This window comes from Aplidium turbinatum, chromosome 4 (genome assembly GCF_918807975.1).
Source record: "Aplidium turbinatum chromosome 4, kaAplTurb1.1, whole genome shotgun sequence".
Classification (NCBI taxonomy): domain Eukaryota; kingdom Metazoa; phylum Chordata; class Ascidiacea; order Aplousobranchia; family Polyclinidae; genus Aplidium; species Aplidium turbinatum.
Genome location: NC_137475.1, coordinates 11,718,837 through 11,863,015, shown reverse-complemented (window position 1 = coordinate 11,863,015; position 144,179 = coordinate 11,718,837). Strand labels below are relative to the sequence as shown.

Here is a 144,179-nt window from a genome sequence, read left to right as displayed (position 1 = left end):
TTTTCTCTTTGATAGCACTGGTCTACACAAAATTTCAGGTTTGGGTTTTGACAACCCATTTTAGCTAATTTTGGGGTGCTGAATCCGAAAATGAACTCAGATTTTCTCTATCACATCACGTTTTTGAGATATGAAATATCCCTAATTTAAAAAAAAAATCAATTTTTGCCCCCCCTCTGTTGTCAAAACAAGGAATTCTGATGCAATAAACACTGTTTTACCTGCAATAATCTAGCTTTAATTAACAAACAAGCATTCTATATTATATTCACACAAATTTGCGTTGTCTTTATTAAAATTTCATGCCTTGGAATAAAAAATAGGCATGCAAAAGAGCAACCATAATAACATCAAACGCTACATTATGCTGACGAACATGTCGATAGGACAGTGACAAGGTATTTTCTGAATTATAGCCTACAGTTCACACAATATGCACATAGACATTCCAATGGAGTGCAGAAATTCTGAAGACACACACAGAAATAGCAAAGTGCCAAAATAAAGATTGACTCAAAGGGACTTGGGCAGGGCGAGTTCAGAAACAGTCAAAAAAAGAGCTTTCATAAATATGAACTCTTCACTTATAAGCTTAAAAAGGCTCTTTTGAGGGACTTTCTTTTATGAGCAGCATCTGGAATTTCTCTTTTAAAACTACAACAATAGTCGGCCATCATGACAATCCCACCGACCTTGATAACGTTCCTGCATAATTTTAATTTCCTGGTGGAAACGTTCACCCTGTTCTTCACTAACTTTCTCAAGGTTTTCTGGAAACTCATCCGCATGGCTTTTCAAATAGTGAACTTTGATGCTCATCCTGCATCCCAAATCTTCAAAACTAAGCAGTAGCTCCCTTAAAAGATCTTTATAATTTTCTGCTTTCTGTTTCCCAAAAAAATTCTCACAACAGCACCGAAAGCATTCCAAGCTCTAGCCTCGAATGGCAACATTGATTTTACAAAATTTTCATCCTTTAACAATTGCCTGATTTGTGGTCCATTGAAAATCCCAGCTCTTTTTTTCTCTTCACTGAGACCAGGAAAAGCATAACATATATACTTAAAACACTCTCCTTCATGATCCAAAGCTTTTACATATTGTTTCATGAGACCAAATTTGATGTGAAGAGGAGGCAAGAGGATCTTTTTGATATCAACTAACTGATCACGTATGATATTTTTGTCTCCAGGTGTTAAGGTGAGCCTTGGAGGCCACTCTCCTTTGTTCCAGTGCTGATCCTTGGCCCTGCTGTCCCAGTAGTATAGGAAGCATGGGTATTTGGTGTAGCCACTTTGTTGCCCCAGCAAAAAGTTCACCATTTTTAAATCTACACAGATGAGCCAACCATGCTCATGGTACTTTAACTTTTGTAGAACGGTTTTGATGTTCTGATACACTTCTTTCATTGTCACCGAATGTCCTATCGGAATAGAACCGTATACGTTACCATTGTGAAGTAGAACACACTTCAAACTTCGTTTGGAGCTATCAATGAAAAGTCTCCATTCGTCTGCATCATACTGTGGTAATCCCATTTCTAGAAGAAGCCCTTCTATATTGTTGCAATAAACGAAATTGGCCCTTTGTTTAAAAAGTTGGCTCTTTTTTGGCCCTTTTTGAACGTGCAGTTGGCTCCTTGCCAAATTTACATCTGGTAACCCTGCTGCACAGAGATAGCAGCTGACCCACAGATAACGCCTGAGAAGCCAAGACAGGGAGTTCAAGCCAGCATGGAAAAACTCAACGCTACCAATCTCCACTATGTCCTATTACGATTATTATCATAACAGGAATTTTTTTTATTTTAAAGGAAATCTGAACCAATTTATGAATTTAGTGTAAAAATATCTCTATGTTTGAAAGTTTATAGCTGTCAGAAAATAATTATATTTGACATTTTACCGCACTAAAAAGGGTAAAAATTGGTCAATTTCATTAATAATGGCAACGATAGAAAGAAAACTTGATGTGATAGAGAAAATCTGAGTTCATTTTCGGATTCAGCGCCCCAAAGTTAGCCAAAATCAGTTGTCAAAACCCAAACCTGAAAAAAAAAGTTGAAATTTGTAGACCAGTGTAGTCATCTGACATGTGTATTAGGGTGGGCCGTTTTTGACTTTTTTTCGAAATTCAAAAACGGCTAGTCATAAAAAGTGGCACATGCATGAAAAAATTACGTGTGCAAAATTTTGTCAGTTTGGGGGTGCATCTTCTGCCCCCGCAGGGGGGTCAAACTTTCAATTTTTTGAAAAAAAAGGGGAAATTTCACTTTCCGTTTTAACATAATTTTTTTTATAATTTTTCTACTGGCTAGTTATAAATTGTAAGTGGGATGTACCCAGAACTTTCCTATGTAAAGGCATGTTCGAAGCTTAAGGTTTACTGCCCCCGCATCGACGACCAAAATGCTGAATTTTCACCAATTTGAGATGCTATTTTGTCATTGCTCAATAAACAAACTTGTCGCAAAAGGGCGAGATGGTGTTAACGCTGTACGCTCATTTATGTTCTGTCCACTAACTTTGCAGGATGATGCGAACTGACAAACTATAAGACGTAGTCTTGCTTAAACTGAAAGCAATAGTAGCCTACGTTTGATCAGTTGCAGCTATAAAACGCAACCTATAATTTACTTCAGAATAAAGCAATATGATCTGCAGGTTCCGTAAATGGAATGTACTGTACAGTTCCACATGAATTGTTATCATGATTTTGTTTACACAAATTTGTCATTCGCAAACATTTACAAATGTTTTCAGGATGGGCATAAAACGCATTCCTCTATATTACTCTGTTGAGGATATTGGGGGTTTATTCGATAGCTTCTGAGCAGAGTGTAGAATTTTAAAGAAATGTTTTTGGCCATTTGTGAAATTGCTTTCCTTTATAATGGCAAACCATACTGGAATATAAACATTCATAATATAGTCCACACATTTCACCAATACAGCTGACGCGTTAGATGCAACATATAAACGTAGAATTCTATTGGCAGTGTTCAACCATCTTGAGTGGTTCATCATACCTGGACTCCTACACGCGGAATGAATTGATATATCTCCAATTTTCACTGCTCTGTGCATGTGTAGAAGATATTTTTGGTCAGTACTGAGGTCATTTTCATCAATTTCAATCTCTGGTGCAGGAACTGCTTTATATTTTACAACATCTAGTTGTGTGACAGTGGCTAGCTGCTTTATAATGAGCCCAGTGAAGCTATCAGGTCTGCTAGTATTGCCATATCTTTTATAAGATGCCTAAGAGACAATTCATTACTATGGAGTAGGCATATTAACCCTTGAAGTGGCTTTTGGAAATGATCTTCCAGGAGCTTTATCACGACGCCTTTTTGACCTGTGTTTATTGCGGTTCCATCGCATCCAATTGCCATTACATTATCGTAGCTAATTTTATTGGATCCAAGATATTCAAGAATTCCGGTAGCTATTGACACATTAAATCAGTAGGCTGCAGTAAAATGACCAATGAAATGATAACTTGGCTCCTCAAGTAAAGTAGGCTAATGTGTTCTTCAACTGCGAAATGTTTTCGAAGTCGCCCAGCAATTTCATTTTGTTTGATGGTTTAATCTTTTCGGCCATCAAAATATATGCTTTGCAAATTTATGCTCATGATCGGCCTACTTTCCATTTGAGTTATAAACCTCATTTTTTTTCGCGCTCTTCTCACTTTGCTTTTATCTATGACTGATTGAGATTCGCTATCCGTTACAACTCCCGCATCTTGTAGAAATGATGAAGCAATAAGTGCTGCAGACCTATCTGAAATACCAGTACGATCGCATGATTCAGCAAATACTACGAAACTGGAAGTAACCTTGCTTTTTCTGGGGTTTTCCGAGGCAAAACTGGGTTGATAATCAAAATCTTCGCAGCGTTCTTCATTGGATGACAAAGTTTCTGAGCTTGAATAAGTTAAAGGTGTTTTAACCAAAGCGCTACTTGTGCCTGCTCCTGGGTCTTCACGTAAAGAACAGAATTGTTCTGATCCTGCGACTCTCCTAGGAAAACGTTTAAAATTAGATTTTGTGGCCGACTTATCATGTTTATCAATCACCATTATGCGAGTTGTTCTTTGATCAAGAAGGAACTGTTGTTCTGTAACTGAGACACGATTTTCCTGCGGGCAAGTACATTGCAGAAAATTGGAACACTTAGGCTACAACAACCGATTTCAAATATTTTTACTTTGCAGATTATTTTATTTGGTCCAAATTTTATTGAAATTTAGGTTCACCTCTAGAATTTGACTTCAAAAGGTTATTCATTGTTTTTGTAACTCTTTATCATAAATATGTACTGATGTTCGTACCTCATTCGTATCATCCTGCAAAGTTAATGGACAGAACATAAATGAGCGTACAGCGTTAACACCATCTCGCCCTATTGCGACAAGTTTGTTAATTGAGCAATGACAAAATAGCATCTGAAATTGGTAAAAATTCAGCATTTTGGTCGTCGATGCGGGGGCAGTAAACTTTAAGCTTCGAACATGCCTTTACATAGGAAAGTTCTGGGTACATCCCACTTACAATTTATAACTAGCCAATAAAAAAATTATAAAACAAATTATGTTAAAACCAGGGAGTCGAACCGAACCCGAACCGGATTTTTGTAAACCGGTTTTGGTGCGATTTTGTCTGAACCTTAACCGGAACTGAACCGAAAATTTGAGTTAGCTTAAACCCTAACCGAACCCGAACCGGTTGAAAAAAGCGGTTCACTCCAGCATTACGTCATTGTTCGCATTGTGGTAAGTGAAGTTGTACGTAGCATGTTGTTACCTTGGAGGCCACATTGTACGGATGAATTATAGCCTATTCCGTAACACACGATCCATAGTGTGGGCACATTTGTCATGAAAAAAGGTTTCGTGTTTTTTTTTTGTTAAAAGCAAAAACTTTATTGATTTTGTCAGATGATACTATAAAGATGAAAAAAAATTAGGGTGGCATTTTTTCTGTGCACTCTAATGACCTGAAATCCCCTATCAAAATGGCCAAAATGAAATTTTGGCCCCGTTCATTTACAGTAAAAAAATATGCAAAAGTGCTTTATGACGTAAATACTTTGTAACAAAGTTACTTTGTGACGCACATACAGCAAACTTATTTAATCATTTTAATCAGCTGTTTTTTTAACTTGTGACGTCATAGATGAATGACAGTAGGCTACCAGAGAGAACCCAAGCTTGGACAGGTATAACGGTTTTTACAGGTTTACTCAGGCTGCTGGATAAAAATAACGAAGAAGTGATTCGGTACTGGAGTAAAGGGCGAAGCAGCCTGTTAAAGCCAGGGACATCTTCCAAAACATTAAACAATCGCAAAGCACTGCAAACAAGATTCAGCGATGAAACAGTTCGAGACTATCCTCCAATTTGTTCGAGTCACCAGACAACTAGACATATCGCTGCACATGCAGAGTTTGGAATCACTCATAAAGTACTTCTTTGCCCATGATCATTTAAATTATGCACGCCTTTTACCACTTTACATTTCTACAATGCAGCAAGCAGAAAAGGAGCACCCAGAGATCTGGGCAGAATTCATGAAAGGGAATTTCTGCGTATCAGTAACCAAAGGTGTTGTTGGATTCACATCAATAGTTGCAGACCACGGGATTGAACAAGAAAACGTGAACTTAAGGTTATTGGAGGCATAGTTCGAATTACATAGAATAAAAAGTCACTGGACTAATACTTTCTCATCGCACCCGAAGTCTCAAATTTGCAGCATGACTTTGAGAAAAAGTACTACTCTGGTAGCAAGGCAAAGAGAAGGCAGCGCCACGAGCTTACAGGAGGAAAACTCTCCCGAATGACGCAAAATGCTATCAAACTCAGCGTAGTATTTCACGAGCATGGAAACCCATGTGAATCCTCTGACGAAGATGAAATTTACAATTTGCTCACCAAAGCAGTTATGAATGAAACTGCTACCAACGACATCCTTCGGCGTGACGAGATTGGGCAACAGATTTTCGAAAGTTTCGTCACTGAACATCTTGTAGAAGAAAAACTTTCCGTGTGGTACAAAATGACCAGGAAGAAACTGTCTACATTCAAAAGTGCCAATGCACTTGCAAAAATCAGCATGGGAGACAAGGTAATCAAAATTAAAGAAGAGCGAAGACTGTTGCAGCGGTTCATTGTAATATCAAGAAGTCGACCAGAGCTCAAGGAATGCATCGGAACGTATGAGTTTGGTGTGGTGCCTCGATCACTGTTTGCTTCAGATGGATCTCTCCTGCTGGCATATGATAAGGCATCAATACTTCGCCATTTTGAGAAGCTGGATACCGGTAGTAACAGACAACGGGTAGGCTACAAGTTGACAGGAATGAGGTAACTGTTACTCAGCTGTCCGATCACCATCTAAGTACCTTTGACACAGCAGTTGAATATACCACTGTAAACCCACCAGATGAACTGACAACTCACCGAGTGATCATCATTGATGGGATGGCTATGGTAAACGCAGTTGCCAAAACGGAACAAATGAAAACGTGCCAAAACTTTGCCGAAGCCTTTCTTCAGATAACATTGGGTAGTGGGTACATTGTAACATGGGTACATTGCAACATAGATAACATTGTAACATGGGTAGTGGGTACACAGTATGACGAGATCAGGTTGGTGTTTGACCGGCACATGGAAACATCGCTCAAGCAACAGATGCGGACAAACAGGACCAAGGGAAAGTCAGCATAGCCTATTACCACGTGAAAGACAACACTTTAATCCAGAATATTTCTTTGGAGGACTTTCTCTCAGATATCCGCACCAAAGGATAACTGACCGACTATATAGATGAAAAGGTTGTACATCACAGCAAGAGCTCCAACAACAGACTGAAAAAACTACTGGTGACATCGGAAACACAAACCAAGGTCAATGTTAATATTCCAGACTCGCTCCTGACTCACAGCCAAGAAGAGGCAGACACTTTGATTGTTCTGCACGCTCATGACTGGGAGATTTGCTGGCAGAACCAAAGACTTATGCTTCAAGGCATTTATGTCTTGTGATGATGAGATCTTGGATGCACTTGCACATAGGCGTAGCCAGGGAGGAGCGAAAGGGGCCATGGCCCCCACCAAATTTTCAAAGTTTGGATTCCGAAGTTGAACCCTTTGTTGAAAATATAATATAATTTGTATAAATTTATATCATTTTCCAAGACATCTGGCTATTTACACCGCCCAGGACTTGTTTTAGACACACAGAAAGACACCAATAAATTTTGCAAATCGTAAATCGCGCAAAGTTTACACGATTTACGCTTGTTTTAACTAATCTGTGGAAGCAATTTCAGAATCGCTTACTCTGTTTGGTTTTTGTGTAGCTGAGTTTCTTGTGTTCTCTAATTTTAGCCGCAGTTTTTGCCCGTTCGTGTGTAACCAGCTACCTTTAATAAGTTAATAGCTGTTTATCTGCTAATAAATTTAATATAAATATTACCCTGAAAGTGTTCCCAGAAAGCGCTATAATCCATTATTTGAGTGTAATTTTGCAAAAATTTTTGTTTGTTTTATTGCTTCCCTTGCCTAACCCAATAGGATATGCGACTGCACATCAGATGGCGATGTCTTAAATCAAGCACTTTGTCGTTCTCTTCAATTCATCAAATATTTGCTCCCCCCCCCCAAATTTTTTTTTCTGGCTACGCCACTGCACTTGCAATGCTCGGGAATGACACTGATCTTCCTGCTGATGTATGCTCGCAGGTGGAACGCTTTGTATTTATTTTGTATCGATCCAAAATCTACACGAAAGTGAATGACCTCCGTTGGTTCCTCTTCTCCAATCGTGCAGCCGAAGGAGAAGACTTCCCACCAACTTCTGGTTCACTAGATTTGCGCATTCGCCGGGCTCATTATGTATGCATGATTTGGAGAAAAGCTAGCAAAGCCCATTCCTGCCTTCCAGCATCAACTGCATTTGGTTGGACGTTTGATGCATGTTCAAGTCACGTCACGCCAGATCGTTGTTTAAATCCACCAATTGCAACTCATAAAGTGCGGGTGTAAACGTGGATGCGAAGGAAGGTGCAACTGCCACAAGAACAATATTCCATGTAAGCTACAGAAGTCTGGGGCTCTGGTCTCAGCTGTGAAAACAAAACTATCCAACCAGTGATAAATGAAGACTGGAAATTTTGAAGATGAATTGCTTTCTTTGACATTCAATAAATATTATAAATTCCGTAGATGTCGGTTGTTATAATGATAACTGCCATTTAATCAAACGGCCTAAGACTTCTTACATCTTTCGCGTGTAATACGACTTAAAGGATCGAACATTAATTCAAGTTTTATTGTATTTAGATCTGTTCATTGACTTTCTAGTTGCGTATTCTTTGTGAAAAATGCATGCATTTAAGTTAATACAGTCTTTGGTGCAAAATTACGTAAGTAGCTTAGCATACGTTTCGGCTGCGCGGGGGTATTTTGAATAACATTTTAAAATTTGGCACTTGTATGTCATATATGTAACCTAAATTCGATGATTCCATTAGATTTCCTGTCTCAGAAAACATATATTTAGATATTTTATTTGTAATTGTAGCCTATATACTTGCGAAAATATTGCTTAATCATTGTTATGCCCCATTTTGGACGCCATCTTGGATTTCGTGCCCCAAAAATGTTCAGAAAAAATGCCACCCTAATTTTTTTTTAAACTTGTCATGTTTTCTTTCAAAAACAAGTGAGTTTTTGCTTTTAACAAAAAAAAACCACGAAATTACAAATATGCCTACACTACCACTATCATCGATGCTTTGGAGAGGAATTTTTTGAGGTAAACAACTTCTGTTCTGTGACATCATAGACAATATAGTTTGATTGTAACTTGTGCAACAAACAACAAAGGCAAGTTAATTGAGCAAAGCGGTGTTGAGATCAGTGTTGCCAACCTTGCGGTTTTCACGCCCAATTGGGCTAGTTAGTAGTTGGGCAATAGTAGGCCTAGGCCTAATTTTATCGGACCCGAACCGGAACTTATAAAACCGGTTTTCAGTTTCTTCGAACCTGAACCGGAACTGAACCAAATTTTGAAACAATCTTTGAACCAGAACCGGACCCGAACCGGAAAAATCAAACGGTTCGACTCCCTGGTTAAAACGGAAAGTGAAATTTCCCTTTTTTTTCAAAAAATTGAAAGTTTGACCCCCCTGCGGGGGCAGAAGATGCACCCCCAAACTGACAAAATTTTGCACACGTAATTTTTTCATGCATGTGCCACTTTTTATGACTAGCCGTTTTTGAATTTCGAAAAAAAGTCAAAAACGGCCCACCCTAATGTGTATAAAGCAAAAGATTTTAAAATGCAGAATCACTTTCTTTACACAATTCTTGAAAACGACGGGAATTATAAGTGCATTCGCTTTTATAAAATTCACTGATTTAATTGCAGCGGTAATTAAGAACGCATGACAACATTGGAAATCGTTTGGACCATTCGCCTTCGTAGACTTCTAACACCAAATCCGCTTTTAATTCCATTCTATAAGCTACACAATATGAATTGCTGTAGCCAGGGCCGGATTTACCAATAGGCTAGGCAGGCTGAAGCCTAGGGCCTCAACGTCCAGGGGCCTCGAAATTCGATTTCAAAGTTTGTAATTCTTTTAAAAACTTGACAAGTTTAAACCCTACCTAAAGTACCTATATACAGTATATCAAGCTTTTCAGAGCAGAAAATTCTATACACAAATTGCAAACAGTCATTATTACGTCGTTACTCGTTTGCATCATAATAAAGGCAATTATTGCGCGCTTTCTGCTGGAAGCTTCTATGTTAAAGTGCCGCAGTCTTCTCCGCAAAAAACATTATGAAATAATCTAATGTTTTTTTTGGAGAATCTAGTGGTTTTTTTTAAATTTTGAGAGTGGCAGCATCAACTTTCCTTCTGTTGTTAACGAAGAAGATTTAGATGATTTGCAGGAAGAATAAGGAGCTTTGCCTCAAGCGTGCAATGCTCTGCATGATAGTGATAACCTTAGCCCACCAGAGTTTTGGCTAAAACTGAAAATGGACAACCAAGATTTAAAACTTTTAAAGGAAGCGTATCCAGAAGATGTTGACCCAAGTCACGAAACTTATGATGAACTTCTATGTGCAAGAAAAAAATTAACACTGCCTTTCAATATGTGGAAGCAATATCAAGACTGTTTCTAAGCTTAATGGTCACTAACTGCTCAGGAGAGAGATCTTTCTCAAGGCTCAAAAGTATAAAAATAAACTGAGATCGACAATGTCTCAAGTTGCATGATTTTGCTTTGACGAAAGCTAGAAAAAAAATTGGTAGCCTAGTCTTACTCTATTTGATGGCTGTAACTATTTCTTAAGTCCTCGTAAACATTGGCGTAGCCAGGGGGGGGGGAGGTTGGGGGTTTCAACCCCCTTTTGGCACGCGTGTGACGTCACGATATTGAGAATGATGCTTTCAGTCTCTTTATGTCTCTAAAACAAAGCTTGCCTAATTTTAAACGAAACTGCATTAAAAGAGCGAGTTTTGCCAATACCAAACATTCAAATATCTCAGCCAGGAATTAGCAACAGGAAAACATAGAGACTTAGCTTTATTTCCAAAAAATGCAGAAGAAAACATGATCTTATCCTTTTGCTATGCCACCGGACGGTATCATTTTACAGGAATATTTATACCCACATTTTTGTTGAAAATGCTCTCAGAATGCACCAAATTCAAATTAATTTTTCAAAATTTTCTGGGGAAGGCCCCCCAGAACCCCGCTGCTGGGTGTCGTTTTAAGCGAATACGCCGTCAACCCCCCCCCCCCCTTTTCAAAATTCCTGGCTACGCCACTGCTCGTAAATAAACTTTACAATTGTTGTAACGGTTGTTTAATCAGAGAAATTAAAATTAAAAGCAAAACTGCTTTAACTAAATTTTTATTCTTTTAATTAAAAATTTGTACCCATGAATGTGGAAAATGAAAAGAACGAAGAGTTTATAATGCACTCATATTTTTAACATTAAGCAATGACATGTGATGTTGTTTGGAGAGAATTTCTGAGCTCAAAAATAGGGAGGGGCCTCACAAATGGAATAGCCTAGGGCCTCTCATGGTCTAAATCCGGCCCTGGCTGTAGCCTATATCTAGATTTCGAGTAGCCTACGTACCGAATTAAACTCTCTTCAGTAGGCTACAGATTGAATAGCAAATGAATAAACACTACAATGAACCAATGTGATGCTTGACGATGGAGAATGCAGTGTGTGCCAATTGCATTTGGGAACATTTCTTTGACCAGAGTTGGCAAACCAGAACAACATCCCAGCATTGCTGGAGCACCATCACTGCAAACACCAAGGCTACGTGCACAACTTTTTAATAATGTTTTTTCCAGGTTTTTTCTAGTAGCCTACAGCATAACTTTCAAAGTGAAAAGTTTTGGAAACTTAGGCCTATTGTCATTATTTTTTTTTTGTGTGTGGAGTTCTGTAACGTTTAAATCGCCCTTGTTGCAAGTGTTCATTGTAGGCTACAGTAATTTTCAGTCTATTTTTTTCTTTTTTTAGAGAGAGAGATTGGGCTTGTTTTGTTTAACTTCAGCTCGTGTTTAAAATCGCCCTTGTTGCACTGGCAAGTGTTGATAGTAATTGTAGCCTTATTTTTGTAGGCTACTATATTTTACATAAATTTTTTTATCTGCTTTCTAGGTTTGGTGGCTGTGCAAATGAAAAGCAGTGACATCCTAACACTGTTTTTGCATATTTTAAACCTTTTGGTTTTTCCATCTTTCCCTTTTGTTGGTGCCAAATTAGCGTGTTTACTTTACCGTTCTCTATGCATGTTCGCTCCAGCAATGAAAAAAAAAAATAAATTGAAATTGAATAATAGTAGCCTGCAGCTATAGCCTAATGTTTAAAACATTTGCTAACTAAAAATTAATAATAAAGCAAGCATTAGCCTACAGAAAGCTTTATTATCGAATCACAATCATTAAAAAAATTCTCACAGCGAACTCTCTGAAACTGCTGTAGGCTATGCGGACCCCAGTTGGTCCGCAGACCCCAGTTTGGAAACCGCTGAGATAAAGACTTTTAACTGGTTTGTTAGCAGACAGCAATACTGTAACACCGCCGGGTAGGCTAGTTGAGTTGGTTAGCGCGTGACTTCGTAAACGAAGAAGCTTCAAGATCAAGTGACGCTTGTTCGACTCTCGGAGTGTGCGCTTGAGCAATGCATTCTGAAGACTGCTCTCCATTCGGCGTATCCAAGCAAGATTAAAAGTAAACCCTTCCTGCATTTTTTTCTACTTACGGATGTCTACTTGTCGGCAGCCGTGGCCGAGTGGTTAGCGCGTTGGGCTCGCAGTCGAAAGCCTGCATGTTCGACTCCAACCACCCGCACTTGCTGTTGTTTCTCTGGGCAAGAAACTTAACGATAATTGCCTCTACCTAGTGATCGACTTCGAGTAATGGGTAGTACCAAATTTAAGTCATAAGTAAAGTAGACAACCAGAAAACAGACATTGCCGTCGGCTGCAGCGTGGGTCAGGTGTATGTCGGAAGGCGCACCGATGCATAGCGCTCAAGTCCGCTTTCCCGCAATGCAGGATAAAGATAAACAAACAAACAAATGTCATTGCCATTTGAGGGTTGGGTTTTAGGGTTAATTTTTAACCCTTTTAAAAGGGTTAACCCTTTAATGTAGCCTACAGTGGGTCAAAAATGACCCAAAACTTTGGGGCAATTTCACACCCAATTGAAGTAGTTTTTTTGAATTTTTTTGCTGTTCCCCCCCCCCGTGCCAAGTAGTTGGAGTTGATGATGTGCAATGTTGTCTAGAGCTAGGCTATAGACATGTCATTTTTGGAGGTAGGTGAAAATTGATGGACTGTAAGTTTTATGTCATTTTCAATCGTAGCCCAGCCAGATAGGAAATTCTAAAGAAAACTAACCCATTATCAAAGCAGCCTACTTGAGCAGTTTTCAATCTATGCTGCTTCTCCGCATTGTGTGGATTAGCCTACTGTCCTAAAACGAGGTTCACTCCTCTGACTTATTCATACAGCGATGAAGGACTGGTCAATGGTCAATCAGCTGTAGAATTTAAGAAAATCAAAATTACAGAGAGCTGGCAAGAGTAGACTACTCGCAAGCTTGAGTTGTAGGAATTATGAATTTAAAAGAAAATTGTTGTTTTGTTTTGAGAACAGAACACTCTGACAAACCCCTTCACCAGCTCAATAGGCTATATTCTACCGTAGGCTATATCAATGCTTCTTAAACAGGTGAATGGTTCACCCTAGGGTGATTAAAATTTTTGCAGGGGTGACCAACCCAAAGAGGTGAATAAAGGGGAACCGTCAGAAATGGATGATAGCTTGCAAGCAGGGCGGATATTCCGGGTGTTCTACCTGTTCAGTGAACAGGTGAGAATTTCCAAAAACAAAATCAATTCTAAGTTTTTCATTTTTTAATCAAAACTAGCCTAATTGTTTTTTATAAATTTCAATATTTTTTTATAAATATCAAATAAAAATAAATTGTAAAAATATTTTGTTATATATTGACGAGATAGTTTTATCATAATATGAGACAAGGGTGAATGAAATCTGGAGATAGATGCTAGGGGCAGTGGCGTAACTACCCATTGGATCTTGTGGATAAATCCAGGGGCGGCACGTTGCTAGAGGGCGGCAAAATGTGATAACGTTTTAAAGTTTAAACGAACAAAGACAGTCACATTAATTTATTCTCGGAGAGACTCAGATTTAAATGACATATGTTAACCCTGATCTAAGTGAAGCCAAAAAATTAAACAAGTTATGCCTATAAACTAAGTTGCAACTTTTTTAGATTGTGCCTCACCATGCGGTATTTGTGACGGTTTAATGGTACGGTACTCATCCTGTTGAAGTAGTGATAGAATGTCGGTTGTAACTTGTAAGCTATAGCATTGTTCAGTCAATTTAGCTTTGGTACGGTAGTTAAGTTCAGATTAGTTTTAAGTTTATTTCACTTTCGGGAGGAGACAGGAATGGACCGTGAGGTCATCGAGTCAACTGCCACCTTTACTATCTGTCAGTGGTAGACAGACGGGATTCCTCCATTTCATGTGTGAAGATGGGTTAGGCTAGTGAAATGTTTAAAGTTTCAGGTCTGAAATAGATCATTTAGCTTAACTCAGCAAATTTGCAATTATGGTTATTGTTTTTAACTAATGTGCTGCAGATTCCAGAACAAGATTTAAGTTGCAATTTTTTAAGTTAAGTTTTGCCTATGACGAGAGTAAAAGAAAGTGAAGATTTTTTTAGAACGAAAAAGAAAGCTAGAGAAGAGGAACTAAAAAGGAGTCATTTTGAAGTTCGTAAAAATTGCCTCTGCTAAAAAAAAAACAGAAAGGATTAGCACAGTTAATCTCTAATACGATACGGTACCTCAAATTGAGACGGAAGAAGAATTGTAGGCTACCTCTAGCAAAACAATAACAAAGTGATCATTGAAAGCCTGTGAATGAAACACTGTCAGATAAAACAAATGCTATCTATTATTCTCATAACGATGTGGCTTGGCCAGAAAGCGATAACGAATAAGCGATAACTACTTGGCCAGAAACATTAACTCATAACATGAGAGTTGAGATAATCAAATTATGGCCCGAAAGATTTCAGAATATACAAGGGCCATTCAAGCCAAGGGATTAGAGTAAATAAAGGAGACAAAGAATCCTTCAGCTGTCTGAGTAAGAAGTGGTTTTATTTTAAACTTTCAATAAAATTAAACAAAACTGCTTTAATTCTTCTGTTGTGTGACATTGTAATCAGCTTTTACGACGGTGTCACAGGAGGGGGGTAGGGGCGGCGTTTTGTGCAAAAATCCAAGGGCGGCATATTGCGTTGCTACGCCACTGGCTAGGGGTGAACAAAACTAAAAAAGTTTAAGAAGCACTGGGCTATATGTTGCAAAGGATTCACTAGGACTTGGTAGGCCAAGTAGTAGCTATTAACAAAGCAAATGTATCAAAAAACTCAAAAAAATGATTGATAAGATTAAATTTTTATAGAAATTTTATCGTAGTTGCAGGCATACGGTATGTAAATTTTTTTTAACAAGTTGTAAACTTGTAGCCTAGGCTACAACAATGACATTTTGGATAAGTTGGTAAGCCTATTATTGAAAAAAAGCTGTGCAGAAAACTTGAGCTGCCAACTGAAACACATAACTTCATAATCTTTACTGAAGGATTAATTAATTGCAACTGTCAAAGCTCCTTTTCAAATGTTTTTGTTGCTTTGAGAACTTTTTTCGTAAACCGATAGCCTACCACCAACGGCTGCGGTATCGTGGATTTAACACACATAAATTTTTAAAGAATTGTTCACCCAACAGCCTATGCATGCTGTGCATCAAATCAGACGTTGAAAAATCTTTATTATTTGATCCTGTGATCCGTAACTTTGCTGTGCAAAGTGTCCGGAATGAATTGAATGCTTTGTTATGCTATTTTCATTGCCTGTAGGCTACCTAGCCCACTGTGTTCATTGTGTTTACAATTTTTCTACATCTGTGGTCACAGCGGTAAACCATAATCTCTTCTTGGGAAAATTTTAACATAAAGTTCCCTAATCCGTTCGTCTGTATATAATGACCGAAGAAACACACACTTGAACTTCTTTTCAAACAGTGTATTCCTGTAAAATTAGCCCGAGGCTACCGAAAACGAGGGGGTGCAACGCCTACACCACTTAAACTGTCACTACACAACAGATTACTTGGATAAAAGACGGAACCTTTGTCCAGCTAGCAAGCACTAAGCCAACAGTTAAATGTGCGGCCAACTTTCAAACAATCATTTTACGAATGACCAGAATAGATAGCAATATCTCAAATTCACGTATGCAGTACTGTGACGCAATAATGAAAGACAATTATGAAGTCATTCCAACAGGTGTTTAAAGCTGATGTAATATTTCCTGTTTAAACAGGCCCAAACAAGTCCAAACAAGTTTGACACAAGTCTATGAACGATGGTGCAATTTTGGCACATTTTCTAGCAACTTCCATGACGTAATATTCAGTAGACTTGAACGGTTTTATATGACGTTTGATTTGTACAGAGATTGGCCGTAACAATCTGTAGCCTACCAAATTTACAAGCTACAACAATTTCGATTCGTATCATGAATGAAACCAATAGCTACTGGCGTGAAAACCTGTCAAGAGAAGGAGACGTTATCACCGACCCAACAAAGGCTCTTTCAGAATTCCAACGTAGGCCTACAAACAGACAAGAACGCCTACATAGGTGGGGTAGGTTACTTTCAGAAGCCTTGGATGCCCACTACTGCGAATCCATAGTAGCTAGGCTATTCAGGACGTCGATATTTTTTGGGCTCCTTTGAATATGATATTTTTTAAGTAGGCTGTTTATGTTGTATTTTCATCCATGACAAGCTTTCAAGACATCTGCTTTGTTAGCCATGATTAATTTTGATTTAGATGCGTTTAAAACAATGCTTTTACAATTAATTTCAGTGAAATATTAAGTGCTGAAGGTTGAGATTTAAACAGTGTACAATCATTCACTTTCTTTTTAAACCACGGTTTAGCTAGTTCATTGATCACTGGTTCTCTGAAACCGAGCCGTACACGACGGTAGCCACTTTAACAAGTCGAAATTCTGCCACTGAAATTGACTAGAATAAAACCGCCAACCAATCATAAGCTACGGTTTAAGTGACGTAAAAAATGGCGAAAAGAAAATCATAGAAAGCAAATTAAGTGATGGATTTTTTGTCAGCTGGTTGGCTTAGGGGTTAGGGTTCGGGCTAGAAAGTAGTCATTTCATTGACGCGTGTTCGATTCTCACCACTGCTATTGCTCTTTTTCTTCTGTAATTACCAAATAAAGTTCAAAACAAGCATTAACTCTCTGGATGAGTGCTAGAAGGGTCACAATTGGACGGTAGCCTCTTATAACACGTTCTGATTGGTTGGCGGTTGCATTGTAGTCAACTTCAGTGGCAGAATTTCGACTTGTTAAAGTGGCTACCGTACACGACAAAGGTGGTGGGTAGGGTTGCCAGATTTTTTTCCTCAAAATAGTGAACATTTTGAAAGCGCGAGACCGCATCCTCAAAGTTCTCAAAGCAGTGGCGTAGCCAGGAATTGTGAATGCCCGAAGCCCGACGGCGTCTTCGCCGAAGGCGACACCCAGTGGCTGTGGGTCTGGGGGACCTCCCCCAGAAAATTTTGAAAAATGTCTTTGAATTTGGTGCATTCTGAGAGCATTTTCAACAAAAAATATGGGTATAAATATTCCTGTAAAATGGTGCTGTCTGGTGGCATAGCAAAAGAATAAGATCATGTTTTCTTCGGCATTTTTCGGTAATAAAGCTAAGTCTCTATGTTTTCTTGTTGCTAATTCCTGGCTGAGATATTTGAATGTTTGGTATTGGTAAAACTCGCTCTTTTAATGCAGTTTCAATTAAAATTAGGCAAACTTTGTTTTAAAGACATAGAGACTGAAAGCATCATTCTCAATATAGTGACGTCACACGCGTGCCAAAGGGGGTTGTAATCCCCAAAACCCCCTTCTTGGCTACACCACTGTCTCAAACACATGCCAAAGCCCAAAATACGCGCAATTGCACCCTCTAACGCATGCCACACGCCTAAATGAGTGCAACCACGCCCAAATATGCAAAGAATTATTGCATAAATAATGCAAAAATTGTTGCAATACAATATATGATGTTGTCTGACACAACAATTTGGTTCATAAGTGATACCACAGATGAAAATTAATAAAATTTTACTTTCTTGATCTTTTTTAGCAAGTAGGCCTACAGTGCTCTACTTATCACAGGTTTGAATCCAGGTAATTGGCTAGCTAGTATCTTGCAGTGTACACAGCATATAGCCTACCTACTGACAGTGGCGTACGCAGGATTTTCTCAAGGGGGGGGGGGGGGGGGCCATTGAGAGTAGCGTAGCCAGGAATTTTGAAAAGGAGGGTTTGACGACCGGCGGGCGAAGTCCGACGGCGTTTTCTCCAACTCATCGACGATATGTTTAAGTTTGTTGATGCATTTGTCAATTCCAACAACGATCGAATCCTTTGCAATGTACAGTAGAATACATTTCCTTGGAATGATTCAGCTAGTTAAAGTGGAGTTATAAAAGCGTTCTGTCCTCAGGAAAACAAAGTCATTTTCTTTTAAATTTATAATTGCCACTGCAACTTTAGCTTGCGAGTAGTAGCCTATTCTTCTCAGCTTTCTCTTACTTAGATTACATCTTCCTTTAATTTCATTAAATTTATCAGTGAATCTTGTTTAGGACCGTAATCCACATAATGCAAAGCAGTCACAAATTTAAAACTGCTAGTTGTAGGCTACTTTAGCATTGACTCAGCTTCCGATCAAGCTCTTGTTGGTTCTAGCTTTATGCATTTAAGAAACGTCTTTAGAGCTCCAATTGCAAAAGGGTAATGTAAAGCATTGGGTTTGACTGCACTCCGCCTGGATTACATTCTCGAAGTCAATTTTCTTTGCAAAATGGTAGGACAGCTTTTTTTAGATTTTTCAGAAATTTTTCTGTGACTAGGCTATAACTTTAAAGATGCCGCAACAAGCTTAGGCCTACATATAATCAATTACTCCAAAAAGGATAAGATATTTGAACAACGCTGTCTGTAGGCAACATTATGAATTCCAACTAGATTTAAGCAACAACACCCATAAACAAAAAACTCAAATAAAGAAAAAACTCACTACCTTCCAAATCACATCATGAGAAGCATGACCAACAAAAGGCTACTTGACCACACGAAAACAGAAGATCTTTTAACTATGACAAAGTTACATCCAATAGCAGCAATAAGTTAATAAAATCAAAAGTTTTAAAACTGTTCGGCCACATTAAAAGATCACAATTCGGAATCAGCAAAGTTTGCACAGAAGGAAAGGTAGAAAGAAAAAGAAAACGTGGCAGACATCAAAATGATGGCAAGACAACATCCAATCATGGACCGGACTCAATTTGGCGACACTGGGCGAGCTGGCTCAAAATCGTCACTCTTGGAAGCAAATAACTCATGTTGATGCGCAATCTGATGCAGGCGGAGATAATGACTGATGATGATGATGATCCATAAACAAAAAATATACAAGATTTACTTTCTTTAATCGTGCTTGGACTGATACCTTCAACTTTCCCAGATAACTTATTAGGGACGGTACATTACGGGACGCGCAACTCCGTTGTTCCTTCAACATTAGAAGGGTCAATTGCCAATTTGACATTTTTTTTACACTTTACTGCAGGCTTGCTTTCTACTAAAAACCTTAAATTACTTTAAAACCAACTTAACTCTTCTTATATAACCCATAAAAAATAAAATATTTTGTAAATTAGAAAAAAACGTAACCTGTAGTTGTTCTTTCTTTTTGATAACCGCTATGTCTATGAGCTGCTATCCAACCTGTCTTCTTCCTAACTTTCGACTCAAGTTCCACATGTGTTGAGTGAAGATTGATGGTATATTGTTAACAAGAGACGGGTTCAATTGTGATGTGGAATAGTCACTTCACACTCTTAATTACGTCCGTCCGTTAGATTCACACATCGTAAAAGGAAGACGAAGCACGTTTGGAAAACACAAGTTAGAAAATTAGAGAAAGAATGACGAGAGATTGTCGCTCAAGCGTGACAGTGCATCGCAATGATGACGTCACGATTGCGCGACAATCCATGTCACAATACGGAGACAGATAACTTGGCCATAATTTCGTGAACAGTAGTGTTGCGGATAAGCCAAAAGCGGATGAAGTTTCGCATCCCTATAACCAGTGGCGTAAGCAGGATTTTATCAAGGGGGGGCCATTGAGAGTAGCGTAGCCAGGAATTTTGAAAGGGGAGGTTTTGACGACCGGGGGGCGAAGCCCGACGGCGTTTTCGCTTAAGACGACACCCAGCGGCGGGGGGTCTGGGGGGCCTCCCCCAGAAAATTTTGAAAAATTACTATAAATTTGGTGCAGTCTGAGAGCATTTTCAACAAGAATGTGGGTATGAATATTCCTGTAAAATGGTGCTGTCAGGTGGCATAGCAAAAGGATAAGATCATGTTTTCTTCGGCAATTTTCGGAAATGAAGCTAAGTCTCTATGTTTTCTTGTTGTTAATTCCTGGCTGAGATGTTTGAATGTTTGGTATTGGCAAAACTCGCTCTTTTAATGCAGTTTTGTTTAAAATTAGGCAAGTTTTTTTTAGACTGAAACCATCATTCTCAAGCATAAAGAAACTGAAAGCATCATTCTCAATATCGTGACGTCACACGCGTGCCAAAGTGGGGTTGTAACCCCCAAGGCCCAACCCCCCCCCCTTTGGCTATGCCACTGGCCATTGATATCCCAGACGTCTTCATGATATCCCAGTATGGTTTTAGTTTAGACTTTATCCATTTCTCTCTCACTAATCACTATATTAGGCTTACAGAACACTATGCTACATTGGCATACTTGGGGTGGGGTAGGTGGATTGGGCCATGTATTTCGTATTGGCTTATAGTCTATAAAACAACATTGTTACAGTAATTGCTTTGACAGAGCAATGCAAAACATATTAAATGCCTTAATCTACGTCGTTAACTACTAAAACATTCTTAAGGGGGAGGGGGCCATGGCCCAATGGCCCCCCCTGCGTACGCCACTGCCTATAACTTATGTTGGATACAACATCCTATGCCTGGCCAACGCAGATTTTGAAGTTATAAGGTTCAGTTGTAAAGCAAAAATAGTTCTCGCTTAGCTAACACAGCGCCAGTGTTCAAGAAAAACTATTAATACAATCGAAACCGTTCAGTGATACAGAAATCATTTCAGCTTCAGATTTTACGTCTTGAAGCTGTTCAACATCGCCAACTTTAACACGAAAATGCTTGGTTCTTGATGAGAAGCATCGAGAGTGACATTTACAATGATTGAAAAATACTTGGAATTACGCACTTCATTTAAGAATTTGTTGATTATTTAGTTAGTACATTTTTACTTCAGTACTAAATATGGGCCCCCCTCAAAAGTGCAAAAACAAAAAACTACTTGTTTTTCCTTTACAATGTTTTGCTAGGGGGAAAACTGGCCCGACCCCCCCCTCTCGGAGCCACTGGTCTTGGGGTGTCCGCTATTCCAAGAACTGCTATCCAGTCATCGGCAAGTAATGGATGAAATAATTTCCTAGCAATAACACTTCAACAATCGAAAACTTCACTCTGTCAATCTCGGTAACTGGTCCAGCGTCAAAAGCTTCTATTTTGCAATTTTTGGCTGGTTTGAAACCCGTTTTTTGTAGGCTCTGGCAACTTTGTCCTTTTTTCGCATTTATGTTGCTTGTTGCCTTCAAGGCTCGGCTTCAATGCTGTGTTGTTTGTTGCATTGGAACTTGAGAAGAAAAAAAGAAAAAAAATGGAACTTGTTTGGGTCTTGGGATAGGAGCAGGGAACAAGGCAGTTCATTAGGAAATAACCATTGACTGGCGGTAGCAAATTTCGCAGGGCATCAGAGTTTTATGTTTCTACAAAGTAAAAATCTTAAGAGAAAATAAGCAATGTTTGGTACCGTACCATAAAGTAGCTGAAGTTTGAAAAAGCAAAAAGATCGGTAGATTTCTGTGAGCTTGCCCTAAATTCAACAAATTTTTGTGACTCAAAAATAGTTTTGGTTTAAACATGCACATTGAATTTAACTACTGTAAATTCATCAAAAATTGGAACTAGATTCAACGTGTGTCTGCACTGTCTATTTGTCTAAGTACCAAACTTGTAACTTATGTAAAGAACAGTACGTTGGCCAAACTGTGAATAAATTTTCTGTTTGTTGGACAGGCCATCGTAATATCTGGAATAAATTTGACCTCTCTAAAAATAATGACAGTGCAGCTTTACTTAAGCATTTTGCCAATTTCCATGATCTGAGCAATAAACCTCCTCTGTCCAACTGTAACAGTGTTACTTTTCTTGAACAACCTAGTTTAGACCGGCTTGACGCTTGTGGGGACAAGTGGCTTCACAAGATTAAAGCCACCATCAATATTCAATCCATGATTTTACGGTACCTGCAGTGAAATAATTTTTCTATTTTCTACCAATTATTTATTGGCTGTGGCTATATTTACACTATATAGTGTAATAATAGCCTGAATAGTGTTGCCAGATAAGAAATTCTGCCCTAATTTGAGAAAAGTTAAGCTATGTAAAACAAAAACTTGTATTTTGGAAAAAATTTATTCCCGGGCAAAGATCAAAACCCTAATTTTATTCCTAACTCTAACCCTTACCTTAACCCTTTCTAACTTTAATCGTAACTCTGGCAACACTTGATTGTGGAAAAATAGCCACTTCCTTATTTATTTACTTTTGACCTAGTGTTGACTCCACTACTATTCATTCCCGTGGCATTCACGCCTTTGCTTTATTCTTATTACATCATAGTGTGCATATTTCAATTTCTTTGCACGAACCATAACTTGTTTCATTCATACAATACTGAAGCTGTGAGGGCTAAGGCCTCTCATGAGATCGATTTCTAGTAAAGTACGGTATTGAGACTGTTGACCGATCCTTTGGTACTTAGACAGTGCAGACAGACCAACTACGTTAGTAATGGACAGGATCGTCACAGCATAGTAGCCGCTCAGTCAGGCAGATCTTCTCCATCAGTTTACTACTAGAGAACTTCAAAGACATAGATTCAAAGTGGTGTGATTACTTATGTCAAGAGAAATTTTTATATTTATAAGATCATTTCCAGTTTTAACATTCACATTTTGATGCTTCTGATATTTCTCTCCACCAGATGCAACCTATTCGTCCCCTGAACACTTCATCCCCCGATTTCGTCACCTGAAAAGATCGAAAAAAAAATACAACAAAGCCGAAATTGTTGATCAGAGTTTCTGTGAACAATACAACATTTAAAATTTTCTCGTTGGATTAATCATCAACTATTACTTTAAGATACTTAGTGTGGTCAACTGTTTCGGCAACTCCAATCAGCGACATCGACTCTGTTGTATTTTTTTCTTGATTATTTCAAGAGACAAAATAAGTTGCACCCCTCTACACCCTTGCTTTGTTATGACAACTAGCGTAGGATGGGTGGCGACGATGTAGTACCCCCGTTGTTGTACTCTCATACATCGGGACGCGCAATCATTTACATCGCTCTAATTTACAATAGTTACATTTTTACGGATGCAACCTATTTCGTCCCCTGAACACTTCGTACCCTGATTTTGTCCCCCGAAAGTGTTTGAACATTAAACACATAAGCTATCTTATGTAAAAACTGCTGTAAGTTTAAATAATTGTAGTGTATATATTTTTAGAAAAATTTTAAAATTATTTTTATGTTCAATGTCATGGAGTTTCAAGAGCAATGGAAAAAGCAGATGAATGGAGTGATTACTAACATGTTTCCTCATCCTGCCACTTCTACAGAAGGATGTATGAACCATGTTTATGCAGCTTCCATCACAGAATCTCCTTTGTACATGCAAAATTTTAATGTAAACTCTCAAAGAGAATTTCATTCATCTTGCCAGCAATGGGATTGTGACCAGAGATGTAGGTATCTTATTGTATTACTTTAGCTTTTGAGTGAAACGTCATCAACTGGTAGTACTTTAGGCTTTGTTGAAAAATAGGCAGTGGCTATTTGACCGGTTCCAGTCTTTTATCTGAAACACTGTTTGACTGGTCATGACATCACTATATAAGCACTTTTTTCTTTTTCTCTTTCAAAGCAAAATACCAAAAATAAGAAAAAAGTGCCTATACAAGTTCTAAATTCGACAATTTTATTCAACTGGATCAGTGGCGCACATGATATTTCTCGGGCTGGTGTTCCAGAGGGAATGAGTTCGATACTATCCGGAAGCGTTCTTTACTTTTAACTAAATTTTGACCCAAAGTGACTCAATCGTTAGGCTGTTGCATTTTTGTGGTCAATTTTTATTTGAATAACCTACAGCCCAATTTTTTATATCTTTTTAAATATGAGTACTAAAGTTAGAGTTTTTTTAATTTGCTGGAATTTGATAATTTCTCTGGGTAAATTTCCGTTTGTTATGAGAGGTTCAGGATGTGACCGTGTTTGCCAAACGACGCATTACATTTTTGCTCTCAACAAGTTACAGCTACGCAAAATGACTTCGGACCTTTCCAAATTTTCAAGAAAAATAAACATTTTGTATGCAATGAAACCTTTTAATAAAAACAATCGACCTTTCTTAATATTTTGTCATATTGCATTATTAAAATCTTCAAATTTTTCACAATCTTTGCATTGTTAGTCATAATGCTTATTATTAGTCGTATGATCTGCTGTAAAACCAACGCACAGCTACAAATGTGGTGTAAATTACACAAAAAGGTCCGAAGTCATTTTGCGGTAGCTGTAGTTTGGTGGCTGTAAAAAGTTACAATACTTCTTTAAAAAGGATGGTTTCACATTTAGGCAGTGATTTTTAGCAGGCAATTTAGTTTAAAGGAAAGCTCTTCTATGTAGTATCGAGCTCACATCCTTGGGAATACCAGCCAGACGAATACCGCAGTACCGCACGCGCCACTGATTCAGTTAAAAAAAAAAACGTTAAAAGTTATATAGTCAAGTGGGGTAATTACCAGACATTCCGTGAAAACGTTGTAATATTTTGTACAAGGACTCAAGCTATTTATAATATATATATGTAAAGTATCTTGATTGCAAGGGTTGGCCTTCATCTTTACATTACAAATTAACCTGATTCTCTACCATGTGTATTTTAGCAGAAATCACAAGTTTTCTTTGTCCAATATTTACCTCATCAAATTAGGGAATTATTGGACAGGGTAGGGGTAACGGCTGGACACTGTCCAGTATTTACCCCTTATGTAAAAAGTACTTGGAAGTTATTATTATTTGAATTCCTTGACCTTTCTGAAGCGAAATTAGATGTGATGTAGTTTTATGTTTTGTTTATCTATTACAATAAATGAAATTTTGTTTAAAATACAAGCAGAAGGTTGTATCTATTATGCATTAAGGTGCGTCATGTGCCCCTAAAAATTAAAAAAAATGATTGAAAACAAAAGTATTTTTTTGTGGGTGAGGCTTGACTAAAAAAGCAAAATTACAAATTTTCAAAGAATTTGGTCAAGGTTTAGGTGCTCCACATTCCAATCGCCCGTATCCCCTTGTTAACTTGACAATAGGGTGGAGTAAAAAAACTGTTTTTTTTAAATTGAAAATAAGGGGGTCTAGACCCCTGACAAATTGGCAAAAAACTGGTTTCAGGGAGTTGCACCCCTTATTGGCCGTGCTACCCCATATTTTATTTATGTTCAAGCAGTAGTGGTAATTACTTATTTTAAACCAGTGTTAATATGATATGTGGCCAATTAAAGTTTCAATCTAATTTGGTCAGTGTGGCTATTTCAAAATTTAAAAAGTTTTCTGTATTGGCCATGACAAAGAAGTCAACTTCTGTACATACTTTATGTTGATGCATGATAAAGAATTATTCAACTTTGTTCCCAATTTTATTTTGTAAATTCTGAAAAATCTTTGCTTTCTTTGACCTTATTTTAAATGTTTCAAAAGTTTAGAATAGTGATGCTAAAAAAGACGGAATGGCCCGTTTCGGTGAGTCCCCTTAACAGGGGGTTTTTTCAATTTTTTTTTTAAATTATTGGGTACCGTAGCCTAATTATCATTGCCGCTTTAGGGTTAGGGGTGTTAGAGGTTAGGAACTCACCAAATCAGACTCACTGAATCGGACTCACCGAATAGTAGCAGACCCAAAAAAGAAGTGGACTTTGGTCGTGTGAAGTGGTTTATTGCAGCAAATCAACCAAACCAAGAATTGTTCAGAGTCTTAGTGTTTAGAGTTTAAACAAATATATTAAATGTGAAAACATATGCTGCCTTTTTTGTGCATAGCTTTTGTATTTTGTTTGGAGCAATTTACCTGACTGCAGACCTCTTAACGTTTTTGATAGCAGACTACAGTATCAAGGCAATAAACATTGATACAATCCAGTGAAAGTTCTTCTTCGTCGTATGAGCTGTTCTTCTGGACTATATGTTTGGGCATGATGTCATCAGCCACTCGACAGTCTCGTCATCCAGGGCCTTCAGTCCAGGCGCTCCATGTGGTGGTTGATGGATTGGGCAGTCATGGACGACATGATCTACTGTCTGGTCTGTGGCGCCACACTCGCATCCCGGTGAGGGAGCCAGGCCCCATTTGCACATGTCTGAACGAAAGCGACCGACGCCGGTTCGTAGGCGGTTAAGCCGGACCCACGCAAGTCTTGCGAGGGACATTCCCGGAGGGTGGGGATCGACGTCGGGTAGGAAATCACGGAGTCGGGAGGTGTTGTTTTGCCACTCCATGTTCCATGTGTAGTTCGTCCAGTGTGCCGCACTTATTCCAAGATCTTCAACGTTGTTCAGAAGCTGTCGTGCGGCGGGCACAAATGGGCGTCTTGATTTCAGTCGCTGCTGTCCTCCAGGTAGGCGCTGGAATGTACTGTGGAGGAGGTGGTCGGGGTCCAGTGCGCGACGAGCAAGGGAAATCATGGCTCCTTTACGGCGAAGCTCAGCAGGTTGGATGCCTGCAAGGATGGGAAGGCAGTCCGTTGGAGTGGGACGCAGGCATCCAGTCACAGTGCGTAGTGCGTCATTGATGGCGGTGTCAATGTGGCGGGTGTGAGAGCTGCGGCACCACACTGGTGCGCAGTACTCAGCAGTAGAATGGACAAGGGCCAAGGTAGCTGTGCGAAGGGTTTTCGCATCAGCTCCCCAACCGGAACCCGCCAGCCGCCTCAAAAGTGCAACGCGCGCAGATAGTTTTTTGCGCAGTGACTCCAGGTGTCGTCGGTACGTGAGTGACCTGTCCAGGGTTACGCCGAGGTAGGTGGGTTCGGCGCAGTAGGGGAGGTGTTTGTCATCGGTGGTAATGTTGATCTCACGTTTTGCTTCCTTGTTGTTTAGGTGGAAGGCCGCCGACACTGTCTTTGCCTTGCTGAGCTGTAGCTTCCATTTCTGGAGATATGTTGATATAGTTGACATGTCCTGGCTTAGGTTCCTCTCCATTGACTGCCAATCTCCGGCTGGATGCAGGAGAGCCAGATCGTCTGCATAAGCATACTTCCTGGAGATGGTGTCAGGCAGGTCATAGATGTAAGTGTTAAAGAGGAGGGGAGCCAGGACAGAGCCCTGTGGGACGCCGTTCCTGAGTCGACGTAGTCTACTTCGTCGGCCGCTACCGGTGGAAAGGGTAAAGCTGCGGTTTTGCACAAGTTCCATAATCATATGGACCATGTGCCTGTCAGGAAGGAGACGGAGTAGTTTGCAGGTAAGGCCGCTGTGCCATACAGTGTCGTAGGCAGCCGTGAGATCGACAAACACGGCGCCAGCCTTCTTTTTTGCCGAGAAGCTGTCCTCGATGTCTTGGGTCATCAGAGTGACCTGGTCTACAGTTGATCTTCCGTGGCGAAAGCCAGCTTGTTCCCGAGGGAGCTGAGGGTCTATTATCGGTTCGACACGGGCGTAGATAAGTCTTTCGAGTATCTTGAAGGGGATACAGAGCAGAGAGATGGGACGATAGCTCTTCGGATCCCCTGGGGGCTTCTTCGGCTTTGGGACTGCAACCACTAGGGCTCTTCTCCAGATTCTTGGGATGCGCAGGTGACGCAAGCAGCAGGAAAGGAATTCTTTTAACCAGGACCTCATATTGGGGGCAGCTTGGAGTATTAGTTCCGGGCATAGGTGGTCAAGGCCCGGGGATTTGCCTGGCTTTAGGTGCTGGAGGGCGGAGGCAAGTTCTTCTGGGGTAAACTCACCAGAGATGTTGCCCTCGACAGGTGTTGGGACCTTCCAGAGGTCCGTCATTTCCTTGAGGACGGACTTGTCTGATTCACGGTCTCTCGTTCTGTGCACTCCATTTTTCACAAGTTGTGAGGCGATGGCATTTGCTGAAATGGGGCATTGGCGACGAGAGGCACGTGATCTGCCAGTGAGGTTGTTGAGTGTACTCCAAGCTGTGCGGCTGGAGTGCGTGAAGTCGATTGAGTCTATGGCTTCTGTCCAGCGCTTCTTCCTCTTTGAATCCAATCTTGCCAGCAGGGCTGTTGCTGAGTTGGTGGTGGCGGTACCCTGGGGGGAACGGAGGAAGTCGCGGTAAAGCCTGTCGCACTCCACATCCCAGCAAGGTATGTAGTTTTTCCGTCGACCTCGCGGGATGGAGTCTTTTGCCGCAGATATGATTGCATCACAGAAGTCCTGGTAGGCTTCATCCACTTTGATGGTGTGTGGGGTTGGGAGGTACTGAGTAGCTTCGTTTGTGAGGAAGCTGTAGTATTCCCAGTCGGCCTTTCTGAAGTTCCATCGCTTGACAGGCTTGCTCGGAATAGGTGTGGCAAGCAAGGGGGCCGTGATTAGCGAGGGTCGGTGTTGAGACCTTGGGAACTTCTCTAACACACATCTGTCCGGCTGGCGATCATCGGGGTCATCACTTGCGAAGGCCAGGTCTGGGTTCGTGCCAGTGTTCCAACGACCGGAGTGGAAGCTCGGTGCGCCCTTAGGATCGTATAAGAGGGCGAGGTTGTTGTTGGTTGCCCAAGCGGCCAGACTATCTCCGTCGTTGTTGATGGAGTTGTACCCCCAGTCAGTGTGGTGGCAGTTAAAATCGCCAGCGTAGAGGCTGGGGTGGGGGAACACTGGGATGGCTGTTGATGTTATCCGCGAAGGTGGGGGCTTGTAGACATTGACGATGTTGTAGCCTGCTACATCTACACAAAGCCACTCGATTTCCGATTGAGCTTGGGATTGGTCAACCAAGGACCAGCTCAGCCGGTCATGGACAAACGTGGCGAGGCCGTGTTTCCTGCTGCAGGTTGCGCCTGCGAGTGTGAAGTTGGTTATTACCAACTTATCCACAGATGTACAGTGAGTCTCCTGGAGGAGGATGATGAGGGCTTGATGCTTGGTGGCCAGGTGCTCGATGATGTTGAGCTTGCTGGCCGTGATGCCCTCGGTGTTCAGCTGCAGTACGGTGGGTCGTCGGTACTTTTCGACAGTGCGAGTACTGCCGTGCCCTGAAAAGGGCATTTTCCTACCCACCCTGCGCTGAACAGTCTCATTAGCTCTTGTTTGACAAGCTTCGTTTCGCATACGTATTTTGTATAATTTTGTATGTTACTGACGGGGGGGACCACGTGAAGGTTGATTGGTACTAACTTCTTGCAATTCTTAGGCCAGCCATTGATTAGAAAACAACAGTTAGCAATATGAACTACCTTGAACCAGGTTGCTCTTAACTTCTTTTTGTGAAAGTTGAATCTTGGTCTTGGGTGTGACGTTGTGATTCTATGCAAACTACGACAACGATTGATTGGTACTAACTTCTTGCAATTCTTAGGCCAGCCATTGATTAGAAAACAACAGTTAGCAATATGAACTACCTTGAACCAGGTTGCTCTTAACTTCTTTTTTTGTAACATCATTGATCAAAAACTTCTTTTTTCAAGTACACAAGATGTGATTTTTCAAGTACACAAGTCTTGATCTTGGCGATCTTGATCTCCAAGATCGCCGAAACTGGTGATCTTGTGCATCTCTGGAGGTACGTCATGAGCCACATTAGGTACATTCATCCACCTTCCCAAAGTGCTCAAACTGCCTGAGCATTGAGTCATGAGCGATGCAACAACAAGATGTCTTCCACCTAAATGCTTGATTGGTGTGAACCAACAGCATTTCTGCAGACAGAAATGGCAGCCTGTAGCCTTTTGTATATTTTATATGACTTTTCCTATAAAAGGTTCTGTAATAATATATTTCCCTTACAATTATGATGATAGTATGATACTTACTGTTTTTCATCAATTCACTCATAAATTTCAGTTTTTTTCTGTAAATTATTTGCTTTCTTAGTAGATTTGTAGATTTACCATGCTACTGACTGCCATTTGTAGCTAATTGTTGAACAATGATTATGTCATGATGTGGATTATTCTTTTAATTTTATTTGGTTGTACTTGATAGAGTTCATTATGTTGTTCCACACATGTATGCACTTTACTTGCTTGATGTTTGTTTGCATCAGTTAATTTGTGTTACATGTTGGACTGTTGGTGTTATGAGTTAACAAAAATGAATTTATGCATAGGGTATATCTAAAGCAGCTGCGGTTTTGTATGGCTACTTTTCAATGAGCTATTTTTCCCCAGAGACTATTGCTAACTGATGTTATTCATCATCTGTTAGTTACTGACATGTTGCCAAGCAAGGTTTCACAATTGCTCAAGCATGATAAAACCTTTTAGGAATGGCATTTGTAAATTTAAATGCTTCATTAGTTATTTCTCAAGTTTATTGAATATATATAAGTGGCATTTTAATTGCAATTGCTAAAAATTAGGTTTACCGTAGTGCTAATGTTTACAGAATATATATATAATATTTAAATTATAAGTGCAGTTAATTTATAATACATAGCACAATTCAAAGGTATTGCTTTAGCTTTTGTCTAATCCATTGCTCTTTGTTTATGTATAGTGAAACATTTTTGGCGTCTCAACATGAAGTATTCTTTGCATATAATTGTTTTAATAATCATAAATAACTCATTGTTCATAAGTACTTAATAATACAGCAAGTATGTAGTATCACACTCATGCCAAAAACTGTGCTTCAACGCCTGGAACGCAGATGGAAAAAATTAGCTTCACAAATGTGTCAAAACAATTAAGTAGAAAAACTTAAAATTGCGCGTGGTTAATAAACCAGTTCGGCCTAGTGTGTTCTCATGTTAACTATGAGTTAACTGTGTTCAATTCCAACCTATTCTGGTACGGTAACGTTTTTCGATATTTTCTTTCTTGCAGTGATACAGTAGTTAGTCTTATGTGTAAAACAAAATGTGATTATTTAAAAGAGGCGATCTACCTGGCAGTCAATACAAGGCCAAGTACTCCCAAGATCAGCGAGCAGTTGCGTTTCTCTAACTGTTACGATGTAGCTTTCACTGTAGCCATTAAACCTATCCGATCAACATATGTTTCTCAGTTAATATCTTGGTATCCTTTTGTTTTACAGTGTCACCCGGCAGTGTGAGGTTGTCGTCCACAGGAAATGGATATCCGGGTTCAGAATTAGATGGGCTTAGCGCTGTTGCCAGGCAACAATGTTCCCCTTCTCCCCCTCCCCCCAGGATTTACAAACCTTGTTTTGTTTGTGGCGATAGATCATCAGGGTATCACTATGGCATCGCCTCTTGCGAAGGTTGCAAGGTAACTAAACTTCCAAGTTCCATGTACTGCAACTATTTTTCAACTTGTTAGTTTCCTAGTTTTCGTATTAAACTGCACAAGAGAATGCGAAGAACATCGCACAATTAGTCTGATGTCCCATATTATTAAACTACTGCTGAGAGTCATCATGAACAGAGGTAGAAACAAATTACACCCAGAAATAAACGAATGCCAATATGGATTTATGCCTGATAAAGGAACAAGGAATGCGGTTTTCATTCTGAAAAACCTCGCTCAAAGATCAATCGAAATGCAAAAAGACCTGTACTTGTGCTTCATCGATTATAAAAAAGCTTTTGATGAAGTTCAACACAATGAAATGTTATGCATGCTCGACAGAATTGGAATAGACGACAAAGATCTAAGAATCATTCAAAATTTATATTACGAACAATCAGCTGCTATCAGGATAAATGATGACTGCAGTGACTACACGCCCATTCAGAAAGGAGTAAGACAAGGTTGTGTGCTATCACCTGACCTTTTCTCATTATACAGCGAAATAATTTTAAGACATATTGAAGATGAAAGAGGTATTAGTATTGGAGGAAACAACATTAACTACATACAATATGCTGACGACACCGTTTTGATAGCCGACTCGGACGTAAAACTGCAGAACATATTAGATATTGTGTGTACGAAAAGCAAGATATTTGGCATGGAATTAAATAAAAAGAAAACAGAAACAATGGTCATAACAAAGAAAAAAGCAACCGAAACTCCTATTTGTAATTTATCAGAACAATTCTTAAACAGGTCCAAAAATTCAAATACCTCGGTACTATGGTGAATTGGGATGCAAGAGACGAAACAGAGCTCAACATAAGAACAGCCCAAGCAAAAGCTTTCAACAAATGAAACCAATTCTTTGCAATAAAAATATCTCTTTCAAAACAAGATCTAGAGTTGTAAAATGCTATATTTATCCTGTTTTTCATTACAACTGTGAAACCTGGAATATTTCAACAAAAATGGCAGAAAAGATTAATGCTTTTGAAATGTGGTGCTTCCGTAGAATGCAACGCATTTCATGGCTGGCAAAGAAAACAAATAAAGAAATTCTACACCAAGTGAACCAAACCAGAACTCTGTTAAAAAGTATGAAAACCAGACAATATAAATTTCTCGGCCATGTAATAAGAAAGCAAAAACTGGAGCATCTCTCTTTAACTGGTAAAATTTTTGGAAAGCGGGCGCCTGGCAGACAAAGACAAACACATCTAACGACAAAACAGAAACAATCATCCATGCAACATATAATGGGAACATTAGGTCTAATTATTCATCTGAGGCCGTCGATGCCTGGTTCAGGCAAGGCAATTGAAGAAGAAGAAACCAAAATATCATTATTTAGAAACGTAACTTTTAACTGGAAAGTGTTGCGCTGTGGCCTGTGCTGTAATTTTATACGACAAAGCGTATGGAATCTGCGCTTTAACTATCGCTTCAGGAGTAATACGTATATCTAAAAGTTATTTACGAGTTTATAACATTACTGTACTTCAGCAGATCAATACATCTGAACGTGAGAGTCATTGAGTCACTAAAATGTGGAATAATTAAAGTCACTCTGCTGCGTGAAGAAAGAACCTTAAAATGCTGAATTTATTCTAGTTTTTTCCTGCATTCTTGGCTTGCGTTCTTACTTAAGTTCAAATTTCTTTTTGTCATGAAGGGCTTTTTCCGACGAAGTGTTCAAAAAAACATGCAATACACTTGCCATCGTAACAAACAATGTGTTATCAACAAGTCCACCAGAAGCAGATGCCAATACTGCCGCCTACAGAAGTGCATCAAAGTTGGAATGATGAAAGAATGTAAGTGGGAGATTGCTATACGGTTACTTGGCTTACACTTACAGTGTGTTGTCAACAAAGAACTCAATGTGGACCTGTGTTTCAACAGAACGGTGTGCTACAAGACTTTAAGAGGCGCCGCGGTTGTGTTTCGTACTAAAAATAACAATGAGTAGTGTATCCCTGAATCCTCTGTGGATATGGTAGGAATGATGCAAAATTGAAAATAAGGGTCACTATAAACAACGCTATAAGTTTTGAAGAGCTACAATTTGTGACAAAATAAATACCTAGTAATTCCTAAAACAGCACTTTCGGATGATTGCAACAGCAATCTACATCTTCGGTGAAATTTTAACACAATGCCATACTTCCTCATCTACGTCAAATTGTAACTGCAAATGAAAAACATCGCATTACTCAATACGACCGCGTGTCAAAACAAAATTTCGTTCTGAAAAAGTGCTAAAACACTTTTGATTTCACGATTTTTTTAGCAAGTTTCATTGTCTGTGCGCAATACTTTCGAGCAAGCATGACCACTTTGAAAATAAAGCTTTTTTCAGCTGTCCGCAACGACCGAAACAGACGACGGGGTAAAGGAAAGGATCCTAAAACTGAAGACCAAAGCAACATCATTCCCTCCTGCTCTCCGGATGTTGAAAATCTGGTGGAGTCCATCACAAAGCATCACGTGGAAACCTTTCCGCACACATCAGACCTCAACAAATACCAAGTGGTGAAGTCCCTCTTTATGTTGAAGATAGTCGCATCTCCATAACTGCTTTAACAATTACTTAAAATTTTACTTAACAATTGCTTTAAAAAAATGCTTACAATTGCTTCTTTGTTCTGTGATTCTGATCACGATTGCCATCCAGTGCGGGTCAAGTAATTAGAAAAGATCTTTTTTTACTTTTCAAATTTGATAAAACAGGACGCTGCAATGCATAGTTGGTGATCAAAAATAGCTGACAAGAAAAATTGTTCTTTGGTCGTATCCAGGGCTATGCCAAGTTGCTGACGAGTTAATTTTTATTGAGTAGACCGGAAGGAAAAGAAGCCACTTTTGTGTTCACCTTCGGGCATGCCAACAGGGTCCTGCCAAAAGCACAGCCGCATGCCCAACAGTGTCGAACCGGCTCCCATTTCTGCGTTGTACCAATGCTAGACAAGAAAACTGTCTTATAACATCTCATAACATTGTAGTCACCTAGTCAATCGCTGAGAACATCTGAAAAGCGTTTATCTGCTTTTCACTTTGCGCAACGCATTCTTTAATATTTTGCTTGTTTGATCCACAGCGAGCAGACAAGCTACCGGACTCCGTGCAAGAGACGAAAACCGACGGGCGGCTGTGGGAAAAGTTTGCTGAGCTCTCAACGAAGTCGATTGTTAAAATTGTTGAATTCGCTAAAAAGATTCCCGGCTTTCAAGACTTCACCATTGCCGACCAAATAACCCTCCTCAAGTGCGCCTGCCTTGAAGTTTTGGTGAGTTGCTTTTTTAACTTGTTTTTTGAATTAGTTGATGTTGACTTTTGTGACACAACAAAATACGTGTGATCGCGAAGTGGTGCACACCATGGGCTCTATCCAAGGGGGGGTGAGGGGGGTGATCACCCCCCCACTAATTGGAGTGGGGGGGTGATCAATGCAAAATCACCCCCCCACTCATTTGGCTTTGAAAAGGTTTTGTGATATTTTATTGATCAAATTTTGAAAAATATATTTTCGCTGTTGGCACATTTTGAATTTTTTATCAATATGAATATATATTTCATTTCAATATGATTTTTTGGTTTGGCAACCCTGAACTACGAGCCAGGCGTTTACACTGTGTTTTAACTTAGCTTGCTTGGTAGCCACTTTAACAAGAAAAAATTCTGCCACTGCAAATGACTAGAATGACACCGCCAACCAATCAGAACATGTTATAAGAGGCTACCGTCCAATTGTGACTTTCTCGCACTTAGCCAGAGAGTTAATCTTTGCTTTGAACTTTATTTGGTAATTACAGAAGAAAAAAGAGCAATAGCAGTTGTGAGAATCGAACCCACGTCAATGAAATGACTACTTTCTAACCCTAACCCCTAAAAAGCCAACCAGCTGCCAACTTAGTCGGCAGCAGTGGCCGAGTGGTTAGCGTGTTGGGCTCGCAGTCGAGAGCCTGCATGTTCGACTCCACCCCCCCGCACTTGCTGTTGTTTCTCTGGGGAAGAAACTTCACTATGAGTATAATTGCCTCTACTCAGTGATCGATTTCGAGTAATGGGTAGTACCAAATTTAAGTCATAAGTAGAGTAGACAACCGGAAACAGACATTGCCGTCGGCTGCAGCGTGGGTCAGGTGTACGTCAGAAGGCGTACACCGATGCATAGCGCTCAAGTCCGCTTTCTCGCCATGCAGGGTAAAAATATGAAAAACAAATAAACAAACAAACAAACAGCTGGTAGAAAATCCAGCACTTGATTTGCTTTGTATCATCTTGTTTTCGCCCTTTTTCACGTCACGAAAAACGTAGTTTATGATTGGTTCGAGTTTTCATTTGCACTGCCAGAAATATTTCTTGTTAAGTGACTACCAGTTTGCTTACCCAAAAATGCCCTTTCCGAAACATACTTTGTGAAACGACTTGGAAACCCTATGCTTCGATCAGAAAGAAGCTGATGCTGCAATGGGGGGTCTGGGGGGCGCAGCCCCCCAGAAGTTGAAATGACTATGACGATTTTAGCCCACTGTCCAAAAATCACCCCCCCGAATTCTAAAAGTGGATAGAGCCCCTGGTGCACACATACGTGTTCAAGGATAAAAAGTATGCAAAAAAGTATAAATGGATTGAGTTTCGCTTTTAACAGCATGATCGTTGCTTACTTCACAAATGTAGATACAGACGACCACCAGTTTTAGCCTGATGCTGCGCGTTCGCTGAGGTAGTAGCGGTTTGCACCAGCTATTGGAACACAGTTCCCAGTCATGTGCAATGACGAATGGTGTTGGAGTCAGTGTGTTGTTGTTTTATAAGGTTAATTTGATAAAAATATACATTTGGAAAGAAAGCTGACGCGACTGCAATACTGTTAAGTCAGCTCCCGTTCGAAAATTAGCCACTTGTATTTACAGTTCCTGCGAATATGTTCCCGGTATTCACCCGAGCAGGATTCGATGACGTTTTCGGACGGCTTGACGCTCAACCGCAAGCAAATGAAGATTTGCGGCTTTGGTCCCATCACTGACCAGGTGAGAGTGCACAGTGCACACCGAACACTGTCTTTTATGTCACTGCTACACCACCGCTGTTAATTGATAAGGAAAATGATCAGCTTTTGAATGAGAACCTCTATCTGCAGTTTCACATATTTATAGCGGTTTTTTTCTGGACGTTAGACGGTTCCTTTATTGGCAGTATAGAAACTGCTGAGTGTGTTAATAAAAATGTATTTTTTTTTCATGTATCGTTTTGAACAATCTGGTTTCTTATTTTGATTTATTTCTTGACCAAATCTACTTTTCAAGTTGTTGTTTATGTAATGTATGGTAATGTGTGTACTTTCCTTCTGTGCTATCAAGACATCCGACTGTGTCTAACCTCACAACTGAAATTTCGCTAAAGGTTTTTTCCTTCGCTCAATCCCTCCATCCCCTGCTCGCTGATCCCACAGAGATCGGTCTCCTCAGTGCCATCTGTCTCATCTGCTCAGGTATATCCTGATTAAACTAAGTTTTTTCATACTGAGAGGGTTTATTTTCATTGTAGGGCATATTAGAAGAATAAATTGTAAGAATAAAATGTGGGATTTTACTTTAGTGCCTCTCAAAGAACTGTACTCGTGCATTATGTGCAATGTAATGTGCAGGGCAATCGCTTCGGTACTGTTACTTGCAAGGCTACAACTGGTTTCAAGTTGCCAACTAGATAAAGTTTTGCTTTGCCTTTGAGTCTGCGTGAAAAGGACCAATGCTGCTATCCTGGTACAGTCTCTCTTTCTGAACGATATAACTCTGGTGGAGAGTTGCAGTAAATACACAACAACCATGGCGTACTTAACAGAGGCCAAACCAACGTGCGTGCTGGAGTCTAAACTGGAGGCGAACATTTTCATTGCCATATTGCATTGCAAACACAGTATATTTAAACCTAAAACGATTATAATGAAAATTTTGCTTTCAAATTTCAAAATGTAAAATACATTTTCATCCATGGCATTTCATATGCTTGACATAGTCTATTCCAATGAATAGTTGTTCCCGTGTGTGTTACAATAATAAAAACAATTACAATAGATGTGTAAGGTTTTAACTTTGAAGTTATTATTTTGTATAGAGCTGATTCACAAAAATACAATGTACCTACATGGTCAAAACTACTACATGAAAGGACTGTGGCCAGTAGCGCAACCAGAATTCTAGTAAAGTGGGGGGGGCTAAACCAAGCCCCCCTGGTTGCGCAACTAATGTGGTGCTACTTTAGCTCAGATAATGAACGAAAAAATTATCTGTTACGACAACTTTAAATAATATCAGTGCAAGGACTTCTCAGGAATGAAAATGGACATTTAAAGAAGTTCTATAACAGTCCTTACAGAAGTCTCAACAACAAAGAAAAACAAACAAAAACAAGTTTTTAATGCATAAGTTTTAAAATCTTTTGTTTTACTTCCTTTTCTGATACAGGTGAAAATAGACAACAATAATTTTTAAACATAATATTGGCCAATGTAGCTGCATACTTTTTGTTCACAGATAACTGGTATTGATCTGATATAAAGTGAAAAACACGACATAACGAGGTTCTGCAACAGTGGTTAACAACTTCATGAAACATGATATAACCATAAAGTACCCATTGGCAAACTGTGTCACCTGGTATATGCATATATATGGTATATTTCTCTTCAGGATTTCGAGGTAAACGAAAAGTTGTTTCTTTGTTTGCCTCATCATAATTTCCATGGCAATTAGTCACACATATATATGGTATATTTCTCTTCAGGATTTCGAGGTAAACGAAAAGTTGTTTCTTTGTTTGCCTCATCATAATTTCCATGGCAATTAGTCACACAACATTTTCTACCCATCTTAATTAAATATCAAATAACCTCTTAACATACTGTGAAATATACATGAAGATGTAATGAAAACTATGCCTGCACTAACTATCGGAATGGCCCGTTTCAGTGAGTCCGATTCGGTGAGTCCGATTCGGTTAGTCCGATTCGGTGAGTCCGATCCCTTAACGGGGGATTTTTTCAATTTTTTTTTTAAATTATCGGGTACCGTAGCCTAATTATCATTGCCGTTTTAGGGTTAGGGTTTAGGGCTTAAGGTTAGGGGTTAGAAGTTAGGAACTCACCGAATCAGACTAACCGAATCGGACTCACCGAATCAGACTCACCGAATAGTAGCAGACCCCTAACTATAGGCTACACTTTGCAATGGCACAAGTTTGACAAAATTAAGGTCACAAATGATGCTTTGAGACCGCATGAACTGACCAAATTCAACTTATCAAACTTTAAGCAGCACAATTTAAATGCATAGTTTTTATAAGAACAATCTAAACATGGTAACGTTTTGCTTTTTTTTAAAAAACTTTGCTGGTCTCAAAATTGGAGACTAAATTTTTATTAATGCACACAAACTTAAAAGCGTTTGTTAGACTATTCCTTCTTATACCACATTAGACCATTCCTATTTATACTACATGCACAGTATAGAACAATCGGGTATTTTAGACGGCAACAAAATTTTAAAACCAGGTTCGAAAATAAGAGTGTCTCTTAATTCCTGGGTGCCTTCATGCCACATTTTTGCTGTACTGTTCTACAGTGTAGCAAAGTATTAGCCTGCACAAGTCTAGCCAGACTAAGCAATTATTTTTTTAAAGTAGAATTTCAAAATGCTGCATAGGATTTCTAGATTTGTCTGAGCCATGGCGACCTTGAAATACTGACCATGCAAGCAATTTTAGGCTCAAGAGCTGAAGGCTGACCCTGCAATCATGCGTTTAATATACTACACCTCTACTAAAAATAAAAACAGCTACACCAATTTGGAAAAAAAAAACAAAGCTAGCCTCAACAATTCCCATCATTCTCAAAGGTACCGTACAGTAAGTTACTTTTCACACAATTTCATAACACTTCTGGGTGTGCCCTCAAGTAGCCTAACATTATTTTACCAAAACCGACGCGGCTACCGGCATTCGCTAGCTAGCCTTCAGCCTCGGTACTCAATATTTGTTTGCATGGCCAGTATTTCAATAAATCAACATTTCATTTATCCAAATATCCTACCCTAAATAACATTTCAACAGCAAGCACCTTAAAAACCACCGCAAAACCTAATTCAATTATTGAACACAATATCAGTGTTGCCAGAAGTTTAAAACAATTAACTTTTTAAAGGAAATGCCATGAAAAGGAGTGCAATTTTCAAAACAAAGCTGAGTAAAATTAAAAAAATTGTTCAATATATAAATTATAAAAACCGCAGATAAAGCTGCTAAATGAAACGTTTAGTAAAGTTTCATCACATAGGAATTACATTAAAATTGAAAGAAAAAAAAAGTATTTTAAAAACTAAGACTTTTCTGCGCTTTTGAAAAGTAAAGGTAGTTCTTGTAGATTTTTCCTGTTCAAAGAAGGGTATGTTAAAACAATTCTGCAAATTCAATAACAGAACAACGGGACAGTACCGATTAAAGCACACAGATATCTGTTGGGGTTTTCACACCTGGCAACTCTGCATCGTTTTAGTATGCTTGCGCAAATGGCGAATGAATATACAATTAAAAATTGATTTTCTAGCAAACTTTTTCATATAAGACAAATATTTAAGGTGAAAAACGTTCACTTCAACTTTTTATACATATCTTTTCAATATGGTATGTCAAAGTCATGAAAGCATGTTCGCCTCCAGTTTAGACTCCAGCACGCACGATGACATGGCCTCTGTTGAGTACGTCATGACAACAACTGATCTAATCGCGACTCGACATTGTATCATAGCTAAGGTTTTTCAAAATACTTTCTACTGCTACATGAGTGCACGGTCTTATGCTAAAGTAATAAAATTTCCTACTTTCACTTTAATGCAACCTTTTAAAGCTAAATCATAGTACATTAATAAGAGAGCAAGTCTTTTAGGCGCTGACAGTTCGGTGCTGGTCTAATAGGCGCGCACACTGTGGCGTTTGGATATTTAGGTGCGGAGCACTGTGGCGCCCGGTCATTTAGGTGCTATTCCTAGTAAAGTCTGTAGATTGTATCAGCTTGGCAGCTTGCCAGAAAATTATATCATGGCTTCAGTGAGTGAAGCTGCTTAAACCGGCAATGCTTTTCACACAAAATGTTATATTGAACAGAAAAATATATTGTTGTTTTATTGATTTATTATTGTTTTATTTGTTGTTAGTCCAGGTTTGCCTTGATGAAAGCGTTATCAATAAATTATTCAAGCTTCCGAACATTATTGAGTTCATTTTTAGTTAACTCTTTCGCGACCACGGACGTATACACACGTCTTGGGATTTTTGCCATGATGACCAAGGAAGTATCCCTACGGCCAAGGTTAAAAGGTAGCTTATTTCAAGCAAAAAAAATGTAAATGATGGCAGATCCATAATCTTTGCCTGTCCTTTTTTGGCTAATTAAAAAAAAATATTTTGGCGGTGCAGTTATCAGAAATGGGGACATAGTGGATTTTTTTTCTTTCACTCATTGGAATTGGCAGTCAAAACTGGCTAGGCAACCCCTTACTTTGGAATTTCTCGATCAAAAAGACTGTAGGCTAAATTACGTAAACTTTTTGCTTACAATTTTCCAAATTTCTCCATAATCATTCTGCTGTACCTCCTAAAGCATTGCGCGCAGAAACGAAGTAAAATTTTTCTTATGTGCAGAATTGTTTTGGCATTCGATTAAACTACATATATTTTCATAATATTGTATCATGCTTGGGTTAGTAAAGATTATAATGAAGTACACTTTTCTGCCAGTTTTTAATTTTTTAAGAAATTAAAAAAAATACCGTATGGAAAGTTGCTAATTGTACATAGAATGTTTTAAATTTTATTGCAAAGCTTTGCATCTTCGGATAGCTGAAGATGTATGCTTTCATTTGATGTCAAGATTGTGCGTCTACGTCGATCACATGACATGTTTTTACGACGTAAATACAACAGATTTGTGTGAAAAATGTCTGGTTATTTAGATTAAATATAAATTACTTCTGTTCTGGATGGATTGGCTATGTGACGAGAACGCGTAAGACGCTCTACTGCTGTTCACATGAATACATTTCTACAGGGCATATAGGCTACACCTTGGCTACAAGTTGCAAGCATAATGGTGCAGGGTTGAGAAAAACCCGGGTTTTTTAAAAAAGCCCAACCCGCCCGGGTTTTTTAAAAAAACGTTTTTTTGGGGTTTTATTGGTTTTTTTTAAAAAAAAGATGCAAAACAGGTAGATTCATGCTTATTTCACCTCAAAACTACTTTTTACCAATGAAGTGCCTTTCACTCACAGTACATGCTTGCATAACTCAATAAAATAATGCACTACTACTAGGGCTGTTGTTGCTTGAATGTTGCATCATCCATTAATTTCAAGTTGGATGTTGCATCATCCACTGATTTTTATACCAAGTTGATGCTACCTTAGTAAAAATCACATTATTGCATCATTTGCTTTAGATTTGAAGGCAAGGAGCGTTTATGCCATCATGTTAAAATATTTTTTTTATATATGTATTTATGTATACATAGGCTATAGTAATGGATTAGCAATTGAGCGATTGCGTGGTCATTTAGGCAAATGCTCTGAAACAGCCATGCGTTAGAATCCAGAATCTGTAATTGGTAAATAACCTACTTTTTAAAAATAGCCTCCTAAATCGTGACCCGACAGTTTATCGAAAGACAATTTATCGAACGACAGTTCATCGAACGACAGTTTATCGAAAGACAGTTTATCGAACGACAATTCATCGAAACGACAGTTTATCGAAACGACAGTTCATCGAAACGACAGTTCATCGAACGACAGTTTATCGAAACGACAGTTCATCGAACGACAATTCATCGAAGGGGCTAGAGGCTAGGAGTTAGGGGCTAGAGGTTAAGAGTTAAGGTTAGAATTAAGGGTTAGTGGTTGGGAGTTGGAGTTTAAGGGGTAGGGGTTAAGGGTAGGGTTGGGGGTTACGGGGTAGGGTTAAGGTTAGGGGTTAGGGTTGGGGGTTAGTGGTTAGGAGTTAGTGGTTAAGAGTTAGGGGTTGGGGGTTAAGGGGTAGGGTTACGGTTGGGGGTTAGGGTTAGGGGTTAGGTTTTCGATTAACTGTTGTTCCAGGCCCCTAGCCAGCAGGGAGGCCTCGCCCCCCCCCCTAAAAACAAATTCGCCCCCCCTGGAAAAATCCAAACATTCAAGAGCAACAGCTACATTTATAATAATTTTGCCCATTTAAATTTTTTCGGCCCTCCTTAAAAAAAGTTGGCCCCCCCTTGCTCTGCGGTCTGGCTACGGCCCTGTGTCGTTCGATAAATTGTCGTTCGATAAACTGTCGTTTCGATAAACTGTCGTTCGATGAATTGTCGTTCGATAAACTGTCGTTTCGATAAACTGTCGTTCGATAAACTGTCGTAGTACCCTCCTAAATTGCATTTCCCATCATATATACAGATTACAGTAGAGTAGTACTTTCACCAGTTTAACTATAAGGCCTTCTTGTATATATGAGTTTCAGTGTAGCATTAACAAAGTGGCATTACTTGATTTTTGTGTACCGTACAATATCCACTGCGTTTTCAGTTTATTCTTGGAAATTTACTTCACAATCACATCCTCAAGTCCTAATTTAAAGTTTGTTTTAAGTGCCTTGTACTGTTTTTGTTCATTTTTTTAATTTTCTAATAAAAACTGAACAAATATGATGCTCTGGTTTTTTTTATGGGTTTTTTTAAAAGAACCCACCCGGTTTTTTTTGGGTCGGGTAAAATACCGACAACCCTGTAATGGTGAGACTTTGCTCGTTATTAAACCTAGTCCAGGTTTTGACGGAAAACTAAGTTACTCTTCACTCAAGCCTACCGCCCGCTTGAATACAGCCTACGGTACATTTTTTACTGATGTTTAGTGTAGTTGTTATTTGACCTAACTAAAAGTGAACTTATACATGTTCGGAAACTTGAATAAATTCATTGATAAAGCTTTCGCCGGCGCAAACCTGGACTAACAACAAATAAATGCTGAACACGCGCATTAAAAAAACAACATATTTTTCTGTTCAATACAACATTTTATGTGAAAATCATTGCCGGTTTAAGCAGCTTCACTCACCGAAGCCATGACATATTTTTCTGCTTAATATAACATTTTGCGTGAAAAGCATTCCCGGTTTAAGCAGCTTCACCCATAGCCTATATTTTTTCTGTTGAATATAACATTTTGTGTTCAGTTCAGTTTGTTTTTATTTCTGACCATCACAACGAAAAAACAATATATGACAAACATAGCAGAGGTCTAGAAAAAGGTAGAAGCGACAAAACGCGGACGTTAAAACGTGCATGATACCAAAGCAGGACAATCAGTTTGAAATATGGCACGGTCGCAACACCTTAATAACTTTTAAGCAACTTCACTCACTGAAGCCATGACCAACAACGCACACGCATTAACACAACAATATATTTTCCTGTTCAATATAATATTTTGTGTGAAAAGCATTGCCCTACGCCCCTACCTGCCAAGCTGATACAATCTACAGACTTTACTAGGAATAGTACCTAAATGAACGGGCGCCACAGTGCTCCGCACCTAAATATCCAGACGCCACAGTGTGCGCGCCTATTAGACCAGCGCCTAACTGTCAGCGCCTAAAAGACGTGGACCCATTAATAATATCGGTTTTTGAACACATTACAAGTTTTTTCGTTATATTTGGTTCAACGTTTGTGGACGTTGAAATGATGCAAAATGACCAATGTTATTTGGGGTATTCCATGGGGAGCACAAGTTGCAAATGCGGACAGGAGCAAACGATGCAACATCTACTCGAATGCCCTGACCTAAAAGCAAGGTGCTCTGCACAGGATTTGGCCGAGTTCAACGATAGAGCAAGAGCCTGCGTGATGCTCTGGGCTACGGCCGTGTGACACTCGATGAAGAAGAGACCGATGTTGCTAAAGGCCGAGGGTAGTAATAATGTATTTTCCAACAGATCGACCAGATCTAGAAGAACCTGATAAAGTTGAGACTCTCCGGGAGTCGTTGGTTGAAGGTCTCAAGTATTACGCCAGAAAGCGAAGACCAAATTTCCCGCAAGTGTTTCCGAAGCTAATCATGAAAATATCTGACTTGAGAAGCATCAGCCTAAGTGGTAAGAATTGAATTCGATTGATCTGCTAGGATCCCCCAGGCAACAAAATCCGTCATGCAACATGTCACGCAGCTGATTCCAGACTAGGACGTAATTAAAAGCGTAAAATGTAAATTAGTAATTTTTCATCTTATCTGCTTATCTCTCCTTTTATATTCAATTCAATTTATTTTTTGCTGCTGGCGCAAACATGTACAAAACGGCAAAGTAAACATACGAATTTGACACCAACAAAAGGGAAAGAAGGCAAAACCCAAAAGTTTAAAATATACATCGATAAAACAGTGTTACCACTATCTTAAAATTGCACAGCCACCAAACCTATATGGTAGGCTACTACAGTATCTGTGATGTTTTCACTAAAATATACAACGCAATGCCATGGTTCTGACTAGCGTTGGGCCCAGAAAGTGGCGAAAAAAATAAAAGTAAAATTTCTTTATTATTGGTGCTTTTCTTTGTCTGATGTAGCGATTGGGTGTCGAATAGTATGAGGAAAGCTGTATCGTTTTATCGCCGTTTCTTATTTAATCTCTTTATAAGTGTATACTGTATGTTGATTGATTTGATATTTATCCTTGGACTGGGAAAGCTTTCTTGAGAGCTTGAGACCTGGCAGTTTCGCATACTTGTATAATAGACCTCCCCAATCCCCGGACTTTCTTTTGTTTTCATCTATATTGTGACTTTTCTGCATGGGTTTTCAATGCTGATTTCAAAAATATGCATAAAAATTTTTTTCGATCAACGTCTGGGAAGTTATTTGCTGTTATTCGACTTAATTTATTGGGAAGATGACATTAGAAGATGACGAGGAGAGTAAATTAAGTCCTGAGGTAGATGGCTGAGAATCTGCATTTATCTGTAAAAAAATGTCTTGTTTATGCATCCGTATCAAAAATTAATAGGTAGCCTATGTTACTTTAAAAATCATTAGGCTGTTCAGCATACTGGGAACAAACATACATCATACTTTATTACCTTTATTCGATTCTTCAATGCATAATTCTTGAAGCGTTTCAACCTCTTTCTATCAAGGGGTCCAAGAGATGCTGGTTGGTTTGTTTCAAGTAATTTAAGAAACTGTATATCTTCTGCCTTATCTTCTGGTAGCAATGTTTTGTTTTTATTAATAAGATTTTCGTCATTCTTGGCAGATATCATAAATCGTGTTGTTAATGTTTCTCGAAATTTAATTAAGGCAGCAGATTCCTTTTTGGCATGTTTGTATTTCTTGTATTCATCAACCAAACGAATAATTTGGTTTTGGATATTTTGTTTTGTCATCAGTGGAATGCAAGCAGACTGCCATACTTTTGCTAGACATACTGCTGTATCCCAAGCTGCGAGCTTCCCACTCTGGTGGTTAAGAGGATTAATTGAAGATGATGTATGTATTTCTGAAGAACATCTCAATCAATCAATGTTTTATTTGTCAGTAACAGGAACATAGGTACATGATTGAAATATGCAATATACACAATACAAAAGTTACACAAGTTCCCATACCGACAGGTATTAAACGTTGGTCTATCTCCAGTAGTCTAAATTGTCCTTAAAATGTTATAAAGGCTGCAAATTACTAAGCAAACCACCATTGTTCATTTTACTCTTCCTCAGCTCCATGATGGATACATGAATACACACGGAATATTAGACAGTAGAAGTGTATACAATACGTTATATAATCATACAAGATACAAGTAGAAAATGCTAGCTGATCAATAGTGAAACCTGAAACGCATTACAGAAGGTTATCGTTAAGTTCAGCTGACTAAATCCATTTTTTGCTTCATGATTTAGATACATAGACTACATTATGCTAGGTGAGAGATGCTATTGAAATTGTGGCGGACCGTGACCATCTTGCACTTGATCAGAGCTCTTTCCGAGCAATGAAGCGTGTATTCTAACATCAAGTGCAATGGGTACCCAGATGTTAGCTACATTGAGATGATCGGTTCCACGTTTTGCTGTATATGACTCCAGGCATTTAACGTTTGTGGTGCCTAAGGAATACATCTCGTAGTAGGAATGAAGCGACTGCGACAAAATCATTTATGCATGACTGTTCGTATCACTTTTTTAATAACTTTTTTTCTGTTGCTCTGAGACACTTTTTAATATATTTTTTGAAGTCCTTACCCCCAAAAACCCCTTGACAGCAACTTTCACTATTTTTCTAGCATCACTTGGCAATAAATTAACAAAAATCAGTCATGCGTGACTGCGTAATCTGGGTACCTAAACGGTCATAACTCAGGTACCAATTGTCCAATTTTAATAATTTTTTTTTAATTCTTCAGCAGAAGAAATGCTTTCAGATAATCTAAATATCAGCATATTAGGTTAAAAGTAAAGGGGTTTTAAAGGGGATTTTTGTAATTTTTATGAAAAGTTGTTGCTAAGCAACAGCGAATAACTTCCCAGACGTTGATCGAAAAAAAAATTTTATGCATATTTTTGAAATCAGCATTGAAAACCCATGCAGAAAAGTCACAATATAGATGAAAACAAAAGAAAGTCCGGGGATTGGGGAGGTCTATTGCATAGGCTTTGAATTACTGACGCAGGCCCGGTCACTGAGATTGAAAAAGTGAAGTTTGAAGTGTTGTTGCCGGGGAATTATTCTATCTATTAGGTGCTACTGAATAGAGAACAGTTCTTAAAATGCGTTGCTCAAGCGCACACCCCGAGAGTCAAACCAGCACCGCTTGATCTTGAAGCTTTATTGTTCACGAAGGCACACGCTGACCAACTTATTGCACTATTATAGGCTACATGTATACATATTTTAGTGTTTTTCTTTTTTGAAAAGAAAAACTTAGTTGTATTACTGCGAAATTGTACTAAAACTTCTTTCTAAAATTACGAGTTGGATTTGGTAACGAATTACCTGAAGGCGACGATTGAACAATGCTTAAAACTTACACATTAATCCCCAGGAGCAGACCGGGTGGTTAGTGTCAAGGAAGAGATACCGGATGGTGCGATGCCTCCTCTCATGACAGAGATGCTAGAGAATGAAGAAGAATAACGTCAGATTCAATCTCCTCCCTAACTTCTGGATGGTTACCACTGGGTGACACCAACACTACGCAATTGATGTTGTTTTCTTACCCAGAAAAGTTTCTTACCCGTTTTTTACACTGATTCAACGTTTTAAGACGTTGACACAATGTAAAAAAAGGTTGCTTTGGCTGGGTACTCACTACTCAGCCTATCATCGAGTGATGACTGAATTGCGAAATTTAGTCATATTATATTGTTCTTGCCGTTGAAATGCAAAGATATCGTGCAAGAATTTTATGAGCTTATCGTTTCTTTTACTTTTCTGATAAAAAAAGTGCGGTGCCATTGTAATATTTCTCGGTTGAAGATTCATTTTTTTTGCTTGTTTTTCATGTGCATTAAATTCCTAAACATTACTTGTCGTTTATGATGGTTTGATCGTTTATGATGATGATAACCTAGTTTGTTTTGCAACCTCATCTAACTTCAATGCTACCACGGCATTATCTTACAGCCAGAGCCGTTGGAAAGACAATTTGAGCCCGGTGGCCTACCAATCAGATCCTCGGGCCCCAAATTAAGACATTTTAAAGAAAAACACAATTCATCTGAAGAATACGCGGTGGTTTGTTGCTAAGTTTCCAAGCCTCTTGGGAAGGTTGCGTGCCCAGTCCCTTAAGTACCCCCTGGTCGCTTCTGCTTACGGCTGTCTACGGTTGCTAGTTAATGCTCATCTGCTGCTTGCTTCCGGTCAACCAGACTCCGATCACGTGTTCCTGTCTCATTCCTGAACAACTAGACATCGTTGAACCAATGGCCTATCCATGCTATTTAAAAATAGATTCATAACAACGGAAAACACATTGTTTGTAGTAGGCTAGGTAAAAAAAAATGAAGGAGTGAATAAGAAAACAAGACGCTGCGTAGTTCAGGAAATATGCTGATCAATTGCTGTGAATAGATTATAATTCTTCTTCGGCTCCTTAAACCAATTCGTTGTTCCTTTGCATTCTCCTCGAATTTCCCCATCTCATTTACGACTTGAAGTCACCAGCAGCTTTCTTTTTTCAAGCAGGTAACACGCCTGTGAGTAACAATAAATAGTTTGTAACTTAAAGTGTGGTTGTATTATATCATTGGAGCATGATGCTTGGGAACGTTCAAATATCATGTAACGTTTTTTTTCCCGAATTTTTGACCCCCCCTCCCCCATGTAACGCTTTTTCACTACGAATTCAACACAAAAAATTACCATTCCGTACTCGAAGGCGTTACGTAACGTTTTGCTTGAACCCCCTCCCTCCCGATGTGACGCTAACGTAACGCTTTGCATAAACCCCCTCCCTCTCGAAGGAGTTACGTAATATTTGAACGTTCCCCTTGTTGAAAAGCACCTTTCAGCGTAGAAGTTCTCAACTGGGGATAAATTCGTCCTTCATGGAGGTAAAAGTTCATTTGTCGTGGAGTTATCATACATCCTCTTTGTTAATGAAAAATATTTTGTCCTTCAAGGACTTACAAAAATGCTCAAACGTTCTCTTTTTTGCACTTCAAGAAATTCAATTATTCAATCAATCATTGGTTTGTTTGCCAGAAACAGTAGGCTACATGGTCGAAATATGCAAGTTGTAGGCTATAGGCTACACTGCAAAAGTGGCACAAGTTCCCATTCTGACAAGGAGACAGCGAAACGACTATACGTTCGACTAGTCAATTACCACCTTACAGAAATGATAATTTTGTCACTTCCGACTAAACAAAAATATAACAGAAAAATACAATGTTTCCGCGCTTTAAAATACACACCAAAAGAAAAGCAAACATTTATTTTATATAAATATGCACACACACTTCTGAAGCCTAAAATTTTACTAATTAGGCTACGCATAGCCTACCAGAAAGATAGCGAAAAGCAGCATTGTAAAGACGAATGGGCTACATATGAATGGCGCTTGCAGATTTGTCTTTCAAAAATCGAAAGTGGTTACCTGCGGCGTAAAAGATTATCAGAAGGAAGGCAACTGTGCAGACAACAGTGGGAATAATGACACAAAGCAGATGTCGGGTAAGGGACATTTCTGTACAGTCCAATAACTTGCAGCATCTAAAAGAAAAACTTATTGAATTATTTTGCATCGTATCAAGATTGTCAAAAAATTGAATGGGAAGCACTGCAGCACGGATATTGACAAACATCTTCTCTAAATTAATAGCCTAACATTTTTGTAGTTTAAGTTCGCCCCGCTAGCTCGATGGTTAAGCGCCCGACTGAAGATCTAGCGGTGCTGATTCGACTCTCGGAGTGTGCGTTTGAGCAACGCATTTCTGGACTGCTCAACAACAACACTTCTAAAAACGGAAACTTTACCCTATCAATCTCGGTAACCAGCTGCATAGCCGAATGGTGAGAGCCCAAGTAGAACACTCGAAAGGGCGCCGGTTCGATACCGCTTTGGGGTTGTGAAGACATGCCTGAAGGTGGACACGAGGATTGACTTTCTTGCCTTTTCGTTTACTTGATCTAAATCTTCAACCACCGGGTGTAAGCCTGGAGACGATACACATACACACATGGGCCTGTGTCAACAGTTCAAAGCCTTTAGGCCTACAAGTTGTCGGCTGCATAGCCGAGTGGTGAGATGCCGTCTGGTTCGACGTTCGATGGTCCGCCAGTTCAACATCGCTCAAGAGCACGTAGCTGTGCTACTGGAGCTGTGTCTTCAGCAAGACACTTTAAGCCATGGACTTCTAAATAGTAGAATCTGGACTGGAAACCGACTTTACGAAGTGTACAACAGTTGGCCAAAAAGTTACCAGTTCTTATTTTAGTGCTTTTTCAGTTGCTGCCCCACCCCTTCTCGTACAGTACCAGCACTGTACGAGTGAAGGTTATTCGCTAAGGGAGGTTTGTGGATACCTTAGTAACTTGGCTATTGGCCAACTGTTGGTCCATTGTTGTACCAACTGTTGTACACTGCGTAAAGTCGATTTCCAGTCCAGATTCTATTATTTAGAAGTCCATGCTTTAAGCTAAGGTAGGGACAGTAGATACCGGGACGCGCAACTCCGTTGTTCCGCCAACATTAGAAGGGTAAATTGCCAATTTGATATTTTGTTTCACGCTTTGCTGCTGGCTTGCTTTCAACTAAATAGTTTAAATTACTTCAAAACCAACTTCACTCTTTTTATATAACCCATAAAAAATGGGTTATATAACTTATCAAAGGTTTTGTCAGTCCGAGGATATATTAAGATTCAAAAAGCACCTTTTTTTGTTTTGATACCTTTTTAAAGAAATCTTTTATTTCATTCAGTGTGTAAATCTGTTGAATCTTAAACTAAAAGTTTATAATGCAGCTGTCACTTTGTGGTAAAATGGCCAAAACTCGATTAATTATGTTTGAGCGAACCACCTGGTTCGTTCAAAAATAATTTAATCGGAGAAGTTTTGACCAACCTGGAGAATTAGAGAATTTTTGACGAGTTGGAGAATTTTTGGAGAAACCTGGAGAATTTTTGACGAGTTGGTTCGTTCTTGCGAGAAATTACTTACCTGAATTGTCCGTGCTTAATCATCGACGCAACAATCTCCCAAGCGGAAATGTGGATTACTTTTATTTGCTTAAAATGATTTTTTTTTGCAAATTTTGTTAACTGTGACTTCTAAGGCCTACAAGCCCTACATAATTTTAAAGTTTTCAAATAGACTAGCCTACTGCCCTACTTAGCCTACGTACTTTTATGTAGGCCTAGTTTCACGTTGCAACTTTTTGAGCAATAAAACGATAAAATGCGACACACCACCTCAACTTCATTGCAGAAGATTTTCTATTCTTTTTATCGTTTTCCCTCAATTTACGATTTTTCAGAATCTCTTTCCGCTTTTTCACTTCCGCATCATGGTTCACGTAAGATGTATCAAAAAACTGAAAACCAAATAAGAACAAAACTGAATTCTAAAGATAGAACATCGTTTGTGAAACAGGTAGGCTACTTGATAATCGGAGAAAGGGAAGATCACAGTTAAAATGGAAATCGCATACAAAAGTAGTTTAACGACCCTCAGATATCATGCCAAATTAGCCTACCTTAAAAATTAGTGAACTGCCTACATCACTCGGCGAAGACTATCCTTGATCCTCGAGAGTTCAATCTCAATATCTAGTCACCTTCCTGCTGTAGGCCACTAAACGCCCCTGCACTAAAGTTTCAAAAATATCCAAAACTTTACCTTGTCAATCCTTTTCTTCCACTCTTTTTGTGTGTATCCAGTTTCTCCAGTTTCAAGAGTGGGGTAAACAGTAGGGCCAAATGCTGCTGGTAGATGAGAGTAAAAGGATTTAGAATTTGTGAATTGACTGAAAAAATAGAAAAGAATTGTTTTTTAACCTTGGATCATTGTGACTATCGTACCTTTAAATAAAGATATCTAGGCTTAGTAGTTTACAAAACTTTTACTGCAACTTACCATAATCTGTTGAAAACACCGCTCAACTCTACCAGTCCCAGGGCGTAATAAATTGGGTGGGTGTAGTTGCTGGAGGAAAGGCGGCCGAAGGAAAGGAACTGGCCACCCTACTCTTGCTACTCGCTAGTACCGAAAACTTGGCATAATGAGAACCTTATGTTCTCATCTGTATCCCCCTATGCTTGGATCAAGTATGAGACTCAATTTTAGGCGTAGGCTACCTATTTTTTACCATGATCTACTGATCACTTTACTGGACATAAAACCAACGTAATGATCATTATAGAACAAGTTGGCTAATTTTTTACGCTTTCTGTAGCTACCCACAGTGGTCCATAACTTCAACATCATTAGGTGGCAGATTAACCCAAAAACATTCTTCAGACTCTCAACGAAAGCTACTGCACCTCTGATCTTGTTTTCCAGAGTTTCCTAGTCCAGACCTTTTATGCTGCTGTTTTTGGTTGGTGTGGCTACGACTTGTCTCACGTGACCTTTGAAGCACAAAAAAGATATCAGATGAAATATTGTTTCGAAACAAATGCTAGACAATAGATTAGCCTACTATAGGATAGTTGAGAGTTGATTTACACGGGCTGATAAATGTCTCGTGATGCTTTACTACACACTCTCTTTAGAAAAAGTAAAAACGAATAAAGAAATACTTTTTATAGCCTAGGCTATTATACGAGTGTTTACTTCAAACATTTAAATCGTAGCTTCTAATCTAAAGCCTAAAATGGTAAAATACACTCGGCTTACTTTTCCAGGATTAATTTAGACATACATGTAGTAGAATTTGATTTAAAACTTGTGGTGTTAAACCTGGGGGATGAGTTGTTTGATTCGGCATCGCAACACAAATGGAACAATATTGCTCTAGCTTTAGCTAATGGCTTTCCTTCAATTAAATTTTTAACAGAAATCGTTGTCAAACAGAAAATTGGGCTAAAGTAGGGGTCACCAAACTTTTTTCTCTGAGGACCAGATTGCTGCGAGATTGACAGCTGCGGGCCGGATGCAAATTGTGAAAAGATATACAACTATTTAGAATCTCCATTGACTTGAATTGAGCACAATAAAAAAATCAAAATCAGCGGTGGAATAGCAAAGTTGTGATGAAAATCGAAAGGTTGCTGGAAAAGTTATCCCCTGCTGTGATACACTACAGGGCATCGTGCTCTTGAAAGAAACATTACATCTTTCCAAATTTGGCCTAGGCTGTCCCCATTTGTGGTGGTCTAATGATAAAAACAAAACACCAACATGTAGGCTGCCTGGTGGAAAAATGTACAAATTCAAAATACAACAACGAACTATAGCCTAAGCTCAACAGCAACGTCAGTCCTCTACAAAAAGTTTGGTAACTTTTTTCCTTAACAGTTGTAGTGCAGCTGTTATTTCCGCAGGACGTGGCGGCCCAGATAAAATCAGTTTACGGGCCGGTTTCGGCCCGCGGGCCGTAGTTTGGTGACCCATGAGCTAAAGCATTCTATATCAACGACAAACTACTGTAGGCTGTTACTCCGAAAGTTATGCATCTTTACATAAATCACTGACAAGGTGATTCAATGATTTTTTTCAAAACACATGCTTTCCTTCAACCATCTTTAATTAAAAGTGATGGGATGCAAATATTACAAAGTAAGCTAGTGTACTCTACACTACAGCACAGTATACTCTACCGTGGGTGAGGCTGGTCCGAGCGTTCGTTTTCAATCACAAAGGTTGGTTCTTTCCGAGCCTGCCACCCCGCCGCGTTTCCAAGTTTTCTTGAAGACCTCGAGCCATAACTATCTGACGACTGCAAGCCATGTCTGAAATAAATAGCTTACAATAAATTATTAAACATAAATACGATATTACGATAAATTATTGAATGTAGGCTACCTAGCTTTAACAGGCTTGTCACTCATTGATCACTTGTTGCAAGAAACAACCTACAATACCTCATCGCATCAAAGAGGTGTAAAGGTTTATCGGTGTATGGGTGAAGAAAGACTGGCTGTTGTGGATGAAAGGCTTCGGTGTTCAGATGAAGACTTGACCTTGGTGTGGCAATTGATCTTGAGGCCGACTCGACTCGTTCGCGACGAGAGTCAAAAGATCGGGTTTCTTTTCTAATAAACAACAGTTTTCATAACTTAGCCTCAGGGGCGTTGACAGGGGGTCTAAGTGGTACTTTTGGACCCGGGCCCGGATATTTAGGGGGCCCAGATTTAAAAGATTCCCCTCGACTTCAAACATTATCAAGATCTTAATATAATCAGATCTAAGGGAATTGTCATCAGAGGTTAAAACAGCCAATTCAGCCGTCAGATGGTAAAGTACCGGGCCCCCTTCCGGGTAAAGTGATTTCCCTAACCACGATTTTTTTTTTTTTTGAAAACACGAAACATTTTTCTTCACCCACTTTAATTCTGAATATGTATATTTTTGGTGGTAATCACTTCTAGCTACTTGCGTCTACTTCACAAAGAAATAATTTCAGCCGAAAACTCCAACAACTTTAAACATACCGACGAAGATCCTGATTGAGACCAAGGATTTCGGGGTTTACTGAGAAATCCCTAATACGAAATTGCACAGTTGAGGAAATTCGTGGATACAACAAATCTTTGAGAATAGGGATAAATGATATTCCTCTTAATTTTCTACTTTGAACGGCATGTGCACGTCATCCTCAGTTTAACAGCACATCAATAAAAGTTTGTAGCCTACAACACAACCTGTATATTCATAACATTGTCGATGAAGAGGGCCGGAAAATAAATTGGTACCGGGCCCGAGAAATCCTGTCAATTAACTGCCCTGCTTAGCCTACTGTCTTGATTACTTTGTTTGTCAATATGTTCAAACTAAACAATCAAACAAACCGCGTTTAGCTTTGCTGGACCTTTTCTGTGTTGATATCGTATGTAGGCTATTATTTATTTTCGCTGTGATGTTCAAAAATAAAGCAAACCAAACTGAAATCTGTGTGTTCAAGGTTATTTCACTAGGTCAACTTGATATCTTTTGAAACCCTGTCTTATGGCGCAGATACTTCATTATTGATGCTAAAATTGAATTCATTTATAGCAGGGGTGGGCAACGTGCGGCCCGCGGGCCGCATGCGGCCCTTTTCTATTTTTTGTGCGGTCCTTCATCTTCTTCCAGCTATTGTTCCCCAAATAATTCTACTTAAATTAAGGCTATTTAATTCTCGATTTACACAATTTCGAAGCTTAAGAAGTGATATGACCATCTTTTCACTCCCCTCCTACCTGTGAAATAAGTTTTGCACCTGTAGAAATCTAGCTTGAATTGAATTCACTGCAAGAAGATGGCATTCTTGTACAAAATTTCAATAAGATAAACTCCATTGCTGAAAATATGAATTAGTGTTTATTTGATGTGCGGCCCTCCTGTAAGCATTACATTTTCCTAACTGGCCGTTGTGTTAAAAAGGTTGCCCACCCCTGATCTATAGTACAGTGGTAGCTGTGACGGTCAGGACAACACGATTAATTAATTACCCATGGTTGGCTGTCATGCAGTGATTATCATGGCTAGGCTGCAGTGATTACGAGCCTGTGCAATATAAGTATCGGTATCACAATTATTTTTTCAGCTGAAAGCATTGTAGGCCTACCCTAGCCTATACATAGTATATGCGCCCACAGTGTACATTGCAGGTTACATACTTGAGGGAGTTGCCATAAAAACCGACTCTGGATGGGCTTAGATTATCTATTTCATCATAAAGAACATGGATGTCGCTTCCTTGTAGAGAATTTTCTTCATCGCTATAGGGCCCTGCAACAGAATTTAGACTTTGGTGAAGATTTTGTTAAAGACTACAAGTTACATGAACGTTAATCAGAAACTGCTTACTACAAAAAGGATTTAAAAAAAATTTCTCACCATCTCGAAAAGATAAATCTCCTGCATTGGTATCGAGAGAGGAGGAATCTCCTGATGCATCAGAGAAAGTGCCAAACTCTGACATTGACAATGAACTGTTGGGGCGGATACTAGACAATGGATTACAATGATAAAGCTTTGGTAGAGAGTTTGCTTTGTTGAACCATAGAGAAAAAAAACAGAGTAACCTTAGCGGGTTTAACATACTTTTTTTACACACAAACAATATAACATAATTAACATAAACTCAAACGTTTTCGACACGTACGTGGAGTTAAATCTGCAATATACATAAATGAAAAGTCCTAAGATAAATTTGACTTTGCACTACAACTGTAACGATACTCTGGACTGAAAAGCACAAACTGAAACAAATGATACGAGAATGATTACGAGTAAATTATGCGGTGGGAAACAGATCACATGAGGTGTAAACTACAAGCATTGGACAAACAATTAGAACACACACAAAAGGAACGATGAGCCACAAGCGAAAAACTGCCTGTTGAGAGATGGAATGTTACGTTTGATTCTTAAGGCTTCCATGATGATCTTAGTCTGAAAATCAGATCTGCCTCGAGAGATAATTTTAAATTGGTCGATCGAGAGATTGTGAAACTTGTGAAACTTGCACCGACGATGTCTCGATCGACCAATTTAAAATAAATTAATTCAAAAAAAAGAATGTGTAATTGAAGAAATTCTGAAGTCCAGGGATAAAAAGAGAGGCAAAGATATGAACCGGAATCTGAGAGAACTGGGGTTCGCGAGGGCGAAGACCTTTTATTATAAACCACGTTGAAACTACTCAAAGAGAATTTGTAGTGAAAAAGCGCTGGTAAAATGAAATTGTGGGGAACTTTCAAAACGGTTGAGGAAATTTTCTTAGCGTTGTCTGGCAACACTCGGACTGAAAGATTGTGTTTAAATTTCGGTAGCTACTTTAACGTAACAACTTTGTAAGAGCTTGTAAAGCATGAACCAATCAAAACATGCTTAATTGGCTACCGTTCAATTGTGATCCTTTCAGCACTCAACCAGACAGCTGGTCAGTGCTTTGATTGTTGCTGAGTAATTACAGAAGAAAAAAGAGTTATCACAAAGATGGGAATCGAACCAACACCGGATCGAACCCACGTAATCGAAATGTATTCCCTAGCCCTATCATTCTAAGACAAGATAGTTACGGCGAAACATTCACCTAGTTTACTTTTTATTAGAGCTGTTTGTGTTTTTTCTCTGTTCTACCTTTAACTTCCGGTAACGCCTAGAACATCACACAACTAAGGCGAAAGAGCCATGTCCACTCCATTGAGTCCTGTCTTTGTCATGAGTTACCAAGGGGGGTGGGGGGGACTTATTACCAGTCTCAGGTATACAAGTTCTCTCATTTTCGCAAACCATCATTTTTTCCCGATCAGTTTTCTTTTTTCAATTTCTCTTTCGCCTGAGTTGTGTGATGTTCTAGGTTTTTCCTTAACTTCCATTTAGGTAATGACGTCGCAGACAACGCAGCTTCTTGTTTGGTTCATGCTTTACAAGGGCTTACAACAGTTGTTATGTTAAAGTGGTTACCGTAAATTTCAGGGATGTGGAGTCGGACGAAAAATACACGACTTCGACTTCTCGATTTATCACCGGCTGACTCCGGCAACAACTAGAACATCACACAACTAAGGCGAAAGTGAAAATTGAAAAAAGAAAACTAATCGGGGAAAAATGATGGTTTGCGAAAATGAGAGAATTGAAAGTAGTTACTTTTAGCGCCAAAAAACTCGAGAGTGCGATGTTTTAACTATTTCCCTATTAGTTTTCTTTTTTCAATTTTCTCTTTCGCCTACGTTGTATGATGTTCTAGTTGTTACCGCTGACTCCGCTCTTACTTCAGTGTTGCCAGATTTTTTTTCAATTTTTATTATTTTTTTTAAAATTTAGCTTTACTTAAGTTGCAATCGAAATAGAAACGGTGACTTTCACAAAAACAAAAACTGACGAGGACAATTACTTTTATTTTTGATGAAGAAGTTTTAGAGCGCAATACAGTGAACAAGGATCAATATTTTGAAAAAAGATTGCAAACAAGTTTTATTGTTCATCGTTTGTATCAAGCCGGAGTCGGCGTCGGCTTTTTTTAGTGATTGCGACTCTGGACATGCCGAGATCCCTCTGTCTCCGACTTCCGTTGCCATGTAGGGTTTGCTCTACACGAAAATTAACAAAAAAGTGTGCTAATTTATACCAACGTTTGGTGGCCCGATTAGAAAAACCAACGGGCCGAATCTGACTTAGCAACTGGCCCAGATTTCTTTTTTTTATTGAAACTACAGTGTGGGGCGGTGTGGGCTACACTGCTAAACCGCTTCTAGCCTTTGTAATGTCATATACCTGTCGCAAGAATCTGTTTCGACCTCCACGTCCGTGTATTCTTGATAGTCGTATTCGGGGTCTCGAATTCGAACACTTGTTTTTGATTTGTTCTTTGAGGGACTTAAAGTTCCATGCGACATCTACAGGTGGGAAAGATAGCCTACTCATCTACGTAGCAAAGCATGTTATTTGTTCACAACGAACACACTGAGTTAGAAATTGCTAAATTATACTCGTACAATGAAAACAAACATCCATAAATTACCAACCGTTACATAACATTCTGGCTTTTAAGTTATCAGGCTGCGATCACTGCAAACAAGAAGAACATGAAAAGAAGTCACAAAATAGACCACTCTATATAGAGGTAAGGTAAGCTAACTGTATAGACATAGATAGGCTTCTTAGATAGGCTCTTTATATAGGCTTCTTAGATAGACATAGATGGGCTCTTTATTTCGCCTCATTCTAAACAAACCTCTACTCCTCCAGAAGACATGCGTGGCTTCAGCACACTCTTTAACGACCCAACCCTTGATGAGGGGTCGTTTGATCTTGACATGTGGTCGCTTCGAGCTTTCAACTTTGAATACTGCAAAATAAAAACTGCGTTCTTTCAACACAACATTTGCTAAATCTTAAATCTATTCCTGCAACCACTTCGTTATTGATGCTATAATGACTTAGTTAGAGGCTTAGGCTACTGTTTTCCAACAAACTTTATGTTTTGATCTTTACTTTTTAATATTAAATATTTTTGTTAGGTTAGCGTAACAATAAACTGCAGTAGGCTACACAAACAACGCACCCTACTGCCGTATAGAGCTTTCTTCTTCTCTTCTTTTTCTCGCTCCGCCTTCGCCTGAAGTCTTCGAATTTCAAAAGATTTATTTGTTTTGAAAACTTCTCTTTTATCAGATTTTTCCGCGTTTAATTCCGACGACTGTTAAAAGTTCAAGACCATGCATGTTAGGCTAAACTCGAGATTTTACTACGTCAAAGTCAAAGTCCCGGGGCTAAACTCTACTTAGCATTCGTGTAACCGTCTTTTATGTTTCTTTGGAAAGAAAGCAAAATGAGTACAGTGTAGACCTGCTTCTCTCAATGGCTATCCCACACTTACATGAAATCGCAAACTGTCAAACATTCAATTACGTTCTGCTCAGTTCACGAGGGCTATAAACATTTATCTCTAGAGCAGCATACTGTTCAAAGTGTTCATAATCATGAGAAAACAAGGGCTACAGTCGAGGGGGTTGCACTTCGCAATCGACGCATGTCTTTAAGTGTCTTGCCAAAGATACAGACACTATACATGCTCTTTAGCGTCGTCGAACTGCTGACCTATCGGACGCCAAACCAAAGCTCTCACCACTCGGCTATGCAGCAGACCCAAATCTCATGAGTGGAAATCTTACTTTGAATTTGGGAGGATCAAAAAGCAGATATCGGCTTTTAGGCTACAACCTACAGCGGTGGGCACCTGAACATTAAATGTCGATGCGGATCATTTCCAATGTGAATTAACATAAATGTTCAAATAAAGAATAGTGCTCGATCTGAAGAAAATTTTTTAATAGCCTAAAATCTTATATAAAATAATAATATTCAAGACTTAGTTAGCTCACCTGTTCTGTGTTGGCATCAAGTTCAAGATTGTCATCCAACGTATCAGAATTTTTAGTTTGCTCGTCTAGTGAAACAAAAAATATATATGAAGATGATAATGTTATAGCTTGTAGCTTTCCAAATGTTCTTAAATGTCAACTTAGGCTATCCGTTTGTAGAAGTGACGATATACCTAGAAGTCAGCCCAAGGTCGAGTAGCCTACTCACCAAAACAACAATTGCAAGACTGCTAACCTAACAGTGTAGGCTGGCCTCCAAGCTAGCATCAATGATAAGACTATCCAATCAATGATACGTTTTTCAGTAGCTGCTTAATTGTAGCAAGAATTAATAAGGACAGGTAGGCTACGCGTATCGCCCATGAGTAGTGAATTCAACAAAAACTACAAAATATGAAAATCATAGCTTCCAGTGAGACCAGCTTAACTTTAATAAAAGAGAGACTTGGTTTTGTATTGAAAAAACGTAAATTTCCTTTTGATCACAAATATCCGGGGATTGCAGATAGCCTAAGTGTGTGATGGAGTTTCATAACTAATCACATCACACTGCAGTAGCGCACCCAGAAAAAAATTTAAAGGGGGGCTAATTCAGAAACGTCGGCCGAGTGATTTGCGACAATAGTGACAGTAGGCCAATGCCCATCAGTGCCGGTCTTTGGGGTGTGCAAACCGTGCGATTGCACAGGGCCGCAAATTAGAGAGCCCGCAATTTACTCAGAAAATGCAGTAATTTTGTTATTTCCAATGGAAAAATTCAACAAAGTGAATTCAACAAAGGAATTAGCAACAAGAAAACATAGAGACTCAACGGGTGCAACCTATTTTGTCCCCTGAATATTTCGTACCCTGAAAAGATCGAGAAAAAAAAACAACAGAGCCGAAGTTGCTGATCGGAGTTGCCGCAAACATTTCAAAATTTTTCTCGATCTTTTCAGGGGACGAATTAGGTCGAAATTTGATTTTGTTACTCCGATTTCAGGGTACGGAATCGGGGTAAGAATTTTTTAGGGGACGAAATAGGTTGCATCCAAATCAACATAGAGACATAGCTTTATATTTCCGAAAAATGCTGAGGAAAGCATGATCTTATGCTTTTGCTATCCCACCGGACAGCACCATTTTACAGTAATATTCATACTCAAATTTTTGTTGAATATGCTCTCAGAATGCCCCAAATTCAAAGTAATTTTTCAAAGTTTTCTGGGGGAGGACCCCCAGACCCCCCGCCACAGGGTGCCGTCAGGCTTCGCCCGCCGACCGTATTTCAAAATATCTAGCTTTGCTACTGAATTGGATCATTGTCATTGGGGCCCGCAAAGTATATTTCGCACAGGGCCCGAAATACCCTAAGACCGGCACTGTGCCCATCCCTTTGATTAATATTTAAAGGCACTCACAGCCCACAAACCACCAGTTGCCGATACATCAAGATTCGATCTCTAAAATCAGATTAGAAGTTGGCCTAGTGAACCCCAAGCTATTAGAACCATCAACACTCTCATCCCTACGTCCACTCTCGCAATCTTCTATAGATCTCGACTTTTCGTCATGTAGGCCTATATGACAAGATAAAATTAGCTTTCCGTTTGCCAACACAGATAAGTGCGAAACCAACAACTAGCACGAAAACAGTTTGAAACAAAACACTAATTTTGTAAACAGAAGGCTAAATTTGATGTGGACGTTTTTCCTATTTACAAAACATTCAAAATTAGTTCGTATTTTCAATTAAAGTCCCAGACGCCTTCGTTTCTCTGCTCAAATGTCGTAGGCCTATACAGTTTTACATGTCCGTGTGATTCGACATTGACGTATGACGGTATGATACATCGGTATGTACAGTTGTCCACCAGACATTTGACCACGAGAGTACGGGAGCATCTGAACTTTAGGGAGTTAAAGAAAGGTGACATCAAAGACCATATCATGGAGTGTTCTTTTTGCACAGATCAAAAATTATCTGCTGACTCATTTATAATTTTACGCAACGGAAAATCCCAATTTGACACCAAAATTCAGGAAGCACTGTTAACGCTATACGCTACAACCCAAATTTAAACAAATAATTATTTGCTGGAGGCGCGTCCATTCTCCTCAACATTTACTTGACGTACCGGTATCACGTTTCCTGTGGTGCAATTTTTTTTGTAGTTATTTATGTAGGCTAGTTGCCTTTTCCTAATGTAAATTTACCTTCAAGAAGTTAAAATTTATTGCATTTATTGATTATTTTCTGAATCTTGATTAGGGCTTAAATTAAGCCGAAAACGTTTGACTGTTAAAACTATTTGTAAATATGTAAAATATATTGTTATAATGCTCGCCCTATTGTATTGTTGTGTCTTATTCATATCTAACCTCTATAAGCAAAAGGTAGGCCTATACATAGGGAACATACAAAAACTTTATTTTTTGTGGCGAGTTTGGGGAGGGGGGCTTGAGCCCCTTAGCCTCATGCTGGGTGCGCTACTGCGATCACAGTGTGGTGATAAGATGAAAGAGTTTACTAGAAATAAACTCCAGGAACAAACTACAAAAACTACCTATTTTTCAAATGCAAGCTAAGCTCTTGATTTACGCCTTTCTATGCAATATACTGTATAATATTTTAACGTAAAGGCTTAAAGCGCATGGATAAACGTAATTGTTAGGATTTGAGGTCTGACCTTCATGTAGCGTTCCAATTAGCCTAGGTCTAATTAAAAAGATAAATGCTACACGCGTAGGCCTATACCGTCTGGACCGATTTCTTCCTTATCTTCAGCCTCTTCGAGTACAGAACTCTGGAGACTAAGAGCTGGAGTGAGGTTAGGAGGAAGAGTTATAATTCCTTTTTCTGCGAGATCTCGTTTGATGTCAGCAACCACGTCGGGTTTCAATAAGTTTGTTAGTTCGGGCTCCTTATCTTCTTTCAACTCTGCAAAAAATTAAGCATTACAGACTCTGCTTGAGATCATGAGCAGTTTTGAGATACCTCTGTTTTGAATTTTTTAAACTCTCTTTGAGATTATGATCAGATCTGTGTTAGAGAAAGCTAGGTTGTTTATTTGCCTTTCAATATCTACAAGTCAAACACATAAAGAGAAAAAACAGACAGTATAGGCAAGAAGCACCAACAAATCTTGCGGTTTTCAACTTGGCTTCTATTTGAACTAGCTAAGCCTACGGTAACGTTTTGCGGTAAGTTTCTTACTCTCAGCGTATCCCGCAAAGTCTGGTGGTTTAATGACAATTGACTTCGGACTTTGGGGACGATGGAATTTTGACCGATCACGGCCTTCGGTTTCACCTTCAATTCGCTCTGCACTTTTTTCAGGAGTTTTGTCGCTTGCAGTCTCTACATCACCATCTGATATTGAAATAATTACAAAAAAGAAAACAAGTCAATATCTTTGTAACAGGCAGTGATTGAAAGTTGCTTAGCCAAAGTGGCCATTCCAAACCACACAGTTTACCACTCTACAATCTACATCACATCATGTGTTTGAAATGGATTCTTAAAGATGGCCAATTACCAGTTTGTTTTTGTGTGTGTGTTTTTTTTTGAACGTGTCATTTTTGCTGCATGCATAATTATCAAATTAATTAAAAACAATCATGGAACTAGAGAGGAAACTTTCATTTCAGTCCGGAACAGTTTGTGAGCAACATTTTTTACTAAACACAGTAACATTGTTTCGATTCCTATTCATCTTTTGCAGCAAGGTTAGTAACCAAATAGTAGAAAAATTAGTAGCCTACAGTCAGTGCCGGTCTTAGGTTTTTTCGGGCCCTGTGCGGAATATGCTTTTGCGGGCCCCAATGACAATAATCCAATTCAGTGGCGTAGCTAGGTACTTTGAAAGGGGAGGGGCGGCAGTGGCGGCGTGATCGACAACCAGCGGCGGGGGGTCTGGGGGGCCTCCTCCAGAAAATTTTAAAAAATTACTTTGAATTTGGGACATTCTGAGAGCATGTTCAACAAAAATTTAGGTATGTATATTACTGTGAAATGGTGCTGTCCGGTGGCATAGCAAAAGGATAAGATCATGCTTTCTTTGGCATTTTTCGGAAATAAAGCTATGTCTCTACAGTATGTTGAGTCTGGATGCAACCTATTTCGTCCCCTGAAATCGTGAAACAAAATTAAATTTCGACTTATTTCGTCCCCTGAAAAGATCGAGAAATTTTGAAATGTTTGCGGCAACTCCGATCAGCGATTTCGGCTATGTCGTTTTTTTTCTCGATCTTTTCAGGGTACGAAATATTCAGGCGACGAAATAGGTTGAATTCGTTGAGTCTCTATGTTTTCTTGTTGCGAATTCCTTTGCTGAATTCACTTGTTGAATTTTTTTCTTTGAAAATGACAAAATTACTGCATTTTCTGAGTAAATTGCGGGCCCCCTAATTTGCGGGCCCTGTGCGATCGCACGGTTTGCACATCCCAAAGACCGGCACTGCCTACAGTAGGCTACCCTACAGTAGGTTACCCTACTTGCATTGTGTCAATTCTTGAAGTTCCAAATTTATTCTTTCCAATCGACAGTAGCCTACTATAATTGTAGACTGTGCTGTGTTAAGGGCAGAAAATGGAATCAAAACACTTAGTAAAAATCTTTTAATGCATGACTTGCATGAAAACAATTGTGAAAAGTTAAAATATTTTACTGGGTAGAAATGAAAGGTCTTCCGTCTACTTTCACAAATCCCCAATCTTACATGCTATACCTACAGACTTCTGCAAAGCGCCATATTCACCATTTTCGTCATCCGCATGTTCTTCGCTATTTTCTTGCTCTTCGTTTTTGCGTTCTTCTTGGTTGCTTTCCCCGTGTGGTTGATCAGGATATTCTTTTTCGTCTTCTTCTTCCTCTTCCTCTTCTTCTTCTTCTTCTTCCTTTTCTTCTTCTTGTGCTGATTGTTCTGTTGATTTGTTTTCAGTTTTGCTATTGTTTGCACCAGCGCGACCAACTGCTTTCGGAGATTTTATGACTTGATCGGGTTTGTGAGGATTTGTAAAGTTTAAAGATTTGTAACGTAAGTTTTTACGAGTTGTCAAAATGGAATTTGTTGCTTTTGTAATGGGTTTCTTTTTCTTTGTTATCTTATTATTGTTATCTGGATCCAAGGATACTTCGTCTTTTACTACACGAAGATCTACTACCTGCAAAACAAAACAAAAAACTCTGGTTGATGTAGATGACAATAATTAAGCTACTGCAGCATAGGCTACATCTAATCAACTATATGACAGCAAAATTATTAAGATAAAGTAAAAATCATTGGACTATGCAATATTTATGGATTTTTTTTATATTGATTAAGGTGAAAAAGTTAAGTTTGCTATTATTCATCCTTAAGGCAAAAGCAATAAGCGCTCTCATCCTATTCATTGCATCAACTTTTTTTCTTTTTTAACGCGGTTCCATTATATCTCATCAGAACACTACAAAATAAACGTAAATTACGAAAAATAATTGTGTAGGCCTACAGTGGCGTACGCAAGATTTTCTCAAGGGAGGGAATTTGAAATTTTTTTTCCAATCGAAAGGAAAACGAATTGAAAAAACGCCGATTTTCTAATAACAACCAGAAGGCCAAGTTATATTGTGTAAGATTAGCCTACCACCTACTCAGCTTGTATTGACAACAATTTTTTAGTTTGCAGCAACTCATAGTCGTTGGAGAGTAAAACATTTTGGAGGGGTGGGCGAACAAAATTTTCCCAAATGGTGTCGTTGAAAATATACTTTCAAAAACACAACATTACTCACAATCTCTGAGGTAGTCTAATACAGGGGACGGAAACTTTGAAAATGTATTTCCGTAAGAACCATGTTGTAAAAGTGGAGCCATGTGTTTACTGAAGATAAGAAAAACAGCGGGGGGTCTCCCAGAAAATTTTGAAAAAATGCATTTAATTTGGTACATTCTGAGCGTAGCCTATTTTCTGGTTTAAATTGTAATGAAAAGTTAAGATAAAACTTTCTGTGAGCCAGATGCCGTTACGAAAAGCAATATATGGCTCGCGAGCCATGGGCTCCCGACCCCTGGTCAAATAACTCCACAATCATCAACTTGGCAATGTACGTGAACGCAGGCAACAAAACGTTTCACTTTAATTTACATTCATATCCTGTCTGTGTCTCAATTACCCTAAAATTTCTAAATAAACCATCAAGTTGAATCTTGAAACTCAAATTGAACCATCAAACTTTAGTAGCCTATTTGATGTAATATTACAATGATATCATAGTCAAAGTTCTTTCAATTCCATCGCTACGTGAATAACTGGACATATTTGCTCAAATATTTTTACAAATAGCTGCATTAGTGGAATATGGACAAAAAAGCGAAAAGCCTAAATAGGTTTCCGATGCTTAAACAGAAACCTCATACGGTTATCAGTACCCATAGCCTAAGTGTAGGCTAGTAGCCTATCCTTACAAATATCTTAAATAAGCTTACATCTGCTTAGCCTACCAATTGCATTCTTTTACATTTAATTTCTGCAGTTACTAAATCGAAGCTTAACATTCAGCCCAAATTGTAATAGGCTACCAAATACAACAGCTTCAAAAACTGATGATGCTACATTTTACATTCTAAGAAGAATGTCAATGTCAATGTAGCCTACTTCAAAATACAATACGGTATAAAAAGTTCCTAAACTGGTAAAATGTTGAAAACTTATGGTAGAAATTGATTTGCCCAAATAACCAGACCTTTTGCCAAAATGATTGTATTAATAACTGCATTAGTAGGATATAGAGAAAATAGAAAAGAAAAAAACTCCTAAAGTTACCAGAACCCAGCAGGCTTTTGAATCCAATCCGTGAAGAAATTCAGCCAACAAAAACTATGCTAGCAACCGTTGGAACGTTATCAACTATTTTCCAAGAAAGAAAAGAAAGAAGAAGGAAGCGTTCTTCTTGGCTATCAGCACAAGGCTTGGTACTCACTAGTACAGCGAACAATTGAAATTCCCTAACCATAACGATCCAGCTTCCACGCTAGCCGTTACAACTATATGTTTCTCGGCAGACGATGGTAGCAAGCATTGACAGCGACTGACACCGTGTTTTGCACATGAGGCTGGGCTGGTCAGTATCGCACCACTAACTTTGCCACAGACTATCGACCATCGCCTTTACCACTCAGTTTAATTCTTATAAGAATAGAGCTAACAAAACCAGCAAGCGCCAAGAAAGGACATTGTGAAGAAAGGGGCGTTCTTTCTGGCTATCAGAACAAAGCTGAGCACTATAGGCTAATAGCATATAGATAGAAAGGTTTGGTTGATTTAAAACAGTCATCCCAAAATGATGATCCAACAATACAAAACCGATTTATGCAACCTTAGCTACAAAATGTCTTTTTGTAGAAGTAGTCTATTGTTAAATTTTTTATTTAAAATTGCCGAAAATGGGTGGACCCCAAAACAGAGATGTAGGCCCTCTAGCCGTATATTTGAAAGCGGTTAATAGGGCCTTGTGTGATTTAAGCTATTGAATATCGAGCTTCTGTAGTAATAGCCTATTTACCTTTTTTCATTTAAAATAGTCAAACAAATATTAAGCAAGTGAGGCCCTAAACAACCGTACCCCTCTCCTCCAGAGGGTACGAGGGACAGTTAATATGGCCCTACTACCCAAGACCACAACCACACTAAAAATCAACATTTTTAAAGGAGGAAAGAGGGACACAGCCCAATGCTCCTCCCCTGCATACGCCATTGATTGTGTAAGCCTGCTAGCCTAACTGTTTAACTAAACTAGTCATTGCTTTTGGTGATAATACTATTGAAATTATTTAGTTGAATGAAAACTTTAGGCTGAGGCTATTCATTGACCTGATGATCACCATCACTTCCTTGAACTGCTGTGCTTGCTGGAGTGAAAAACGCCTTTGATGACAGTCCTTTGCTTGTTTTAGAAACAGACGACACTTGACCACTGGAATTTTTCCAAACCAACTTGGTTTCGTCTGTTTTTGGCTTGACTTCTTCGTCATGAACTTCATACGTCAAAGTGCGAGACACATTTACTTCTTCCTCGTGCTTCTTAACAGAAACTTCTTCTGTTTGATCAACTTTGCTGGTGTCAGGCTTTGATTCTTCTTGTTTCCTACATCAACAAGTGACTGCTTTTATCAATTTTTAAAGGCAATGCGATTTAAGTTTTAGGACTTAGCCTATACAGAAACAACCATTTTAGAGTAGCCTACTTGAGCGTCCCAGCCAACATATTTCACCTTTTTTTATGAGTCTCTGTGATACTTTTTGCACAGCGTGTGCAAAACGCTATAGGTTACCCAGTGGTTTACCTATTGCCTTCTAGCAATTATCCTATTCTAAGCTTAAGGAAAGTCTAGACTCTAGATTTAGAATAACATTTCGTTAAATCTATTTTTTAACATTAAAACAATGGTTAAAAGGTCCATAAATTTTTTAATATTGCATGACGATTGGACCTTCTGTCCTACAAATACACTTACGTTTGGGTCGTAGAAGCAGATTCAATTGCTGATGTGGCTGCTGTCACTGCATGCTTGAATTCACCAATGAAAAGAGATCTGCCGAAAGTTTTTTTCGGATACAACGTTCCTGGCAAAGTGGTCATTGTATTGTGTGAAACTTGTAGTTGTGTTTATGGCTAAATATACTACATGGCAAATATTGTGGAGCGATGAAACATAACACCGTAATTTAATTTACACTGTTATTAAAAATTTAGTCTGTTTATTAAACCGATAAGGAAAAGGATAAAGTTGCATTTTAATTCAATCTGAAAAAAAAAAGCAATTCAACAAATATTATTTCATTAACAATCATCAAGTAAATAGCTTAAAAACAGCTAAACTCTGAAATACACAAGCTTTTGAAAGCGAATATTGTCAATCAAGCGTTGCCTAAATTTATAGTTGATGTTTCTTTTTTTTTTAAATGGTTGATGTAGACTTGTAAGCCCATTAGCCTAATTTATTTGTCATGGGTAGGCTACGTAGTTACATTGCTTAAAATTATTGCAAACAAAGTTAGACACTAAGTTGTTTATTGTTAATGAATAGTTGTTTCTACCAACTAAAACTTTTCAGCTTGAACATGGCTTCTTTAAGTGGATATAGCAGTCTTAGGCCTGTTCTTTCTTTTGGTACCATACACCGCAATTTTGTTGATCTGTTTGAAATCAATGCAGTAGTTTAGCTTACTCAAATAGGATGGAAAATGGTATGAAAGGCACTGACTTCCAATAGTGAACTAAATGCTTCTTTAAATTACTCAGATAATATTAAAAAATTTCAATACTTTGTTAATAACTTCTTTTAACCTACTAAACCTTTACTGTTTCTCAGTAGGCCTAGCTTATTTTGCGAAGTGAGTATTTCAATTAAATTACGACTCCAATAAGCCAACTCTATTGTTTGATGTTTACGTATTGTGCAATACATCTTTGCGGAAACATGACATCAATTTACTTTCATTGTCACAAAAAAAAAAAACGAAGTAGGCTAACAATTGTTGACAATCTATTGTTGTCAACTCAACCGAATGAGATGTTTGTTATTAATGTATTATCTAAAACAGAGGTTGGTTTTCAAGCTACGCGCTACGGACTTCACACAAGCATATTTGCGGACTTAAAAATAGTTTACAGAAGTTACAATAAATGAAATTAGTCCAAACTATCGTAAATTGAACAGTGGTTTACTTATTGCCCACACCCGCTGCGATTCTCAATGAAAACCTTATCCTTGAATCAGGCCCGGATTTAGGGGGGGGGGGCAGAGGGTGCAGGTGGCCCAGGCCCCCCGACTTTTAAAGGGTTTCCTAAGTGGAAAAAATGTGATTTTGTGTTATATTTTTTTCTTTCAGCATTTGAAGTTTCTACAAAATGCTGTGCAGTGCTGGATCAATGCTACTGTAGACGTAGAAGTAAATTTTCGCGCCGTAGGCGCGAAAAATTTTTTTGCACGGGGCCCCCCGATCTAAAAGTGCCCTGGCCCCCCCATCAGCTAAATCCGTCCCTGCCTTGAATTTGTTTTACAAGCTTATCAGGAATTATGTCAGACAAAGTAGGGAGAGAGAGATTAATTATTTGCTTTTTAATATTACAAGTCAATTACCGTAAATAATGAGCAAACATATAGGGCTAGACCTAGGCAAGAAGTACTGTCTAACAGTGGCGGCTGGTGCTGTTTGTGAGCAATGGGCCTGAAAACGACTTTGCGGGGATCTGGGGGGTTTTTCCCCCAGAAAAATTTGAAAAATCGCATTAAATTGGTGCGTTCTGAGCATGTTTTTACTCCAAATTTTGACAAAATGCATTCAAACTTTGTTGGAAAGGTAATCTCTTCCTAAGCTGATTTCAAAAAAAACTAACAATATTGCTTTGGAGACAAACTTTACTAGTATTGAGCTTAGTGTTAACTAGCCTAGCAGTTGCATACAAGGTTCTAGTGATTTTGAGATACCCTAGCACTTCCTATAACCTGTTGAATACCCTTCAGTAACTCTATAGCTAACACTTCTCCATTCAAGGCTCATCGCTACTCTGCGAAATAAAAATTAACTTTAAAAAGTCTGTAAAGTTATTCGGTTAGGTGGGGCTGTTTTCCACGCAGCCCTAACAAATTCAAAAATTGCTCTAAAATATCAAAAGAGGTGGAGCTTCAAGAATAATTTTTAGCCAATCAGAGCGCTTGAAATCCATCTAGAATCTCGGGCTGCAAAGAAGTTTGCCCAAGATCGGTGTTGCCAAACGAAACTTTTAATATTTTAATTTTCGATCCGCATTTCTGAAGTGAAAAAAGTAACCGGGTCGGACAAACACAGAGGAAGACATCCTTTCCCTCTTCTCTTTTTTTCAGGTGGGGCTGCAGCCCTGCAGCTCCAAGAAGCTTCAAGATCAAGCGGCGCTGGTTCGACTCTCGGAGTGTGCGCTTGAGCAACGCACGTTAAGGACTGCTCTCCATTCAGCGGCATCTAATGGATGGAATAATTCTCCGGCAACAAGATTTCAACAATCGGAAACTTCACTCTGTCAATCTCGGTGACCGGGTGCGAATTTTTTTCCCACGAGATTTCTGTTACTTCACAGATTACCATCTACCGTGGTGGGTCCCTTCGGTCGTAGTGAGTCCCTCGCCTCCCTGGTAGTAAGAAATTAACCCTAACCCATTACTACCCTAACCTTACTTTTTATGAAAAGTTTTCGTGCACCGCAAAAACCAGGCGCGGATTTATGGGGGGGGCCCAGGGGGCCCGGGCCCCCCCCGAAATTTTGTGAAAAATTGTAGAAATTGTATGTTTCCGCATCAAATGGTTTGATAAGCTTCTAAACAGCTGATATTAGTCCCTCGGCATCACAATTGATGAAAATAGTTCTTTTAATGTCTATTTTATAGCATATCGTGTATGTCGTAGTATCATTGTTCATATCTGTTTAGCCTTTTCTTTCTTTTTAATTGATTTTCAAATTTTCTGGCCCCCCCCGAAAAAAACTCTTAGATTCGCGCCTGGCAAAAACTAATGTAAAGAAAATAAATTGACTTCGGTGGGCGTCGAACCGATGTCCTCACGAATGTAAAGCAAAAGATGAAACCATTGAACCAAACAAGCCAACGAAAAATGTCTGCATTCACACGATATAAGTACAAAGTCTATGTGAAGTAACAGAAATCTCGTGGGAAAAAATTTCGCAACCGGCCTGCGTCAGTGATTCAAAGCCTCTACTACAACTCTACAAGTATGCGAAACTGCCAGGATCAAGCTCTGTAAGAAGCTTTCCCAGTCCGAGGATAAAGATTCAATCAATTTTGAATTTCCACGAAGAAACACAAGCATCTGAAAGTGTTCATCTGACATTTTGCTGCGTTTTGGTTTCAATATGTCTTTGCCCATTGAAAACATTCTTTCAACTGCAGCGCTGCTGGAAGGTATTGGCGTGTTGTAGCGAAAAAAGGACAGTTGGGCATAATGTGCCCACCCCAATTTCAAACGAATGTATTTTAATGAGCATACGTGCTAATAAGCTGAAATTTCTTGACTTTTCCTAACCCTTTCCTTCCCAGCGTTGCCGAACGGCAACATCAACTTTTGTGATGCTTTTCTCCTTCATCTGCTGTCATTCGGCAACATTGGGAAGATTAGATCACAAACAGAACCAAATTAAACTGCTTTGAGACTTTTGTTTCGCTTGAATGGTTTTTCGTTTTTTAGTTTTGCTTCATCAAACACACGTGTTCAGTGTGGTGGTTGAGACTACTGAAAGTGCAGTATTGTAAGTGATAAGTTTTGAAGGATAGACAGGCTATATTCGGCAATTTTGTTTGAGAACATGCTGATTAGTGATGGTACAGTATATAATCGGAAGAGCACACTTCAGTTTCATGTGTTTCGCTTTCTAGAATTATTTGATTTGCGATGTTGCCGTTCGGCAACAATGGGAAGTTAGGCAATGGAGTGTAAGTGTTTTGCTGAAACTTTAAGGATTGATGTTAGCTTTGTTTATTGCAGCTTATCTGTCAAAAATTACTGTTTAGTTACTAGTGCTACCTTTATATGAAATGGCGAAGAGATTTGGAGTTGATGATGCGATTAATTATATTTTGCTCCCTGATGGGATCGAGTCAGATGTGGAAGATGGCGATGAAGGAGATGAGGAAATGTACTTTAATGATGATGTTGTTGACCCAGATTATAATCCAGATCAAGATGTAAATGCTGGGCCGTTAGAAATTGAAATCGAAGAAGTGGCTGTCTCTGTCGACGAAGAAGAAGATCAAGCATCAGCAAGTTTTAGTTATAGTCAAATGGGCGTGGAGAACCAAACCAACAGCACGCAGAAAAAAAACTACAGATGGAGGAAACAACCATATACCTTTCCAGACGTTACTTTCAAAGGTGAATTTTCAAGTCCACCAGATGAAATTCTGACGCCATTGCAGTATTTTAAATTGTTTCTAAACGATGATTGCATGGTGTACATTGCAGAGCAAACGAACTGCTATGCTCATGTTAAAGATGGAAAAGTCATTGGTACATCAGCAAAAGAAATAAAGCAGTTCTTTGGGATATTGCTCTTTACAGGGATTTTTCCATGCAGAGCTTATACTATGTACTGGTCCAATTTTTCACGCTTTCCTTTGATAGCAGACGTAATGTCAAGAAATCGCTTTCAAGATCTTCTCAGGTATATCCACTTTAACAATAATGCCGACATGAAGTCCCGTGACCACACAGACTATGATCCACTTTTCAAAGTGTCTCCTCTTCTGAATAGACTGCGTGATGCCATGTCACAGCTTGAGCCCGAAGAACGCCATTCTGTTGACGAGCAGATGATCCCTTTCAAAGGGCGCTCTGGGCTCAAACAATACATAAAAAGTAAGCCTCATCGTTGGGGCTTCAAGGTTTTTGCGAGAGCGGGCATGTCTGGAATGATTTACGATTTTGTGATTTATACCGGAAAAGCCATGAAGTTGCCTGGAAACTTAGGCGTTGCTGGAAATGTTGTCATGAGGCTTGTAAACCAACTTCCAGAAGACCAGAACTTCAAACTATATTTTGATAACTGGTTCAGTTCGGTTGATCTGGTATGCTTACTCAAGCAGCAAACCATATGGTCAGTTGGCACTATCCGGTCCAACAGGCTGAAAGGATGCACACTCCAGAGCGACAAAGAACTGAAACAGCGCGGACGTGGAAGCCTGGATTACAAATGTGAAGATACTGAAGGAGTCAGCGTTGTGAAATGGTACGACAGCAAACCTGTCCATTTGATTTCATCATACTGCAGCGTTGATCCAACAGAAAAATGTAAGCGCTGGAGTGTTGCTGAGAAGAAGCGGATTGATGTGGAAAGGCCACACATTGTCAAAGAGTACAATAAACACATGGGAGGAGTGGATCTGTGCGACATGATGATGGAATTATATCGTACAGACATCAGGAGTAAAAAATGGTACATGCGCATCGTGTACTATTGCTTAGATCTTGCAGTGCTAAACTTGTTGTATCGAAGACATTTGGCACAGAACAACCAGTCAAGGTATCTTCCACTAAAGGACTTTCGCAGCAGTATCGCTTCTGCTCTAACTTTGGCAGGAAAGAGTAGGATGAAAAAACGTGGAAGACCATCTCTGAATGATGAAAGCCCATCCTCATCAAAGAAGACCAAAAAAGCTCTACCTGTTGCAGATGTGCAATATGATGGCTTGCACCACTGGCCTCTTCCTGGAGCAAAAAGAATGCGGTGCAGATACTGCCCATCAGGCTTCACCCGGGTGCAGTGCAGCAAATGCCTTGTGGGACTCTGCTTGAATGAAAGAAACAACTGCTTTTTGGCCTTTCACACCAAGTGATTTTGGTCAGCGGGGCACCCTTTGATGAAAGACATAACTGGTACCGAATTCGCTTTAATTGCTGTGCACACTGCAGTTATATGTGTTTGTGTTTAATTTCTAAACATGCAGTACACGGAAACATTAAAATTTCTTTCAGAAATTATAAAGTGTTGTTGTGAAATATTACAGATATCCATACCATATCTTACCAATGTTGCCGAATGGCAACATTTCGCTGTTGCTATAGCAACCAAAATTTCTTAATTTTTTTTTTAGATTTTATATTCGGAAGTTAAATGTAAAACATGGCCGGAATTTAAAATTTTTTGAAATACGGGAAAATAATTCGGGAAGGAAAGGGCTAAATATTACTTGGCTAAACGTATTTAAAGTTTCGTGGCTATACCTGATTCAGTTTGGGAGATATTCTACTGTTTTTAGCATGTCATCATCATCATCCGTTCAGTCGTTTACGACTCTCGGTCACTCTATACGTCATCTTTCTCCACATCTCTCGATCCCACGCAGCCTCCTTCAATTCATGCACTCCCATGCCACTGTCATTTACAATCGTGTCAAGCCATCTTGTTTTTGGGCGCCCCCTTCCTCTTCCTCCGCTCACCAAACCAAGCATGATGTCTTTTTCCATTGATTTGCTTCTCATTATGTGGCCAAAATATGAAAGTTTCTGCCTGACGATTCTAGCTTCTAGGGATATGTCCGGTTTAATTTGTTCAAGAATTTTCTCGTTTGTTATTTTGGCTGTCCAAGGAACACGCAGTAACCTTCTCCAACACCACAATTCAAATGCGTCAATCTTTCTTCTGTCTGTTTTGTTCATTGTCCATGTTTCGCATCCGTAAGTTGCAATTGGGAATATTATAGTTTTGATCAGCTTCTTTTTTGTTTCTAATTTTATATCCTTGCTCTTCCAAATGCTATTCATTCCAACAAATGCATTTCTTCTCAGCGCTATTCTTTTCCTTATCTCTGGTGAGTTATTAGAATCCCAGCTTATTTTTGAGCCTAAAAATATGAATTCATTCACTGTTTCAATTTCTTGATTTTCGATCTTGATGTTTATGTTATCTGCTTTACCAGTTGTTATAATTTTTGTTTTTTTGATGTTGAGTTTCAATCCAGCCCTTTCACTTTCCTTTTTCACTTTGATGATTAAGTCTTCAAGATCTTGTGCGTTCTCGGCCAAAAGGGTAGTGTCATCTGCATATCTCAAGTTGTTTATAATTCTGCCACCGATTTTCACTCCTATATTGGAATTACTCAACCCTGCTCTCCTCATGACCATTTCTGTGTACATATTAAATAGAGAAGGAGATAAAATGCACCCTTGGCGTGTTCCTTTTTCAATTTTAAACCAAGCTGTATTTCCGTATGCTGTTCGAACTGTAGCTTCTTGATTTTCATACAATGACCTTATGAGTTCCAGCAGGTGCATTGGCGTTCCCATGTCTCTCAGACTACTCCAAAGAATGTTATGTTGGATAACATCAAAAGCTTTCGAATAATCAATAAAACACATGTACAGATCTTTTTTGTACTCCCTGCTGGTTTGCATAATCCATCTGAGATTTGCAATTTGGTCACGGGTACCTTTGCCTTTTCTAAAACCAGCCTGCTCATCTGGCATTTCTCTTTCAATAATTGAGCCCAGTCGTTTTTGGATGATTTTCAAAAGAATTTTGCTTGCATGAGGTATTAAGGCTATGGTTCGATAGTTTGAACATGTCCGTATGTCTCCTTTCTTTGGAATTGGAATAAATATTGATCTTTTCCAATCTTTTAGCCATTCTTGTGATTTCCAAATACATTGGCATAAGGCCAATAGTATTTGAATTGGCACATGTCTTAATAATTCTGCTGGAATTCCATCGACTCCTGGAGCTTTTTGTTTAGATAGTTGGTCTCTTGCCCAGATAACTTCTTTTTCCAGTATGTCAGGTTCAAGGTCAAACTGTTGACTTTTATGTTCTTCAATCTGTGGTTGCAGTTGAGAGTCCTGATATAACTGCTCAACATACTCCTTCCACCGATTCAAAATTGCTTGTTTGTCATGCAGATCTTCTCCATTTTCTCCACGTACTGTAGCATTCTTGGCCTTGAAGGTTGATCTTGCTTTCTTTACTTGTGAGTAAAGCTCTTGCATGTTCCCAGTTTTACTTGCTGATTCCATCTTCCTACATTTTTCTTCCCAATATATGTTTTTATCTTTCCGAGCTTGTTTTTGGAATTCAGCATTTAGCTTTTTGAATTGTATTCTGTTTCCATTTGCTTTTGCTTTCCTTCTATGTTCTGCTAGTTTAATTGTTACAGGGGAAATCCATTGAGCAGATTTGGATGTCTTTTTAGCCTACTCGGTACATTATTTGCAGCTGCGTCCAAGATCTTTTCCTTTATATTGTCCCATATCATATCAGCTTGCTTATTTTCAGTGTTAAGAAATTTCAAACTGTTTTCAAGTTCGGCTATATAATGTGGTCCAATCTGTTCTGTGTCATATATCATGTTTCTTTTTTCTTGTTTTGTACCGGCATTGCAAAAACGTACTTTTAGTTTGGTTACTAGCAACTGGTGATCTGTTCCACAGTCAGCTCCCGGATATGTCTTTGTCGCCAGAGTGGAGCTTGACCATTTTTGTTGGCATAAAATATAATCAATTTGATTTCTGTATTGTCCGTTTGGTGAAGTCCAAGTGTATAATCTTCTTTTAGGTTGTTTAAATATAGTGTTGGTTATTGAAAGTTGATGTTCTTGGCAAAATTGAAATAATCTTTCTCCCGATTCGTTTCGGTGACCCAAACCAAACCCGCCAGTAATTCCCGGTTCTAATGTACTTCCAATCTTAGCGTTGAAGTCTCCCATAATGTATATAATATCTTTTGTAGGTGTTTGCTTCAAGGTATTATGTAGATCCTCATAGAAGTTATCCAAATCTTGTTCTAGAGCATCTGCTGTGGGAGCGTATACCTGGATGATTGTAACACTGTAAGGTTTTTCTCGAATTCGTATGGTCATTATTCTGTCACTGAATACCTGATAGTTTTCGATGCATTTCGACACTTTCTTCGTTGTAATAAACCCAACCCCTCTTCGTCTTGTTGTATCATTGCCTGAGTAATAAACAATGTGTTCATCAGAGTTGAAAAAACCGTTGCTAATCCAATGCACTTCGCTTAACCCAAAGATGATAATATTGAGTCGATTCATTTCGTTTTTTATGATTTCCAGTTTTCCTGTACTTAGTCCATTGACATTCCATGTTCCAATTTTGTATGGTTTAGTGAAGCGTAGAGTAGTAATTTCACTGCAAGCCGTTTCAGCAATTAGGGGTCCAAAAGGCTTTGCCCTATTCACGTCATTAGTACTTGAGTTCATTTGACCTTCTCTTTGCTCTTCTCCAGTAGCTTGATTGGTACCGTCCAGTCTGGAGGTTCCACTTTCTGGTACCATTTCGTCTCCACTTTTTCGTTTTGTCATCATAGAGTATTTTGGCAAAAGTTCTGGGGTAGGTTGCCAAATCTTTCCCCAGGCCAGAGCCGTTTACCCAACGTATATAACATACGTTGTTGCCACCTCTCCACCACGTTGAGGAGAACGGTTGGACTTAGGAAGAGGTTTAGCATGTACCTTGAAATATTTCATTGAATTGCTCCTGGAGTGAGAGCAGATTGCGCTTGGTTGGTTTCTTTTATAAAAAGAGTGACAGATCATCGATCGTTTATTCAAAGGCGCCAAGCCGCCAAGCCGAGTCGCCTAATGAGTTTATCGCGCGTGTAATTTGATTAGTTGTGAAGAAGACACTGCATGATGATTTGCGTCTGGTGTAAATTGCATACAATTACTTCTGTCTGTGACTGAAACAAAACCATTTATTTTACGCAACGGATATATTCTTCTTGGAATAACCTACTTCAAAGTTTGGTTGCTTTGTCTATTAGTTTTCAGTGTTTAGATGTCCCTACAATGTGAAATTGGCGAAATGAAGCAGATATCGACAGAAAAAAACAATAATATGTTGATGATGATTCGCATATGTATATGAAGGATTTTTTAACTAGATAAGTTGTCTAATACAAGTCAAGTGCATCACTTTACTAATTGGGGAATGGTATTTTAATGCTATGAATGATATATCTCTCACCTCGTACAAGCCTGATGGCAGCAAGTGCCATGTTTTCATCGATTCAATATCATCAGATGTTGAATCGATTTAATAATCGACAAGTTTGCGATGAGAGAATGCTTGCACACGATCGCTTATACTATAGGATTCTTATATCGAATCAACGTTAGACGAGTTTGATTTATCGTAAACTTGGCTGCCTTCAATGACTGCACAAGTGGACATCGCTTATTGTTATGTTTCAAAAGATAAGCGTTAGAACAGCACACTGCTGTTTCAGCTTTGATTTATTATCATCATAGTTGAACCGATGTAAAATGACGTAACTCGTGGGTATGGAATGCGAAAGTCTGTAACTTTATATTTTCGCACTACGTTTTTGTTTTGGATCTGTTTCTGCAGAAACGTGGTAAATAAACAATTCCTGATTTCGCTAATTGGATTGTTCTAAACATCGGCAAACCGTTGCAATTTGTACCCAGCTCGAAAACTCGGTAAGTTTGGTATTAGTTCTACGTTGCTAGACGTTGAATCAACATAAATATGACAGATTGTACGAGCTGTGTATCACCTTGTAGATTGAGTAACAGCGTGATTTGTTTCGTTCTTCACTCTGAAACGCACAGTATATAGCTAATGGAGCCTTTTTATTTGAAACAACGTTGTAATAATGTAACAGTGGCGCATTTTTTTCTGAAGCCTCAAAGAAGTTCACCCTCAGCCGCAACGGCTACGGTACACAACCCAGTCAGCAAAGCTGGTCCTTTTTACATTGATTCAACGTCTGCAAACGATGAATCAATGTAAAAAGGACCAGTTTTGCTCGCTTGGAAGCCATGCATAAGGATAAGCTGGTTTACATTGGCGCGCGAGAACAACCAGCAAAATTAAATTAGTCGAGTGTTGTGATGCCAAATAAAAGATTTCACAGCACGGGCAGCCGCTCCGCATCATCGTAAACCGACTCCATTAGCTTATATCACGCCACTAGCAAACATACAAGACAAATCGTGGTTAGCGTGTTCAATGATTTTGATGTTCAAGACAAATCGTGTTCAATGATTTTGATGTAACGCAGATGTTCAAACGATATAACTCGCTCGCCGCGGTATTGAATAGAATCAACGTCTTCTGATTTCATGTGCATTTGATCGTGTTTTCCTGTTTTCAAATCCCACCATTGTTACGCAGATCCAACGCCAAACGACGTAAAATCGACGTAAAAACGTTGCTGCAATTAAAACAAACAGAAATAAAACCATTTCCATGTGCTTGTTCTCCACTGATAAATCGGCCATTTTTACGTTGATGCAACAACTAAAAACGTTGAGTCGACGTACAAATGGTCAATTTTTCTCTGCCGGTTGGTTGACGTATTTCGACTGCTCTTCTACTTATTTGTTCTTACATCCTGTTGTTTACGTTATAATCAGGCAGGCAATAAGTTAACGATAATGGCATATTTTATTAACCCATCATTCAGTTCTACAAATGATATTTGTCGTTGTAAAACACCAAAGATAAAAATGTTTGCTTTGAAATTACTTCAATTTTCGATACTGTGCCCACTGCCCATTCAAAGTTGCAAATCAACAAAATAGTAAATAAAGCACAGTCCGCCATAACTCTAGCTTTGCATACAAGATGTAGGCTACACGCATAGCCTACTATTTCAGCCATCATCACACATAATCAAATGTGCTAATACTTGTTTACAACAAGGTAGTCCAGTAAATACAAACAAAATAACTTTTACATGTGAGTCCTCACTAAAATATTGTTGAAGCAGAAACGCTATTTACTGCACAATACGCGAATTGCAATGAGAAACACTTAGCCACATGACGATAATTTATAATGTAATTAACTGCATTGAATCCACGTTTATTGAAGGTTATTTACATTCACCGTTGCTTTTCAACTAGAAAATCGCCCATTTTACGCCCAATCGGTGTGAATGTGAATTATTTCCAGCTTGGGTGCCAAGCATGCGGAAAAAATATCAGAGATTTGTCGAGAGATCAAATTTCGCTATTTCGTGTGTCGTATAAACACGACATATGTATCGTATGTAAACGACATAGTTTGCATGTTCTGACATTGTACGTCGATATCGACGAGAGAAAATGATGAAAAGCTACACGAAAAGTTACACACGTATTTACAGGGAGAAACCACAAACAAAATCGTTTGTTAGTACGAGTACCACGTACCAAAAACAGCATTTATAAATTGCTGAAAAAAATATGTATTTGCTTAATGATTATTACGTCTTACAATTGTTAGCTGCGTAAGAATATATTTTTGCGGCTTGTAGCCAAATCTGCCTACATCTCTAGCAACACTTGTTTCCGATCTTCGCATCTTTCCAAACAAACTGAAGTCAAGTAAACAATTTTCACGTCCAAGCACTGTGGTCAAACGTTGAGTCGATATAATAATGTCGCACTTTTGCCGGTTGGATATTTACAGAATAAATAGATTCTCGGCAGTTGATGAGCCGTTGTGGTTGTTAGTGTGAGAGACAGAGCGCAAAGTGTGATTTCCGTGGGAATACCGTGACGTCATTATCTCAAGCAGAGCAAGCCTTGTTTCTTTATTATAATTTACATCTAACTTTGGCGATTTGACTCCTGTCTAATAAATCTATTATAGCTATAGATATACACATGATTCGAAGACACGTTTGAATTTTTTGGAAAGTCAGATAAATTTTCTTTCAATTGGTAAAATATCTAACTGACAGCATGCATATCAAAGGCGTAATAAACGTTCAAAAACCGTGGGCATTTTATGCCCCCCCCCAACTCAGGGAATCCCTTGAGAGCCCAGTCTGAATACGGTTAAAAAGTATGCGTTGACGCTATACGCTAAAAAACGCGAAAACTCTACGGCGTAGCCTCAAGCGACAAAAATCCAAAAAAATGTGGCCGTAAGCTAAGCGTAAACAAGAAGTCTACGCCGCAAGTCTACGGCGTAGAATTTGCATCGTATACGTACATTTCTGGGTTTAAGTCCCATTAACTTGTTTCGAATATCACACACATACTTGATCGGCCCAAATTTCTGATGGAAATTTGGGCGAAGAGAAGCCATCTCTGCCAAAAAAGCCGCCGGGTTACAGTAGGCTACAACGATTCAACGCCGAAAGACATTGAAACAGTGCAACTGTAGACTGCACTGGGTTTCGTTAGTGGTAAAAGCGAAATTAAACAATCAATTTGTAGCAGTAAAGAATTATGACGTCATACATAGCGCATTGTGATGCGTAGGCTATATTTTTAACAGGATACATGTATTGTGAAGAAAGGGGCGTGTAGTTTGTAGTTTGGCGTTGTCTTGCGAGTCGGAGTTTCCAAGCAAAAAACTCAAAAATTGTGCAACAAAATAAAAAATGAAAATAAAACAGAAAAGTAAAAAACTATTAAAAACTAGATTTTTATCTCTTCATTATAGTGGGGGGGGGGAGGTAATTTTGCATTAGTTACCTCCCACTCCAATTGGTGGGGGGTAATCTCCCTCCTGGCCCCCTTCTAACGGAGCCCATGCTCACTAGGGTGGAGTGAAAACACTTTTTATAAAATTTTGATTAGCTTGGGGTTGGAAAACTTGCCAGTTACTACTGTTCCAGACAATGGTTCACCTAATCAAGCGTCATATAAAAACCGTTCAAGTTTACTGAATATTACGTCATGGAAGTTGCTAGAAAATGTGCCAAAATTGCACCATCGTTAATAAGACTTGTGTCAAACCTGTTTGGACCTGTTTGGGCCTGTTTCGGTTTGAAACCTGTTTAAACATGAATACATTGGATTACTAGCTTTGGACACCTGTTTTGAATTGCGTGACAATGTCTTCATTTATTGCGTCACAGTTACTTTCTACGTGAATTTGAGATATTGATATCTATTCTGGTCATTCGTGAAATGGTTGCTTGAGAGTTAGTCGCACATTTAACTGTTGGCTTAGTGCTTGCTAGCTGGACAAAAGTTCCGTCTTTTATCCAAGTAATCTGTTCTGTAATGACAGTTTTCAGTGGTGTACGGCGTTGCACTCCCCTCGTTTTCGATCGCCTCGGGCTAATTTTACAGAAATACACTGTTTGAAAAGAAGTTCAAGTGTGTGTTTCTTCGGTCATTATATACAGACGAACGGATTTGGGAATCTTATGTTACAATTTTCCCACGAAGAGATTATGGTTTACCGCTGTGACCAACTACCAAAAACAGTTGTGCAAAAGTAGAATGTAATCTGACGACATCTTGATCTGCCACCAGCCACTAGAAAATTTACTATTTCCTTCTACATTAGGGTGGATCAATTTAGGGGGGTGTAACAATTTTTTCCTCAGTTTTCTTAGCTTTGGTAGCCAAAACTTGCCATTGGGCATATAAAACACTGTGCTAAAACTATATTTCGATCAAACAAATTTTTGATCTGCAACCAGGCCATTACTTATCGACTAAAAATGCAAAAATACATGCAAATGTATATTTGAATTTGACATTAGCATAGAGATTTATTGCAATGCAATGGAAATGATAATATGCATCAAACTTCCTCGTTTTAGATGAAACAGTCACGTTTCGATTCGAACTTGGGCATTTGTTGTCGTGATTCAATGCGTGAGCGTATAAATCCATCTTGCGAATTAACCCCTCACACTGCCGATGAAGCGTCCGTCACCAACTTGACGCACCTTTACACCACTTGCGTGTGACACGGAAATTGAGGAAATAAAAGCTCTGGAGTGTCCTTAGCTGCAATCATGTCTCGCAGTTGTTTGTTCTCCATGTTTGTTGTTACAGAAGCCTCCGTAAGATTGAGAGTCTGACAGTCAACTATATCGTAGGATTCGTTGACGTCAAACTTTATGGGCAGAATGCAGAATCGTCGCCACTGTTCTCTATTCACGATGGCTTGATCGAGCATTCTGCATTCGCTTAAGTCCAAGTTCACGGATTATCACTACCAATGGCAAATGTAAAGTGGCAAATAAGAAGCACGCTCTTGCAGTGAAGCAGGAATGCAGCTGGCTCTGAAACTCCCCAAGCTCAGATGGCCATTTGTCAGCCCCCTTCAGCACCAGAGAACTTGCATCTATCATTAAACAAGTTAAAAGTGGGAAAGCTCAAGGGCCCGATAATATATCTCCAGAATTCTTAAGGCACTGTGGTCCCAAATGTTTGGCATGGTTGAAAAGCTTCTATTCTGCTTGCCTGACCCTCCAGGCCATACCTCAAATCTATCGAAAAGCAACTGCAGTGGCACTACTTAAACTAAACAAGCCAGCTGATGATTCAAGAGCTATCGTCCAATATCACTACTCTGCGTCCCATATAAGATCCTCGTATGGCTCCTGCTAACTAGACTCGAGCCATCAGTTGTCGATCTCCAACTACCAAAAGAACAAGTTGGATTTCGGCACGGACGCTGTACGACTCATCAAGCAGTCAAGCTGACCGAGGATATGGAGCAAACTTTCAAGAAGGGCAACAAAGCAGGAGTAATCTTGGTAGACCTCACTGCTGCCTATGATTCTGTGTGTCACCAAGGGCTAACCCTAAAGCTCCTCCGCATGATCCCAAGCAAAAAGGTAGTGCGATTTCTCGCCAACATTCTGGCAAATCGGACCTTTTTGCCGAAGACGAGTGATGGGCAGTGCAGCCGGCCCAGCCGCTTAAGAAACGGTGTTTCGCAAGGATCATGGTTATCCCCTCCACTATATTTAACATCTACATCAGTGACATGCCAGAGACTACGTCACGCCAGTACGGCTATGCTGATGATCTGGCACTACTCCATTCTGACAAGTACTGGCATGTGGTAGAGGAAGTACTTACAGATGACATGGCCCAAATCGCAGACTACCTGAAGCTTTGGATGCTGAAACTGAGCCTGGCAAAGATCACTGTCACACCTTTTCACCTTTGCAACATGGAATCTACGCGCCCATTGTCAATCTCAACGGAAACCCACTCCCACACAACTCGTGCCCCACCTTCCTAGGATTGAATCTTGATCGACACTTAATATACAAACACCATGCTGAAGCCCTACATGCTAAGCTATCAGCACGCAACAACTTGCTGAGATGCTTAGCTGGAACATCCTGGGGTTTTAGTACATCTGCACTCTGTACAAGTGCTCTTGCACTTGTTTACAGCACCTCTGAATATGTTTCCACCACTTGGTGCCGCAGCGCACACAATAGCAAAATTGACACTGCCCTCAACACCACCGTGAGAATAATCACTGGTTGCCTGCTTCCAACTCCCACCGACTTTTTGCCTGTGCTATCCGGCATCGCCCTAGGTAGACTGCGTAAGGAAAATCACGTACGCAGTCTAGTTTTAGAAGCTATGTCAAGGGATGACCACCTCCTCAACCAGATTGTCCTAAATTCGCACCTTCAAAAACCCCAGCGCTTGAAATCTCGACGCTCCTTTTCCGGACATGCTGCAGATATCTGCAAGTCCAACTTCCACATTACGGAAGTTTGGAACAGTGAATGGAGAGAAGTTGCGAGACCAACCCAATTCACAGTTCCTCCCAATACTAACACTCCAGCCGGAGCAGAACAACCTCGGAGAGAATGGGTGAAGCTCAATCGCTTGCTGACTGGGGTGGGCCATTTCAACAGCAACATGTTTAAATGGGGCCTCACCGACTCACCATCTTGTGCATGTGCCTCAGAATCTCAGACTGCATAACACATTATCTACCAATGTCCTGCATATCGACCCCAGGACAGATATATGGAGTGTGGACCTCACAACGCTCGATGAACACACAATCCATTGGCTGCTGTGCCTGGATGTAACAACGTGATCTGCGGCGGTCTCAAACGCAAGAAGAAAAATATTCTCGAACTTTTTGAGAAGATGCTCCATACACAAAGCAAGAGCTTATATAAGAGGACAGAAAAATTCACGTGGTCGAGCTGTTGGTCCATCCAGATGTGCAAATACATGTCTAATGCAAATACACGATACTGTTCTCCAGAGAAATGTATACTTTGCACACTCAGAAAACATTACGTTGGCCATGATCACAGATGAGGACACTCCAGAACTTTTATTTCCTCGATTTCCGTGTCACACGCAAGTGGTGTAAAGGTGCGTCAAGTTGGTGACGGACGCTTCATCGGCAGTGTGAGGGGTTAATTCGCAAGGTGGATTTATACGCTCACGCATTGAATCACGACAACAAATGCCCAAGTTCGAATCGAAACGTGACTGTTTCATCTAAAGCGAGGAAGTTTGATGCATATTATCATTTCCATTGCATTGCAATAAATCTCTATGCTAATGTCAAATTCAAATACATTTGCATGTATTTTTGCGGTTTTAGTCAATGAGTAATAGCCTGGTGGCAGATCAAAAATTTGTTTGATTGAAATATAGTTTTAGCACAGTGTTCTATATACCCATTGGCAAGTTTTGGCCACCCAAGCTGAGTAAAATGAGGAAAAAAATTTTACACCCCCCTAAATTGATCCACCCTAATGTAGAAGGAAATAATAAATTTTCAAGTGGCTGGTGGCAGATCAAAAATTTGTTCGATCGAAATAGTTTTTTTACAGAATGTTCTATACACCCAATGGCAAGTTTTCCAAACCCAAGCTAAGCAAAATTAGGAAAAAAGTGTTTTACCCACCTAAATCGATCCACCCTAATGCTCACTGCACTCCTAAAGATTGATAAATAGATTAATTCTTTATCCTCGGACTGAGAAAGCTTTTCAAAGAGCTTAATCCTGGCAGTTTTGTACAAATTTAGAGGTTTTAAACCAGGGGTGTCCAACCTTTTTGGCCAAAGGGCCACATGTAGTTTACAAATGGTTTCGCGGGCCACTTGAGTATTTACTGCTAATTTGTTATCTTAAAAATGACTGTCTGATAATTTCTAATTAAAACACTCACACCCAAAGTCTAATCTTGGAAATGTGTTTGTAGCCTACATTTTATGGGTTATATAGCCTAAGAAGAGTGAAGTTGGTTTTAAAGTGGTTTAAGGTTTTTAGTTGAAAGCAAGCCAGCAGAAAAGCGTAAAAAATGTCAAAATGACAATTGACTCTTCTGATATTGCCGGAACAGCGGAGTTGCGCGTCCCGTAATGTATTGTCCGGCTGTCCCTAGGTTCATCCTCGAAAAACTTGCTCGCACAAGTAAGTGCTGCCGAATAATGATGTCACGAAAACTGCCAATCTATGAATCCTCTGATCTTTTTCTTAAAAAACAATTTTTTTCATAAAATTCTAGCAATAGAAAGTTTTGATTGATTGATTGATTGAATCTTTATCCTCGGACTGGGAAAGCTTCTTGCAGAGCTTAATCCTGGCAGTTTCGCATACTTGTAGAGGCTTTGAATCGCTGACGCAGGCCCGGTCAACGAGATTGACAGAGTGAAGTTTCCGATTGTTAAAGTCTTGTTGCCGGGGAACTATTCCATCCATTAGATGCCGCTGAATGGAGAGCAGTCCTTAACGTGCGTTGCTCAAGCGCACACCCCGAGAGTCGAACCAGCGCCGCTTGATCTTGAAGTTTCTTCGTTCCAGAAGTGACGCGCTAACCAATTTGAACTTCTCTCGCTAAAAGCAAGAAATATTGCTGATTGACTGACTCTTGAAGCACCAGTACTATTGTGTGGAAAAGGGTGGATGTAACAATGTGGAAAATGTGATGCGTAACAATGTGCATTGTGATACAATAAAATTAACTTGAACGGTTGCGCACCCCATGCACTAAGGATTATAGAGTAATAGAGAAAGAAAGCAAACAATAAATGCCAATTTATCGGAATGTAAGTTCGCCATAAATTACGTTGGCGATTGAGTTGAATATATAATATATGTCATTTTGAAAAATATCACACGGGCCACTCAGAACTTTCTCGCGGGCCACAGGTGGCCCGCAGGCCACGGGTTGGACGCCCCTGTTTTAAACTATCGACACAGGCCAGGTCATCGAGTTTGACAAGGTGAAGCTTCCGATCATTTGTTGAAGTGTTGTTGTCTGTGAATTATTCTATCTACGGTACTATATGCGTTGAATGGAAAACTGCCCTTAAAACGCGTTGCTCAAGCGCACTTTCACAGAGTCGAACCAGCGCCGCTTGATGTTATATTGTAGTTTCTTTGTGATGTCAGGATCTCAACCAACTTAGCTATAAGCTATTAGGGCAGACTCCCAGGGGAAAATTCACGTTTCAATGTAAAGAAAATTGTTTCAGTTCTGTTCAGTTGTTTTTTATTTCTGACCATCATATCAAGAACGATAGGCTACACGTCAACATAGCAAAGGTCGATAAAAAAGTAGAAGCGACAAAACGCGAACGTTAAAACGTGCTTGCGACCGAAGTAAGTTATTGAGTTGAAAAAAATTTGGCACGGTCGCAACACCTTCAGAAAAATTTAAGATATAAAGGGAAAATAAAAAAAAAGAAAATCTTAAAAAAAAAAATAAATAAATAAACAACATATATTTAGGCTATAGCTTTATTAGCCCACATAGCTTTAGCTGATATATTTAAGATTTTATGGACAGTTGCTATGAAGATCGGCCATGGTGCGTTATCAAGAGTGTTGATGGTCGTGAGGGAAACACATCTTGATGCGTTTAGCTCATAGCAAAGAAGAGCAAGTGTGAAAATGTGAAAAAAACAGGCGCACATTACTTTTCAGAAGTCAATTTTATCTCAGAAGAAACTCAGAGTCAATTTGTGGTAAAAAATTTTGGTAATGTCGCCTTTCCGCTTATGGATGGGTTGGGGTCACCAGCTTAGCCCTTTGCTAAGCGCCACACGGTCTACGAAGCAACTGTGATGGAAGTCGCTTCGGCGACGCGACCGTGTAACTGTATAACAATAACTCTGTAGCCTACTTATTACCGTATTCACTGTTCACTGCGTCCAGTAGTTTATTCCACGTTACTGTACATCCAAAGGTTGAGGGTTGTATCTCCAATATATAATCATTACTTTGATACAAGATCCGAAATAAATTGATTATGCATTTAAACATATATCCAGTGCTTGACTGTAATAAGCGACCGTTAAGCAGACGTCCAAAACGAACTAACTTTCTTTTTCAAGTTTCAGAAATAAAAAATGGCTTCTTACAAGAGAGGAACGCATCTCTCATAACGAAGAAACAAACACTGCGCTCTCACTAAATCTAACGTCACATTCCAGAACTGTGGAAGAGAGGACCAATCACGTGCTACTACGAGCTTGTCTCCCCAGTGATGCACAAAACACATTATTATTTGGGTTCCATGGAGGGGAGTACCGCGACATAGCTCCCCCTCTAAGTGGGTACGAAGTTATGCGAACACACGACAAGAATACAAAACGAAATGACAAAAATATTGGTAGTTCTGGGTGAATCGGCTGATGGTCGTTGTTACGGCATGAAGCAGGCGGAGAAGAATGATCGTTGTTTTTCTAGCATGACGGTCATTCCGAGTAGCAATCCGGATGTGATAAAAATCCCGCGGAACGGCCGCAGTATCGCGTGAGCGATCGACATGCAGAGTATCCCTGCTCGCGATGACATAATGTCCGTAATTGTCCAATCAGTCCTTAGATTTCTTCTGATCTTTCAAAGTTGTGTCACCCAGTCTACAGCAGTGTTGGAGGTGAATATCTACAAAGTATATACAAGGCAGTAAGAGTCCTTCATAAGGAAGGTATCTAAAGTAAGTCAAAAATTTTGAATCACACTCATACTCAAAGATGTTCAAGACTCACCAGAGAAACGAAGGGACACGAACACAGAATCCCTAGACTCAAGGTAAGGTAAAAAAAGGGACTGTGTACAGCAGAAAGGTACGGTAAAGGCAAGGGTTCATCACTTCCGGAAACGAGTAGGTAACTTGACTTCTCTGCCGGTACGTGTCACGTAGTGTGAAGCGGTCGATGAGACTGGGAGCTCATCGGAAACCCTAGGATCATCCTGGGAACGAACGTACTGCATAGAAGAAGTCGAAGAAGTTAAGAACGTATTGTCTCGAAACGGCAGTGACGTTTCGGCATGACTTGAAAAATCCTCATCAGGGGAAGTGTCCATATAAGCAGGTTTTAATCTGTCAATGGTAACTGTATCAGTGCGACCAGCGATGTCAACGGTAAAGTACTTCTCACAACGATCGATTACACGGTAAGGCCCGTCGTAAGGTGGACGTAACGGTCCCTTCACTGCATCATGTCGTATAAAAACGTGTGAGCATGTGTCAAGGTCAGCGTCCATATAAACAGAGCGTTTGCCATGACGCGGGCGTATGTAAGGAAAATTGTTGACAAAATCACGTAACTGACGCACGTAGTGGGAATTGACAGGACCTACAACGGGGTCTGCAAAAAAATCACCTGGTAAACGAAGGGTGGTGCCAAGTGTGGCTTCAGCAGAAGAAAAACCAAGATCTTCCTTTATCACTGCACGAGTGCCCAGGAGTGCCAATCCGAGGTGGGAGAACCAGTTGTTTGGGTTGGATTGAGCTCTGATGGCAGTTTTGAGTGTGCGATGCACCCTTTCAACTAATCCGTTGCAAGCAGGGTGGTAAGCAGTAGTTGTACGATGATCACACCCAAGGTATTGGCATAGCTCTTTCCACAGGAGAGAGGTGAATTGTCGACCACGGTCAGTGACCATGGTGACAGGGGCGCCAAAGCGTGATACCCAACCCCAGAGAAAGGCATCAGCACATGCACGTGCAGTAATGCTGGTCAACGGTAGGGCTTCGACCCAACGCGTGTGGCGGTCAATAACGGTGAGGAGATACGAATATCCGCTGGACTCAGGTAGTTCTCCAACGATATCAACATGGACATTCGCGAAACGTTTGTCAGGAGTAGGAAAATGAGTTAGAGGCGCCGAGACGTGCCGTTGAATTTTGGCGCGTTGACAAGAGACACATGTCTTAACCCAAGCTTTAATGTCAGCCTTCATGTCAGGCCAAACGTAGCGTTGAGCAATAAGGCGTTGTGTTGATTTGATTCCTCCGTGGTTGAGGTTGTGCAGTTTGTCAAAAACTGTTTGGCGATACGTCGTCGGCAACAGGACTCTAAAGCGTCCAGTTGAGGTATCCCCCTCGATGGAGATGCCGTGTTCAGGTAGGAGTCGTTTTTCCAAGGTAAGAGAGGTAGGACTCATACGAAAGTCAGCTAAGGAGGTGTCATCGTGTTGAGCAATGGCCAGGTCACAAAAGTCGAAGTTGATACCATCTTCATAAATGGCATTGACTGCAGCGCGACTGAGACAGTCTGCGACCAAGTTTTCACTACCCTTTAAGTAGCGAACATCAGTGGAGAACTCACTGACGTAGGCCAAGTAACGTAACTGTCGTGCTGTGGCTTTCGCCATCGTTGCGCTGAAAGCTGCAGCTAGCGGACGGTGATCTGTAAAGATTGTGAAATCACGTGACTCAAGGAAGTAGGAGAAATGTCGGACGGCGAGGTACATGGCTGTAAGCTCTCTGTCAAAGACACTATACTTCTGTTGAGCTGTATTAAAGAAACGAGAAAAAAAACATGAGCGGCTTGGCTTCGCCATCGATGAGTTGTTGAACAACAGCGCCAGCGGCAGTATCTGACGCGTCTGTGACTAGTTGGATGGGAGCACCATGAACGGGGTGAGAGAGTAACGTGACTTTCGCGAGGCTCTGTTTTGCAGTCTCAAAAGCATGCTTCATGATGTCAGTCCAGATCAGAGGTTTCTTTGACGACTTACCAGGCGGTAAGGAAGTATACAGAGGTTGAAGGATTTCCGCACAGCGTGGTATGAACATGCGGTAGAAGTTGAGCATACCCAGGAAACATCGTAATTGTCTTACGGTGGTGGGTAGAGGAAAGTTCAGGATAGCTGAGACTTTGCCAGGAAGCGGCCGTATGCCGCTCGAGTCGAGCTGGTGTCCTAGGAACTTCAGTTCGGTTACCGCAAAGGAACATTTTTCCTTGTTGAGGATGAGACCGTAGTGGTCAAGACGTTTGAACACCTGAGATAGGTGGCGTTTGTGCTCCTCTAAGTCTTGAGAATGGACGAGGACGTCGTCAATGTAACAATAGACATAGGGAAGACCCCGCAGCACTTCATCCATGAAGCGCTGAAACGTCTGTGCGGCACCCGAGAGACCCATAGCTGTACGTTTGAAGTTGTAACTCCCCATTGGAGTCACAAGGGTCGTCTTGTGACGATCCCGTTTTGCTATGGGTATCTGGTGGTAGCTCTTCACGAGATCCAGGCTGGAGAAGATAGTGGATCCAGAGAGGTGGTCTACAAAGTCGTGAAGATAGGGTATGCGGTAGGAGTCTTTCGTGGTTTGTTTGTTGAGCAAGCGGAAATCACCCGTGATTCTGTACCGCTCATTTGGCTTGGGTACAAGGTGTACTGGTGTACCGTATGGAGAGTTCGCCGGTTCTATAATGTCCAAGTCAAGGAGCGTCTGCAGTTCCTTGCGGAGACCCTCCAGCTTTTCTGGAGATAGTCGTCGTGCCCGTTGGCACACAGGTGGACCATTGGTAGGAATATAGTGTTCCGTTGTGTGGCGAACTGGACGGTTGAAGTTCTCCAGCTCAAAAACAGAAGGAAACTCTTCCTCTAGGAAAGCTAGTTCAGCAGGAATCTGTGCCGTGCTCGCAGAAGGTGAACAGGCATCAGAATAGAGTTGAACTTCAGAAGCATCAGTAGGTGAAGTAGACAAATCCGTATCAGGAGCAAAGTCAGTACTCGATACACAGGGATCGGCTGGGGTCGTCTGTAGGAGACGGCCGTTAACAACGTCAGGTGTTAAACAAAAATGGCGTAAGAAATCCAGTCCAAGAATGGGAAAATCTACGTCTGCAACGCGGAACGTCCACTCAAATGTGCAGTCAAAACCAAGCGACAAAGTCAATGGTCTTTCGCCAAAAATGTTAACCGCAGTGTGATTAGCTGCGCGTAGACTGGATTGCGGTTCGGAAACGTCGGTATAACAACGCGGCAACAACGAAAAGGTCGATCCTGTATCAACACAAAAGTTAATGTCAGTAAGAGTGTCAAGAATCATGAAAAGAGCGGAATGTGTCGTAGGACCTGCGGAGCCGAGGCTGCCCACTCGTCCATCCCTCGGCGTTATTCGTTTTTTGGCTTGCCTCTTGGGACCCAAGAGCAAGGTTTTTCACAGCGATGTGCCTTATTACCATATGTGAGGTGGTAATAGCATAAAACACGCCTTGAGTCATTGGACCTCGGTTTGGGTTTGAAGTCGGTGGAGTCCGTAATTTTCGGAGTAGAGGTACTCGGCTCCGAGCGCCTAAAATTCGCAGGCGAGCTCAGTGTAGACATCGAGGTTGTACATGAACGAGAGTCAGAAGAAGCAGTAATGGAGGTTTGGAGCTCCTCCAGGCGGTCCGCGAGTGAAGAAATGCGGTTTTCCAAGTGGAAGTTAATTTCTGGCTGTTTATTGGTATCTTGCGTGGGAGCAGAATTAGATGGCTCTCCCGCAGCAATGATGTCATCTGCTCGTTCGTCGAGCGTTTGAAGATCGTCACCCTTACAGATGGTTAAAAGTTGTCGCACTCCAGGAGGAAGACGGTCAAGAAAAACTATGCGAAGGAGAGGAAAAAATTCTCAGGAACACTACCGTTTATATCAACTAACTGACGTAAACGCTTTAAGAGCTCGGTCGGCTTAAGGCCTCGATCTTTGTTACCATGTAAGAACTCGTGAAGTCTCTCCGTAGAAGACTTCATATTCTCGGCAGTGATCAAAGTTTTAAAATTTTCATACGGTAAATCACAATGTACACAATTATCCAAAATTTCTGTCATATCAGCCAATTGCTTAGGAACAAATTTTTGAACGATGCAATCGAACTTATCACGTGAGCTCATGTCAGGGTGCTGCATGAACGCAGATTCACACAATGATAACCATAATTGCACATTGCTATGAGTAAACACAGGTAATTTAAGTTTTTTTGATACTGGTACGTTTGCCGACAAGTTCATAATATTTTGTGCAGCAGTGTGAAAAGCCTCTGTGGCGTTATTATTTGCCTTAGTATTAATGCTACGTACTACGAAATACAGTAAGGTAGTTAAAAATGACGTCACAATAGCCAAAAGTGACACTACAATAACAATAAACTCCATGTTGGTTGAATTAGGCCAAGTTAAGTTACATAAAAAAATTGTTGCAACGTTCCAAATCCAATCACGTCGGGGTCACCAATGTCGCCTTTCCGCTTATGGATGGGTTGGGGTCACCAGCTTAGCCCTTTGCTAAGCGCCACACGGTCTACGAAGCAACTGTGATGGAAGTCGCTTCGGCGACGCGACCGTGTAACTGTATAACAATAACTCTGTAGCCTACTTATTACCGTATTCACTGTTCACTGCGTCCAGTAGTTTATTCCACGTTACTGTACATCCAAAGGTTGAGGGTTGTATCTCCAATATATAATCATTACTTTGATACAAGATCCGAAATAAATCGATTATGCATTTAAACATATATCCAGTGCTTGACTGTAATAAGCGACCGTTAAGCAGACGTCCAAAACGAACTAACTTTCTTTTTCAAGTTTCAGAAATAAAAAATGGCTTCTTACAAGAGAGGAACGCATCTCTCATAACGAAGAAACAAACACTGCGCTCTCACTAAATCTAACGTCACATTCCAGAACTGTGGAAGAGAGGACCAATCACGTGCTACTACGAGCTTGTCTCCCCAGTGATGCACAAAACACATTATTATTTGGGTTCCATGGAGGGGAGTACCGCGACAGTAAGATAAAGTTGCGCGGAATTTGCAAGGCAGCTGCAAACAAACCAAACCATAGAAGTTAAGTCGGAAATTTATTCGCGGGCTTGGCAACACTAGCCTTAACTCCAAGCCAATTGGTTCGGAATCGGATCGCGTTTGTTGTACTTGTTACTGGAATGCAAATACTCAACGAAAAACAGAAAAAAAAGTTTTCATAGGCCACTGATTCACTGTTAAATTCTGTATTGCAAGGAAATAAACTTTTGGACGATAAGCAAAGAGAATTCTTTATGGGAACAGACAGGTTTTTATAGGAAGTACGGTAGGATAGTAGAAATAAAAATAGAAGTTTGATACTCTTGGCCAAGTTCAAAAATCATTTCATTCATAACTTTAAGATGAAAAAATTATGCTGCAATGACAACTGCTATTGACATGCCACTGACTGACAGCAAGTCCTGTACAAAAGTCATAAGTTCCGAAAGAATATTGCTGAAAAATAATTTAAGCAGCAACAACAATAACATGGTTCTGAATATTGAAGGAGAAAGTGTGAAACCAAGTATCATATCTCAACTTAAGGTCCGGTTTTTGGATGGTGAAGATATTGCAGCTTTGAAGCAATTATGTGATGAGTGGTTTCCTATTAAGTATCCAGATAGTTGGTATAAATTAGTTTCTTTTGATGAGCGTTTTTATTCATTAGCTGCAATTTACAAAGGCAATATTGTTGCAGTATTAATTGCTGAAATTAAGCCTCGGTGGCAAGTTTCAAAAGAAGATGGAGATTTACTTGCGTCATCATTTCCACTTGATACCAAAATTGCATATATCCTAAGTCTTGGAGTTCACAAGCTTTATAGAAGACAAGGACTAGCTTCATATTTATTGCACAACTTTCTTGCATCTACATGTGCACATGAAAATGTAGCCTGTAAAGAAGTAAAGGCAGTATACTTGCATGTTCTTTGTTCTAATCATGGTGCAATAAAGTTTTATGAGAGGCACAAATTTCGTCTTCTTCATTTTTTACCTGCTTACTATGTAATTGATGGTGAAACAAAAGATGGGTATTCTTATGTTTTACACATTAATGGCGGAAAACCGCCTGTTACATGTTTGGATTATTTGCATAATATTTTTAATTTTGTTAAATATTTCCAGCTATGTTATATTCCCAGCAGAGTCATAGCTGGAGTAAATAATTTGTTAAAACATTTTACTACTTGGCCAAATCTTTCACCGTTTGTTGCTAAAAACAAGCAATGTCACAATTTGTAATTTTGTTCATCAAATGTAATATTACTATGAATTTGTTTTAACTGTGTCTTGAATATTTTAAGTGTGATACAGTTTCATCTTTTTTTGAAAGGCCTATAGGCTATAATGTAAAACATGATATCTGTTATATTGAAGTTGTACTGTCCTGAAAACATTTGAATTCTATACATAATTTGGATATTTATAATTACTGTAACAGGCTTTGAAGTGTAACATTGCATGCATTGAAAAGGCATGTTTAACGGGTCTTCTACTATTCGGTGAGTCCGATTCGGTGAGAGCCTTTTTCGAAGAGTTCCCTATTCGGTGATTTTTTGAATTTTTGAAATAAGACCCTAAGCCTTACTACTAACCCCTAACCGCTAACTCTAATCCTGAAACGGCAATGATAATTAGGCTACGGTACCCGATAGTTAAAAAAAATCACCGAATAGGGAACTCTTCGAAAAAGGCTCTCACCGAATAGGGAACTCACCAAATCGGACTCACCGAAATGGGCCATTCCGTGTTTAACAGCTATTTTTAAGTAATTTTTGTTTGACCTTACCTTTGTAAAAATTATTTGAGCACCATCGATCAATATCTTGATTTTCATGCAATTCCTTCTCAGTATACAACTACAGTAGAATCTTCTTAATAAATTCAGCTTGGTCTAAGAAATTTTATAAGCTGTGGATGCCACATTTAAAAATATAAACTACTAGTGTTAAAAATTCCTTTAAAAGCAAATTTGATTGCACTTTACTACATTATACTGCTACTGCTCAAACAACAGTTTGCTAGCAGACATCTTGCTGTTGCATTGCGCATAGCTCACTACTCTGGCAGTTTTAGCTCTTTGGCAAGGTGGGTAAAAGTACTCAAATGTGTTTCATTGCGTATGACAAATGGAAACCACGCTAAGTTACTTATATAGTAACAAGGCATGCAGTCTTGTGTACGATTTACTGCACTGAGGAGACCTTAAGGTCGAAACAGTGGCATCCTGTCTATAGTTATGGATACGACATGTAACTAAGTACGACGTAGACTAGTATCTTGGGCTTGGCTTTATTTAATTTTGTAACATTGTAAAATTGGTTGATATACATAATGATGAAACAGGTCAGACAATAAAATAAACACGGTTAGAATTTAAACGCAGCTTGTTATTTTGACATGAGTCTTTACCGGAACATTTTTGTACCAAATATTCCTACTTTTGAATGTGTTCTATTTAAAAGTTCATAAGCTCCAACTTTTGTATCCATGTACTGTTGTACTTCATAGTATACCATGAAAAAAAAACACAATGATGTTTTTGTATTGTATTTTTTGGTTTTTTATTAAGTTGATATTTGTGAAAAAATGGAAATCACTTTGACGGAGGCGTGTGATATGTATACTTGTATAGTAATGTAATGTGAGAGTAACAACATTAAAATATACTCCAATGTCTTCTATATACTTTTAAAAATATAGCATTTCTTGTTTATAATTGTATAATGTCAACTGATATCAAAAGATCATACTTGCAATGGTGTAACATATAAAATGATCTTGTAATTATATGTATTCAGTTTAATGTGTTTGAGTTTAATAATCAACAGAACTGACATAATAATTAACAATGATTATTGTATGCTTGTCGTTCAGCATTTTGTAGTTTCAGTCCACAAATTATACCCAACAATTGCCCACATACTCAACAATTAAAGGTTTTCATACCTTAAACTAAGGCAATAATCAGATTGTTGATTAAGGTAGCCTACCACTTTGGTTTATCAAGAAAGTGCCATGGATTAATGTGAATTTTTATTTTTTTTATTTTTTGCATGGGAGTGAGTGCAGTTTTGCTTAATATGAAAATGCTTGTTTGTTGTTGACAATCATGTTGCATTTCAGCAATTCAAGTACAACTCAGCATGGAATAGCTGTTAGATAGCTTTAAAATATATGCAGTGGAACCCCGCTTACCTGCAGAATGGCCCGTTTCGGCGAGTCCGATTCGGCTAGTCCGATTTGGCGAGTTCTCTATTCGGCGAGTGCCCTATTCGGCGAGTTTTTGAAATTTTATTTTTGAAAGGGAATTATCGGGTACCGTAGCCTAACTGTTTTCACATCGTTTTAACGTCGCTGAAGGTGCAGAAAGGAATAAAAATAAAATGTTTGAACTATTAAATTAAAATTCGTCATGTCAGTTCAGTTGTTTTTATTTCTGACCATCATTTCAAAAACAATACACGTCAACATAGCAAAGGTAGAAGCGACAAAACGCGAACGCTAAAACGTGCTTGAATTCGTCATGTCATTTCAGTTGTTTTTAAGGTAGAAGTGACAAAACGCGAACGTTAAAATGTGCTTGTGACCGAAGTAAGTTATTGAGTTAAAAGAAATGTGGCACGGTCGCAACACCTTCAGAAAAATTTAAGATGTGAAGGGAAAATAAAAAAAAATAAAATGTTACAAAAAAAATCATGTTTATATCTATAAGTTAGTACTTTTGAATAGTTAAAATGATTAGTTTCAGGATCAACAAATGTGTGGCCTACAGCTTGGATTGAAAGGAAGTAGGCTCTCGCCGAATAGGGAACTTGCCGAATCGGATTAGCCGAATCGGACTCGCCGAATAGTGGCAGACCCGCTTACCTGACCACTCATGAGACTGTATTTACGTAGTAACACTAGCAGGATAATTCTGCTAGTGGATTGTGCTTTGTTAGCAATATGTTTGTCAGAAATACATCCACTCTTGAAGCAATCTATGTAAAATTTCAACAAGTGTTGCCATGTTATTTTTTTTAAACAAGCAAGTAAACTTACAATAACCGACCCAAAATACATATATAACTCAACAGAAGATAATGTCTTTAAATGTTAAGTTACAGATGATCTCTAAAAAATGTTCTATCTGATCCTAAAAGTGTTCCCTAATCTTTTAGGGTCCAAGTAGGCGCGCACACTGTGGCGTGCCTAACTGTCGGCGCCAAAAAGACTTGCTCCCATCTTTTATGGGCTAATAGTGCAAATGGTTGCTTTTGTAGAGTTTAATTGGCAGCTTCAAACCAATTATTTAGTCATTTCAGTCTGGAAACTGGTGTTGTCACGTCATTGAGATAAAATGGGATCATGGTGAAGTGTTTGTGATAATTGGGGTGGTCTTGTTATAAAGCTGGTTGCCAACAGGGGTTTCACTGTAGTTTAGTGCAGGGCTTCTCAAACTTTTTTGCTCTGCGACCCCATTTTGAAAAATATATTATATTTCTATGCGACCCCATTTATTTATTTATTTATTTATTTACATCAGACTCAACATGGTCCATTTTACAATCAAACATAAAATGTAGAAACAAAGCAGATACTCAACTCCGAAGAGCTGAGTTGCATTGTACCACATACAAAGATTGATAGTAACAGTCTGTTGGCATTATTTCATAAATTCATTGATTGGAAAACAAGTTACATCGTGTTACAAACTGGTATAATTTTTACGAATGAGAGCTTGCAAAGTTGTGGAGAGCTGAGTTGCATTGTACCACATACAAAGATTGATAGTAACAGTCTGTTGGCATTATTTCATTAATTCATTGATTGGAAAACAAGTTACATCGTGTTACAAACTGGTATAATTTTTTACGAATGAGAGCTTGAAAAGTTGTGGTATTGTTATCAACGAATGCAGAGGTGATGCTGCGTCGTCTCCGCAGATTAAACAACATTCTGCAACAATTATTGTATCCAACACGTAAGCGATTACTATTGGTTGAAAAATAGTTGCACCATAGTTGACAGGCATAAAAAGGAATACAATAGGAACGAAACAACACATTTTTAACAGCAATCGAACATTTGGAAAACCTTGCTTTTAACATGTTTCCAGCACAATACAACGACCGTAATTGTCGTTTCGTGTCTTCATCATCGGATAGCAAGTCGTTAATTATTACTCCTAAATATTTCACTAGGTCTCAAAGCAGATACGTTTTTCATTTAAATATATGATCGGATTAAAGTCAAGTTTCAACATCTTGGATTTAAATAAAACACCAACAGTTTTGTTGCAATTAAAGTTTTGTTGCATTATGGGGACATCCACGTTAATGACATTAAAACGGATCATTTTGATCATTATATTTTCTTTTTCTTTCTGACTTTTCAATTGTTTTCTTTGTGCTTGCAATTGTTACCGCATGAATCTACGGAACCTAACCACTGATCCATAGTCAATTAATCTTGTAACTGGTTCCTTCAGAAACTAGTTGATAAGCTACTCTGAAATCATTATGCGAGCGATAAGGTTACTTTTGGTCAGCACGTTACAGCAATGATAGCGTAACAATGCATCAATTGTTACGATTGATTATATTTTATCGTTCGACATTTCGCACCGACGGTTGCGGTCAATTGACATCATGGCAAGACTACAACCCACCGGCACTAGAATTTCATTACGACCCCAAAATTTCATTACGCGACCCCATTTGGGGTCGCGACCCATAGTTTGAGAAGCCCTGGTTTAGTGGACATAACATTGGCAGTTGAAAATGATTAGCCTATGATACATATATACACTCATTGCAGTGCATGCACTTAAAAATGCAGCTACCTTATCTCTAAAAACGTATTTTTGTTTGCAACAAACTAGATTTGAAATTTTATTTAAAGGTTTGTTACTAAACTGTATGGCTATTGAAAATATTTTTCTTTTATGTAATAATATACTTTTCCAAAAAGCAATGTTTTCATCATTCATCCACAAAAACTGTCTTAAGACAAAACTATACTTGTGGTAGTTGTCTTACAAATATAAAATCTTTAGTTTCAGAATTACTTTTTTCACATCAGCGCATAAAATATGAGTTCAAAGTTTAAACATTTACTGCCATTATTTTGTATATTAAGTCTGCGGAGGCTGCTTCCGTTTGAATGTCTTGTAAGATTCAATAAGGTAATCATATCGGCTACCAAAGTAATTTGAAGCTAAATGATGTCACAACAGTCCACAGTAGACTCTTACTGAATTGAATCTTTGTCACACTGTTTCTCAATTTATGTCTCTTACACACATTGTTTTTGCTAAGTTATAACACAAATTGTCCTTCTCATTGTTGATTCATAAATCCTTGCAGTAACATGGCTACTGGCTACTTGTATTTTTCATGTTTTGTCATCCTCTTTTTCATAGATTGAACATAATTATGATGCTTTTTAACACAACCCTTACCCAAATTTTCTCTTGTATCTCAACAGACTAAGCTAAGTTAGAATTAATTTCATTAAGTTGTAAGATATAGTCAATGGCACATGTTTTGTGCTGGAATTAAACCATATTATATACAAGATTTTCGGATGTTAAGATGTACATACCAAGGATATCTTAGAAATTAATTCTAAGTAATTCTAAGATATCCTTGGTATGTGCTCGTATATTTTGGTATGATGTCACTTCTTAATCTTTACAATTGTTGCTGTTTGTACTTGGGCGAAGAGTGTTTGATTGTAATATGAATATTGTCGTACTACATAAAGAAGTACAACAGATTTCATCTGTTCAAAACGATCTCGGATCAATGCAGTTGTAATACGATCTTATTTATTTTTAATGCATAAAGACACCACTTAATTTTTGTCTTGGTTGTTGGTTGAATTACATTATTTATGTTTTAATTTTTGTGGATGCTAATCAAGAAAAATGACACATGTGGACAGCTGGACACTAGACAGTTCAGCTTAGAATGTTAGAAATCACTAGGATGTTCAGTGGTTTGAAGAAAATATTTATTTTTGTTGCTTGCAGGCATTGTTTGGGATACGATTAAGAACATTTAATACAACGTTTGAGCTCTTTATACAGCTATCAGTTACCATATAATCGTATATGCACTATATAACTAGTTGCTACAAATTGAAAGAAATTGCAAATGCTTAATGTCTCTGCTGCATACATTACATTTATTAACTGAATTTCGTGTTTGTTTTTTTTACTCATGCAATAATAGTTGTACACGTACCTTATTTTTTCGCTTTTCTGATGTCGTCCAAACAAATGCAAGCTTACACTGTGTTACTTTTTCTGTGAAACTGAGCAGATATGTATCAACATTGTTTTGATGTGTTAAAGGTGGTGTCAGGTAACACAGTTTGAATGTTTAACCTGCCGGTATGATTGTCAACAAAACCAAGTTGATTAGGTGGCTTGAAGATCACCGTGGCTTGGTAGTGGTTCTTTTTTGTCTTCCTGTAAGTTATCTCTTTGATCTCTGCTTTCAGTTGAGGAACTGGGTACAAAGAACTTTTTTCTCGACCCCTCATAAGCATGACAAACGAGTGAAATTAATTCAGCAACACGTGTTAAAATGGAATGATCTTGACCCTTCACTTCAGAAACCGATGTGCACTGCAAGGCCTAACTGGCTCAGTTTGTCAACAAGGTTTTTCCAGAAGAAAAAATGCCATAAGATTCCTGTGCCGTTGTACGACATATTAAGCCTTGATGAAGAGAGAATGGTCGTTCAAGTTGAGCCCATGGTCTCTGTTCGCGATATCACAAAGTTTCTCATACCTCGGGGTTATATCTTAGCGGTGACTCTAGAAATCGGAGACGCGACTTGCGGAGGGTTAGGTTTGGCGGTTGGCATGACAACGTATTCACATAACGTAGGTTTTTATCAAGAATGTGTTGAGTCTTATGACGTGGTACTGGCCGATGGGAGCTTGATCAGAGCGACAAGCAACAACGAAAATCAAGATCTTTTCCACTGTCTGCCTTGGTCACATGGGTCTCTTGGTTTACTTGTTGCAATTGAGTTAAAGATAATAAAAGTAAAACCTTATGTTCATTTGCGCTATTCTCCAATACTTGGCCAAAGTAATTACTGCAGTCAAATTCGCAAATTGTCTGGAGCTTTAGACAAAGAAGCTTTAACACCAGACTTTCTTGAAACAATTGTGTTCAGCAAGCATGAGGCGGTGATTATGACAGGTAATTTTGCTGATGTCACCTGTGAAGAAGAGAAAAAGAAAGTTAATCTCGTCGCCAGGTAAATGATTGAATTACAGCTTCTGAAGCTTTTGATATCCGCGAACACGTTGAATCGAGTGATTAAGGATGCAGTAGAAACTTATTTGAATATAGTCTACATCACCGCATTGTACAGCTCATTGTTTTACATATTATATACTTCTTTACTTTCGGAAACTATTTTTATCAACATTTCACAGTGTAGATTCAAACGATCTGTTATAGCCTGATGCTGCCGGTGTTTTTTGGCAATATCAAATTACACTAGCTTTCGGAACACAGTTCCCTAGTCATGTGCTATGACGAATCAACATTGTTTTACGTACGTCGGCAGTCGACTATCACGAGAATGACAGCCATTAAAGATATGCTACGTTTTCTGACATGGCCACTTGGCCAGCACTCAATTTGTGCTGAAATTGAAGAGGAAGAGAACTTATTATTGTATTTTGGTAGCTACAAAGTTAAAATCGCCATTTTTGCATTATTGACACATCGATTGACGACATGAGTCAAGAAATGGACATATTCAACCTTGAGCCGGATTAGTTACACTGTTTTATGTTAATAGTATATGAAGATAATAAAACATAATAACTTTCAGGTGGTACAAGCCTTGGTTTTATAAGCATGTTGAACGATTCTTGAAGGATGGCGAGAGTGACGAATATATTCCTCTGGAGCAATATCTTTTGCGACACAATCGCTCGATATTTTGGGTTGTCGAGGCCATGATACCGTTTGGAAACCATCCGATATTCCGTTATTTGATGGGCTGGCTTTGCCCTCCTAAACCCGCTTTTCTAAAATTTACCACTACACCTGGCATAAGGGCGTTGACTTTCACCAAGCAGGTATGTTGTATCGTTTATCGTTTTACATGTTTGATATTACACAGCTTCGTGTCCTGGTGACTATTCAAGGTTGTAACTTGAACTAGTGATATATCACTTGAACATCATACAACCAAAACAGTTTTTTTTTATTTTTGTTTGGCAATACTCTAAAAGTATAAAATGTCGCTTATTAAATCATGAAAAAAATAGAAAAACCGATCTGCTTTATATATTTTTATTACTCTTTGCGGGAATCTTTATCATCCAACTGAGAAAGCCTCTTTGAAAGCTTAATCCTGATGAAGCATACTTGTAGAGGCTTCGAACAAACAACGCAGTAGATTGACTGAGTGAAGTTCTTTCTTGTTAAGGTGTTATTGTCTGCAAGTTATTTCAGCCACTAAGTGCCGCTTAATGAAGAGCTGTCCTTACTCCAAAGTGTGTTGCTCCAATGCACACAGCATACGTAGTCATAGCCTCAGACTAAACAGTCTTTGTTGGTTAAACTTTGTTATATTTCATCCGAGCCTGACCTTTGCAAAGTTTCATCTTAATTCTTAAATCAATATCTTTGTGTATCAACAGGTATTCCAAGATATAGTTTTACCAATGACGGTTCTAGAGAAATCGATTGATCTGGCTGAAGAACTTTTTGATACATATCCTGTACTTATCTACCCATGTCGGTTGTACAACCACGGGCGTCATAAGGGCCAGTTGCGTCCCCCGCGGCCCGAGCAAATGTGCCCCAACGGTGATTATGGTATGTTCTTCGACCTTGGTGTATACGGAGTTCCAGGAAAAGTGAAAAGGAAAGAAAGGTTCGTAAAAAATAATTTTTCTTTTGGTGTAGTGTACAGCCTGTTCTCTCTTTGAAACTCCGTATTGACAAGGTAATTAATTATCTCAACTTTGAAATGTTAACCTGCTATGGACAAAGCTACTTCTGCGTTGTAGCCGAAAATGTTTAATTTATGTTTTCATCAGAAGGTAATCGTAGCCTGTTACGTAAAGTTTTCTCGCAAGCAATTTGCTATGCCTCTATCGAGAGACTATCATATTATAATAACTCACAAATCATCCCTAATGCATAAAAAATGGATATTTGGGATGCAATTATAAAAGTGCTGACTTACGTAAACTTTCTTGCGCCAGGTAGCCTACTTCAAAGCAAGGTCTAAAAGCGACGCTTCACACGCGAAACTCCCAAGGCGTCAGCGCCGCCATTTTGAACACTGCGGGAGAATGCTTTGATCGAAGTTCCAACGCCTGGCATCAAACATTTCGCAACACACGCTTCGTGCTATTCGACACTACGGGTTTCTTTTATAGATGAAATAACCTAGGCTATGTTGAGTTGTCAACGTATATGCCAGTTCGTATTTCGCGTTTGAGCCAATTAACAATATTGCTCTGGTAAAATGACTGTTGGATACTTGCTATGAAAGTTTTTCACATGTAGAAAACAGCCTAGTTTCCGACCAGATGTTCAGAAATACAAATAAAAAAGCCGCTATTTTTATGGAAAGGAGTTCTCTTCCAGAACATTTTGAACACTGCGGGAAAATGCTTTGATCGAAGTTCTAACGCCTGTCATCAAACATTTCGCCACACACGTTTCGTGCTATTCGACACAACGGGTTTCTTTTATAGATAAAATAACCGAAGTAGGCTACTTTTAGTTGTCAACGTGTTTGCAAGTGTGTATTTATGTCTGACTTATGCATTTGTTGTTCCAAGATTGCTGAAATGTTTTGCAACGTGAATAAAAAATAGTAGACAGATAAACACGGTTGGAAGTCGACTTCCTTCCACTAAAAGAGTTTCTGTGATTACGTAATGGGCGATGTTGCACATTCACAAAAGCACACAACCCAGCTAGCAAAACCCGTCGTTTTTACATTGATTCAACGTCTGCAGATGTTGAATCACAATGCATGACATGTATCAACAAGTTTGCTGGCTGGGAAGTCTGGACATTTGCAGGAAATTTGTCTCGCACCAGGCGAGATGCCATCCTTTGAAAGATTTAACAATGATGGATTTATGTAGCCAGTGCATGATGACGAAAACAAATTTAAGATTTCCTTTCCGTTATATAACTTAAAGCAGGTGATTGATACACGAGAAAATAATCGCAGAAGCACATAATAAAAGAACACAATAAAGCCTACTTATTACGCAAGTTTTTTACATCAAGAAAATAGCCTAGTTTCCGACCAGATGTTCAGAATCAGAAACAGAGATAAGAAAGGTCGCTATATATAAGAGTTCGCTTTTAGAAGAATAGTAGGTAGAGGTAGTCACTGGGAGTGGACATTTATTGGACAAGGCAAGGTAATAGGCAAGTTGTAAGCACAGCATAGCTTTGCCCAACTACAGATAGGATAATCTTCAGTTAGTCAGTATCCGGTAATGACTAAAAAACGATAGAATCCTCCGACAACACAGATGGCAAAAGCTTCGGTCGGTCTTACCGAGAAGCGGTTAAGGTTCAGCAAACAGCGAGTGAAGTGCGGGATCTGTTCGAAGGAGCTATCGAGAGAAGCATTGCCATGTCACTTTGGAACTTATCATTCAGGTAAACTTCCGGCTAATAGCGTTTAGTAGCCTAACGTCGCAAAGCATTCTCAATTTTGAACATGTTTAATTTAATAGTGGTAAGCAAAAGCATGCTTCTCGACGAGACAGTGATAACGTTTCTGAGTTTGCCCAAGCACAACCAACAAGCAGTTCAAGTTCGGTCGGTGAGCTTCCATCTGCAAATATAAGGTCAGGCCCTGGCGATAGCACGTCTTCACTAGATGTTCAAGCTCATCAGGAAGCGATCAGGAAGTTGCAACGACCTCTCAATCTCATGTTGAAGTACCACCAACAATCGATAGATCTAGGTCTGAAGCTGGAACGCTCTTCAACGAGTTACGAGACGAACTACGGTAAATACATCTAACATCTTCGTCTGATTTCTGTAACTTGCAGTGCTGTATATCCATTCTTCCCTAAGAGTTTTTAACACAGAAAAATTTAAATCATAAAAAAATGGCTGGCGTTATAGTAGAAGAAACTCGACGCAACAGGCCAAGTTCCTCCGCCATAAAGCAAACGGCGACTACGAATCAAGCATTCGCTTCAAAGGCAAACCATCTCGCCATTACAAAATCGCTGATCGATGCGATGAACGTACTGGGCGATCGCTTATAATCGAACGCTTATAATCTAACTCTTGTGACGTCATACCACTATTCGACAAACAAACGCAGAATTTTTGGTCGTTCGACAAGAAAGAAAAAATTGCAGCCCTGATTACGTATGACAATAGAAGGGCTATTGTTTATCGTAAACAATCTCTGTTTATCGTAAAATAACAATTGGCATCGATAGTAGTTTAATAAATCTTGTTATGTTAACCTGGATTGCGCTGTCAGCATCAGGCCTGGATACTCACTGCATGCTTATGGTTACTTGTTAATTCAACTACCCGTATACTTGCTGTACATTTAGTCTACCGCAAAGGCTTTGTTAAGAAAAACAGCTTTCTGGTAACTTTTCAACTTTCTTTCCAAAGAAGTATTCTTCAAATATGCTCTATGTTACATTTACTAATTGTCTTCTGTAGCTCACTGTACCAGTTGCACTACAAAACTTTCTGCAATTTTGAAAAGAACCGCATGTTTCACGCGCTGCAAACTACCGCCCTGGTAGTGTCATCAGAATAAGGCAATCGCTGTGAGCCTTCGTATCCCCTTCTCTAGATATCCCTGCAAAAACCCCTATCTAGATTTTCGTATACTATAACTTCTACCTTCTCTATCCCTGTCATTGAAAAGAAAAGCATATTTTTAAATGAAAAAGTTATTGCTTGGAAAATAAACGCATAGAAGTACATAAAAATAATAACTGCGCAAAGTACAGCTTAAATATTTGTACGCTAAATGTATCAACTGGCAAAAAATCAGACTTCGGCTTCTGTTTTTGCCATGAATTTAAGACTCGGTTCCACTCCAGCTCCAAAATCCTCCAAACCTCCGGCTCCTGTACAGTAAGTACACCTCTAGTGGAAGCCAAACCGAAATTGGTTGGTGTTGAAATTATTCCTAACGGAAACAAGTCTTGCAGCAACATGGTTCATAGATGCGGTTTAGCTGTTTACTACTTTCTAGATACGACGTGGTTGGGACAATGCGGTCGATGGAAAAGTTTATTCGGGAGAGCGGTGGCTATTCTTTCTTGTATGCCGATACCTTCATGACTGAGGAAGAGTTTAATGAAATGTTTGACCTCACTTTGTACGAGGAGTGCAGGATCAAGTACGAAGCGGTTAATGCTTTTCCTCATCTGTACGATAAAATTAAACCGGAAATTGACGTGTTTGCCGTGGGAAAGAGATACGCAGAAGGACGTCCTTGACCTTTCTGGTTGTATGGACAGTTTCATTGCAAGCAGTGGTTTTCTTTCTCTTCTGATGGCACATTTGTATAGTGACATTAATTCCGGTTTTAAATCATATGAACTTTTTAGATTCTTCTGGTTTTAACTTCCAAATTCTGCTCACAGTAAAACTGTTACTGACAGTTTGTGTTTTAGTTTTATTTAATTCTTTTTCTGCATTTTCGTGTGTTTTATTTTTATCGATCTTGCTGTACATAAAATTACTTTTTAATTAAGTGCGACTATGGCACACGCACACATAAAACTCTCAATTCGTTAAAATCATTGTGACACTAAATTGTCTTCCTAGTGGAATTCACTGTGTGCCTCTCTGGAGTAAGGCAGGATATCTTAAAGCTACATAGTTAAGCATTGTTTATTTGTAGAGAACCAAATATCTTGACAACACAGTTAAGTTGCATGACACTAATTTGTAAAACCTGTGACAACCAGTTTCTATCATTTGTGTAACTTTTTGTGTTGTTGTTGCCAATACTTTTCTCTCCCATCTGGAATTTACCAATCAAAGAAAATTGCCTGCGTAATGCCCAACCAAAACAGAGGATTTGAATCTCTAAACGTTTCAATTTTTTCGGTTCTTTGGTGCAGATTTTCTGTGTCTTCCCTCTTCCGTGGTTGTTCTTGATTTCATGTGTCTTCAGAGGAAGTGTTGTCGAGATGAATGGTTTGTATTTTACGTTTGGTTTGTATTAAACGTATTTTAAGTCTATAAAGTTTTATTGATTTATCCAGTTTTATCGCTTGTGGTGTATATGGCTGTAAAAATACTTTGCTTCTATTTCCTTATCGCATATCGCCAAAATTGCCACTGCGTTCTTTAATCTCATGATAACAATGAGTGGTTTTCATGTTCTAATCTGTTTGCCAAAATAATTATGCTTTCATTATGTTCATTTCGTGCAGCCGTTGATCTTATTTGTTCAGACAACAAACAGTGCGGCCACATAGCCGAGTGGTGAGAGCCCTGGCTCGACGTTCGAAAGGGCCGTCGGTTCGACACCACTCAAAAGCATACGATTCTGTTTAAAAGACACTCAGTTGCATGCCTAAAGGTGACCACGAAGATTAGCTACCTACACTCACACCTGGTATAACCGAACCCAAGCAACCCGACTATCCGGCTCGAAACGGATTTTTTCCATACATTTACTCTTTTTTTCCGCATGTCTCGCTGTCCGACCCCGAAACGATAATTAAGTTATGACCGGATGTTCCTAATGATTAGAGAAAATCCGTGCTAAGTCGCATTCGTGCAGCTGGCTGTTCCTGATGGCAATCATATCAAAATCAGTTGAGATCCAACAATTGAACGTAGTGGATGCAGACTTACGTCATTTTGTGTTCAAAACGACAACGTAAGACGTAGACGGTGACCAGCGTATTGTCAACCGTAACAGTGCATGCAAAACGGATGTCATAAATAACAACAAACCACTACCATTGTTATTTAAAGAAATGGTTACATTTGTCACTTCATTATGCATAAACTGGTAAAAGAAGAATGTTCGTTACCACCATAATCACTTTTTGGATTGTCTTCAAGAGAGCTTGCCATCGTTTCTTCAGCCTTGCCAGTGTTTCATAATTTATCTGATTGGGAGTTTAAGGCAGTGTTTTGCTTCTCGGTCCTAAACTTGGCCTATTTGCCTCACAGACCAGTTTTAGTCGGAGCACAATTTAACAGTCCGGTAAACGAGATTATAACAACCATATTATAAATTGTTTTTCTTGTTTTTTAAATAAAGCGCCATTCAAGGTGTTATGGCATTGTTTTACCAACTACAAGGCACTAATTGTGTAAGTGGGCTGCATGTTATTCGAAGGAAATTACAATGTACTCAATACTCATAGTTACTGTGCGCGAGGAACAGACCGCAGACCACATCATCAATGACTGCTCCATCTTCAAGCCACCTAACGGAGTGGAAGGTCTGCGTGTTATGGATGATGAAACCAAAGACTGGCTGCTCTTAGTAGCCTTCCAGTGTAGTCCGGTAACATCGTGAATCTGGGGTGGTAAAAGGATAGACCCTCGGCCCCAGATGCTCACACGACGACGACGATAGTTACTTAGAAGGACTGTAATTGACAGTCTGTACATTATTTCTATTCTAGATAGCCATGATGTAGCTCACCTATTTGCTGTTAAACATTGTAAAGTTCTGTTACAAATACTTCCTAAACTTGCAAAGTGCACAGGCCGCATGCTATTCGCATGAAGATGTGTTTGTTTGCACGGAGATTTTGCGCGTCATGTTTTTTCAAAAATTTTCGTTGATTTCTTGACCATTTGTAGCTTTTACGAACATCTTTAGTGTACACTGTACATTGTGTACAAGCTAGCTGGGCGTCCTTAGCCTATACAGTAGCATAATAGGCATTTTGCACATCAGTCAAGCAACCGTGATACATGTGTTTGTCGATTTTCAGACAAGGCAACTAGCGTGTTCCCATATTTAGGCTATTGCTTGTTCAATAATGATGTTTTTCTTCGTAGTCTTTATACTCAGCGAACAAAACTTACGAAGAGCCGAAGACAAATAAACATTTCTGTATTTTTTTTTTTCAAAAGCATTTGAATCAATCGTTTTATGCGTGCAATTATTTTGACCAATCGTAAAAAATTGAAATTTTGTTTTAAAGAGATTTTGCAAGTATTTTGAACTAAATATCTAGACGAGTGGCTTATGAATGACAATTATTCGTGTTCGTACGAAGAGCATCCCTGATCCCGGACAGCAACGTAATACGACGGATTTTGCTGTTTTGGGATAGTATGTAGCCGGTGTTTGAAATCATTTATAGCCGACGTTGCAATGACATGTAACGTTATCAATTTCGTCATGATGGTTTCTCTGTACTGTATTCATTTTTTATTATGATTGTATGCAAGTGGTGTAAAACGTGTATCTAAAGTGTATTTGTTTCTTGTAATTACAATATATTGATATAGTTTTGAACTAGTTTTGAAGCGAAGTTCGTCAATCGTAAACTTATGCACCGTAGCCGTTTCACAGCGACGTTTTAACTCCTATATCTTGAGCTGTAGTTTGTTCGTCGGCGCCGCAGTCGCCTACAGCTAGATGAGCCTGTCTCCATTGGTGTATGCAAGAGTGCTTAACTCTTGTTCGTAGCCGAACAGCTTTAAGCACGGGCTAAGGCATTACTTTTTCGAAGGGAATGCCGGTAACGATGACAACAAAGAGACACCGACATGAATTGGTTGTTGCACAAATTGCCACAAAACCAATCTTGAACAATCAGATTACGTATTTTCGGCTACAATTTCGAAAACAAGACATGGAGCTGAATCCAAAATACGGTTAATTAAGTCAAGTTTAGTTTGCTCCTGACTGAAAGTTGTTCACCTTAGTAACTTATGCCAGTTACTGCGACGAAACAAAGCGATTATCAAAACAACTAAAATAAGTAAGTTTTCGACTTCAGTCTACCAAGATGTCAAAATTTTAGAATTTAAACTCCAAATCCTCTCACGGACTTCAAGTAAAATCCAAGTCCAACTCCAGATTATAAGCTTTGTAAAATCCAAATCCGGTTATAAATTTGACAATAAACTTACATCGCTTCTGAAATTGGCTATAACGAAGCTACGCCCAATTGCAGCAAAAATAAAATCAAAGTTTCTAAAACTTTTCGGCCACACTAAAAGATCAAAATACGAAGTCAGCAAAACCTGCATGGAAGGTAAAGTTGACGGAAAGACACAGACCACCAAGACGATGGCATGACAACATTCAGGCATAGACCAAACTCAATTTGACGACACTGGACGAGCTATAGCTAAAAACCGTGACTCATGGAAACAGATAATAATCCATGTGTTACTGACAATCTTCAAATTAAACGTCACACAAAAACGTTGTCTACTGAACCTGACGTCTTACGTCATATGTAGCCTACTATTGCTAGAAATAAGCAAAGATTGCATCACCTTTGTCACACCTGTAAAGCATTACATCATCGTTAAATCTTGAATTACGAGATATGGTGTAAGCAAGACGGACTATATAGCCAAATTTAACAGGTGCTTGAATAGCTTCATAATGCTTATCATTATTACGTCACAGAAGATGGTTACGTGCGTTTGGAATATTGCAATCTATTCTCTCATTCTTAAAATTGTTGCTTGAAAAGTTGGTCGCACATTAAAACGGTTTTGTTTGTGCTTACCAACTGGACGAAATTTCCGTCTTTATCTCAGTAATTTGTATTGTAGTGACAAGTTTTAGTGGGTACGATGTTGCCCCATTTTTCGACAGCCTTGAGGCTATTTTTACAGAAATACATTTCTTGAATAGACGTTTTCAGAAGAGTGTTTCTTTCGGTCATTGCATACAGACGAACGGACCCGGGAACTGTATGTTACAATTTTCCCACGAAGAGATTATGGTTTACTGTTGTGACCACCATGTTGATGCGCAATATGCTGCAAGTGGAGATGACAATTGAATATAAGTCTGAAATTACAAATTGTCAAAGCAAAAGGATTACTGTGGTTTGAGGTTTTAATACGACTAGTTTATTAATACAAAAAAAAAACATTTTTTGGTAGTTTTTAGGAAGACATTAAAGTAATATCTAAATTAGCAAAAGTCCATACGTATTCAAATCCTGTTGTTGAAATAGCTTTAATCCAAATTCGGCCTGATTTAAATCCAAGTCCATGTAGGCCCACACATCCAGCCCTTTCTAGCATTTGAAAACTGATTCGCACCTATACAAAAACAAGATGGTAAACAATATGTAGCCGAGGCCCTAAGTAATGCAATAAAATAGATAATGGCTCATGTAGTAGCTTTTATTTAAGAGGTATAGGCTATTATGAAGCAGAAGCTGCTGTAGAAAATAATCTGGGGCATCATAATTTCTACAAAGCAAAAGAGAACAGATAATGTAATAGACAAAGTGCGAACAAGTAATGGCCTATTCACAAGCCAACCAGTAGGTTGGCTTGTTTTTCAAAGCTTTTTTTTATAATTTTCTCTCCTTTCGGTCATTTTTTGCCTATTTTATTGCCAAAAAGATTAACTGTGTGAATCTGAATCCTCGGACAGATAGCTTTTTTGAGAGCATAATCTTGGCAGTTTTGCATACTTGTAGAGACTTTGAGGTCACCGCGTAAGTGACTGAGTGAAGTTCCCCTTGTTTAAGTGTTGTTGTCTGTGAATTATTTTGTCCACTAGGTGCCACTGAAAAGAAGTCCTTGAAATGTGTTAATCAAACGCCCACCTGGAAAGCCGAACCAGTTCCACTTGATCTTGAGTTATACGCTTAATGTCACTGAGCTAACGGGGCAGACGAGTGTGGGTGTAGTGTATTGTTTTCAGCGACAGGTTGCCAGACTTCGTAGGCGGACTCACTGCCATGTGTAAAATAATACCGTAACTCAGTTAGTTACCCCTCTTTCCCGAATTTTTGTGCTGACTACACCTCTGGTTGTAACCGTGCTAAATTTCAAACTTATTCCATTTCAGTGTCAAGAATAGGCAATAATCTATGCCTTTTGTCACTTCTACTTTTCTGGACGTAGGCCTATGCTATGTTTAGCATGTCTTGGCTTTCGCTGTGATAGTCTGAAATAAAAACAAACAGCCGAATTATGTTTTTTTTTTAGTTTAAATCGCTTATTTTGTAATTGATCACCATCTGCAATTGAAAGCTAGATTTCAGCAGAAATTAGAGATAAAAGTTTTGGTTTAAAACTGGAGTTGATGTCGCACAGAAGATTTCAGCCTTTTACTTTTCACAAAGTTTTGAGTGTTTCCTGTCTCGTCAATATTTTTAAACGTTCATTTCAGACCTTGCAGTCCGTATGAATATAAGAGCTTGAAACTGAAAGTTAAACATGGGTGAAACATTGTTAGTTTTAGCCTATGGGTCTTCACATGAAAGCAAAACTGCTTGTTTTGAGGTGATGATAAGTTTTTGTGCTTTGTTAAGACTTCTGATAAGAACTGTCGTAAGCAAAACGTTTTGAAGTTTCGTTTAGACCAGGGGTCACCAACTGGCGGCCCGCCACGCTGTTATGTGCGGCCCACGGAAGGTATCAGCGTACAAGCAGTGGCGTAACTACCCGTTGGATCTTGTGGATAAATCCAGGGGCGGCACGTTGCTAGAGGGTGGAAAAATGTGATAACGTTTTAAAGTTTAAACGAACAAAGACAGTCACGTTAATTTATTCTCGAAGAGACTCAGACTTAAACGACCTAAGTTAACACTGATCTAAGTGAAGCCAAAAAATTAAACAAGTTAGGCTATGCCTATAAACTAATTTGCAACTTTTTTAGACTGTGCCTCATCATGCGGTATTTGTGACGGTTTAATGATATTCATGCTGTTGAATTAATGATAGAATGTCGGTTGTACTTGTAAGCTATAGCATTGCTCAGTCAATTTAGCTTTGGTACGGTAGTTAAGTTCAGATTAGTTTTAAGTTTATTTCACTTCTTCTTCTTCTTTCGTATGAGAGGTTGGTTTTCTGGACTACATTTCATTGGGGTCAAATTAAATGTTTATTTCACTTTCGGGAGGAGACAGGAATGGACCGTGAGGTCATCGAGTCAACTGTCACCTTTACCATCTGTCTGTGGTAGATAGAGGGGATTCCTCCATCTTCATCTGTGAAGATGGGTTAGGCTAGTGAAAGGTTTAAAGTTTCAGGTCTTAAATAGATCACTTAGCTTAACTCAGCAAATTTGCAATTATGGTTATTGTTTTTAACTAATGCGCTGCAGATTCCAGAACAAGATTTAAGTTGCAATTTTTTTAAATTAATTTTTGCCTATGACAAGAGTAGAAGAAAGTAAAGATTTTTTTAGAAAGAAAAAGAAAGCTAGAGAAGAGGAACTAAAAAGAATAAAGGAGTCATTTTGAAGTTCGTAAAAATTGCCTCTGCTAAAAAGACAGAAGAGATTAGCACATTAAATCTCTACCTCAAGTTGAGACGGAAAAAAAAGTGTAGACTACCTCGAGCAAAACAATAACAAAGTGATCATTGAAAGCCTGTGAATGAAACACTGTCAGATAAAGATACAACAGATCAGGCCCGGATTTAGGGGGGGCAGAGGGTGCAGGTGCCCCGAGCCCCCCGACTTTTGAAGGGCCCCCTACGTGGAAAAAATGTGATTTTCTGTTGTTTTTTTATAGCCATTGAAGTTTCTGCAAAATGCTGTGCAGTGCTGGATTAATGCTGCTGTAGACGTAGAAGTGGTTTTTGCACGGGAGCCCCCGATCTAAAAGTGCCCGGGCCCCCCATCAGCTAAATCCAGCCCTGAAACAGATGCTATCTATTATTCTTATAACGATGTGACTACTTGGCCAGAAACATTAACTCATAACATGAGAGTTGAGATGATCAAACTAGAACCCGAAAGGTTTCAGAATAAAGAAAGGCCATTCAAGCCAGCGATTAGAGTAATTAAAGGAGACAAAGAATCCTTCAGCTGTCTGAGTAAGAAGTGGTTTTATTTTGAACTTTCAACAAAATTAAACAAAACTGCTTTTATTCTTCTGTTGTGTGGAATTTTAATTAGCTTTTACGACGGTGTCAGGGGGAGTAGGGGCGGCGTTTCGTGCAAAAATCCAAGGGCGGCATACTGCGTTGCTACGCCACTGCGTACAAGGTACAAGTATAACCAAAAGTACTTTTCTTGAGGAGTTAAAGAGCATGAAGGCAAAAAATACTTTCCGGGAAGCATATTTTCGCTTTGCATACGATTTAACCGACCGACCAATCAGATTGTAGTTCTAGGTGGGGGTCGCTTAAAGTTATTTCAATGCGATGTTCAGCCACACTGTCCCAGCGGTTGATTAAAACGTCTGTTTTCGAATTTCGAAATTGTCTGTGAGCATAGGGTTGCTTATTTTAAGCTTGTAAATGTCATAAACACTATTGTGCGTTTCACCGTTATTGTGTTTCATGAGCATTGATCAGTGTTCCCTTTATGCAAGTTTTTGTTGGCAAAATAGGTCGGTGTGCCAACTCAATTTATAATAAATTGGCAAAATATTATATATAAATTTAAACACTTCTTTTGGTTGTAATATGAAAATATTTAGCTTACTACTGCAGAATGTTGTTGATCAACAATTCTTGCCATGCTGATAAGCACCGCAAGTGACAGTTGTCTAATAATCATCAAAGAAAGACGGTTTTAGAGACGCTCACAAAAAGGATGAAAAACCAATTCATTGCTTTTTTAAAGGAAGCACTGTTCATGAGTTACGATAGAAACGTTTTTTCGGTGATTTCCACAAGCATTTGTTTCATGGTGCCTGTATTTTTTCTCCCTGTTATTTGAGCCTATTTTTTACTGATATGTTTGCAGGTCACTATTGTTGCCTGTATTGCGATGTGTCAAACACTTCCTTGATAACTGAAACTGTTAATTGCAAGATATTTTTTGTGAAGCGAAGTGACGACACCACTCTAGCTTGGCGATGAATATTCTGATGAAACCGCTCGCCTCACTACATGTGCGCAAAACAAGTGGCCTCGTTTATTAGACATTGTTAAAGAAGTCAAAAGTGTTGTTAAAGAAGCTTGGCCTGGCAGTAGCGTTGTTCGACTAATTTTGTTGCCGCGGTATTCTAAGATAAATATTAACAACATGTAACGCTGGATACAGGGTACGAAATGCGTTCTTTTTCTAGCATAATAGTCAACCTACCAAAATATTACTAGTGCGCCCGCCACAGCTCTCCTTAATGCTAAAGTGGCCCGCATGCAAAAAAGGTTGGTGACCCCTGGTTTAGACAGAACAGTTATTAACAGTAAGCTACATAACAGCTAATAAGATACGAAAACGGTTTTTCACTTCAAAACACTCAATAACGCAGTACGAACAAGTACAAATGAATGGGATAACTGTTTTTTTTACATCATTAATCGTTTTGGATTTTTGTGTAATGTGATATCATGTCGATATCTTCGTGTGCAATATCTTATGGGGCTGCGATGAAACATGCTACCAACTACCAAAGCTGGTATGATAATATAACTTGGCTTGCATAAATTTTCGCAAACAAATGAGTTTCATGATAGTAAGAAATAAAACAAAAAGATGTCGCGAGAGGAATGCTGTGTTGAGATTAGTGGCTCTTAAACTTTCTACGGACTTTCATGAGATTCACAGACCCTTCCCACTGCGTTAGCTGGTAGCCGGTAGGTTGCAAAGCCATACAACACACCAGCCTCGTTCTTCTCACATTGAAATTAACCTCTACTTTCTAATAAGCCTTATTTTGAAGTCTCTCTCTCACAATTTTTCACAACAACTAAAATATTTTCTCCATTGTAGACCACATCAATTCAACATTCAATAAACATGAATAGTGCGTCGTGTAATTCCAACATGAAATAACTGCTCACGATAACAATAACAAACGTAGGTTGCACGCTACAAATACAAAAAAAGCAAGAAAAGTAACATCAACTACAACAATGTCCTAGTTCAGTCAATAGCTTGGTTTGATTCAGCCAGGAAGTGGCGAATTTGAAGTTGTCTTTATGTGAAAATAACTTATCGGAACTTGTTCTTGACATTTCCTTTGCCTGTGTGGAGCCTTCTGTCTTTGTAAGGTCATCAAGACTGATTTAACGAAAAAGAGGCAAGTTATTCATATAAATTACGAAAGTAAAGGAAAAGACTTCAGATCATATGAAAGACGGCACTTGTCTTTTACTTTCCAAAATAAGAAGATCAAGAAGAACAGCACGACCTAAGCAAGGTTCGCATGCTGAACAGTAATTGGAGTCAATACCCCTATTTAGGATAAAAAAAAGTAACCTATACCCCTTTAGTTTTAGAGAGGAAGAAATGCAATTCAAACAAAGACGACCCATAATTTAAATCTTCATTTGTAATGGGTTACCATAGGCAACCTAAATGCTGTTTATACTGGCCACAAATCTGGCCCAAAATCATTACACGTATAGACAACAGACGTCTATCAAACTACGCGACCAGACAAATGAAGTGTAGATTACAATATCATAATTCTGCGGTGTTCCTTGGAAACTGAGAAGCAAACCCTTGATTTCTCGGGGCAATCTTTTCCTACGCAAATTTGTGTATTTTGTCGATTGTGTTTTTGCTAATAATCTCCTCTAAGCAACATTTCTGAAATAAGAGGAGGCATGTTGCCCGATGGGATCTCCATACTAATCGATTCCGCTCGTTCAGCCCCTGAAAAATATGAAATAAATCACAGTTAAGTAACTGATAGTTTGACAAGCTGCCCAGTTGATGCTTTCTGCAAAACATCACTAAATTGCAGGTTATGTCACTATGTTCTTGACGCATTCTCATAAAAGTGAGAAAAAATGAAACTTTGGAAAACATAACGAGTGGCCTATGGAGAAAATAGACGATTGTATTGGAGAAAATCGGTGAAGACAATCGCTGCAAGGAAATAATCTGTCACACCAAGAATTGGGACAAAACTGAATTTGGAATTATCATGATTTAAAAATAATCTTCACTTTAATTTTTATGAAGTCTTGAAGATACTGCAATTATAGCACACAGCAGCAACTGCTCGTGACAGCTTTTGCCAGGAGAAAGCCTTCACAGTTTGTAGGATATAAGTAGATTCCCGCTAGGTAGCTGTCAAGAGTCAAGCACTACCAAAACCGAACACCACAAAACCGAGTACCCTACAAAATAAAGTGTCAACATCTTCTTACCTCTTAAACTTATAGTTCTTAGGTCAGCAACTTTCATTAGTAATTTTGGAAAAATCTGTGGGGAATTAGGTCTTTTTTTTCTGCTGTGAAGGCGAAGAGCTTCAAGCAACGGTTCTTGAAGTTTTTCGACTTTTTCTGGTTCTTCGAGATCTGGTCGATCTGAAAGCAATTTGTTTTAGATTGCTGATAAGAGGACACAAAAGATTCAATAACATAACTTTTAACTTTTGGCAAACTGACCTTATAATGACACTTAACTATTTAAGCTCTTCTCATTTTGTTCATTGTCAGGTTTGATAACAACGCACATTGTGTGTTGCTACACAAAGTATGCTACTTTTCTCATATTTTACATATTGTATATAGTATAATAGTTAGGCCCACACAGATCCAACAAAAAAAATCCAGCTTTATAAATTGGCTATAATTTTACATTAGAAAGTCTAAAAAAAGATTTTACTGCCTCTTCTGCATATCTTTGACATTGACAACGCGTTTGGCCAATGGGTCTCAACTTTTTGTAGTCACGCATAGCCAGTCTTACAACGAACTATCAAGCCTATGGACTGTCAAGTGCGAAAATTGACGCTTAATGATTGGTGAGTCTCATGCTTGATCCAAGCATCCGGAGATGAAAATATAAGGTTCTCATTATACTAAGCCTTCGGCACTAACGAGAGTAGGGTGGCCAGTTCCTTTTTTTCGACCGCTTTTCCTTCAGCAACTACGCCCACCCAATTTAATGCACTCTGGGTAGAGGTGAGAGGTACTTGTCAACAACCAGCATAAGCCGGAAGTCGAACCAGGATTGCATGATTGGAAAGCGAGAGCCTTACCAGCTGCGCCATCCCACCGCCAGCTGAGTAAAAGCTTAGTAAAATTACTATCAAAAAATGAAGTTCAGTTTATAAATTTTAGTAAATTGTATATAACAATATTTCATTAACAAACCCCTCTTAAAAGTTTTTATCAACCATACGGTGGAAACTGCTGCTCTAGATGTTACAAATTAGAGCAGTGGTTTTTTAATCTGTCGTGCGCACTTTGTGAGTCCATAAAATTTAAAACGGAGTCTTTATTGATTTCAAGAAAAGGCGCTAAATTTTGTATAGGTATTTGCAGACAATTTTCCAAATATTGCAACTTTAGAGCTCTGGGGTGACTATAGAAAGTTTAGAGGTCCGAAACTTGATAGTTCTTCGACAATGATCCGTGACTACAAAAAATGATCTAGAAATGATCTACTAATCTAAAGATTGCACAGTGGAAAATTATTTGTCAAAACAATGCACTTCTTTATCCTTAATATGGCTTGGTTGAGTGCAAAAACAAAAAAACTGAATCCCAAAAATATAATTAACTCTAAAAATGACATTGTTTAATATTCGTTTCATTTGCTGTGAAAATCTGTGTCGAATCAAAAACCAAATTCACCTGCGCAGATTATACAAATCCCACACAAGATCCCGATCTCAGCATCGTCAAGATTCAACGGAAGCAAGTTCTTGGCAAAATTATACACAGCTTCAGTGATTGGCCCGAAGCCACAATTCTGCATTTCGTTTCTATTTAGGGTTAGTCCGTCAGAAAACGTCATCGTGTCGTCACCAGAGTGAAATCGAGAGCACAAACGAAGAACCTGTTAAGCAGAAGATATGTCATTGAAAAACCAGCTAAAATTGTGAAAATATAGTTTTTAAAAGTAGGCTACAGTACGTAGAAATGTGAGATTGAACGACTCAAGACTTCAACCATCGCATGAGCAGCATACAATACGATAAGTGGCGTAAGTACTAAGTAGACTAAAGGTTTTATTCACAAAAACGGAAGTTTTTAAATGCAATTAAGCTGCACGTTGTGGCCAACCGGACTTATAAAAACACTTATCGCTAAAATCAGCATAAAGATTACTACTTCACGCAGGAAAAAGAAAACAATAAACTTACCAAAACATCCATACTGGCCGCTTTTATGAGAGTTATTTGGTCGGCGATGGTGCACTCCAGAAAGCCGGGAATGCGCTTTGCAAACTCAACTATTTTCACAATGCATTTGGTCGATCGTTCGGAAAACTGGCTCCACAAGTCCATGTTGATAGACCCGATGTTTATCGTTATTGGTGACTCGTTCTGCGATAAGATAGTTGACATTTGTAAAAAATATACTCCATTTACTCACAGACCATGTTCATGTGCCGTGTATATTGCCAAGCTTATATGTTGATATTGAATACCTCATGTGATAGCAAGCTTGACATTTTGTTTGAAAAAAAAACACAAAGTATTGGCAGTAGTGAGGTTTGTAAGAGACCCTCAGAAGACCTCAAACGTTGAACCGATAGACGTCCTTCGTTTTGCCCGTTACCTTTCAACTGTTGTTGTGATTACGCTACGTTTTCCTACATCGTTTCTTTGTAAAACACCCACTCAAACTCAGCGTAAACAACTTTCATTTCATGTCAGGGCATGGTAAAAACAAACATACAGAATATCCGTTCCATTTCTAATAACTACAATTTACATTTCGATGCTATCTCATTTGGCTTGAACAAGACACAAATTAGCGTTGAGTTTCTTCTGAAGTAGATAGCCTTGCTAATGATGTTCAAGCACGGCCAAAATTGATAAAAAAAAGCAGACACATTTGCAAATAACTTCTGACTTGATACGTTGTTGACACTAGATTTGAACAAGCATGACCTTCCCAAGGTAAAGGAGTGGTCGTAAAAAGTAACAAAACCTGAATAACTTTGTGACAAAGTATTATTTGAATAAGAAAATTGCTCCGATTGCATCAACAAACTTGTAATAAGCTTGTAACACCACACAAGTCCTCGTTACGAACAGATTTGCATTCACATTATTCAAAACTTGCAAAAAGGTTTTATTACCGTTCTGAATTTTTCTATGGTCTTTAAACTTGGAGAAGTGCTGGTATGGGCTGAGGCCATTACTCGGATAAGCTCTTCAACATGGTCAGGAATAATCACGGAAGAACAAGGTACTTTGTTGTTGTCAGGATTAGAAACTTTTTTTTCCTTTCCTCTTCGTTTTCTTCGTTCGTTTCTTACAGCTAATGAAATATAAATGACACGTCGTTTAACATGGAGAAAACACACGGCATCAAAAGAAAATAGCAACTTTGTTCTTTTTTTTGGAAAAAATATAGGCTATCATATTGTAAAAAAAATGGCTGGATTAAGAAAATGTCTCACATGGCGTGCACCCAACAAAAACAACCAGTGGTATTCGTGCAATTACAATCCATGAGTTTACTCACATTCACGGAGCATTCCAACAGCAAGGCATTTTTGCAAGCGACAGAATTGACATCTGCTTCTTGTCATTTTAGTTATTGCGCAACTCTTGCTTTGCTGACAAGTGTATTGAACATTTTTTTGAATGCTTCTGCGGAAAAAGCCCTAAAAATGAAAAAATGAATAGTGGTATATGTTTTAAATGTCGTCAGCCATGATATAGCACAGCCAAAAACATATTAGCTGGCTTAAATGGATATTTACATTGTTGTTACAGCTGAAACATTTTGTAATGACGCTTTTTGTAATGACCAATCAATGACCTCTAGAAAACAACTTTGTTTTTTTTTCTTCTCAGGGTCATCACATCAAGTCCTTTTGGATGTTCTTTCGTTAAACTCTATTCTTGGCAATTAGCCTTTTTAATTTTAGAGTTTTACAGTTTTAACTCGGTCAAACAGGATCACGTTTTATGATGTTGTGAAACTTGCTGCTAAAAATAAATTACGAATTTAGTTTCAGAAAAGTTCATGTCCTTCAAATAATCCAAAGCAGAGATCACTGGGAAAGCATCGGGGGTCATATTTATAATGAACTTCCTTATCATTGACAAAAACAGGTGTAAACCTGACATGATGCAGGCCTACAGTATGGGCGTGCCTTATACGGTAATTGCATAGTGGCCAACAAAACATAAAAAAATTACGAAACTATAACACGCAGTGATCAAAATCATTAAATTAGATTCGCCTGCAGCTTAATTTGGTGATTTCCAATTTGCGCTAGCTTACAACCTACTAACACTGCACATCAACTCAAAACGACGCACTAGTGCGTCACGACGCCCCATTCGGAATCTCTAAGCTCTGATCTCACCTTGCACCCTTCGCAAGAAGCAACGCCATAGTGGTATCCCGATGAACGATCTCCGCATACAAAACATGGCTTGTAAACCCGTGGAGGAAGAGGAGACTCTGGGGAAGGAAGAGAACCACCGTGCTCGTAATCGGATGTTGTTCCACTGGAGCAGCAACTGACAGAATCAGACTGAGACGCTGAAAAAGATAATAAGTAATGACAGAACGGTAACACTTGCGTTTGTTTGAGTTATCAGAAGTTAAAGTGTCGAGGTATCTCATATCTGGCTGACGCTTAGACATTTGCCGGTTCAACGTAAACCAAAAGGACGACACTTTGCGTTAAAAAAGTCTTCAACTTATTTTGAAGGTCGACTTTTTCTGTCATAACCTTGACATTCTTTACAACGATTAGACGAAAGCAATATGAAAGCATTGAAATTTATTGAACTGGTTACTTTTCAGAATTGTAATATAAATCATTTTAATTAATTTGAAGCGCACCAACTGACAAAAATCTGCAAAATATTTTCCTTCAGTCGATAAAGATACAGTGTATGGTATGAGTTATTTTATTAATTCTTTTAACTGAACAATGATTCCCGCTCTAATGACTTAGTAAAAGCAATTTTGGTCTGTGTAAAGCATATTTTATTAGCTAAAAAGCAATCTGCAGTCATTTTCTTGTTCAACGCTTAATTTAATTACAAAGATTAATCAATACTTCGTAATTATGCAGTCCGGCAAGTACTGCTCTGTCCTATGCGATGCCATTGAAATGTACCAGGGCAAAAGTACACAGAGGCTAACGGCCCTACATCAAAACAGTGGAAAGAAAAGTCATGCTCAGGTCACAGCTGACATTTTTACGACTGTGACAAACTTCCAGAATTTTGATGCAGAAACAACGTCAGAAGCGACAAATCAGCATATAAAGATGGCATTCAGACCTCGTGACATTATACAGACAGTGGCATACAGAGCAACTGTTGAAAAATGTAAAATACGATGCGCTTTCACATTAACGAAGAAGTGCGAAATAGGAACATGTTGTAAAGCGTGCTTCATATGCTTAAACCAAGGTGTGGCCTTTGAAGTTCGTGTATCTCAGTTTAAATGACAAGAAAATTAAATACGAACAAAATACATGTTTGTTAGATGTATTGGAAAAACATAATTTCTAACAGCCAAAAGCATGGAAAAATTGCTTTGTTGTTTTTAAGGGTTCCATAGTCTATTATAGCAGCTGGGGAGATTTGAGTTAGTGCCTTTTTTCACATTTCTTCACGTCCATTTTTCTTCTAATATTTTGTTGTTTTGAGTGGCTTCATCGCATTTTTTCATCGTTAACTCTTGCTTTATCAAGACTTCTTTGACTTACAGCTTAGTAATGTTCAAATTTTTACAATAAATTAAAAATCATAAATTTAAAGGGCAGTTTTTATTTCAAGTTCACAATCTTCAGTGAAATAGAAGTGCCATTGAAGGAAGCGTTGATTTTCACTTTTACCGATAATTATTTCCTCGTGCAATGCTACTGTATATCGCTGCGTACGACAAAATAAGTCTAGTTGGTGAACAATGTTGCTTTAAAAAGCATCCAGCTTAATATCTTCATAATGTGCTCAAAAAAGATATAGAGCAACAAAAAGATTGATTTGGTGTAGATTTCTTGTCTCACAAGATTTTGATAAATTCGCTTTTGAAAATGGAAAAAAAATTATCGATAAGATTTAGTGTTACGTCATGATACGTTTATGGCGTTCTTGAGGACTTTTTAGCAACTTCCATAGCTGAAAGTTGTAGCATTACACCTACGCAAGGTACGAGACTGTCTATGAATTTGTTACATTTATCCAAAACAAAGGAAATACCCGCGGCCATAGTAATTATGACACCAGTTTGGTCATATCTTGATAAGGGTCGGGACTCGATATAAAAAAAAGTTGTCTGTGATATGAAAAATACTAAACCAGATGATGTTTCAAGGTTATTGTCAACCTGTTTTTATAAGTTATAGTTTTGAAAAACAAAAGTTCAATTACATTAGATCCATGCTTAACCTGCGTAGGAAAATCTTTGCACTTCTGCTGGTATAAGTATAGTGTTACACCATTTCGAATCCAATTACGGACGCCTACTTGTGTTTGGAAGAGTAGGCTAGGCTATTATTCGGAAGGCTATTATTCGCAAGTGTAGGCTAGGCTACGGCACAGCCAGCTTTGAAGTAAAGTAACTTTATTTTGATATTTAAATATGTTTTCAAACAGTTGGGCTCTGGCTATTGGCAAACAAAATGACACCAAGTTTGAACAATTTTCAAACTTTGTATGATAATAAGTTACATATCAAACTATGGCGTTACATTAAAAATTGAAACAAGAGATCGAATTCTATTCTCATAAACAGATTGCAAAGATGGGCAACTACCGGCATTGTACCATAAGTCGCAAATCTATTACATTAGTGCAGCGTTTCTTAACCTTTTCTGACTCTAGCACCCCTGTAAACAGGCCTGAACAGTCTAGCACCCCCTAACTATCGTTGACATACTGCTACAGTGCCGACCAAAAGTTGAGTAGAGGCCGAAATTTTGACATGCCTTCCGATCGCTGGCGATATATTTTGTAATGAAGTCTCTTGTTGTTAAACAAACTGTGCAGTTGTTTTAACGAAGTTGATTCAAGATTTGGTATTTGACTTTCATTCACCAACAGTAATTCAATTATAACCATATGTAAGCGACTCAACTCTCTTAAAACAACAGCACAGTTTGTTAGGCGACAAAAAAATACAAAATATACTGCCAGAGGTCAAAAAGCATGTCAAAATTTTGGCGCCACCATTAAACTTTGGCCTGCACTATTGAAAGGAAAGCGACGTACAAATTGATCATTTTGTTTATTCTTCAAAACTACTGTCGTCAATGGTGACAAAAGAAATAGGAAAACCCGAGAATAGTGAAACAACATGGAAAAACTTCAGCATACTTAAGTTACTCAGCTGGATAACTAGTTACACATGTATCAATGTGATTCTGTTGTTGCTTATGTGTGACTAATTTCTCTATTCGAGGCTTCGTGTTGGTCAAAGCCACTCTCATATCGTGGAGCAACCCATGTTGAAAGCGATTCCGGCCAATTGTTTTGATTTGGAGCATGGCGGAGAACGCCTTTTCACACAGGTAGGTAGTCGGAGATGGAACGATCAATTCCAATGCTGCTCGTGCCAATGCAGGATATGCTGTCAACTGATCACACCAGTAATCAGCAAGAGGAAGGACGAAATTTTGTCCGACAACTCTGATTCACCTGCATGTCAATCAGCTCCTTCTTTAGTCTATTATCATCACTCATGTCTGCCAAGAAGGGCTGCTGTATCCACTCTGGATATGAGTGATTTGTGGGAACGTATTTTGCCATGGTGGTTGCTAGAAGCGAGAGGTGAGCAACTATATTACAACAAAGCACCCACCAGGTAAGTTCGCACAAACTACTCAGGATCAGTTTGCGTACTTGACTGGGAGATGACTACAATAACAACAAATCATGTAGGCCTAGGTTACTTCGAAACAGCAATCATTGATATGACAACAGCTGATACTGGCAGAAAGACGAAAAAATGCAGAAAAGTAAAATGGCATTTTTTTGATATTATACTGCCTGCATTTAGCACCCCCTACAGTCTATTCCAGCACCCCCAAGGGGTGCTAGCACCCCCGGTTAAGAAACGTTGCATTAGTGGTTAATGACAAAGTGCAATTTTGATACCTGGTTTTGCTTTGTAATAGTGCACTGTTTAAGAAACAGCAAAAATGCACCAATATCATGAAACTTGAGAAGAACCGATTCCAACATAACAGCTTAAGATTTTTCGACAAAAAATCATCGTTTGGTTTTGGAATTAATTTGCAAGAAGTCGAACATTCCAGAAAGATTTGTTTGATTGGAATTTTTCTAATAAAAAAATGTGCAGGCTACTAATAAAAGTCATGTGCTTCTAATAAAAATACAACTCTCAATTTGAAATAGAAAAAATCAATATATTTTGACAAAGCTTTAAAAAAATTTCAGATTTTTTGAAGCAGAATTAAAATAACCAGAAAATCGCTTTAACTAGCAAGTTTTCATTTTTGTATCGGACTTTCCCAGTTTTTGCTGCAAGACACCCTTTGGTCCGCTGATGCATTAAAAAACTCACTAAAAACCTTTTATTGAAATATAGCCTAATCAGCTTGTTCTGCGCAAAGCTACATCTTCTTTTTTGAGGAAGGCCAAATTTAGAATTCTTGTTCAAATTTTTGTAAGGCAGGAGCCTGGTACTACCCAAATAAAATGGCAAATTCATGTGACAATAGTTATTTGACTATCAGGGACGATTTATCGACCCAGTTTTACCATTGATAAGTGTAATTGCTGCTCACTTGGTATGGGGTCCCAGGAAAAACCTATGGCTTCAAGAGCCTTGTAATGTGCTGGGATAGCAAAGGCAGTGTTTCCATAACTCGTCGGCGATAAAATGGACCCAGATTGCTGAAAATGTAAACACTGATTTAAAAACGTAGAAAAAAGCAAGTCTAACATAGTAACACAAACCTTGAACGTTTCTCTAAAGTTTTAGCGTCGCAAATGCAATTGTGTCAAAGAGATAAGTGAAACAATAACGTGATTAAATAACAAACAATAAAACTTTGGCTTAATTTCAAATGTCTTAGAAAATATCAAGTTTTCTTGTTGTTGGATATGACTGGAACTTGAAGATTTCTTTGTCACGAACGCAATTTAAATGCAGACAAAGTTCATTAATCAAGCGTTTTTTCGTAAATTTAGCATTGTTAAATGATGAATTAATGATACTAGTTGCTTGATAGACTGGTTGAATGCCAAAATAAATTTGCGTTAACAAAATACGGGTACAAGGCGCTGGGAAAATTAATCATACCTGGTGTTGGTAATGTTGTTTGCAACATTGTCCAGTTACATTAGCATAGACTTGATCCATTACCATGCAGTCCATTGTCATATCAAAATAATAAACTTTATTAACTTCGCTATAATAAATACAGTTGCAGTATATTTTTCTGTGATATAATCTGTTCAAATACAGCAAAGGCATCAGTTTACTGCAGACTATCTACAATTCATTTCATGAAAACTGCTTTTGTAAAAACATTAAAAAATATTTCTTCAGACAACTTAAGTTGCTTGAAGGAATTGTGCAGTTCTGTGATGCTTTCATGAAGCTCACTTGAAGCTAATCGAACTCCATTGTGGGATCGGTTTAATATCCAGTTTGTTGTCAGCCAACAATAACCTTCTTTCAATGACAGAAGCAGAAATTCGCTTCCCGACGGAAGGGCATGACCTAATGGTGAACTTTCAATAAGCCATACCCTTTCCATTGCACCACTGCCGTATGCTACAATAAACGACGGGTTATAATTGCAGATATTTTTCTTCTTTCACACGCCGCACCAACATTTTCCACCATAAACTTGAAAATGTGATATCAATAGCTCACTTTCAGTAAGTAAACGAAACGTTTTCTTGAAGTCTACGGGCGTTGAGAAAACGTAAAAATCGATTTAAAACGAAACAAAATTTTTTTTTATAAAAGAATTTGCCAACAAAAACATAAGAATTTTGCAGAAAAACAAATTTTTGTTTAAAATTTATCAAATTTTTGTTTAAAAATTTTTTTTGAATTATGTTTGCTTGAAAACCTCAAGACGATACTTGTTCTGTTCGCAAATCTCTCTACTTATTTTCCAAGAAAAAGCGCAGTTGGGCTTCATTAGGCATCTTGACTAAAATTAGTCAATTTAAGTTACTTGTATAAGTTTTTTAATTAGAGAATTCGTGACCGTAAAAGTGCTTTCTTCAAAATCAAATGAATTTTAAAATGTTATGTGTAAACAAAATACGCATTTTAATGCAAACAACGCCAGTTTAAAAAAAAGTCTTTCGCATATTTTATTTTTTATTTTGAATCATTTCAACATCTATGTAATTTCGTCTTCTCGTAAACTCGATTATTGAAGTGAAATCGAAACGCACAAGAATCTAAGAATTTAGAAAACGCTGTAAAATTTAAAATAAGTAACTTTTGTGTCATGGACTTGAAACAGTTGTTTGGACTAACTAATGCTCAACGAGTGAATTAAAGTTATATTTTGATATAAAATCTTTTTATCCTGGTTTTATTTGACCCAAATATAATTTGTTCTAAACACTGTTAGATATAAGGTTGAGGCAAAGAGCCCATCGTACTATGATGGCAGCTTCGTGCAAACATGACTTTCTATTCGAGATGTCAAAAAACGGTCAATTTTCTTTTGTAGGGTCAAGCGTAACGCATTTTCAAAACTGACGTTAATTTAACATCATTGAGCATAAAACAAACTGATTGACGGAGACGATTATTTTAAGCTTTTGTAATTTTACCTTGCCTGTGGTTAGCTTCTTAAAATCATGTTTTGAAGAACAAACTCGTCTGCTAGACTGAAAGGTCTTTGTAATATGATGTCATAATTGAAGGTAAAACAGGCAAAAACCGTGCCTCTTTGTTCCGAGTTAGCTGGTCAGAACTCTCAGGTGAAGTTGATAAATAAGATAAATGCGCTGTTTTTGCTCGAGTTGGTGCTACCAAATCTATTTCGGTTTTAAATTACCTGAGAACCGGGCACCTGCATAAGACTAAATGTAATACAATCAGCTTTTAAAATCATATTTTTGTCAATCAAAAACTTGACGATTTGTCTCGGTGAAATAAAGATGGCTGTTGACATTTCCAAGAAAAAGTTTTTTTCGAAATTTTTTGGCAAGCTCAAATTTAAAATTGATGATTATTTTAAAAATATTTGAATGCAGAAACTCAGAGCTGAGTCATTCTCGCGACAATTAAAATTCTAAAGTAGTATAAGTTGTGAACAACACCAAAAACAACACATTCTAGTTTTAGTTATAAATTAAATCATGTGTTTGGAAACACTTATTTTGTTTTGGCGAAATCGTAATAATTATCCTCGTGCGAGCAATTAGGTTTGTTGCGAACTGCGGCAACTAAATATCGCCTATACCTGTTTTTCAAATTTTTCTAACATCGCTTAGACTCTTAGAGAAACAATTCCGCTTTAAGTTTTTGCCTCTGCTTTTGAACAATGTCTCTAAAGTCTAAAATCTCTATACTAAAACTGAGAATAACATTTATCCCAGGGCTGATGAAAACGAAAAAGACTTTTCTTTGGGATAAACGTAAAATTTATCATGGTATTGTTTCGAAGTTCAGACAAAATGATTTTTTTGTAAGCTGGAAAAGAAACGTACACGAATCTCAGAAAGGAGTTTAGAATTGGTTCAAAACTGCTTGATCTTACGTACTGATTCTTCAAAGCATAGCTTACAGGTATTCGAAACGAAAATATTGGTTTGTTCTTGAATTAAGTTTCTTGAAAAAGTTTAATTTGTCCAAATAAAATTTCTTTTTAATGCTCCTAAAGTGAAAAATGATACTGGTTACAGGAAGTGTAAAAACTATAATAGATTCAACTTTATTAGAAGTTTTACTATAAAACGTACAGCTGACAAAGTTATAAACTTGAGAAAAAAATTAGCCCTTATCTAGCGCAAAAAGAATTTAAACTCTGTATCGGCAAAGAGTATGGAATTCTGCTAAACAACATTGTATTTATGGGAGAAAATTGACAGAAAAAGTACAACTCCCAGACATAAGAAGATGAGCAATAAAAAACATGTTTATATTTGCTCTAGGCTAAGACTCGACGGTCAAAGTTACTTCTTACATCGATTAACAGTCCAAAACGTTACGGCAACTAAAAGTATTCGATTAACATATAGATATATTCATTGTCCATGTCCTTTGCTATTATCTTTAAATACACAAGTCTGAACATGGAAGCCTTGCCTTGCTATGCGTCAGAGTTGTTTGTAAAGCAAAATCTGATTAGATATCTTTAACATGTTCCAAAATCTATCTCATTTCATCACAAGTGCAATGAGTAATGACGCATTTGTAACTTTTAAGTTATTCGCACAACTTGAAAGCATCCTAACATTTGAAAAGTTTCAAAGTTGTATGACTTATTTTAAATGAAAGGGTTAAAAAGATGACGTTTCGTTCTTGGCTCGTTTTCAAACAGACATGTCCTTACAACTGTCACGTCTGCTGTCACGTTGCAAGATCTGCTCTTTCTACTTAATATCAAATCTAGTGACCGATTTACCGACTAGTAAAACGTTAAAACATATTTTTTTTAACTGCGACAAACGTTGTTATTACGCTTGCGGTTGATGTACGCTAAGGCCAAACTTCGAGAAATAAAATTGCATTATTTGACCAACCAGTAGCCTACGTGGTCACACAGGACATCAAAAAAGCTAACTCAGACAAAATTTGGTCCGTCTCAACAATCCATTTGAAGTTCCAACTAACCAATTTGACCTTAAAAAAATCCTTTCCATTTTTTCTAATCTATCTGTTTTGGGAAATATTAAGCAATTGAAAATTACAGTAGAAGAAGTAGCCTATTCAACTCAGTCATCAACATAAATGATTAAATAGTTACTGTACTTGGTTTAACCTCAAGCTGCCTACAATTATTTCATTCCAACATTTGCTGTTATGCTGTGACAACATGCAGCACATGATAATTGCACGTATCCATCTTCGATCTAAATAAAGTTATCTGGGAGTCAATTAACCGTTTGTGACCTCTCTATAAACCTACATACAACTGGGTCACAAAGTGAACATTTTTCTCCCTTTGACCTGTACTGTTAACAAGAAACTCTATCAGCACAAGTAAACAAATATGCAATAAAGGAAAAGGCAGTTTACGGCCATTATAAAACTGTCCTTCAGAACCAAGATAGCAAGCGACTACAATAGACCAGTTCTTGAGACTTCAAGAAATCGTTTCTCTCGCGACTTGCTATGAACTTTAGGCGAACCAAAATGCCCGCATTTTAAAACACGCTATGACGCATATTAGTCCGGCTGAGTGAATCACAGCACATACGTCACTCTGTTTACCTTTCTCAGTCGCGTCTAAGCTGCAAAATCTGCGATCTGATGATTGGAAACGTTAAATCAACATGTAAAAACAACTTCTGGTCTCCTGAAGCCTTTTTCTCGTCTGGCAAACATTTTCCTTGTAAAAACGTTTCTTTTTACATTTACTGCTGTTGCTCCGGTGTAAATTAGAGCAGCTTATCAAACAAACCTTTCAGGTCAATTTCTTGTGACCTGTTCCCATCGAATTGAGTGCTACAATGTACATTTGTTGAGCAGGCCTCTGTTTGAATGTAAGTGCTATTTGTTTAGTTAACACAGATTTCTCACACCCCAACTGTGAATTGTCTTTTTCAGTTCAATCAAAAGTGCGTTTATTCCAGCTGCCGTACCAAGAAATGTACTGAATTCTGAGTACATTTAATATAATTTTAAAAATAAATAATTACTTAACAACTTTTGTAAATAAAAAATAACTCATCAACAAACAATATTTTGTAACTTTTACATCTGATGCCGTATAGTAGATGTAGACTTTTCAAAACTTTCACCAAGATCCTTTAGAATTTGTTTACCGTTCATAGGCTTTTGGTATGTAATTATGGACTTCAATCGGGAAAGATTGATTAATTATTATTTTACTTTTGTTACAATTCACTTCAGTAAGTTTTTATTTTCCTTCTAATGAAATAACTATTTCCTTTTTACGTTGATTCGATGTCTGTAGGCAACTTATAATCATCAAAATAGACAACACAATGTCAAAACACAACTTTTCTTTATTGAATTCAACAGTTAACAGTCTTTAGGGTCAAACAAATTCAACTGTCACTGTAATATTATAACTAGCAACGCTGGCTTGAAGAATTATAATAGCACTTCCGAAAAGCAGATGTGGCGTCAACTATAGCAATTGCCAAACGAGTTCACGACCGGATTGAAAGTGTTAAAATAACCTGAAAGCTTCACGAAATTTATTTGTGAACGCACGAGCGGATAATTGCAAGGTTGATTGTCTAACTATAAAGTTACCTTGCAAGGGAGTATGTTTTGGTGACCGAGGTGAACGACGCGCTTTTTTGCGCTGAAGCTACAATCCATCTTCTGGTTTAGAACTCTGGTTAAGACGGGGTTACTTCGAGGTCGGTCTGTCATGGTTTGTCATTGCGAGTGACTACAATTTGCGGGCGAAATACTGTTTCCTCAAATTGACCTCTACGCGGTGTAAAAGAGGGCGGAATAAGGTCTAATCTATTGCCTAACGTTGGCGAACACATTGAAACAACAAGATTATTTGTTAAATCATATGCTTTTCACCAACTTAGCTTTAAAGGCAAAAGTGTTTCCTTGTTGTAACATCTAACTCTATCGAATTGATGTAAAACTTAAAATTGCAAATCGCATTTTTGTAGAGACACGGTTGCACGGGTGTCAATTAAGGGTAATTATTACACACGTTGTTTAGGTCGCAAACATGTTCTAATTGAAACGTCATCTCTAACAGTTTAATCAAAGCAATGGAATGAAGGCTTGTTTCAGGAGCGCTTTGTCACAAGGAGTAGCGTTAATAGGGGAGTTCAGGGGTACTTTTAGACCAGAGCCCGGAATGATACCTTAACATTTTCAAAGGGCCCAGAAACTTGGAGAAATTATTGCGTATTTTTTCGATATAGAGCGTGTGTTTTTAATTGTCTTGATTTACGGTTACGGTCCGAAGCTCTCATTGGTATAGGGTCCAAGCTATCAACAGCCTTGGTCATAAATCAGTCAGTAATCTTTCTGATTTTGTAACCTATAACTAAACGATAAACACTTGTAAGATATTTATGTTAATAATGAAGACAAACTGTACACTATTATGAGTTATTAAGCAACCTTTTATCTGATACGGGTTAAAACAAAACCATTGCATTCTATATGGAGGTCTTTTTATCTTCCACATATCTTGCTGTATGTCCAAATAAAATCATGTGCAGAGCAATCATTGGTAGTTAAAAAAGCGTTGGAGAAATATAGCTTTGAATTGTATGCTAACTAGTGTGTGTTCTGTCAATGGTGGTTAGAGTAAAGGAAATTACAAAGGCTGCTCACGAAAACCACTAACATCAAAACAATCTACGCCTTTTGGTGCAGCTTACTTGTACAGTAGGTTACAAGAATGTTGTTTGCGTGGCTAAATATAACACTTTCTGAAAGTTGCGAGGCTGCATGTGTATTATTATGTATATATACGTTGGTGTGACGCAAATTTTCAGACAAAATATGTAGACCAAAAGCGCTTGAAGTTAAAACGATCTATCTGTGGGAAAGCAGAGCCAAGCTTAGCTGCAGCATGTGTGTGTTGTGTTTAAAAATTAATCCTCAGATTGAGAAAAGCCCTTTTCTGAAACTCGGCAATTTCGCGTAATTGTAGTGAACCTAGTGACGTAAGAAGACTTCACTAGGTAGTGTTTTGTACTTTCATTTGCAGAACTAGGTGCTATAGGTAGCCTATAGGCTAACTGTTGCAAATACAGCATCCAAACCGTAGAGCACTCTGTAAAAATATTTCTAAAAAACTTCATTACTAACTTTTGTTGAGGCAAATTACTGTACATTAGCATTTTTAGTTTTAATATGGGAATGTTAACTATCCGATGTGCCCTCTCCCGGCTAGCTATGGTACATTTTGCGAACTATTTCTAAAAGGCCAACTTTTGTTTTCTTGATGTTTTCAATAGTAGAGAACTGTAGTATTTATTAAAGTTACTAACAGTTCGGGAAACTTGTTGCAGTTGTTTTGGCTTGATAATTCACAAACAAAATGATAAAACTCCATTCAAAACTAGCACCAATAGAGCACTCAGCACTGCATGGCGCCAGTGGCGCCGGCAGAGGGGGGCAGGCGGGGCAGCTGCCCTCCAATGTTTTGGGCATTATCTTTTTAATTTTTTTTTATATTAATGCATAATGTTGTTATTTTTTTAATATTTGGATCCCAACCTGAAGTCAACTCAACTTGCAATTGGGGTAAAAGCTTTCTCTTTTATTTTAAACTTGCTCTTCTCGCTGCTGTTATTATTACGATTTTGTGATTCTTTTCACGTACTTCGCCTGCTGCCTGTCATGTAACAATTATTGCTACCGGCTGTTTAGCAGATTGGCTCTTGCTTAGTTCTTGAGTGGTGGCAGTGCATACAGCAGTGGGTCATTCAATGTTTCAAGGATATAAAGTAGATTTAACTCCACGAAGTCTACTAAAGTAATACAGTAAGTAACCAATGGTTTGATGACTATCTCGGGCTGGAGTATTCAGAAACTAAGGATGCCACATTTTGCTTTCCCTGTCGAGTTTTCAACATCTTGGTATGTTATAGTCCTGTTAATATTAGTTAAAGTTTATTCTGTTAAACTGCAATTTATTATGCTCCACCGGTGTTAAATGATTTTTTATTCTTAATATTTCTTTATCCTATTCACGAAGATTTCATGCGCAATATAAGGACGACAAAGTTTAAAACACAAAATGAACGAACAATTATATTAGCCTATATACCTATTAAGATGTAAAAAATGCTGTTTCGTCAGTATGACGAAATAATGCAACTGAAGTCAACATGTTCCTACGTTTATTGGACGTTAAAATACGTTTCACTTGCGGGACCCAAAGTGCCATGCCGAAAATTTTTCAACGTAAGCAAATTTAATGAGAGAAATGAAAGTAAAAGATGGCTTTTCGTTTTTTTTTTCCAAAATTCATCAAGGTAATCACGGACCCCCAAATGCTTTCTCACGGACCCCAGGTTGGGAACCATTGATCTAGATTCTAGATTGACGTCTAAACAGCTATTCGTTATACAAAACTTGAATATATCAGTAATAAAGTAACTTCATTGTCTCAAAGCTTTTTGTTTGACGCTCATCAAGATGTATGACGTCTATGACGTCCATGACGTTACATTTTCTAAACTTTGGGTTGACTTTAAAGCATAAAAGTTAGTGACTTACCGGAGTAAGATCGCTTTTTGGATCAACCATGACCACCTGGAAATGCGGCATGATTTGTCACATTTTGCAGATTTTGATTACAGCTGCTGCTAGTGTTTGACTGACATTTTCTGAGATTTTTTACTTTTTGCTGTCTCCTAATGATATAAAAGCTTTTTGTTGGCTTGGGGAAGCAATAGCAAATGACAAAAAGTAAGTTGAAAAACGCCAAATCAGACTGCTATTGAAAAATTAATAGTTTGACTAAAATCTTCGAAATCAAATTTTCTTTGTTTTTTAACATCTGATGATGTTAAAACCTATTGTGTCATCTGTGGAAAACAGTAAAGAAAGTGTAAAAATGTACTTTTTAGAAGAAATTATTTAAACATTCGCCCAAAGTTAGGAAAATCTGAAAATTTCTGCAAAATGTGACAAATCAGGCCGTATCTTTAGATAGACATGGATCAACCAAGGAAAAAATTGATAAATAATAAAACTGTAATAATCTCGCAAAAAAAGCAATCAACCTATGTCTCTAAAACAAAGTTTGCCTAATTTTAAACAAAACTGCATTAAAAGAGCGAGTTTTGCCAATACCAAACATTCAAATATCTCAGCCAGGAATTAGCAACAAGAAAACATAGAGACTTAGCTTTATTTCCGAAAAATGCCGAAGAAAACATGATCTTATCCTTTTGCTATGCCACCGGACAGCACCATTTTACAGGCATATTCATACCCACAATTTTGTTGAAAATGCTCTCAAAGTGCACCGAACTGAAATTAATTTTTCAAAAATTTTTGGGGTAGGCCCCCCAGACCCCCCGCTGCTATGTGTCGCCTTCGGCGAAAACGCCATCGGGCTTCGCCCGCCGGCCGTCAACATCCCCCTTTCAAAGTTTCTGACTACGCTACTGTCTTGCACTGTCAATATTTTGCCCCCCCCATTGTTGAAGGTCTGGCGGCGCCACTGCATGGCGCATGTAGCTGGAGCTCTGCAAACTCAAACCTCAACACTATAATGCAATAGGCTACAGTCAATCTACCGTAGGCTACGTGATTAAACAAAAATTTTAAAAGTTTTGAACGTAAAATACTTTTTTTTACCAGAGGTCTTAGAATCTAGAATGTACTGTTGTATCTTAAAACCAGGGCTAAAAATGGATTTGAAAAGAAGCCGATTACCTCCTATAGTTGTAAGTGCAGATTCATTAAAAATTGATGTGTTTATGTCGTGTAATAAAATTTAAGTGATACATAACAAAACTAAAACAACTACAACAAGTTTCCCGAACTGTTAGTAACCTCAACAAGTAGGCTACTGCAGTTCTTTACTTTTGAAAAAATCAAGAAAACAAAAATTACGCCTTTTAGAAATTGCTCACAAAATGTGACATAGCTAGTCGTAACTCTAAAGGCCATGCCCTCTCTCGTATTCTGTTTCGTTCCACTTTTAGTCAAGTCATTGAGGAGTCCTCCACACCTGGGACGTTGCACACATAGCATACTTAATGCGTGTCCACAAAAGGCTTAATTAAAACTTTTTGGTTGGATTGACAGTAGTGCTCTATATTAGACGTTTAATATATATTGACTGACGATTTCTATATTTAGAAGCAAATAGTCTAGTAGCCTTCTTTAATTAATGTGATTCAGTTCTACGCAAAATGAAGTAAACACAAAATCACTTCGGCTGCCCTTTCGTAACGAACTTTGAAAAGTTAGTTTGTGAAAAATTGTGGTAAGACTAACAAAACTGCAAAGAAAATTTTATTTGATTCTATTAGATGCTGTTCAAACATCATATGACAGTTACTTGTTTTTCCTGTGGAAATGGAGAAAGAGGGGGGTAGAAGGCTTTGATGTTGAAGCATCTTCTTACTACTTTCTTGAAGGTGTTTCGTGCGCAATCGACATGAACGCATTGGCGAAGAACGCTGATTGCAACATAGCCTAAGTGCCTTTAGGGAAAAAGTAAGTCAAATGTATTTAGGGGTGTTCAATTTCGATTTTCGATTCGATTTCGATTATGGTGATATTCGAAATTCGTTATTCGTGTCGGACATATTCGAAATTATAGCCGCCCTTTCGGCTGAACGCGGTTGAAAGTAACGCGAGTGGCGCGAAATCTGTCTTGTCTCATTTTGCAAGCGAAAAAAGACTTCGACGCATGCGCATCGTCGATCACGTGACTATCACACGCTCTCGCGGGTCCAACGGCCAGTCCTGCACCAGGGATGCCAGGTTGGCATTTTTATTGCCAAATTTCTCAAGAATAAAGATAGCTAGGTTGTGCAATAGCAGAAAGTGTAGGCTGAGCTTTGTCGCAGTTTTATCCATTTTTTACCGAATCCATAGGCGCCTAAGCCGTGGGGGCAGAGCCGTAGCCAGACCGCAGAGCAAGGGGTAGCCAGACCGCAGAGCAAGGGGGACAACTTTTTTAGGGGGGGCCGAACAAATTTAAATATGCAAAATCATTATAATTGTAGCTTTTGCCCGAGAATATTGAGATTATGCCAAGGGAGGAGAAATTTTTTTCAGGGGGGGCGAGGCCCCCCTGAAAAAAAGTTGCCCCCCCTGCTCTGCGGTCTGGCTATCCCGGCTGGCTACGGGCCTACGCATATTTCTGTGTGTGGGCAACTTTTTATGCTGTATTGATACATAAAACAATAGATGAACTAGCGATCGGCAGCAGGAAAACATTTTTTGAATGCAAACCGCAACAGCTTCGCTATAAATAATCACTAGAACGAGTTGCGATGCTACAATTCAACACCAGACAACAAAATCTGTCATTTTTACATTGATTTAATGTCTGCAGACGTTGAATCAATGTAAAAATGACTAATTTTGCTTCCTGGGACATAGCAAAAATCTACCATTTTGCGTCGATTCAATGTCATCAGATGTCGAATGCACCCCAAAACAACATAATTTGCTTACGTAGACGGAGCGTGCGTTTAGCTTGATGCGCTTGCAAACATACTCGATGTCGCTTTCGAGTCGAAACCTCTGCATTCTGCAGTGAAATGTCGCGGCAGTGAATCGCTCGCTGTGAAAATGAACTTGAAGTGTTTGGGATCCCAGCAACCTCGGCTCCAGCGGAGCGATCGTTTTCAAAAGCTGGCCTGATCGTCACGAAGTTGAGATCCCGACTGACGGGTGACCATGTCGATCAGCTTGTGTTCATAAACACCAACATGGGCCTGGAGCTGTAGACGTTATTTTGTGTTATTTTTTCGCAAATTTTCATGGCTTTTTTTCGCGTTTTCTAGCGAATTTTCATGTCGTTTCTTTCAATAAAATCACATTTTGCAGTTTGGTGAATAGTTGTGATATTCGAAATCGAAATTCGGAAATCGAAAATAAATTGAATTTCGAATATTCAAATAATCGAAATTGAACACCCCTAAATGTATTATTCCTGATTGTTTGAATACTAAACCTTAAATGAATCATGTTACTTCTAGAACAGTTTCAGACTGTGTTCTTCCAACTGGAAGAATTTTAGCGTTTTCGGTCATCAAAAAATTGCCGATTCTGATCGTCAACATTCATTTTGTAAGTTCACCAGTACTAGATGGAGGCGCTCAATGTCGGCTACACATCTTTCCATCTATTTGTTCAAAGATTCTATTTGAACAAGAACCTTCTGATGGTCCCAACTAAGAGTAAAGCCGCCTGTCAAGGTTTTTAGATAAGTAACTGCATTTGATGTATTCGTTCATAAGAATAGGTGTTTATAAACTTGACCGTTAGAATAACCCCTGAACCCGGAAGTCTTATTTTTCAATACAATACATCAAGTAACATTGTTTTAAACGTTTTCATTATTTATTGACAGTGAAACGAAAAGAAAACAACTTCATAATAAATTAATGGCAAGAAATGTGACAATTATGACATTAGCGACCATGTCGACTGGTAGAAACCGGTTCAATGCGGAAATGACAAGATATTTGTGCATCATACGTGTCTTCAATGTAAATCAGCTTTCGATGACAGAGCGCAATCACTCTACTGCAAAACAACTGTCCAGCTGGTGAATCAGTTATTTTTACGCTGATTCAACGTCTGCAGGTTAAACCACTGCTAAAAAGGACTGATTTACTGACTGGTAATCACATACCACCTACGTACGGACTAACTTTAACAAACACCTCATTAATATCAACTTCGGAATATGTCTGGCACAGATAAATGCATGAAATGTGAAATTCCTTAAATGCGAGAAAAGACTTTTAAAAAAACGTAAGGCTGAAGTAACATTGATAAAAGAGAGTCTGAAGAAATCATAATTTACATTTTACAATATGAAAACGATTACCCGGTTTATGATTGATGAGCCCTAAATTGATAACATTTTTAAGTCGGTCTGTGTCATTTGACGTTAAACCAACGATCATTCATAAGGTGGTGAACAATATTGGAATTTCTTTTGCTGAGGATTTTAAAAAGCTCCAACGGAAAAATGGATAGCGCCCTGTGCAAAAGTTTTACCATTGTTAGCATCATCAGTATGAAAAGCAAACGAATTTAATCTCAGAAATCAGGCTGAACTGGTTTTTTTTCGCTGAGACTTTTCGGTCATTTGTCCGAAATGACTTGAAAAAATTCGGTCATTTTTAGTCATTTTTGGTCATATATAGTCATATTGACTATACAGTATATTTTTTCGGACATTTTGACCGAATTGACTGTATTTTTTTCGGACATTTTGCTAAAAAATCGGTGACCGATAAATGACCGAAAAAAAAAACCCAAGGCTGAAAAACTCTCAATCGTGGGCCCCAAGCAGCCATTGAAAGGCGCAGTGATCTTACACAAAAGTTTCTAGCCTTTTACGTCTCAACTGCGGAGTGCTTCGACACCAAACTTTGAATTTGCCACAAGGGACATATTGACACAAGGTGAATCTTCCGAAAATAGCGAGTACACAAATCTGTGTTTATCAATCTACAACCAAAACCCCCGGGTACTTGGGGTGTTCATGGCCCCCTGAGTCTGAAATAAAATATTACAAAAAGTAGTTGAATTTTGAGTGACTATAATTCACAGTTGCGTTGTTCTTTTAATAGCACTAATTGAAGGCTTTTTTAATTTGTTTTTCTCTGACCTTTTAAAGGTCAAGCATGGCAGTAAAAAGCAAAACGCAAATGCATTTTTCCAGCAGTGAAAATGAAGAAAAAAATGGCCAATGAAATTGCTCTGTGAGCACTTCAATGAGTAACCATGCACTCAAATCGCAGAACGTAAGGCTTATAAAGCTTCGTACAAGGTGGAATGAATGTGGTCAATGGATTGAGATGTGTGATCCTATCCTTACAGCAACGAATTTTTAACTAGGTTTTCTGAACAAAGGGTAGATCAACTTTTTTGGCAGTGCAGGTCACCTCTATGTAAGCGTTATTTCCACGCAAAGCCCCACACAAAAAATCAACCTCTTTTCTGCAGATTTTTAATCAATGTAAAAAATGGTTGATTTGCTGTCTTGGGTGGTGGCAGAATAACGATGCAACAAAATGAATCTATCAAGTTTAGCTGCATGGATGCAATTGAATGCAACTCTGCATAGTACGTAAATAAAAGAATTATCTAATGCTTTCTAAGGATAAAAAAAATGCATCCTGGATCGGTACTTGGCGAGGGGGCGGTGGTTCCCCACTCCTGCCCCACACAGTATTCAAGCGGTCTCAGGCCGAGGATAAACATTCTCATCATCGAATAAATTTAGAATAACATGCATCTCCAACACTAAGTATGCAACTGAAAAAAAAAAGAAAAAAAACTTGTATCCCCTTAGAGCTTTTGCACGGAAATCCGGGTCAACGAATGATTTTAGAACAACGTCTGCAGACGTTGAATCAATATAAAACTTGCCAGATTTTGCTGACTGGGCACGTAAAGATGGTTGCAGTATGTCTAAAGGAAATTGTGTCATAAATATTTATAATAGGTTCAACTGTGGTTTAACAGGAAGGACACGGGAACACTGTCACGTGAATTTGAATACTCATAATAAGAGGCGTACCGTGTGGCAGCGGATAAAGGCTTTTCCACAGCCGAAAGCTGTATCGTATGGTTGATTGAAGGTGCAAAATCACTGAGGACAAAACGGAACTGAGTTTTTATGAAAAAAAAAGCTGTCACTAATTAACTTGCACACAACAAACACGGTCGCTCGTGATCGCAAACAATAGGATTGGTCCACTTCAGCCGGAGATTGCAACTTAGAAAAAAAGTGAAGCGGTCTAGTCAGGGTAATGTTGTCAAAACAAACGATCAAAAGTCAACAAAAGAACAAGCGGAGCATGGCAAGACACCAAACTAAATTCATGTACAAACTCAACAAAAACAGTTATCACGAGGCAAAGTAAGTTATTCTAACCAACGTAGACACCACAGTTTGTAAAAAGACAGCTGACAATGACGCACTCCCCCGCTAACTATTGCATAGACTGTCTTATTGGCATAGCTGCATCCATTCGACTCATTCGTGAACTTATTGCAGTATCGACTGGTAAGCTATTTTGAACTGGCTGTAGCGAGTTCGGATAACGTAAAGCTCCGCCCATGTCTTGACCAATCAAAGCGTTGCTTGGGATGGACGGCATTCGCATGCTGTGAGTCACAGTTGATATTTCTGAAAGGTCACTGCGAATAAAAACAATTAGAGTAGAGATCAAATAGATATTCTTTTTGTTTCACAAAAGTTGTCATATTCTGCACCCAGCATACATACAAAAGTGGCGTGATTTATTAAGCTAGCAATATAGAACGATATAATTAGAAAAAGAGTGGGATATTTAATTTATTTACATTACAGTAACGCTATGTTTGTGTTATAAAAGTGCCATAGAACGTGAAATCAATTACGTCGCCTGAAAAAAATTGATTATGTATGAACAGTCAGTTAACAAGCCATCAACCGAACACATTCACACAAACGTTGAAAAATTTCTGCAAAAGGTTTTTTGATTAATTTTCAACACGCAACCATTCCGAAAACTCAAGTGCGGCGCTCACCTGCGAGGAAGAATGTTCGGCGAAAAATTTCGTAAAACAGAAGGAGGAAACACTGCCGCCCCCGGCATACCAATATCTGTGAGATTAACACTTTTAGTGAGTGGGAAGTTTTCAAGTCCGAAATGTACTCAAGTACAAAACAAAATATTGTCATCAGTCATCTTTCGGAAAAAAGGCGGCCATGGTTCGACAACAAGCGGGGTGTCTCAAATTGAGACACCGAAAGTGTTTCAGCAGCTCAACAAAAGCGATGTTCAGTACCCAAGTTGTTTCCAAAAAAGGAGAATAATGGTTAGCTATGATTATTGTGCACCAGAAAAAGCGAAATCATTTTACAATATTATTGGATGGAGATTGTCTGTTTGAAGACTAGAACAAGGCCGTTTATAAACAAGCGACACTCGATGCAAATCAGAGACTGTACTTGACCTTTATACCATGGCCTACACAATTCTTTTTCTAGTAAAGGTTCTAAAACAAATAAAACAATCTGATTGGTTACCCTTACCACGGTGATTGACAGGCTGAGAAGTGGGCGGGATTTGAGGACCGATGTCTTTGAGTTCATTGTGTGACAGAAAGTCCGGTACAGAAAGCTGAAGAACAGCATGTCATAGATTTCACAGCCGTATATTTGTCATAAAAAGCAAATTCAATTTTTGTCAACAAGGAGTGCAGTTATCTCAACAGCCAAGTTGTTAAATCAACAGTTCAGACAACCAGAAGTTGATAAAGTCAAAATATTTTTGCTTTTGTTCCTCAACCTAAATTTGAAATTAAGGTGTGGGTGACCAGAGGTTAAAGTTATACTGCAATGTAAACATTGTCGACGGACGTCAAAACGATGCAAAGAAGGCAGCTTTTGCTTGCTGAAAATGGATGTGTATACCTGGTTTGGAACTGGTTGTTGTCGGCGGAAAGCGGCCGAAAGTAGAATTGCACGAGATTGCGCCATCAACGATTCCCGATAGGCAATTGCAGCTGAATATAAAACTTCGTTAATTGAGACACTAGTATAGTTGCAACAATAAAATTTCAATAACGAATAATTTTGTTTGGACCACAAAAACAAAGTTACTTCAAACAACCCTACGCTCTTGCTTTCCTGTAACTATACTACACCAATGTTTTTTGCTGGGCTATTCATGACTGTGTCTATCAGAATAGTAAAAAAAACGTTTTTTTAAATAAAATTCAGCCCGCCCAGGTTTTTATGGACAAAAACGGACTTTTTGGTAAAAAAACCGGGTTTTATCATGTAAAAATAACCAAAAAACTATTTTTTTGCGTAATTTGTTTATTGGTTAAAATAAGTTGACTAATATTTATGCTCTATAAATTTTTTTCTTAAACAGTTCAGAAATTTTCTCAAATTGAAACAGAATTTTCCATTGGGCAACACTAGTTTTATATTTCTAGCCACGTCCTTTTTAAAAAAAACGGGATGTCAATAAAAAAAAAAAAAAACAGCCACCAGGATACTCAGGCAGCTCTCCCGTGATTTTGGTAGATCTAATATGCGCCATTTTGTCGAAAATGACTTTTTTGCATTTTTCTACGTTTAAAGACTTCATGCATCTCCTGACAAAAATTTGTGCCCTAATGTAGTATGGTTTTCGAGATAATTGGTGGGTAAAACCTAAC

At 38.7% G+C, this 144,179-nt stretch overlaps 6 protein-coding genes and 1 pseudogene across 7 annotated transcripts in view; 3 read left to right on the top strand and 4 right to left on the bottom strand.

Moving 5' to 3' along the window:
* The first annotated feature begins 23,389 nt into the window (after positions 1 to 23,389).
* Positions 23,390 to 47,957, top strand: LOC145768109 (retinoic acid receptor alpha-like). The gene is made up of 9 exons (XM_082579580.1): positions 23,390 to 23,622; positions 31,142 to 31,335; positions 33,035 to 33,176; positions 33,722 to 33,894; positions 34,460 to 34,648; positions 36,279 to 36,395; positions 36,769 to 36,856; positions 44,371 to 44,529; positions 47,475 to 47,957. Exons 1-9 carry the CDS (start codon positions 23,406 to 23,408, stop codon positions 47,564 to 47,566), a joined length of 1,371 nt encoding a protein of 456 aa, XP_082435706.1. The 5' UTR covers positions 23,390 to 23,405; the 3' UTR covers positions 47,567 to 47,957.
* A 407-nt stretch (positions 47,958 to 48,364) lies between these two features.
* Positions 48,365 to 68,513, bottom strand: LOC145768907 (uncharacterized). Its single transcript, XM_082580512.1, has 18 exons — positions 68,389 to 68,513; positions 67,745 to 68,018; positions 64,621 to 65,056; positions 63,107 to 63,262; positions 62,648 to 62,830; positions 59,911 to 59,975; positions 59,091 to 59,225; positions 58,761 to 58,874; positions 58,301 to 58,422; positions 55,916 to 56,025; positions 55,696 to 55,807; positions 53,959 to 54,129; positions 53,695 to 53,826; positions 52,417 to 52,503; positions 51,773 to 51,899; positions 51,346 to 51,467; positions 49,530 to 49,645; positions 48,365 to 48,625 (listed from the first exon to the last, which is right to left on the bottom strand). Exons 1-18 carry the CDS (start codon positions 68,511 to 68,513, stop codon positions 48,609 to 48,611), a joined length of 2,604 nt encoding a protein of 867 aa, XP_082436638.1. The 3' UTR covers positions 48,365 to 48,608.
* An 8,050-nt stretch (positions 68,514 to 76,563) lies between these two features.
* On the bottom strand, positions 76,564 to 77,733 carry LOC145768906 (protein CFDP2 pseudogene; annotated as a pseudogene).
* A 16,677-nt stretch (positions 77,734 to 94,410) lies between these two features.
* Positions 94,411 to 98,188, top strand: LOC145768904 (N-alpha-acetyltransferase 60-like). The gene is made up of 2 exons (XM_082580510.1): positions 94,411 to 95,320; positions 98,075 to 98,188. Exons 1-2 carry the CDS (start codon positions 94,541 to 94,543, stop codon positions 98,186 to 98,188), a joined length of 894 nt encoding a protein of 297 aa, XP_082436636.1. The 5' UTR covers positions 94,411 to 94,540.
* LOC145768200 (delta(24)-sterol reductase-like) lies at positions 97,475 to 110,643 on the top strand. 2 transcript variants are annotated; one of them, XM_082579685.1, is made up of 4 exons: positions 97,475 to 102,423; positions 103,009 to 103,258; positions 103,826 to 104,061; positions 109,541 to 110,643. In XM_082579685.1, the coding sequence occupies exons 1-4, from the start codon at positions 101,546 to 101,548 to the stop codon at positions 109,581 to 109,583; spliced, it is 1,407 nt and encodes a 468-aa protein (XP_082435811.1). In that variant the 5' UTR covers positions 97,475 to 101,545; the 3' UTR covers positions 109,584 to 110,643. The 2 variants fall into 2 exon arrangements, with proteins under 2 accessions (XP_082435811.1, XP_082435810.1); XM_082579684.1 differs by lacking the exon at positions 109,541 to 110,643 and adding an exon at positions 107,401 to 108,578.
* A 6,388-nt stretch (positions 110,644 to 117,031) lies between these two features.
* On the bottom strand, positions 117,032 to 127,585 carry LOC145768219 (retinoic acid receptor alpha-like). The gene is made up of 9 exons (XM_082579706.1): positions 127,452 to 127,585; positions 126,934 to 127,042; positions 122,530 to 122,708; positions 121,677 to 121,818; positions 121,288 to 121,469; positions 120,344 to 120,526; positions 119,832 to 120,036; positions 118,398 to 118,556; positions 117,032 to 117,897 (listed from the first exon to the last, which is right to left on the bottom strand). Exons 1-9 carry the CDS (start codon positions 127,530 to 127,532, stop codon positions 117,806 to 117,808), a joined length of 1,332 nt encoding a protein of 443 aa, XP_082435832.1. The 5' UTR covers positions 127,533 to 127,585; the 3' UTR covers positions 117,032 to 117,805.
* Positions 127,586 to 139,330: 11,745 nt separating this feature from the next.
* Positions 139,331 to 144,179, bottom strand: part of LOC145768787 (uncharacterized) — a 16,281-nt gene continuing 11,432 nt past the window's right edge. The window contains exons 13-16 of the mRNA XM_082580379.1: positions 143,425 to 143,516; positions 143,044 to 143,131; positions 142,536 to 142,611; positions 139,331 to 142,163 (exon numbers count right to left, since the gene is read on the bottom strand). Coding sequence (XP_082436505.1) covers positions 141,956 to 142,163; positions 142,536 to 142,611; positions 143,044 to 143,131; positions 143,425 to 143,516 — 464 coding nt within the window. The 3' untranslated portion in view covers positions 139,331 to 141,955. The remainder of the gene's footprint in view (positions 142,164 to 142,535; positions 142,612 to 143,043; positions 143,132 to 143,424; positions 143,517 to 144,179) is intronic.

Coding starts and splice junctions, on each gene's coding strand:
- LOC145768200 (XM_082579684.1), top strand. CDS start 101,546: ATGATTGTCAACAAAACCAAGTTGATTAGGTGGCTTGAAGATCACCGT. Junction 102,424..103,008: donor AAAGTTAATCTCGTCGCCAG/GTAAATGATTGA, acceptor AATAACTTTCAG/GTGGTACAAGCCTTGGTTTT. Junction 103,259..103,825: donor CGTTGACTTTCACCAAGCAG/GTATGTTGTATC, acceptor GTGTATCAACAG/GTATTCCAAGATATAGTTTT.
- LOC145768219 (XM_082579706.1), bottom strand. CDS start 127,532: ATGACAATGGACTGCATGGTAATGGATCAAGTCTATGCTAATGTAACT. Junction 122,709..126,933: donor TTCCTGGGACCCCATACCAA/GTGAGCAGCAAT, acceptor TATCTTTTTCAG/CGTCTCAGTCTGATTCTGTC. Junction 118,557..119,831: donor GATTTGTATAATCTGCGCAG/GTGAATTTGGTT, acceptor AATTGCTTTCAG/ATCGACCAGATCTCGAAGAA.
- LOC145768907 (XM_082580512.1), bottom strand. CDS start 68,513: ATGACCACTTTGCCAGGAACGTTGTATCCGAAAAAAACTTTCGGCAGA. Junction 63,263..64,620: donor CGCTTTGCAGAAGTCTGTAG/GTATAGCATGTA, acceptor TTTCAATATCAG/ATGGTGATGTAGAGACTGCA. Junction 59,976..62,647: donor GGAAGAAATCGGTCCAGACG/GTATAGGCCTAC, acceptor TTGTTTCACTAG/ACGAGCAAACTAAAAATTCT.
- LOC145768109 (XM_082579580.1), top strand. CDS start 23,406: ATGTTCAATGTCATGGAGTTTCAAGAGCAATGGAAAAAGCAGATGAAT. Junction 23,623..31,141: donor ATGGGATTGTGACCAGAGAT/GTAGGTATCTTA, acceptor TTTGTTTTACAG/TGTCACCCGGCAGTGTGAGG. Junction 33,895..34,459: donor ACCTCAACAAATACCAAGTG/GTGAAGTCCCTC, acceptor TTTGATCCACAG/CGAGCAGACAAGCTACCGGA.
- LOC145768904 (XM_082580510.1), top strand. CDS start 94,541: ATGACAACTGCTATTGACATGCCACTGACTGACAGCAAGTCCTGTACA. Junction 95,321..98,074: donor CCAGCAGAGTCATAGCTGGA/GTAAATAATTTG, acceptor TAACACTAGCAG/GATAATTCTGCTAGTGGATT.